The 144,179-nt window shown below is 36.2% G+C and overlaps 4 protein-coding genes and 1 long non-coding RNA gene across 7 annotated transcripts; 1 reads left to right on the top strand and 4 right to left on the bottom strand.

The window, feature by feature from the left end:
- Positions 1-7,667: 7,667 nt before the first annotated feature.
- On the bottom strand, positions 7,668-45,904 carry LOC121257262 (AP-1 complex subunit gamma-2-like). Of its 2 annotated transcripts, none has more exons than XM_041158209.1 (18): positions 45,607-45,904; positions 40,602-40,904; positions 40,220-40,361; positions 39,343-39,516; positions 38,590-38,769; positions 28,800-28,954; positions 27,686-27,776; positions 27,074-27,237; positions 25,517-25,571; positions 22,977-23,099; positions 22,739-22,834; positions 21,767-21,894; positions 21,143-21,247; positions 20,731-20,993; positions 19,989-20,243; positions 19,732-19,904; positions 19,358-19,462; positions 7,668-8,175 (listed from the first exon to the last, which is right to left on the bottom strand). In XM_041158209.1, the coding sequence occupies exons 1-18, from the start codon at positions 45,636-45,638 to the stop codon at positions 8,080-8,082; spliced, it is 2,640 nt and encodes an 879-aa protein (XP_041014143.1). In that variant the 5' UTR covers positions 45,639-45,904; the 3' UTR covers positions 7,668-8,079. The 2 variants fall into 2 exon arrangements, with proteins under 2 accessions (XP_041014143.1, XP_041014142.1); XM_041158208.1 differs by having other exon boundaries at positions 19,732-19,907; positions 45,607-45,903.
- Positions 16,561-89,946, top strand: LOC121257267. The gene is made up of 3 exons (XR_005939182.1): positions 16,561-16,672; positions 72,936-72,940; positions 89,792-89,946. It is a non-coding gene; the product is annotated as an uncharacterized LOC121257267 (long non-coding RNA).
- Positions 47,031-51,054, bottom strand: LOC121257266. 2 transcript variants are annotated; one of them, XM_041158213.1, is made up of 7 exons: positions 50,701-51,054; positions 50,502-50,588; positions 50,206-50,382; positions 49,041-49,211; positions 48,542-48,754; positions 48,335-48,423; positions 47,031-47,920 (listed from the first exon to the last, which is right to left on the bottom strand). In XM_041158213.1, the coding sequence occupies exons 1-7, from the start codon at positions 50,780-50,782 to the stop codon at positions 47,267-47,269; spliced, it is 1,473 nt and encodes a 490-aa protein (XP_041014147.1). In that variant the 5' UTR covers positions 50,783-51,054; the 3' UTR covers positions 47,031-47,266. The 2 variants fall into 2 exon arrangements, with proteins under 2 accessions (XP_041014147.1, XP_041014146.1); XM_041158212.1 differs by having other exon boundaries at positions 50,502-50,591; positions 50,701-51,027.
- LOC121257263 (probable alpha,alpha-trehalose-phosphate synthase [UDP-forming] 10) lies at positions 59,306-66,413 on the bottom strand. Its single transcript, XM_041158210.1, has 4 exons — positions 66,132-66,413; positions 60,429-62,489; positions 60,063-60,336; positions 59,306-59,976 (listed from the first exon to the last, which is right to left on the bottom strand). Exons 2-4 carry the CDS (start codon positions 62,402-62,404, stop codon positions 59,653-59,655), a joined length of 2,574 nt encoding a protein of 857 aa, XP_041014144.1. The 5' UTR covers positions 62,405-62,489; positions 66,132-66,413; the 3' UTR covers positions 59,306-59,652.
- Positions 83,987-94,032, bottom strand: LOC121257264 (potassium transporter 6-like). Its single transcript, XM_041158211.1, has 8 exons — positions 93,465-94,032; positions 92,874-93,363; positions 92,721-92,774; positions 87,837-88,097; positions 87,689-87,741; positions 85,858-85,972; positions 85,507-85,761; positions 83,987-85,227 (listed from the first exon to the last, which is right to left on the bottom strand). Exons 1-8 carry the CDS (start codon positions 93,501-93,503, stop codon positions 84,167-84,169), a joined length of 2,328 nt encoding a protein of 775 aa, XP_041014145.1. The 5' UTR covers positions 93,504-94,032; the 3' UTR covers positions 83,987-84,166.
- Between the last annotated feature and the right edge of the window lie 50,147 nt (positions 94,033-144,179).

Consider the following 144,179-nt stretch of genomic DNA (forward strand, 5'->3'; position numbering starts at 1 on the left):
CGGATAACATTCAGACGTTTTCTATACACGTCCGAATGTATCTTCCTATGACAGAGCCCGAAATCCAGCAGGAAATTTCCCGCACTTTTATTTTCATGTTCAAACGTTAGGAAATTTGGCGTTCGAACATTTATAAATTCCAAGTGATTTTCATCGACTAACGTTCGAACGTAAAATTTTAACGTCTGAATGTTTCAAATCATCATAGAGGTGTTTAAATCGAGCAAAAAAAATTTCGCACTTTTATTTTCATGTTCGAACGTTAGAAAATTTGGCATTCGAACATGCATTTTTAACGTCCGAATGTTGCAGATCATCACAGAGGTGCCTAAATCAAGCGGAAAATTTCTCGCATTTTTCTTCTCGTGTTCGAACGTATTATAATTGTACGTTCCAATGTTAAATTGAAACGTTCGGACGTGGAAAGATCATCACAGATATGAGGAAATCGTGCGGGAATATATATTAACGTTCGAACGTAAAAAAATGCACGTTCGAATGTTACTTTTATTCAATAGTTAGTATTTATTAATATAATAGTTATATATATATGTATTTTTTTTCTAGATACTCATAATATTTCTCTTCAATATAATCTCTTTTTAATTTTTGAAAAGTTGAGAAAAATACTAACCTTTTGCGACTATTTTCTTCTTTCATATAACCCACTTGTTCTAGATATTCTTTGTTCCTTATTAAATTCTTCTTTACTCAAGATGTGTATTTAGACATCATCTCCAACTACTTGTAAAAATATATAGTGTATTATATATATAATGTATTATATAGTATATTACATATAGACTATATATATAGTGTATTATATATATATATATAATACACTATATATATACCATATAGTAATAATTTTTTAGAATCACATCATCTGAGGGTCATAATTTGTTAATTCCAGATCGAACAGATCTTGAGAATCCATCAGAGGTAATGGATTCAGTATTTCTTTGATTGAATTTAATGGCTTCAAAAGGAGGATATTGTTCATAAATATTTTAATTATTTTCTTTTTTAATCTATTGATTAGTTGTCCTGTTTATAGTTGATAATTGATTTGATTTATAAATTTCAAACCATGTAAAGAAATGTATATTAATTTGTATTTCTTCTAAGTACTCGTAATATTTTTCTTGAATATAATTTCTTCCTATATTTGTAAAACTCAAGAAATATATTAATCTTTTGTGACTATTTCTTCTTTCATATAATCTTCTCTACTCAAGGTGTATGTTTGTGAATCATCTCTATATCACTTGTGAATATGTTGGAGAAGAAGGTTCATTTTCAGGATTATGAGAGGTGGATGTCTTATCCAGATGATCAACAGTATAAACTGGTGTATCAATATCAATAATAAGAGCTTGTGGTTCTAATATTATTTTCATTAGTTTATAATAGATCCTATATATATAATATATTATATATTATATTATAATATATAATATAATATAATATTAGATATATACTATACTATATATATAGTACAGTATATATAATATACTATATAATACATTAATTATATATATAATATACTATATATATTATAATATAATATTAGATATAGTATGCTATATGTTATAGTATACATTATAATATATAACATATATTAATAATATAATATATTATAGTCAATATTTTTAAAAATCAATCGACAAACGTTCGAGCGTACTAAGAATTACGTTCGAATGTTTTGTGTATATAAGCCCAAAACAGAACGGCGAAACGTCATTTAAATCGTTTTGTATTCATTCACGTTTGCACGCCGCCACTCCTCCGTCGTCGCCACAGTCAAACCCCGCCACTATCGTCACTAAAAGGAAGGCATCCATCTTTTAACCTCTAACATGTATTTTATTTGAGATTTGTGTTCGGTTTTGTTTAAAACAAGCCACGTGGTGACCAGATTTTCAACTCTATTTTTCGGCCACCACGGGTTGCTATTGGCCAAATAGTCACTGTAGAAAAATTTCTTGAAGTATATACTTCATTTCTACAGTGGCATTTCGGCATTTAGAACCTTGTAACTTAATTTTCGAGATTTCAATAATGGCTAAGTCGACTCAGCCATTTTATGTCATCACGTTCGAACGTTTCACCAAGACGTTCGAACATATAACATTTCAATTACATAGCCGTTATGACTTCTATGGTCGAACATATATTTTTTTACATTCGGACGTTATTTTTCGTAACATTTACATCCAAACGTTTAATTATAACGTCCGAATGTACTACTTTTTAGATTTATTTATGCTTCAACGTTCGGACTTGCATCCGTTACGTTCGCAAGTAAAACTCATACGTTCAAACGTATAACATAAACCTCCGAACGTACGTCATTTAAATTTATTTACTACTTACGTTCAAACGTGTATGTTATACGTTTGCATGTATGTGTTTTATGTTCCAACGTAAAGAATAGACGTCCAAACTTTTTATCTGAACATTCGAACATTTCTTTTGCTATGTTCGAACGTTAATGCAAAGCAACTTAAAATTAACACAAAAAATGCATCAATGTAAATAATTTTTTTCCTTTTCTATTTTCAGGATACAACTCATCTTTTGCATACCAGGAAACGAGATAGGGAAGGAGCCACTCAGGACACTGCTCATATCGGGGCTCGTACTGTTATGGTAGAGCGAAAGATCCTAATCAATGAGTTTGACGAACTCAAATGGGAGCAGACGAACCCCAGAGATGTCTTCGTCAGTACAGACTGAGGAAATATCTACACATTGAGGGGAAAGGTATACCCCTCAATGGTTCAGGAGTTCTATATGAGGATGTGTGACATGCCTCAGGATACATCCTCTTACACCGTGATTGTACGTGGTGTTTCTATTGATATTTCACCAGATGTCATCGCCGAGCACCTCGGGATTCGTCAAGGAGTTGAGACATCAACTACGACTGACTCTCTAGGCATGGCTCACACATATACATCTGCACACACAACACCCTGTGAGAATGTAAGCACTTCTGCATCATCTACTGGCCACCCATTTGAGCCAGTATTTGCCAGAGATGCAGACCGATCAGACGCCGAGGATACTGGTCTCGAGGCTCGAGATGATGACCTAGACGAGGATTTCTACATCCTCACCGAGAGGGACCACATGTAGATCGAGAGTAAGAACGCCTTCAACCAGAACCATCTGCTACCTTTCTTCCACATGTTGCACCTTATTGTTATAACAAACGTGGATCCTGTGGCACATAAAACCACATTTAGTCAACTTCGGGCACATTTTTTATACGAGTGGCATGTAGAGATCCCATAGATTTGCCATTGCACATCTTTGAGATTATCCTTTACGAGGCAAGCATCATCTCCATGCACAATCTCTCATACGGTGTCCTGATCAACCGGCTATTACTTGCTCAGAGAGTGCCAACCCAGCCGGAGGAGCGGGTCAAAAATCAAATGAGCTCCCTCGACTTGACCACGCATCGACATAGCATTGGGTAGGTGAAGGGACGTCAGCCACCCCCTGTAGAGGATCTAGTTCATCCAACGCAGCCAGAGCTAAGTGTGGGGAGTAGTAGTCAGCAGCCGACGAGTACATTTGCAGGAGATGCGCGGCCTACTTGGGTTGAGGAGTTATGGAGTATGAATTTCGCGAACAACGCTATCATCTGAGTGTTATTTACGAAATTCATCATATTTTGTATTTTACTTTTAATATATGTAAGGAAAAATATTATTTAATATTTTTATGGTTTTTTAATTTTAATTCTCAATCTTCTTTAATGTTATATTTTCCAACTTTAACACTAAATTACTGCACTTCAAATATATATAAACATAAATATTTATTGATATATGTATATATAAATATATATTTATATTTTACAAATTGTGTATATATAAATATATACAAGTCAATTTTTTAGATTTGTTATTATGCACTATAAAAACCACATAATTTTTATATTAGAGTCATATTTAATTTAAATTTACAATTAACGTTCGAACGTTAATTACTAACATTCGAACATTGGCGCAAAATATTTTACGTTCGAACATTAATTACTAACGTTCAAACGTTGGTGCCAAAACATTTCACGTTCGCACGTAAGTAGCCACAATGTTTGAACGTAAATTTTCCATACGTTGGAACGTAAAAAAAATCTCATCTGTCTTTAGTGACGGTTTCCAGAAACTGTCATAGAAAATGATTTTTAGTGACAGTTTACGGACTGTCACAATTTCTCAACCGTCACTAAAAAGTAATTGTGTTGTAGTGTAGATAATTATGAATATCACACTCCCCCCCACCCCCACATATTGTCACAAGTGGGTCAGACTCCTCCCAATAACTGAGACAATCACGTGGAATATTTAATTAGTTGGGTGAAGTATAGAGTCCGGGTTCGAACTAAATCAGAACGTCATCTGTTTTGATACCATATGAAATCACTACTTGTCCTATATGAAATCACTACTTGTTCCAAAAACTTAAACTAATAAGAAAAGGTAGATAGTTATATACATCCTTTCACATTAATGCTCATGAATCACACAAAAGTTTCTCTTATTATACATACTATTAAACACGAAAAAACAACTTCAAAAAAAAAAAAAAAAAAAAAAGGGAAAGCCAAGTGAGTGGGATGATTTGTAGTCTGGAAAGATAGAAATACAATTTATTTATTTGATTTTTTATTTATTTATGAAAAGCTTCATTGATGATACTAATTTGATATTTGAAGCTTTTATCTTTATAAATATCTTGTTTTTTGTCAAGCTAGAAGGTTGAGAATTCTAAAGAAGATGAAGATCATCCTTAATATGTATGCAGCAGCTAGAATGTTGTTTTTCAATTAGAATTTGTGAATCCGATGCTTCTTTCTTTGGAAGTCAGTTGTTAGTGAAATAAAACTTAGTTTATTTATGGTTGCTTGTTTTATTATGTCTTATTTATTTTCTTGATCCATCTCTATGTACGAGAGAATGCTTAAAAACAAGGGTTTGACATTGTATTGATTTGATAAACTCCTCAAGAAGTACTGTAGTCTGCAATAACTACGATGGTGCCAACAAATAAACTTGAATTATAATCTTTTGATTATAATTTACCATTTGATCTCCTTTTGATTATGAGTTTTATAACAATATTGTGTTTTCACCTTTTTTGTTTGTACAGGATATATAGTTTCTTCAAATCTATTTATTTTACAAAGTTATGCCTTTTGAAGGGTGAATTTTGGTCTCCATGTACAATAAATAAACTTGGTTAGAAGGTGTAAAACCAAGTGCTCTTCTTACTTTTAAAGATGTAATTTGAGATCTTTAGAGCACTAGTAGTGAACTAGGCATACTTACATTTTGACCAAACTTTAGCTAATTTACTTAAAAACATCTACATCAAACTAGGCAAGTGTACAGTAATTTTGGCCATCATGGTTTTGGCTGGCCAAATCTAGCCAACCCAAATTCCTGGCCAAATTATTTTTTGGCCATAAAATATTCTTCCCACTGGAATTCACTCAGTCCCGCGTGAAGCCTCCTTCCCCACAAATCTGGTTCCTTACTCTATGAAAACACTACCATCGCCCAAGGTGACAAATTGAACACAAAACCAACTTTGCAAGAAGTCAAGCGGGATCCTTTCTTCTGCCACCATTGCCGCCGAATGCCTTTCGATAAGGCCCATTGTCGCTGAATGATTTTTTTTTTTTTTTTTTTTTTTTTTTTTTGGTCTTTGTCAATTCATTTGCATCATGACCCAGATTTCTCTACATTACTCTTTTTTTTTTTTTTTTCTTTTCCATTTTGTTGTTTGGTTGCAGTACTTCAAGTTCTTTTCCACTTGTTTTCCATTTATTTGTCAATTTTGGGTCCGCTTCAAGATTTGTCGAACACCTTCCCTTTCTTTTCCCATTCTTTGTCGATTTTGGGTCCAGTACTTCAAGTTCTAGATTTTGGTCATTATGGTTCAGCAAGATAGTACCATATTTTGGTTTCCAGTTGTTGAGTTGAGGTTATTTTCTTTTGTTTCTAGTTGCCAGTGATAATATAGATCATAGACGTCTTTAAACGTAAAATGAAATAATGAATAAATATCCCAATTAGAATTAAAATAAATGTAAATACTAAAATCAATATTTTAATAGAATAGTGATAGATTTGGAGAGTTTGTTATTTGATGTTATTAAAAAGTGATTAGCTAAATTTATAAGAGTGAATTTTCTAGTTACAATTTGGCCAAACTTTAGCTAGGCCACAACTAGTGTCTTAGAGGTTGACATCCCTTGCTCGGATTTCATCAATTCTACAAAATTAAGTGGAAATGACACATTGTATTTTCCTTTAAAATATGGCTACCGATTTTATGTTAGTTAAACCATTTGTAAATAGTAATGAAATGGTTTGAGTTAAGATATTTTATTAGGTTTTGAGAACTGATAGAGAAAAAGCTGAATAAAAATATTATAAAGTTAAAAAAATATTTGAATTAAAATTTTTAATATTTTTTTTATTTTGAGGTTTGAAAAAGTAGTAATTATTTTTGTCTTTTATTTGGAAGTTTAGAAAAATTGTATTGGCTGTTGTGTTTAGGTAATGATTAGAAAAAAAAATTGAAGATTTGAAATTAAAAAGTATTTTGTATTTGAATGACGTTTTACTGGAAGAAAATTATGAAAACTTTTAAAATTTTTTATCTCATCTCATTATCCAAAGATGCCCTCAATCTATCTTTTGATGCATTGGAGGTTTCAACATAGGCTGTTGTGTATGATTCATACTTACCACCAAGATTGTTGAGGAGAGAAAATACCTTGGTTTTTTCGTTGACCGTGCGGCCTATAGTTGCAAGGTTATCACAATTGCTTTGAATTTTCGAAGATGCTCATCCAGTGGAGTGGAAGGATCCTTTCGGAGGTAGGCAAGTTGTTGCATGCAAGTTTAAGTTGACATTTGCAATGTTAAGGCGTGTTTTGTAGCCACCAGCTCTGACAATGCTACCCTTTTCCTATCTTCTCTATCCTCTTTTGCTTCCATGTCTATGCGGATGATAAACGGTGTCAGTATTCCCACACGCCAATATATTTGGCTTCATGCATGTCTATGCGGATGATAAACGGTGTGTCAAATAAATGTTGTCCTCCCAGTATACCAATTTGCCTGCGAATCCGAGTCCGATGTGTATATCTTGTTGTGCAGATTATTGACTAAATTGTATTGGGCTTCTTGTGTGCAAGAAATAATATATGAGTTGGGTTTCATCTCGAAGGAAGCGAGCAAAACTGTCTTGAGGTTTTCTATAGGGAACCATGTTTTTGATCCAAGGTAGCTGAGGAAACCAGTGGTCTTTAGTATGTATATATCCTAAGATGTCTTTGTAATTGAAAGCAACGCCTTTTACAATGTCTCGTCGGTACAATTCCTTATACTAATGCAATTTAGAGAAATGCCTTCTCTTTCCGAACAGTTATAACTTTGAGCAAGACAATCAATCTTTATTATTTTCAGGTTAAGCTATTTCCCTCCATGGGTGAGACTGAATAGGATCGTCCCCACCCATTCTTGCAATATAACTAATCAAAATAATAGATTATAAAAATTTCATCTCCTAATTACCGCTACTTGCACTCAGAATTTACAATAAACTAAGAAAAGTAGATATTAAACACGAAAGTAAAATATTCACTGATATTGATGAAATATTACACAAAATCGCATTCGGAGTATGCTTATCAGTGTTTAAAGTCAAGAGACTTCGATGCCAAAGAATAAAGCTCGGCGAGTAATTCAAACTACAAGACAACACCTCAAGTACTCAATATGTCTCCATGAGCTCTCTCCTCTCTCTCTCTCTCTCTCTCTCTCTCTCTCTGCCTCTAAAGGCAAAATCAATTTTAAGAATTCTTTACTGGAATATTATGAAATAATGTACATAAAACACCTACAAATGGACGTAAAATGTCAAACTAATGCAAAACTAATGCAAAATCAGCTCCAATTGAAACAGTAGATTGCACTAATACCACAAACAGCAAGAAAGTTATGTGCTTGTGCATCATAATCTTTAACACACTGAAAGGCCCATCCAACCTCACAAACCACGAGGGAAATTGTTGATCTGCCCTTCCTCCAAAATATCTTCATTGTTGAACTTATAAGCTATCCTCATTCGCATGACAAGAGATTTCTGAAAATAAAATAAACTTTGTAATTTTGATTATCTAGCATCTCATACACAAACAAGGGTGAAAATTCCTTAAGATATGGTTCAGTAGAATAATACAAGCCATAGGATCCGGGACCACATGAAAAAAATAAGAGTCATGATACCCAACACCAAGTAGTAGGAAAAAGTCTTTGTTCAGTAGAGCTTACTGGATTCCACAAACAAGTACTAAACACCACGAAACCAGTCAGAAGCAATAATAACTTAATTCATCAATTCATCTCATAAATTCCATTGAGTTGACAGGGTATGTCCAATAAAATAGAAGGATAAAAAGATCCAGACTTTCACCGACATTAGTGTTGGTTGTTTGTCTTCTTTGCTAAACATCAACTATAGCATAGACTGTTGAAAGACATTCCATGCAGCTACAAAGGCTCCACTAAAACTAAAGGACAAAAATCTTCACAATTTTCACAGATTATTGTTGGTTGTTTGTGTACTTTGGTAATATAATACTGATTCTACAATTCTGTCCATTTTAAGAATGCATTCAGTCAGCTACATAGAAATAGTGAAGTATGAAGCAAAAATAAACTCCTGCAGTCCACTAATCTATTATGATGGTTTCCACATCCCAGCAGCACTTCAATGGGGAATAATATAAGCCCGAGGCTTCAAGTTTCAGTGATTGTGAATCTAGATGATAATGGATTAAAATTTCCACTTCATTTATTACGAAAACAACATTTTGAACTACTCTACGGACTCCTTACATGTCTGCCTCTTATACATTGACTCAGCTCCTAACAACATCTCTATATCTGGTACCAGCACCACAGATCTAGCGGAAGTCAATGTGCAGACCTGCTTTCCAAGACCCATTGCATCTTGCAAGTAGATATATTTCAAGCTCTAGTCTCAAGGTAGGATTGATTCAAAGGCTCCCACACTCCCAATGGTGTCCCCCAGAGCATGTTTTTACCCTGCTCCCTTGAGCCTTTCTACTTCTGATTGAGAAATCTGCATCCTCATCCCTCCAGTTACGTCTCCCATCTTCTTAACAATCCACAAACAAGCCCCAGCATCTGCTCCTCAACAATCGGAAAATAAATAAAACACATAGCAAACTGCAACAGACTCCATCACCTCCACTACAGCAGACTGAACCACTGAACAATGGTACTCCTCACAACTATCATCAAATCAGTTAATCTTCTAAGCCCCCTCCCTCCTTTTTTCTATTTTATCGTGGACACAACTCCAGCCAACAGAAACATACTTATCAACAGAATAAACTCTATAAACTGGCTGGAAGATCTGATATCTCTAGAACCAGAGCCCCGGCTCGCCCGTAAAATTTCCAATCTTAGCCTCGTGGGGCTTCTGTCTTGAAGAATATGGCAATTCCACCTACATTTCCACCCTCACAAATTCAGATGATAGAAATAGAGCTCTACGACACAGCCCATGGAACATTCAGGGCATTCTCCTCTTTCTTAAGGAGTGGTAAGCTGAACTTACCCATTCACCAAATCAACTTCTCCCACCAGATCGCCTGTCTGAACCAACTGCTAGATCACTAGCTGAAATTATTGGGAACCTTAAATGATGTTGACTGCAAGTCTGTTTTAGAGTCAGCAAAACTTCATACCTCTGAGCCAACGTGACCCTCATTGATGAACCTCTCCCACCTAATCTATTCCTTCAATTCTCCAATACCATCAAAACATGGATACAGTTCACATATGTATCGGACCTTTGCCACAAGTGTGGAGGTATAGGACATCTAGACTACTACTGTACCTTCAATCCAACCCAATCTCCAACCGAGTACCAATTCTACAGGCCACGAATGAAACTTGAATAGAGGAGCCCCAAAAAACCATCCCCATCTACCCAGGCCACTGTGAACAGCCACCAAAGGCCAAAACCTCCAAACTAGTATCCCCCTGAAAGGAAAAGAACTCCCCCAGCCAGTTCAACCCAGCCTTGATCTGATCAAACTGAACCCATCATCTACAAAAATCCACCCTCCACGAGGATTCTTCCCATTTCTACCTCTGTCATCTCGATGCAACATGAAAATATGAACCCTCAAAACCTTCAACAATGGCAACAGGAAATGGTGACAAATATTCTGAACCTTATTGAGGAAGATTTAAATATACCCATAATCAAGCATTGACTGAAATCTTCTAGATGAAATTGGAAACTGACCAGAAACTGGAAGGAGCAAATCGACCCATGCATAAAGGAGAAGCCATTGCTGAATATAAAGTGGAAGTTAGGCTGGAATCCGTTCAGATCTTTGATATATCATAGGGAATATGCTCAGGAATGCCCTTGGAGAAGAAGAGATTTCTACTCAAATTCTCTTCCAAGGCTGAATGTTAGAAAAGGGAAATGGACAAAAACGCCTCAACTGGGGAGCTAAGCCCACTCAATTTGTCTGTTTTGCAGGAACACCACATGGCCCAAGAGCGGATCTTGAAGATGGATGCAAACCAAAGGAAAAAGGAACCGATGGGTCAGAAAATTAACAAATGCTCTCAGCTCACCCACCATCTCAAACCAAGAAAAGATGTTATTTGCAAGACCAAAGCACTCACTTGGGTGGGAAAAAAAACTTAAAGATCACAACTCATGATTGCTGAGGAGGCAATCCTAATCAAGCCCCAAATGTCGCCATGATTGCATGGAATTGTCAATGGCTTGCCCATCCATTGAAATTCAAACTCTACATGCACTTATCAGAAGTCAAAACACCGACTATATCTTTTTATCCAAAACCAAACTATAATACCCCAAGTTTAGCACGAGAGGGTGGTGAATGGATCCCACAGTGCTTGAGACAGTGAAAGTTTAACCCTTCATAATAATAATTTTTTTTTTTTATCAGTAAAAGATAGAAATTATATATATGAATGAAACAAGCATAGCTCTTGTACACAGGAAGTATACATAAGACCTCCTAAATACATTCTAAGAGTGGTAAATTAAAGACAAGAAATCCTAAACATTATCCCCATGTAATACAATAGTGGAAAACCAACACAATAGAGCGTGGAGAAAAAATTCTTCAACTCGGATATTGTGCGTTCCTTATCTTCAAAGCAACACGCATTCCTTTCCATCCAAATACACCACATAATACACAACGGGATCATCTTCCACACTGCTGCCACTTGATGACAGTCTTGCATCTTTGGCCAACATCCCAACAAATCCATCACCCTCATAGGCATAACCCAAGCAAGATCAACCCTAAGAAAAATCTCATCCCACAACACCCTTGTTACGTCACAATATAATAATAGATGGTCCACAGACTCTCCATTCTTCTTGCACATGTAACACCACTCCAACACCACACATCCTCTCTTTCTCTAGTTGTTCGTGGTCAATATCTTCCCAAGAGCAGCACTCCAAACAAAAAAAACTACTTCAGAAAGCACTTGAGACTTCCAAATGTTCTTCCAAGGAAACGGAGCAATATCAATTTGATGCTATAATACGCCTTAACTGTACACATCTTGTGATTATTAGACCGCCACTTCAAGCTATCTCGCTGTGTCAAAGTAGTCTCCGTGAAATATAGTAAGCTGAAAAATTCTGAAACAATAAGTAATTCCCAGCCATGGAAATCCCTTTTAAAAAGAATATTCCATTGGTATGCACCATGAGAGAAAAAAACGCACATCCGCCACTGATGCCTCCCTATTAACTTCAATACGGTATAAGGCCGGAAAAGCTCTTTCCAATGCGTGATCTCCACACCACACATTCCACCAAAATCTGATACGGATGCCCTCACCAACTACAAAACGGATTTGATTTGCAAAACACGGCCACCCCTTCCTTATATACTTCCATAAGCCCACACCATACCCCCCTCTCACTTCATTATAGAACCAGCCACCCCAAGCGACACCATATCTAGCATCAATAATATCCTTCCACAATGCTCCCCCCTCCAAATAATATCTCCAAAGCCATTTTCTCAATAAAGCTTTATTAAAAATTCTCAAGTCACACACTCCCAACCCCCCATTCACAACTGAGGCACATACAGTCTTCCATCTTACCAGATGGAATTTCTTTTCCTCCCCCATGCCTCCCCATAAGAACGCCTTGAAGAGTTTCTCCACTCTGTTCACCACCCCTACAGGCATAGGAAACAAAGATAAAAAATAGGTGGGGAGGTTAGTGAGAGTACTCTTGATAAGAGTGAGGCGGCCCCCTTTTGATAAATACACTCGTTTCCAGCCAGCCAACCTTCTCTCTATCTTCTCCACTACCCCATTCCATATAGCTCTATTCTTGAATGTCCCAGCAGAAGGCCTAGATATTTTGTTGGGAGAGAGGACACCTTACAATCCAGCAGGCTTGCCAAGCTTCGGATATTAGAGACCGCACCCACAGGAACCATCTTAGATTTGCCCAAATTCACCTTTAACCCCGATACTGCTTCAAAGCAAAGTAACAATGCTCGTAAAGTTTTAATCTGGCTCCTATCCGCTTCACAAAAAACTAACATATCATCTGCAAAAAGGTGTGAAATGATAGTAGGGCCACCAGAACCATTGCCCACCTGGAAACCCGATAAGAAACCTCCCCCAACAACAGCCTGCACCATCCTACTTTATAATAATTTTAAGAAGCTCCAATTATAACTTTGACTAATGCTTTTGAGTATAGGCCCAGAAATGGCTTGGGCCTTCCTTGGTCATTACAGATGATATCAAAGTCAATCCCAACCAAAGTTTGGGATTTGAGCCATGCCACCAATGGTGGAATGGCCACTACCGTCCTATAGGTCTTTGCAATACCATCTACAAGGAAATCTCTAAATCCTTGCAAATCACTTCAAAACAGTTCTTCAAAAATAATATCCTTACACAATCTACCTTTGGTACGAAATAATATCCTTAAAAAATATGGTGAATGGCACACCAAAAGGCTTCTTTAAAAGCTCACAAGGATTGAGACAAGGTGACCTTCTATCTCCGCTACTCTTTGTGTGTGATGGAAGCTTTTAGTAAAAGATGATTTCAAGTGTAATGGTGGGTGGGTTCATATCTGGAATGGGGGAGGCAATTACTGGCTTGCTCAACATATCTCATCTATTATTCGCCGATGATACCTTAATCTTTGTGGGGCCAGCCATGATCAAATTCGATCCTTGAGGGCCCTCCTATTATGCTTTGAAGCTACATAAGGGTTGACTGTGAAACTTGGCCAAATCAGAAGCAATATCAGTGGAGGGGATAAATGACGAGTTTAAATTCCACTTGGTGAAATGGGCCACAATTTGCTCTTCGGTATTCGAAACTTGAAATCTTACAACAAAACCTTGCTTGGCAAATGGTTATGGAGATATCACTATGAATAGGGGGTGCCTTTTGGAGAATCATCATCGAATCGAAGCATGGGGAACCATGAGGAGGATGGTGTTCTAATGAGGTGAGTGGGCCTAATGGAGTGGGGCTATGGAAGCATATAAGAAGAGGTTGGGATATGCAAGAAATATCCGCTTTACTAAGGGTAATGGATCCAAGGTCAAATTTTGGCATGATGTATGGTGCGGCAATAGGGCACTCAAAAGGAAGTTTATCCACAAGTTTATGGCTTAGCAAGAATGAAAGAAGCCTCAATTGTGGATCATTAATCATCTCCAATGGTATTCCCCAGTGGAATGTTACATTCCTCAAAGATGCACAAGATTGGGAAAATTGATGCTTTTTGGGCGTTCTTTGACCTTGTGTACTCCACCCATTTGTCGGGGGAAGTTGAAGACAAGATATTTTGGTGCCCCTCTAAGAAAGGGATATTCACAGTCCGCTCTTTCTACCAAACCATGACCACGCACAACACAAATCTTTTCCCATGGAAGAGCATTTGCAAGACAAAGGCACCTCTAAAGGCGGCATTTTTTGTATGGACGGCATCTTTAGGGAAGATTCTTACTCTAGACAACTTGAGGAAACGCCGAATCATAGTCATGGATTGGTGTTGCATGTACAAGAAGAACGGAGAGTCCATTGACCATCTACTACTTCATTGTGAGATTGCCATAACTTTGTGGAATGAAGTCTTTGCTCGGTTGGAACTAGCTTGGGTGATGCCAAGAAGGGTAAGCGACCTCCTAACTTCTTGGAGAGGCATTCTGGGCAACTCTAAAATTGCATCAGTATGGAAGATGGTCTCAATATGCCTATGGTGGTGCATTTGGAGGGAGAGGAATGAAAGAAGTTTTGAAGACCAAAAGCGGTCAATGGATGAGCTTAGAAACTTATTTTTCAATGCTTTACTCATTCCATTGGTTGATTGCTTTACTCACTCCATTAGGCATTGCTCTTGTATATGTCCTGTATACTTGGGCTCTTGCCTACTCTTTTGATCAATAAAAATTTGTTTACCGATCAAAAAAACAATCTGCCTGTTCAAGGCCAGCATATCTAGGATTACTCCATATTGGCTTATGAGCAACACGCTGAAACATAAAAACTGGAAAAGCAAGCCTCATGGTAATAAAGGCAATTATGGAGAAGCCTCCAACAGAATGAAGTGAAATTCTATCTTGACATTCCTTAAAAACTTTAGGTTTGATGAGAAATGGGTTTGGTCCAACAAACAATGTTTGTGACTCCAACATATTGTAAAATGACAAATGGTAGCCCCTTTCATCTAGATGAGTGCAGCAGGGTGAGCCCCTCCCACCTTTCCTTCATTTTTTACTTACATGTCCCATCAAGGCTCGTACTCCAAGAAGAAAAACTAGGTCTCTTGCGTGGACTCAAAGTTAGCAGATCAGCTCCAACAATTTCACATCTTCCTTCTGCGTATGATTTTGTTATATTCACCCATGTAGCACATGAAGAGGCCTGTACCGTGCTAAAATGCTTGGACATCAACTGACTTTGGTGAGTGCAGAACATCAATACCACAAAATCCAGTGTTCATTTAGCAAGAACATCTTCAATATCACAAAATCTAGTGTTCAGTTTAGCAAGAACGTACCTCCGGGGGCATCCGAGGCTATATCCTCGATGTTTAATAAGATGATGCCCAACAAGGCAAAGTATCTTGGACACCATCTACTTAAGAAAGAAGCTTTTGCAGAGATCATAGAGAAAATCAATATAAGATAGCAGGTTGGAAAGTGAAAGTCTTGTCCCAAATGACCAGGACCACTCTCACCAAGACAATCGCTGCTGCACTCCCTCCTACAACACGACTACTGTTCTATTCCCAAAAACCCTCTGTTCATCTCTACATACAATGCTCAAAAACTTTTAGTGGGGTCTTAACAGACACAGGAATTTTTTTTTTTTTATAAGTAAAAATATTATATATATATCAAAAAGAGTAACCAAGTACACTGATGTATACAAAAGAACACCTTGCCCATAATAGAAAACCCTTCATAACCCAAAAAGCCCGTGAAAAATAACCCAAAATACACTAAAAATAACCCCAACCCTCGTTTCCCGTAGAACTAAAACTCTGCCCAAAAAACCCACTTCAACCCCTTGTTCCTGTCTTCACAATGCCCTCCCTTTAGACTTCCCTCTAGTTGAGCTACCACCTTTAGCGTTGTAGTTGGTTGCCAAAAAAAGACGTAACTCCCTACTTTTCTTGAAACTTGATTTGGTTTCAAGCGCATGCTTGCCTCAATCGCAATAATTAGTTCTTTAAATTGGTTTTCACATCCTCCATATGAAATTTCCACGAACTGCTGAATCTCGTTAACTTTAAGTAGAATCCAATCTGCTATTGGAGGAAGAGAAACCAAGGGAGACACAATATCCCCAGACACAGTATCCAGCTGCACTCCCGACTCTAGGCATTCCTTTACACAAGGCACCAATGCCAAATCCATATTCAAATCCCGTACCTCCTCAGCAACTCGATTGATTCTCTCCAATGGTGTGACATCAGGTCCCTTCACCTCTAGTGACCCTTTATGTGCAACTTCAGCAGGTCCCTTCACCAATGGTATGACACCATTTTCCTTCAACTCCAACGAGGGAGCCATAGTATCTTCATATACAAAAGTCACCTGAGGCAAATGACATTCTATTACAGATGTCTCTACGCCAATACCCGACATAGAACCCACTTCAAATAACCCAGACTTCCTTTTGACCCGCCAAACTCTTCTAGATCTGGTTATAAGGACAGGGCCAAATCCGATTTTCCGTTTTCCTTTATCTGAGTTTAAAGGATTCGAGCCTATCTTAGTCTTGTTCCTTACAACCTTGTTGCCTCCAATTGAAAGCAGGTCTATTTTCGTAGACAAAAAAGTTATCGCTGCCTTCAATTCGACAAGTTGAGTTTCCATCTCCTTTAAAGAATTATGCATCACAACAAGCTGGTTCTGAGGCGTGATCCACAAACCACTTACATCATTCCCCTCACTATGAACCCCCAAATCATGACCGGTCTTCAGAGCTGCTGCATATGATCGCCTCGCCACCGTGGATGTACTTGGGTCTTTATGATTCACCTCCAAGTTGATGTTCTCATTCTTCTTATGGTTTTCCTTCTTTGACCCATCAGCAAAAAGCATATCCGCAGCTCTGCGTAATTCCACAGCAAATTTCTCCCAACCCAGACCTTCATACCCTTCAGGAATGACTACAACACTCCACCAGCCTCCTCCACCATTTTCGGTGATAGTTAGAAACCTACCATGCTTGTTGGAGCATCTTTGAGCCATGAATATTATGTTGCCTTCGCGGAAGTGTTTTGTGAAATCCAAATTTTTCCCCGCTTGTAATACTACTTCCATCATAGCCATCAGCCATTCTAGACCACTGCATGAAATCCAACAGATGCAGGAATTTTACCCCAAGTCATTGGATACTATCTAATTGCCCAAAAAGGTTTGAGGGTTATGATTAAGAAAATTGAATGACATCAACAAAGCTCATTTTTTTTTTTTATAGGTACATTTCATTTTACATTAAATATATATATATATATATATTCTAGTTGCTCCATTGTTCTCCCAAAGAAGCAAAGAACTGAGGGAAAGATACTCAAAAAAAGCAGCAACACAATCAATATCATCATGTTGCCAAGCTTAGATGGTCTATCCAAAGTAACTCTAGTATCTGAAATACTACTACAACAGTATAGATCTAGAGTACTAATAAATCAAGTGACCTGATCGGGAAAGGCCCCTATTACAACAAGAGAGATGGTCAAAAGGAGCATGTATGGGATGATCCATGGATCCGTAGCCTAAAAACTTTCGGACCCCAACCTGCATCACAATAAGTTCCATGCTAATGATGCCATTGAGAAGCTCGAGTCTCGGATTTCATAAAATTAACACCACGGGGACGGGACGAGCTTAAAATATGGATCTTTGAAATTTTGACAACAAGACCATCAAAAACATTCTTTTTTTTATATTTAAGTAAAGACCACCAGAAACATAAGTTGTCCTCAAAACCCCAATCCCCTTGATCCCAGGAAGTGGAAACATCTTTGGTCAATCCCCCCCTACACGAATGATTAATAGTTTGGCTACTGAGAGTAGCTCAGGTATTCTCAGAATACCTCACTACTATTCATTATTTTATTATTACTTTTCACCTACTTTTTACTATTATTCACTATTATTCAATATTCTATTATTACATTTTCATTACTTTTTCATTACTATTCATAGAATACCTGAGAATACCTCACTACCTAAACGTAACCGATTTGGCAGGTTGTCTAAGAACTTTTACCTGCTAGAACCACATTGGCCAAATTCATATGCATTGAAGAACACAAAGATGTATCATGCCCTCTCTGCAATTCGATTCTTGAGACAATTAACACCTATTGGCGTCATTTCATTTCTTTCAAGTGCTCTTAAGAGTGTCATATTGGCCTATAAATGTCCAGGCATTCATTGTAGATCCATTGATAGATTGCATAAGTCATTTAAACCCTTTTACTTTTACTCAATACCCAAGTGGATGAAGCTTGCTATTTCCTTTTGTTCAAAGCTATTGCTATGATATGGCATGGCTTCTAAGAAGTAAGGTGGTCCACAACCAGGAAATCCTAGATACACTTGCATGGATTACAACAGCAAAAAGACGTACAAAAATGACAAAGAATCTTGGCAATCCACGTCCAGCCGCCAAAAGATGGAACCATGGCTCACTCCCCATGAACATGTAAAATTGGACTTTTATATGGCAGTGAGGAAGGCTTTTAAGATGCTTGCACAAGTGTGTCATGACAAAAAAATCCTCTTCAGGCCTGGACAAATAGAGTTTCACCATATGATCCCACTACCAAAGAAGCAAGAACAAAACTTTTGGTGGTAAACCAAGCAAAAAGCTTAGGCATGGAGAACCCGATCTTGGAAGGCAACTCCATAGATCATCGTGGAAATTCAAAATGAGCATATCACATAGGATTAGAAGATCTACCCCATATAAAGAACATCCTCTAGAACATTAGACGTCCAATCCAGGAAAGCCGTTAAAATCCACCTACGTGCCAACTTTATTGCGCACAAGCTAAATGGGCCAGAACCAATAATATTATTGGAAATATTCCCACTCAGACCATCCCTCACATTTTTTTAAGTAAAAATATTATATATATCAAAAAGGAGTAACCAAGTATACTAAATGTATACAAGAAAACACCTCGCCCATATTAGAAGCCCCTAATGACCCAAAAAACCCGTGAAGAACAATCCAAAATACACCAAGCCCGACCCCAACCCCTTCTTTCCCGTAAAGCTAAAACTCTACCCGAAAAACCCAAACCCAAACCCAACCCCAACCCCTTATTTTAGACCATCCCTCACATTCACAACCAAACCTTTAATTTTGACACCCCCACCCCCTTTATTTCTATAGCTTTATGTTTTGGCTATAGCAGCACAAGCTCAAATTAACATCAATCTCCCACAGGGGAGACCCAAAAGAAAATTCAAAACATTCTAAAAAGAAAGTTAAAAAAAAAAAAAAAAAAAAAAAGAGCAGCTGGATGTGCATAACTAAATTTTTTTTTTTTATACAAGTAAATGATGTGGATAAGTAAATATTACCGACATAACTAAATTAAATCAAGGTTAAGAAAAAATGGTGCTATTTGGATAACAAAGTGAAGCATGGTAAGCACTGTCATAAAATTCAGGTTCACATCCGCACAGATATATAAAAAATATGCAAGTTACCTTTCCATGTTGGCTGTTAGTAACCCTCAAATTTTGTGTTATGGATCCATTTCCACTTGCAGGGAGAGTATTGCTGCTAGCTGGATCTAAGTGCAGTTGAAGAAACTGGATTCAAAATCACAAGAAATTTCAGAATTTCAATCTTGAAGTAAAGAAAATAAACCTAATAATTCAAGATACTTAGAAATCAGACAACATGAGTGATTAATCTACATTGAGAGAAAATAATATCACCTATAAATACAAAAGAAGGCAGGATATATACTTTAAAACAGCAAGTACAATACCACAGAAAAAGGGAGCGTCCAATGATAAGTTCACAGATTAAACAATAGTAAAATAGACATATTTAGTAGCCCATGAGCTGGCATTACCTTCGGAACTGCTGCCTGGAAAATAAAATCTGTATAGATATTTTCTGACAAATTCGTAAAAGTAGCCAGTATCGCTGTTTTCTGGGGGTTTCCTGGTGCCTTAGAGAAGTCAAACATTATTCTCAAGGAGCTGCTCTCAAACGCAATGATAGATGGATAAACTGGACCATTGTCTTCTGTTCAGAAAGAAAGTGATATCACTACTTTGAATGAGAATATATCTGCCAAAATGATCTCCACGTGACACCAAATATTACCAGGCATTGGTGGATTGGGGGCAAAGCCACCCAACAAATCCATCATAGGATCAGCCCCAGCACTAGTGGCTCGTGTAGAGAGTGAAGGCAGGGATGAAATTTCTCCCAATGATGCAACTGGTGATTTGTCACCTTGACTGCTAGATAATATGTCAGTTATGGATGAGCTACTTTGTGTGGACGGCGTTTCAATAGACAAGAGATCCAGTAGAATATCCGTGCCAGTTCTTGGAGCCTCATTTGTACCAGAAATTGCTGAAAGAAAACACAAATGATATGCATTGGTTAAGACTATATCAATTCATGACAATGTTGGAAAGGGCAGTTTGGAAGCCATTAGTGTGCAACACTGTGGAGGATGATCCCTTCGTGTCCATCCTGGTGTCTTTGACTCTGTGGAGAGAAAGAAATGACCGTAGTTTTGAGGACTTGAGAAATTAGTGTTGAAGCTCGAGTCTCTCTTTCTTAATGCCCACTTTTAGAAATGAGCCCTCCAGAAATGATACATCAAAGGTATCACTTGTTAATCATGCAGAAGGGAAGAGTTTCAGATCAAGGGTCCAAAAACAAGGACAGTATTTTGGAAAATGCTTACTCCAGACTTATTTCATTAAAAGCCAAAAGATTTATAAGAAAAAGTGGATCGTCAATGCTAAAAAAAGATGCAAATGGTTAGAAAATAAAAGAATCAATTTCCAGTGTTTTTGAGCCAATTTATGCCATAGCATGTTCCAATACTAACCAGTTTGATTTAATCCTGGTAAAAGATCAACACCACCAAGAAGATCCTGAAGAAAACCACCACCAGAAGAGCTAGGTGCGGGGACATCATCTGAACTTATATCAAGTAAATCTACAAGAGGTGCTGCAGGAGGTTTAGCAACTCCATTGGGGAGATTAAGTGATGCTGAATTGGAAGTTGAAACTATTCCTGGCGATGAACCGGCCCTCCTTCCAATGAAAGTTGCCTCATCTAGAATAGGCATCCTTTCAACCAGTGCAGACCTAAACAGACTCATCCATCAGCTTTCTAATATAAAATCAGCTTCAATAAAGAAATCATTCCCAGTGGAAGCAGGGTGGGGGAGAAAAAAGGAGGAGAGGATTAAACGGAAGCTCTTAACGATTTAAGTATAAGATTATTTACAGCATACCTAATATTCTGATGCTTCTCAATAACAGAATTGAATTCGATGGATCTCTGCTGCAATTCAAGCACAAGACTTCCTCTGTTTTGAATGATAATATCTCGAATCCTCCTATCAATATTATTTAGTTAACAATCAAACTTTCATGACAAAAGAAGAGATGAGAAGGAATTTGTTTGATTCTTCTTTTGGAACTTGTTTGATTCTTTTTATTATTATTATTATATAGAAAATATTGGCCAACTTTAGGAGACTCGAGGAACTAGCAAGGACAAAGTCCAAAAAAGTCACATTATTAAAGACGACTTGCAAAGCAAATGCACAAACCAATTTTATATATTTGTAAACATATATTTATGTATATACATAGTGAGAGAGAGAGAGAGAGAGAGAGAGATTCAACTATATCAGAAGAAATTAAGCAACAAGTTGCAATACCAGAAGGTGGAAAACCCTCCAGCTAACAAAACGTAGAATGTAAACATTTTACTAGAACTCTACACCTCCAACAAACAGCAGGGAAACTAGAAATAAACACATATCATGGAAAAAAACAAATTGATAAGCATATATCATGGCAAGAAAATTAAAGCGAAAATCAAACCAGAAGATGGAAGATTGTAAACATACTCTGAACAAGACGGAAAACGAGAAGAGAGCTTTAACAGAGCAATCAAAGACATTGATTTAGTCGTGAGATCTGATGTATGGCACTTAATGGCAAGCTCTACAACGTCCACAGCATCAGATCCTGTTACCTGTTTCAAAGAACTTAAGTTAATTGGGAGAAACAGATGCAGGGATGACAAACAAAAGGGTCTGAACATCCATTTGTTACCAAACAATTTAATCAGATGCTGCAGTTATTGAATTGATTTAGCCCACATATGTTTATCTTTATGCAGATAACCTCGCATAATCCGGATGACTCATCTATGACATCATTTAACTTATCATTTCGATTTGAAGCTATGAAATTACAGTGAGCAAGGGGGGACAAGCAAAAGATATTTAAATTCTCTCTTTTCTGTTGCTGAATCTTATTTTGCCCATGCTTCTATGTTAAATTATCACCAGTCCCAAAAGCTTGAGTTTTAGGAAAATATGAATTTAAACACTTGGTCATTATTGTAACACTCCTACTTACTGAATGGGCCCAAATGATGAAATTTTAACATTTTTTTAATGGGAGGCAAAGTAGAGTCAGGAGGCAAACTGAGGATCGATCACCGACTCTAAAATCACGTTTAGTTAACACTTGTTCCAAAAGATTGAATTCCTAAAATATCACTTAACCATTATTTTAGCATTCCACAACCATTCAATCAGTAAGACATTACATTATCTTGTATACTTCCAGTGTACTAGGGCTATGCCTAATTACGTGGTTTTAATAAATTTCTTACTTATAAAAAAAATCAGCAAGACATTATGCCATAGCCCCAGAACCCTCCCCCCACCCCCCCCAAAAAAAAACTACTATGGAAACTTAAGGAAACAACAAAGAAAAGAGAACTTATTCAAACAATATCTACAGATTGCTTTATCCAGCATTACACTGGAAGTTCATGCATTATAACACATGGATGAGCTTGAACTCACAGTTATTGGATTCTCTATATCAAGCAACCCGACATTATTGATCAACATGTCACCATATTCTCCTATACACCAAACTGCCACTCGAACAAGGGTTTCCTGGTGAAAATGTTGAAACAATCCTCTTAGGAAAAACAAGTCTGTATGAATGGAATGTATGCTTAAATACTCGAGATGATTGGAGCTCCATATTGACAAGTATATTGCACATATTTTCCAGTGGGGGGCAAAAACCAATTACCTGTTCAGCTGATGTTTGGAATGCTCTGTATAATGCCCTTACAGAATATCCATGGAGATCAGAAGCATTGCTTATCACAACAATTAGAGCATGCCAGGCTTCATCTTTCACAAAATTTCCAGCCTACTAAGCACAGCATAAAGATAAGTACCTCCTAAAAACAAAATACATAATTGAGTATGCTAAGAAAAATTGAATTTGTTCTCGGACACCCAGTGCCAATAAAAAAAAAGGTATGCTAAGAAAAAAATGGATGAAAAGATTAACAAACATCAGACAAGGCACTTTCATGCCAGAGCAAATTATATAGATTGCACGATATAATTTTCTGTATGAAGTTTTGAGAAGAAGCATTAGGGCATATGGTGACAGAAAATGTGAATTGTATCTTATACACTTGAAAAAAAATGTTTTCAAAAATGTTTTCCAAGTGTCTGCTGAGGTGCAACCCCATCACCTTCATCTACAGAGATCCAAATAGTTCCAGATTTCAACACAAAATGGTGGATGACTAGAAAGACGGCCAAGGGCACGTTAGAAGATCTGGAAAGAGATATCATGACTAGGAGGTGTTCCATGTTTCTTTTTTTTTTTTTTTTTTTTTGGGGGGGGGGGGGGGGGGGGGGGGGGGGAGTTATTAACCTGGAATTAGCATTTTTTATAAGTATGATTTTATTCGAAGGGCTAAATTATGCTAGGATGAGGCCCTTTTAATCTTGATAGGCCTCAGTCCTCATAAATAGATTAGTGAGATTTTATAAGAAGTTAAGATGTCCGATAAGTTAAGGGTTCTTTATCCAAGAGATATCAAAGTGAAAAACGAGTTACATGGTTTTTTTTGCCTAAAATAAAAATAGGTGCCATGGTTTCGTGTTACATGCAGTTTTATCCACAAGTCAAATTCAAGCAAATAAAAATTTGGCTCCACTAATTCAAGCCTAACTTGGAAAATGTCTACTTTTACATTTTGTAGATCCATTCAAACAGTTACTGTTAGTACCCCACCATGGTTTCTCTTATTAAAAAAACTATAAGACTGTTGACTGCTTGATGGCAACTGTTGTTATCAGAGTTCGACATTGTTATGATCTACTAATGCATTTAAAAGCAGGTAAGGTCCATGGATGTTAACGAGTCAGTGGCCCATCATGATTTATCTCTTACTAAAAACTAGAAGAGTGCACTAAAGTATACAGGAAGTATACAAGGGAATCTCATAAAATTACACTTAAGATTTCATGAAAGAGAAGGCCAACAAAATTAGAGAAATCTTGAAGATTGAGCAGTACAGACGACTGCTCAAACAACAATCTAAAGAATGAAGACTTCAACATATAACAGTAAGTTCTGTTGAAGGTCAAATTATTACTATGCTTTTCATACCAGATTGATTATCCACTAAGTGGAAGCAGAATCACTATAGCTTTGGTCTAACTAATTCTAATTACAAACCTTGTTAGAGATTAAATGCAATCGTGTAAAATTGCTCTCTTTGTGCTTCTTGGATTTGAGATGTAAGTCCTCCTTTCAACCTCTCGACACATAGAAACCAGATTTGAAGAAGCGAAGAGAGGAGGTTTTGAGCTGAAGTGAGCTCTCTCCTCCAAGCCTGAGGGCTTTGATGTATGAAAGTAAGATTTTCATCCTCTCCAGATTTGAGGTTGGGGTCCTGATGTTTGGTTTGGCTGGGTTTGGTTAGATCCATGAGGGATTCTTGTTCCCTCATGGATGTGACTACCTTACTAGTGTTTGGCCGTTGGAGGTGGTTGCTTTGGTTGGATTTTCATTAGAGGAGTTTCGAGGTTCACAAAGGATCCTCAACAATGAGTACCCTTTCATGTTTTAAGGTGTGAGAAATCCCTTCAACTTCGGTCGTCAAGCATCCATTTCTGAAACTCTGAACTTTGGTTGATTTGCTACCAAAATGACGTATCAAAAAAAAAAAAAAAAAGAAACAGCAGTGTAGACTACTGCAGCAGCCATAGAGGGTTGATGCTTTATTGCCATGAAGAATAGCCCAACTACCGAAGATCTTGACGCTCTTTTCTTTATGAATCCTCCTCTCAGTTGCTAGTGTAACATCTATTGACTCACCATTGTGACGAGAAATCACTCTAGTTGTAGATGTTGAGCATGTTAGGAACTTTTTCTGCTTGCTGTCATACACCCGATTTTAATTAGCGATTGTATTCTCTTAGTGGCTGCTTGTTTTTATCCATATCAGGTCTTACTGCTGAAAGAATTGGACGGTAGATTACTGTTTATACGGTCCTTCTGAGTTAATGCTATTTTTTTATTGATAGGTAGATCTAATGCTATCCACTTACCCGGGGAAAAAAAGCAAGGAACAAAATGCTTATTGACATGGTGCAGAAAACAACCAAGGGTACTGACAGACTTTTTGTTTTTTTTTTTTTACAAGTGCCCAGAGTACAGACAGACTTATCAATACCAAAACACTGAAATGTTCCAGAAAAGCATCAAACAAGCAGTGTTCAATGTAATGAAACACACAGAGGATATGGTACCATGCTTTATACCTCCGAGAGAACCTTGAGCATCTGATCAATGTACCATATCTTCTCAGGTGAAAACCTAAAGCACGAATAAGTGAATGTAAATTAACTATTGCTGAGTAGAAATTCCAATTAGTTTATGCGATATACTGTGCTCAACTAATCCCACTCTATGCAGCATTTATTATCCAAAGATTCAACAGAAATACATATATACATAGCCATGTTCCAGATGCCACACAAAAAGGAAATAATATCTACATTCTTCATATAAGTAATTAGGATTTCCTTCAAAACACGGACAAAACCCAAGTGTATATGAAAGAAGTACCCGATTAGTAAGAAGGAAAACAAGAACTAGGGGAGCCAAAGCTACAGTGAGCCGACATCCAAACACAGTATTTTTGGCACTAGAATTAGGCTCCTCCACTTTCCTTTTACAATATTCAAAGTCTCGTGCCACCAAGCTTACCACATCCAGACTCCTCCAAACAGTCAGTAACTCCAAGACCATTTGATCACCCAAGCAATGCCGTAAATATTGAATATTGGCGCCCAAATTCATCTAGCTACATCATAGTGCAACAATAACTGATCGATTATTTCCCCACTCTTCTTGCATATAGCCATATAAAACACCAATCCGTTACTAATATTTCTCTTTCTCAAATTATCCACAGTAGGATACTTCCCAATGCAGATGTCCATTCAAACCTGCAAAAAGGCTTTGTTCCTCCAAACTCCTTTACAAGGAAAAAGAATAATTGCAGAACGTAATGCATGATACAAAGTTATGACCTCAAAGCTCCTCATTTTGGATGAAATCCACCTTATCCAACACCTCACATCGTGATAGAGTACAATATACTGAAGAATGACAAAAAGGACAACAATTCCCAACCAGTTGCTGATCGGATAAACATCTACGTTGAAAAACAACAGCTCCAAAAACTTAAACTATTAGGAAGCGGATCAACAATAAATATCAAGCTCACAAATACTTGCACCTCATGTGTAAGTCCACCGAATAACAATGAACTACCATTGCAAGTCCAAAAAAGAAAAAATAAACAGTGTGGAGGTCAAAAAGACTTGAACCAAGGCATTTTTAGTTAAAAAAGGCTCCAATACCATCTTAGAAACACGATCCACACTTATCAAAAAAACAAAAAAAAGATCCCCAAAACACAAAGCTATTAGGAAGTGGACAAGCTCACAAAAATGAACACTGACAATCTACATAATAAGGAGAATGATTCAAATCCCAATATGTGTCGAAATACCTAGTTTGGAGGATAATGAATGCTTAAGTTGCTTCAGAAGTACATAGAAAAACATGTGACTGAAATGGCCACTGCAAGTATTGGCAAGTGCACAACTACCTCTTGAGGCTAGAGATGTTACCATATGAATGCCAAGTCCAACTTTTTCTCTTTTTTTTTTCCCACGGCGAGGGGGGGTTAAGAAGCAATTTTCATGTTTGCCACAAATGTTATAGCAAATATAAGGAAGCCATAATACAGTATCTCAAAGGAGAAGAAGAAAAGAAACACATCAATTTCAAATTCAACTGTAACTTACTTCGCAATTATGGAACAAATTTTGGCAGTAAGATCTCCCTTGAATTCCTGATCACTTACTTCCAGATATTCAATCAGCTCTTTTGTCAAAGGTTTTACATTGCTTTCATTTACTAGAAGATACACAAGTTCAAGGGCCCTTTTCCGAATTGAAGCATCTGAATCCTGAGAGAGGAAAGGTCAAATGAAAACATACACTAAAGACCACACCTTTTGTCAATAATAGTAAAAATGGGTCAAACAAGAAGGTGATGCATCAATTCCACCTAGAACCGTATGTAAGAAAATGTTGGAAACTGTCTAAAGACCATTCCAAACTCCTCATATGTGTGAATAAGTAAAAAATAATGCTAGAAATAATAATATTAGATACGTCAACAAGAGCAAAGGAAGAATATTGCATCATAGGTTCCTTGGACCACAACAGAATATACAGCCAGAATATCTTGGGAAAAAATACCGTATCAAAGGCTACTTTGTATATTTCAATCAACAAAAAAAAAAGGAAAATAGAAGACAAAAAAGAGAGACTTCTTGATTGCTTACCAAGCAACAGTTCTTTTAGCAACTTTTTTTATTGTTCGGTACAACATTAATTATTTCTTTGAAATACCTTTACACATTCCAAGATTGTTGCCCGATGTCTCTGCACTGCTTGATTATCTACTGTTATTGCCTTCATCAGCATGTTTAGGGCAACATATCTGAATAAACATGAATGTTAATTTTATAATATAGCTGATCAAACAGCAAACTGAGAAGGATAAGAACAGAGGGCTAAAGCAATTAAGGTATTAATCAAAGAAAATAATTACACTCAAGGGGCAATAACTATTAGGCCTGACGCGTAACAGAGTAAGACTTTAGTTTCAAACTTCCAAAAAGACACAAAAAGCACAAGAACATAAGTCAACAGAAATGTCAGTAAAAGGCCTTTTAAACTGGCAGTGAAGACCTTTTAGGTGGTTAAATATTTCTAATAGAGTATTCCCACATGCTCATGCAGTCAATTAGATCTTGGTGACTAGGTAAGAAGTTATTGAAGCTTAAAGAACAGATACATACTACCTTAATTTAGTTTCTAGCAGTTTCACTCTCTCTTGAGATAAATATAACTGCTGGACGCTTGTACATTGTCTTACAGAGCTGGTAATATGGATTCTTTTATTTGAGAAGGGTACTTGGGTAAAAAGAGAGGTGATTGTCTCCTCTGATACAAATTAATAGTCATCTACAAATATCGTGCTTCACACAGGCAGAGAGAATTAAGGATAGCAATTAATAGCATTGCTACGTTTTTCATCATGTATCAGTCAACTTTCGAACAAACATCCCACATCTTCCTTCTAGTTCATATGTGTATGAATAAACATGCAACTCCTAAGGCGGTCTCAGGTTAGGTGGGGCAAACAGCCTTCATTACACTGCCTACAACTATCATTTCATTAACCCCCAAAAAATATCATACCGGCATTCCTTGTTGCAACCTTGAATTATGATTTATATCACTTGGCTTTTATGAGAATAAAGGTTTATAGGAAAAGACGGCAACATATAGACAAACAATAGATCCCTCAACATATTTAGCAAGACACCACTAGGATCAAGTAATCCATACCATACTAAGAAAAAGATGCGTAATTTAGTGAAAAATAATTCAAGTAGGACCTGAAAAAATACATAATTGATATCGAAAGCATGCCCAGCTTAAAATAATTTATCAAAACCTGATATTGTTATCACGATTTGACAAGAATCTTCCCAAGATATTGATAGCAAGAACGCGTAAGCCACCATTATCTTCAATGCTCATGATAGTTTCAACACATTCATACAGAATAGCATTGCCAGCATTTTTATTGGATTCAGTTTTTGTTGCCACCTAGGAAGACAAAATATGGTATGTCAATCATAAAAGAAAGTATTATAAAGTTTGTCAGGTTGTGTCAAATCATGAAACTAGATAATGTCAAGAATTTTTTTATATGTAAAATTTATTGATAATAACAATAAGCATAGCCCAAGTACCAGAGAAACACCTAGTTAGAATTAGAAACCGATACAAAAATTAAAAACTAAAAATCATGGAGGTTTAGTTCATTAAAATCTATGGCGACTGCCCAAAAGAACAAAATTTTATATTAGAAAGTTTTGAGTTCATCCAATGACTTCACAATCTTTGAAACTTCTATCATTCATTTCCTTCCAGATACACCACAGTAGACAAATGGAGGTCATCTTCCATACAACTAAAATTTGTATACTTCCACTTAATCCTTTTTTTGATAAGTAAACAAGTATTATTAATATAAGAATGGGCACCAACTGCCAATTACAAAAGTCATTATGCCCTATCAACGTAGGCGCATTAGAAACTAAGAAATCATGAAGATTCATGCCATTAAAGTCTACAGCAATTGCCCAAGTACAAAGAGTCCTAAAAAAGAAAATTTTAAGCTCCGCCATAGATCTCTCTGTCTTCGAATGGCCGCTCATTGCGCTCCTGCCACAAGCACCACATGATACAAATCAGAATCATTTTCCAAACCGCTTTGATCTGTTGCACACCTCGAATGGAGGTCCAGCACGCCAACATTTCCACCACAGATTCTGGCATCACCCACGCTAGATCCATTCTTTTAAACACCACATGCCAGAGAGACCTAGCAACCTCACAATGTAAAAGTAGATGATTCACCGACTCACCCCCACTTTTACACATGCAGCACCAGTCTGTAATGATTATCCTCCTCTTTCTCAAATTATCCGTAGTGAGAATCTTGCCTAAGGAAGCTGTCATACAAAGAAAGAAGCTTTGGGTGGAGCCTTGTTCTTCCAAAGCCTTCTCCAAGGAAACTGTATCTCAGGTTCTTGTGTGAGAACCTTATAAAAGGAACAAACTGTGAATACCCCTCTCCCTGCAGGAGTCCACCACAAACCATCTTCATGCTGGATATTCAAACGACAAGAATACAATAGACTATACAAATCTACAAAACTCCACCTCCCAGCCTTGTGCCACCCGGATGAAATTGATATTCCAGTGTGTACTCCCACCCGAGATTCCCATAACCTCCGCCACTGTGGCATCTTTGTCACTTGCAAACAGGAAAAGTTAGGAAACAAATCTTGAAGAGCATTGTTGCCATGCCAAGCATCCTTCCAAAATCTGATCCTGGACCCCGTACCCAACTGAAACCGAGTATGATGATGGAAGGCCTCCCACCCTCTTCTTATATGTTTCCACAGCCCCACTCCATAGGTGCCTCTAACTTCTCTAGTACGCCAACCCTCTCCTAAACCACCATATTTGTTCTCGATCACTGCTTTCCATAAGGCTTCCGGTTCCTTAATATATCACCACAACCATTTTCCAAGTAACGCCCAATTAAACAACCTCAAATTTCTAATACCCAACCCTCTACTAGATAGGACGGCAAACCGTCTCCCACTTGACTAAATGAAATTTAAATTCCTCTCCTAAACCACCCCATAGAAAATTTCTCTATAACTTCTCAATTCTTCGGGCCACACTTGCCGGCATAGGGAATAAGGATAAGAAATAGGTAGGTAGATTAGAAAGTGTACTCTTGATCAACGTAATCCGACCCCCTTTCGACAAGTACATTATCTTCCAACTTGCCAATCTCCTCTCTATTTTTTAATCACCGTATTCCAAATTGAGCACGACCTCAAATTTATACCCAACAGGAGTCCCAGGTACGTCATAGGAAGAGCCGCTATCATACACCCCAATATCCCAGCCAACTCTCGAACATTCTGGACTCTCCCAATCAGCACCAACTCGGATTTATCATAGTTCACTTTTAAGCCAGAAACAACTTCAAAACAAAGAAGCAACGCCTTCACAGCACACAACTTATCTGGATTGGCATCACACATAATAAGCGTATCATCTGCAAACAACAAATAAGAAATAGTAGTAATACCTACTCGAGGATCCCACCTGAAAACCACTTACAAAACCATTAGCCAGCAAAGCCGAGATCATCCTGCTTAGTGCCTCTATAACAATAACAAAGAGTAGAGGAGATAACGGATCCCCTGGTCACAAACCACGAGAGCTCGGAAAATAATCCTCTAGGCTGCCATTTATCAACACAGAGAATCTTGCCGTGGAAATACACCAGCTGATCCAAGATCTCCACCTCTCCCCAAAACCACACCTACCCAGTAGATATAGAAGAAAATCCCAATTAACATGAGCATACGCCTTTTCCATATCTAACTTGCATATGATCCCTGAACTCCCAACCTTCAATCTACTGTCCAGGCATTCATTAGCAGTTAGAACCGCATCAAGAATCTATCTACCCTTTACAAATGCATTTTGAGGCTTAGATACAATCTTCCCCAACAACACACTTAACCGATTAGCAAGTACTTTAGAAATAATCTTGTAGACTCCATTCACTAAGCTAATAGGCCGATAATCCATAATCTCACTAGCCCCCACCTTTTTAGGTATTAATGCAAGGAAAGTGGTGTTAAATGCCCGGTTTGTATTCACAACCCATCTCAACTCATCTCATTACTATTCATCAACTTTAACTCGCAAATCTCACTACTGTTCACAATCCATCTCATTACTATTCACAACACATCTCAACTCATCTCAACTTATTTTCGAATCCAAACGATACCTAAGACTTTTCTCAAATATTCCAACCGAGTACAAATTCTGAAACACCTTCAAAAGATCTTCTTTTATCACCTCCCAACATTCTTAGAAAAATCCCATAGAGAAACCATCGGGTCCGGGAGCCTTATCTTTTACCATATTTCTTACTACATCATACACCTCTTCCTCCTCAAAAGCCCTCTCCAGCCTAGCTACATCCCCCGTCTCAATAGTGTCAAATACCAACACATCAAGAGTAGGCCTCCACCCCACCTACTCAGTAAGGAGCTTCTCAAAGAAATCAATAACATGATCTTTAATAACCTCCACTTCCCTGCACTCCACCCCCTCAATTTTCAGTACCTCAATGTCATTGTTTCTTCTATGCAAGTTTGCAATTCGATGGAAGAACTTCGTACTCCGATCCCCTTCCCTTAACCATAGTGCTCTTGACTTTTGTCGCCAAGACATTTCTTCTTGTAAAATAATCCTCTCAAGATCTGCGACCAACACAATTCATTGTGATTGCTCCCCATCAAAAAGTGGCCTCCCTTCTTAGAGTCTTTCTAATTCCTGAATTTCCATCCACTTGATATTTTTGTTCTCCCTTACGTTTCCAAAAGATTGTTTATTCTACTCCTTCAGGTCTCTTTTTAAGGCTTTCAGTTTGTTCGCAAAAATGAAACTAGGTGTACCATTGAATTGAAAAGAAATCCACTATTGTTTAACCCTCTCCACAAAACCTTCTGATTTCAACCACATATTCTCGAATTTAAAGTATCGTCTACCACTATGAATGCCTCCACAATCCAGCAAAATAGGCCAATGATCCAAATTTATGCGTACCGAACGCTTTTGCCAAACCACCGGAAAATGGCTTTCCCAATCAGGTGAAATTAAAAAGCAATCCAACGAGACCAAATCTGGTTATTTGACCATGTAGCTAGGCCCCCTGCGAGAGGAAGGTCTGCCAAATTCAAGTCAAATATACACTCTGAGAACTCCATGCTTGCAGGCCTCAATCTTCTTCTTCATAAGCTTTCACTTGGGAATCTCACAACATTAAAATCCCCCCCAATACACCATGGAAGATCCCACCAACTATGTACCCCTGCTAATTCATCCCACAATAATCTTCTGTCAACGTCTAGATTTGGTCCATATACACCTGCAAAAGCCCATAAGAAATCATCGGACACACTTTTAAAAGAGCACTCTATCATATATCTCCCTATATATTCCTCCACTTTCTCCATCACCCGCCTATCCCACATCACCACAATTCCTCCCGATGCCCCTATTGAGGCCAAGTATACCCAATCTAGATGAATACCGCTCCATAAACTTTGCACAATCTTCCTATTTATCATTTTCAACTTCATCTCCTGTAAACAAACAATGTCCGCTTTCCACTCACGAAGCAAGTTTCGAACCCAGTTGCGCTTATCTAGTCGTTAAGCCCACACACATTCCAAGACACAATCTTAGGCTTCAATTGGGAACAGCCAGCCCTTTCCCTTTTACCATACTCCTACTAGAGCTCCCCTCCGAATTCATTGACCACGCCAATTTTTTGAGCTCCCGAATTTTCTTCGAATCCCCCTTTCTTTTTTGTTGAAGTCCAGCTTCCATAGCAGTTAACAATGCTATGAACTGCTCTTCATACCCCTCACAATTAATCCCCACATAATGTTGGATCTCTTTCACCTTATTTATGACCCAATCTGAGGCTTGGTTTGGACAACAATAGTTTAATGGAATAGGAATCCCCCTCCTATTAATCTGATAATTCTGAAACTCTTCACCCACCGAAATCCCATCCAAGCCCACCTGATCGCAAGCCACAAGGAGAAAAAATTCATCCTCCACCAAATGCATAAGCACCTAATCGCAAGCCTCAAGGAGAAAAAACTCATCCTCTACCGAATGCATAAGGTCGACCGAATCATCATCCTCCTCAGCCAACTCGAAATCCTCATACAACTTGACAGACAAGTTTGCCAGAGCCAAACCCGCGTCTCCTCCAGTCATCGGCAATGTTTGAACTTCCTTCGAGGGAGAGAAACGCGATCCGAACTCCACCAACGCCTTTTGCGCACAGTACACCAGCAGACCATCATCGGCGACCTTCATCACCTCCGTCGGCGACGTCTATGCAACCTCCACCTGAGCCTCTGCCGGTGGCAAGCTTTCCAGCACAAAGCCGAGACTGTGTAACTCGACGGGACACACTGGGTTAAGGCTCACGAAGCAGCGTGAACCTGCCATGGGATGAGACAAGCTCGCCCCAATCTCAGGCCCATCACAATGGGCCCTGGGCTTAGACGGCCCAGCCCCATCACAGGGGCCCGAACTCGTCGACGCCTACTGTCTAGCCTTAGATCGATTAGGCCCACCCATATGACGCCATACAGCCCGACCCTTACCAAGCTTAATTTTCTGCTGGGCCTCCCTCTAGGCTTTTCTAAGCCCATCGCCCGTTGCCTTCTGTTTTCCTTTCAAGTCTCCCTTTTCATCCCTTACCTTAAACAGACCGACAACATCAAGTATTTCAGTCATATCCTTCTGCAGAAGCCGTAACTGCCCCTGCACCTCCAACAGCATCCTACGGACCTCCCATGCCTCCTAACATGACACAGAACTTCTGCCATGGGAGTGGTTCAAAGTATCGTACGGCTTCGACGGAGCTTCGAGACGCCCATGTCCCCTGACAGAGCCCCTCAGACCACCGTCACCTTTCCTCGCCACTTTCGGCATCGACAGCGCCTCCTTATACGACTGTGATTGGTGTCTCATCACCCCCTTAACAACACTTGACTGACCTCCACCAGGAGACTCCTTTCTCACCTCTAACAACACCTCCCGCATCTTCCTCCACCCCCAACCATTCTCACCTTCTGGAATGCATAAGACATTCCTTCTCCCCCCTGGTTGTACTCGGCAACCTCAAGATACCTCCCTCTACGATTTGAGCATCGCTGAGCAATAAGACTACAATATTCTTCTCTAGTCGCTGAAAACACCTCCTTTCTTCCTCCTTTCATGCTCTCCTCTAACACCTTCCCAAGCCAGTAGAACCGCATGTTCTGTCTTCCAGTTTCTTTCAGTAACTCGTAGCAGTCCACCCCCAGCCTTTGACAAAATAAAACATTTGGATTCAATCACCACCTCTACAGGACAACCCATCTTAATCTCCACAATAACTCAAAATCCAGCAATCATAGCACCATCAACGAGAAGAACGTTACAGGACGCAGCGCGAAAAAGAAAAGAGTTCATGTGTTAATTTTTTTTCCACTTAATCCTCTCCAAGCAGCAAGGAGATATACTACCTTTCGTGGCATTACCCCTGCTAAACCAACTCTAGTAAAGAAATTATACCGTATGGCATTGGCAACCTCACAATGAAGTAGAATATGATCTACAATTTCCCCTCCCTTTCTGCACATAAAGGATCAATCCTTTACAATAATCTGGCGTTTTCTTAAGTTATCCATGCTGAGAATCTTCCTAAAGAAGCTGATAATGAATCACAACAAAGGGATCTTTCCAATAATATGACTGGACTTAAAACAAACGATTTAGAGATAAGTACACTGTACACCTTTATAAAAGCAAGCAGAATTTGTGTAAGGTAGCCAATAGTGCAAGTGTTTCAAAGACATACTATGTGCCCTAGTTCTGTGAATTTTCATCAAATATTAATAATCATTTTCATCAAATACCAATAAATCAGCATACACAATACAAGTGACATAAGCTTATAATCTTAAAGATTTTTTGTGAGTACTTAAAAAGCTTAAAGATAACTTAATGAAAACATTAAAGAAATGTTTTTTATGGTATATATAACTTATGCATTTGTACAACATTTAATTTGTGGCTCAACCCTCCATCTAGGGGTGTAAGTGATTTGGTCCGGATCGGAAAAATCTACTTGACCGATAAGGGGTTTGGTCGGTTTCAGTCCTTATCCTTTGTAAAAATTAGTAATTGGTCCAGTCCCAGATGTGGTTTTATTGAACCGGACCGAAACCGACCGAATCGCTTACATATAAAATTTTTATATTTTTTATATATATAGTATATTATTTTATATAGTAGTTGTATAAGTTAATTATGTAATTTTCATTTAATCTATCACCTTTGACCATATAAAATGTAAAATAATATATGCTATCAATTAACTAATATATCATATGATAATATACATTATTATATGTAGAAACATGGTCTACTATTTACACCTAATTAAAGTAATTAGGTAATTTTTTTTAAGATACCTAAGTTGCAAGTAAGCATGAATAATCTATAGACAATGAAATTATTTAATATTCATTAAGCATATATAAAATGTTAAGAGTTTTAATATAGGCCATTATGAATACTAAAATACTAAGTTTGTAACTATTAACACCATAAATATAATTATAATTAATTATTTTTTAATGAGTTAGTTACATAATCCACATTAAATGGTTCACTTTTTTTTCTTTTTTTTTTTTTTATAAGTAAAAGCAAGTTATTAAGGCATTAAATGGTTCGCTTAATTTTAATTTTACTAATTTAATTAATTTTTTGTATTAATTTATCTTCCAAAAAAAGAAAAGAGGAAAAAATGTTCATGGACCAAATCAGACCGATTGGTCCGACCGGACCGATAGCTAATGGTCCGGTCTAGTCCCTAGGGGTAATCGGTCCGGCAAAAAGGGTGGACCGAAATTTTGGTCCATGACCCACCTGGACCGGACCCATTTCACGGAGAGAAGATACTATTTGGTCCAAAGACCATAGGATAAAAAGTCATATTAGACTTCACGAATACATTTTCCATGGTATTATATAACCTCAGGCATAATTTATGCCAACTGTCTTTTAGAATCTCCACTTCCAAAGAACCTCTATGCACAACAAACCATTAGAGAGAGAGAGAGAGAGAGAGAGAGATGATGATGATAAGTTAGGATATCTCCAATTTCTCTACACAGTAAAATCCTCTTAATCCCACTTTTCTTAGGATCCATTTATGCTAAAGATCTGCTTGATATTCTACCATTCTCCCATCAATGACAATACATCAACAAGACCAGAATAGAAACTGTCAAAAATGGATATTGAGAGACAAACAGATATGAATCCACATTCAAGCCATTTCGTAAATTTCCTTTCGGTAAAGGACCTAGCTCTCATTCCTTAATTTCACGATGATCAAAAATCACAACCATTAGAAGCCTCTCAGAAAATAAAAACAAAAATACAAACATTAGAAGCCCTCCTCTCCTTCTCACCCCCTCAAAATCTCTGAAAACATTACAGTCGAAGTATTCAAACAAAGGTCACACATTTCAAAGACTGCTGAGATAAAGACATCACCATTGACCACCACTAAATTCTACCTGTTTCAAATCATGATTAACCACTCATCACACATCTGAATCCAGAAAAAACCACAACATTTTTACTTATTTCACTAAGATTCTCTAATTTGGCTTCCAATGACGGCTCAGTCTGCTTTCTTCTAATAACTTAAGAACAACATCCACCCCCCCCCCCCCCCCCCCGGCGGGGGGAGGATGGGAGCGCTTTCTTTTTAATGTTCAAAGTCAATGCAAGAGTTTAGTACTTCATCCTCTATATAGCATATACCACCCATAGAACACCAACTTATAAGTGGATAAGATCCTCTAAATTTAACGGGTTAATCTACAGGGTGGACTTTGCTAAATTCCAATTATTGCTTTCAAATTTAATGGTAGAGCTTTGCCAAATCAGCAACTATCACATTAAAATCCAAACGACTATCATCTTAATATGTACAATGTTTAGAATATTTTTACTTATAAAAAAAAAAAAACAATGTTTAGAATATTGAACTTGAATTTTAAAGTGATAAGACGTTATTTGAAAAAAATATATACATCATATTTAAAAGAAGGGGGCTGCTAGAGACACAAATGAATCCCAAAGGATTTTCCACACACTAATGTGGCACACTATCAGTAATGCAACGTCTCCTCCCCCCTCCTTTTTTTTTCGTTCTCCCTCTCCTGTGCCTCTCCCCTATCCTCCTCCCCCTTTCCCTCTCTTTCTCCGCCCTCCCTGTGCCCACCATGATGGTCGAGGACCACCTCAAGGACGGCAGATGCCACCGGCATGGGAGCTCACGACCACCCCTCAACCAAGCAAAGGTTTCGGCTTAGACTGGGATGCGCCTTTCACTTTTCACGACGACACCATCTTTACTTTATTAGACTGCTCAATCTCTTCCTCCCCAATATATACATTGGATGGCCTATATGCTAATGGAAACAAATCCAAAGTCCCTCGCTGCGATAACAAGGGTACACCCATTTGCAGTGTTTTGTACTCTTGCAGGCCTATTATTACCATTAATCTCCCAATCTCTACTTGCTGCATTTACACTCCGGTGGATCTTGGGCCGGCATTTGAAATGGATTTGAAGAAGTTGCAGTGCACTTCAAATTCTGGGTTTTTCCGGCGGCTTCTGCCTGCCCGGGGAGGGCGGAGAAAGAGAGGGAAAGGGGGAGGAGGGGAGGGGAGAGGCACGGGAGGGGGAGAAAGAAGAAAGAAAAAAAAGGGGGGAGGGGGGGGGAGACGTAGCACACTCAGTGTGCCACATCAGTGTGTGGGATCCCTTTGTGTCTATAGTGTTTTCCTCAAAAGAAATGGTTAGGATTTGGCCAAATCCACAGGGCAGATCACCTTAAAAAATCTAGATGAGCTTAATCCCTAATAAACCACACTGATGTACATGGTCAGCAATAATGCAAAGTGGCAATTCTGAATAATCAAAAAATCATGACTCATATAACAAATAATGATAGCATGAAAATAACATTTGTGGGATAACATACCTGTGCAAGTATGTCATTCATCAAGTCACTGGCATCCGCATCTCCTTGGCCCAACACACGCAAAAGTCTAACCAATCTGATATGAAGGAAAGGATCCGTGATGCCAGCAATATCATACTCAGGTGCATATGGGCTGTTCACAACATCCTTTAGAGTTCTGACCAAACCCTCTGTGCATTTCTATAACAATAGTATATACAATTCTTGTTACAATTTAGGGGGAAGAATTATCTGAATCAGAGCTGAGCATTATAGTTCAGTTTTTTTCTCATAAAAATTTACCAAAAAATAATAGTGTCATTTCTACAATACACAAAGCCAATGCACAGTATTAGTTTTACATGTAGCACCTCGAGCATTAAATTGGAGTGATGTTCGATGAACAACAAGATCAGGCCATAAAGAAAACGAAATGTGTAGAAGACAGCATGGATTCTCAACTGATGCGTCATTCGTCAATCTAGAACACATCTCCTATAATCCGGATTGAGGATAATGATACATGAAATTTAACCCAAGATCCCATCAGCATCTAGGATATTTGAAATGGACTTCTTGTGTATTTTCTTTTTCAAGCAGACACGTACTTCATCATGGATCACCCAACAAGAACAAAAAAACAGCAGCTTCATAATATACTTAGTGAGAAAAAAAATTGTCACACAACAACATTAAAACCATATACCACACAGAATGTCTGTAGCCAATTAAGAATAATAGGAAACATATTGATTGGGGTCAAGGTCAAGTTACCTTTCTGAAATGTTCAAGGGCTTCTGGACTAACTTTACATAGATCTGTACAAAGTTGAACTCCTGTTATTAAAACTCCATGATGTTTTTCTTTAAGTAAGGCAGCAGCAGGATTTATGAAATTTTCCGCCAGGTCTGGTACTTTCTTTATAATCCTTATAGCACACAAAGCTGCCTATATACAACATTGAGTATAGTCAACTTTCAAGAAAGAAAGACTAAAGGGAAACCCTTTAACCAATAATATCAGACTACAGAAATTAGACAAGACAATATTCCAGTATAAATGTTTGTCAACACTCCATACATCAAATTACAACACTTCAAATTAGTTTCTTAACAACCAAAAAACCCCTAGAAAACCACGGTAGGTCGAACATGTCTAAATTGACATGTCAGTAAAGATTCCAACTAGAGACCACCAGCAAGCATTATAAGGAAGAAGTCAGCCAAAAGAAGTTCAAAAAATGAACTATTTTAATGTAATAATTTCACAACATAAATATGAGAACCGGATTTGTTTCAAGGTGAATATTAAGGACTAAAATAAGTTTAACAGATTTGGCACATAAATTTCCTTTCCTTGTAGGAATAACTAGGGATGATTAAGGTCCCACCAGTGGAAAAAAAAAGGCAGGACTGCCTCAAGTTACTAAAACAAAAAAGAGTAATAATACACATTAGAAAATGAATTTTCTTTTCTTTTCTTTTTCTTCTGTTCCAAAATGATTACAAGCTAAAAAAATTCTTTCTCAAATATTCTTTAGTGAGATATGTGGAAGGAAGGAGGTCTAGAATTAAGAAAATTTGCAAACAGATAGAAATCAGGGCAGATAAGTTTGGCAGAGCTAACATCCCAATCTGCACAAAAGACTCACTTTTTTCCGAGTATTCGGATCTCGAAATTGCAACAATCTTTCTACTTCTGGTGCAAGATCACGGGCCATCTCTGCTGAACAAATATTTCCCAAAGCGCAAAGAGCAAGTCCCACAATATACTGATTTGCATGATTGAGATCTCTGTGCAGAGGTTAAGAATGCAACATAGCGTAGATATTATTCCCATTTTTGTTTTCTTAGAAGACTGCCAAACCAATGAAACATTCACTAAAAATAAACTTAAAAGTGCCAACAACAGGAACAAACACTAAAATAACAGGCAAGTTCAGGACAATGATAAAGCAGAGAAAAAATACTGGGATTTACATGGAAAAATGATTTATCCAAAAGAAAAAGATATAGTAGAAACAAATAGGATACTGTTTTAGTGAGTTTGTGACCAACATGAGGACTTCTTGTCTTTCATCAAGAAGCAACATGAGGCCAAGATACCCAATTCTCTTCTCAGGAAATTCAGCAGATGCAATCAACTTCAGGCATTCCATTTGACCAAAATGTGTGGGGTAGCCAAGCATGTGTATGAACATGAGCTTTGCAATGTTACGGTGCCTATAATCTGGATCATTTTCATTAATTGAGGCACGAATAGCAGCGCACTCTTTTCTAACAACTGCACGTTCCTCTGCTGCAGTTTTGCAGGCACGTATAGCCCGAATCATGTCCCTGCATTGAAATACGTATATACCACAAAACAAAATTCAAAATGTTAAAAAAAATAGTTAGGTCTATGAAAAATCGTCTTTGGAAGAAAATATAAAATAAAAGTAATTCTACTCACCATCCCTTTCACCACCATCCCATGATGTGGTATTAAATTATTGGAAACTATTCCACTCGTGGGCCAATCATTTAATGTCACATCAAGGGATGCTGAGAGGATGATTATGAAAAGGATGACAAATATAATTCTTCTAAAAATAATGTTACTTGGTAGTATATAATCAAACTCACTTATCAAAAAAAATATATATATAATCAAACTGAATAAAGTGCTTAAAAAATTTTAAAACAGAACAAAGCGAAAAATAAATAAACAGATACGGCCTTTTATCTCGGCAACTAATTTTGAAATATCATTATTCATACCAAAAGATGAAAGTTTTTTTTTTTTTTTATGAGTAAAAATATTATATATATATATATATCAAAATGAGTAACCAAGTACACTAAATGTATACAAGAAAACACCTTGCCCATCATAGAAAGCCCCTAATGACCCAAAAAACTCGTGAAAAACAACCCAAAATACACCAAGCCCGTCCCCAACCCCTTGTTTCCCGTAAAACTAAAAACTCTACCCGAAAACCCCACCCCAACCCCTTGTTTCCCGTCTTCACAATGTCCTCCCTTTAGACTTCCCTCTAGTTGAGCTACCACCCTTAACGTCGTAGTTGATTGTCTAAGAAAGACGTTGTAACTCCCTGCTTTTCTCGAAACTTGATTTGGTTTCAAGCGCGTGGCTTGCCTCAATCACAGTGATTAGTTTTTTAAATTGGTCTTCACATCCTCCATATGAAATTCCCACGAACTGCTGAATCTCATTAACTTTAAGCAGAATTCAATCCGCTATTGGAGGAAGAGAGACTAAGGGAACAACATTATCCCCAGACATAGTATCCAGTTGCACTCCCGACTCTAGACATTCCTTTACACAAGGCACCAATGCCAAACCCATACTCAAATCTCGTACCTCCTCAACAACTCTATTGGTTCTCTCCAACGGTATGACATCAAGTCCCTTCACCTCTGGTGACCCTTTATGTGCAACTTCAGCGGATCTTACATCTCCTTCAGATCTCGGCAATACACCATTTTCCTTCAATTCCGACGAGGGAGCCATAGTTTCTTCAGGTACCAAGGGTGTAATACCGACTATTGGTCTATCTTGTGTTACCTGAGGCAAATGGCATTCCATTACTGATGTCTCTACGCCGATACCCGACGTAGAACCCACTCCAAGAGATGAAAGTTCCCAATGTCTAGTTCATTATCTTGCTAAACAAGCATCATCATTTTTTATTTTTTTTTATAAGTAATAAGTAGTTGTATTGATAAAGATAGGCATAGCCCAAGTACACCGGAGGTATACATATGAACATACCAAATTAAGAACTAGAAACTGTTACAAGAAAGTTTTGGAAGGTGAGACCATTTAACTCTAAAGCAATGGCCCACATAAATAAAGTCTTCCAAAAAAAAAATCCTAAAATCCTAAACAAGCATCATCAATGAACCTTAGTTCTTTTATAAGCCAATCTTAACCCGCCATGTAGATCTATTCTTTGAGTAATACCTATTCGTGGACCTAAGAAAGAAACGGCCACTCATTTCCACTGCCTTATGCATTTACGAGAAACTATCACTCAAAATGACCACAGTAGTTGAACTACCTAAAGAGATGCATTAGACTGCAAAGAGTATCAATCTTGGAGACTACTAGACTCAAATCATCTATTCCTGATATGGGTGAAATTTTATGAACCAACCTCAAAGGCTATCCTTAATTTAAACTTCAACAAGTGCAATGCCCATTTCGACTCCAACTTAATCCATCATCTAGATTGTTTTGCTACCTTACACAGCCGAAATATGGCTAATTTATACTAACAAAGGCAGAAAGGCATTGGAGGTGATATCACCACTTTTGGTCCATTTTATAAGCAAGATTAAACACCGTAAAAATATGAACGAAGGATGGAAAAAAAGTGGTTTCTTACACATTTCATCAGAAAGGGGAACACTACAATGAATTAACTAGGCCACTTCATTCTTGTCATAAACTAAAACCAGAACTTTAAGGGTATGTTTAATTCAGGAAGATTTTGTGAATTTATGAGAACTATTTTAGATGTATTACTCATTGGGTTTTGTGAAAGTAGATAAGAAATTTTTAATAAATTTTTTTTAAAATATGTTCTGTATTGGGGTTTGTAAAAGTTGATCGGTAGAGCTGAAAATTTTTGTTTGAAAATCATTTTTAAGGGTAATTTTTGTTTTGGTTTTTGTAAAAGTTAAATTCTTTTACTGCTCAAAAAAAAGATTTTTTTTACTTTTCGCTGAAATCTAGGAAAATAATTGGAAGAAAGTTGAAGAGAATGAAAGATGTTTGGATTGAAGTTGAAAAGTTTTTTGAAAATTTAGGGTTAACCAAATATGGCTTAAAATTGTAGAAACTTTTCCTTTTTATCGAAGTTGGTATTATCTCACCCATTTTAAGACATTGTAACACATTGAACTGAATATGAGAATGGGGTGAATGTCATCTCACATTTTATGTCTCCAAGTGAATTTTTTTTATTTTGTTTCTACGCTAGATTTTAATCTAAAACCATTCCCAATCCCTCCCCATATGTTTACCACTTAATCCAAAGCTCAAGGGTGCATCCATGGTAACCGAATGCATATAAATACATATATACATAGGGATAACAGCTTCTTTTTTACAGTACTTCGGTGGTTTCTTTCTTTTCCATGGGTAGGGAGAGAATGGTTTCAACTTATATTCCTCTTGTGGGGGAAGGGGGAGAATGGCTTCTCTTTACATTCCTCTAAAGGCTTCTTTCTTATCTAGGGAAGGGGGCAAAGGGAGAATGGCTTCCCTTTCTATATATACAAACAACCTAAGGAGCCACCAGATCATTGTAAGAGATTGGTGTTGTGTGTGCAAAAGGAACGAGGAGACTGTTGACTACCAACTTCTATACGCAGAGATAGCCAAAACACTATAAAATTGATTTCTTTGATAGGGTGGGATTAGCATGGGTGATGCCTAGAAGAGTCGTTGATTTATTGGCAAGTTAGAGTGGCTTACATGGCAATCCACAAAATGCAATAATTTGGAAGATCACCCCCATTTGTTTATTGTGGTGCCTTTGGAGGGAAATAAATGATAAAAGCTTCAAAGACCGCAAGTGGACAACAGATGAAGTTAGAGTCTTCTTCTTCAACAAATTATTTCAATGGTCAATTGTGATATTTTTAATGGACTAAGTGTCCATGAGTTTCTTGTGTCGAATATCAATCAAGCATAGGTGTCTCTCTTGTATACGTGTGCATGGGCCATGCCTAGTATGTTCATCAATAAAATCCTTCATTACTTATCCAAAAAAATAAAAAATAGAAACAGGAAGTCTTTATCCACTTAATAACATGACTATTTTCTTTACTCTTTGAACATAGGGGGCAACCTATATATACTTGTGTGGACCTGTATGTGTGTGTGTGTGTGTGTTTACAGTAGGTAAGTAAAATCGCAACCATGAGCTTGGGCTTAAGTGGAAAACATGTGGGGAGAGGTTGGGACGGTTCTAAGTTAAGATCTAGTCAAAAAAAGCATTCACTTTGAAGTGTCTACATTGAGTGTATGACTCTGAAAAGCTGCTTCCCATGTCAAATCCATCTCACTTCAAGCTGTAATGTAGATAAACAAGAACTAGCATTTAAAATAAACTAAGACGAATTCTATCATGATATGATCCAAGTTTCAGAATATATGGTGCTAAAGTTCCACTATAATTTTTTTTTTTTATACAAGGGGTTGGGGGTTTTGAACCAAGGTTTTCCATTTGGAGAACCAGGTCACATGCCATCAGGCCATCAGGCTCTTGGCTAAGTTCCACTATAAATTAGTCCGAAAACATACTTTAGAAGCCTCTCCAGGATTATCAGGCCTTTTCAAATGCTAGAGCATCAACTTTTTTGGAATTGATTACATCTATGACCCCAATTAGCAGTGCAAACTGTTTCCTATTGGCACTGATTCTCCTGGTAAACCTCTGAACCACCTTTGGGGGCACCACTTTTTCTACATTTGCCATATGCTAAACTAAGAGAATCATTGCCCCAGCAAGATTCAAGGCGTTCTTCATAAGTTTATTGTTCCATACAAATGAGATAGAGCAACATCAGGATCGCATATCAAATACTGCATGCCCGTTCTGAAGTACGTGTACCACGAAGGCACATTTAAACATATGCTTCAACAATTCCCACTAAAGCCGACACTGCCGGGCCCATTTTATCGTGTCACAAAATGAAATCTAAAACATTTCACTGATGCAAGCTCGAATGTTCCACACATTCAGTATCAATCCCAGGGTTAAAGGTATCCAAGAGCAAGTAACTCCAACTATTAAAACAACCACATAATAAAGAGAAAGGCATGCACTACAATTGTCAACCATAATCATCTTGAATTATGCGAAATAAGTAGCGGCAGCAACGATTCTGATTCAATCTTAATTAGCGCAATCAATATGAACCAAAATTAACATATCTCTTCTGCTTTAAGGGGGAAAAAACAAAAAGAGAGAAGGGATTCATGACTGATCAAAATAAAGTGGAAAAAGTACGATTTAGAGCTAACCTCAGGCGCGTTTCGGAAGAGAAGGGATTCATAATTGGGTCCGGAGGTGAGGTTCCGGTAAAGCTCAATCAGATCCAGGACGAAATCCCAAGATGGTCCCCGATCAACCACCAGTGGTATCGAATTCGAACTCCCCGAGATCCGAAAAGGTACAATCAGAGGGATCAGAGAGAGAGAGAGAGAGAGAGAGAAGCGAGATTTGGATCTCAGAGTATATATGAGTCTGTGTCGAGGGACTTAACTGAGGTGACGTTGAGTGCTTCTTTGTCGCTGTGGATTAAAAAAATGAAAACTACGCTAACAAGTTGCGAGGGAATGAATGGCTTTAAAGCGTGTGCTTACGCGAGGGAGTGGCCTTATTAATAAATTAGCATTATTTATTTAACAAAGGCTTTGGAGACAGATTTTCATCCATGAACCGCTTTTACACGGGATGCTAAAATATAGTACCATTATTTACCTAGTGATCTTCTAAATATATAATTATCAAAAAGTAACTAATTTTTTTAATAGTAAAACTTATTATTAAAGTTATAAGTACTAAGTATTTCTCATCGTAATCCCAAAAATGCACATAATGTAAAGAACCTCTAAGCTGGCAAAAACACTCTCAAGAATAGTACTTAGGAGAAATTTGGATAGCGAGTTGAGATTAGATAAGATCATATGAAAGTTAAATAAAATATTATTTTTATTTTGAAATTTGAAAAAATTGAATTGTTATTTTATTTTGTGTGAGAGTTTGGGAAAGTTAAGCTCGTTTGGATAGTAAGATGAGATAAAATGGTTTTAGATGAGTTAAATAAAATATTATTAAAATATTATTTTTTAATATTATTATTATTTTGGTATTTGAAAAAATTAAATTATTTATCATATTTTGTATAAAAATTTGAAAATAATGTCATGACGAGACGAGATAAGATGAGATGAGATAGTTTCTAAATCCAAACAAGCAATAATGATACGATGATATGAGTTGAGAGGTATATTGAATCCAAACAACCCTTTAAAGCTGAATATAAGTGGAAATGGCAACTGACATATTAAATGACTTGTTAGCAACTATTGCTGCCCACAATTCTTTTTCTCCTTTTGATTCCTCGACACTATCACTCTTTGGCTTGACATTTGTTGGTTGTATTTAGAGTTCTCTTAGCACTTTAGAGATTTGATCTGATTAATCAACGGTAGCCTAGATTGTCCAATTATTGACTAGATTATGAGATGACAACTAGCAAGCTTGGCTTTTGCTTTTATTTAATGTGGATGCATGTGCAACTTGCTGGTAGGTAAATATTTTAGCTGGCTGCTTGAACTTGAGCAAGTGATCTGTTTAGTTGATAAAGCTCTTAGGTTCCAAACTTTTAAGTCTTGGGTAACTTGATAATCGCTGAGATGATGGAGATCGCATAGATAAAGGATATGCAAGTATTCTATGGAAATAAATCGAAGCATTAGCTACAAGCTCATCTCCTTGGATTTGGTAACAGGAAGGCCCTGAATATTTTGGCCAGACAGATCATTTTCACATTGGAAATGCTCCCAACAGATGCATTTTTTCAGAAGAAAAAAGAGATACCACCTGTAACCTAAATTTAGGACTGCTATGCAGATGGAGTGAGGTCAAAACTATGAATTGCTGCCTTATATGATATGATCAATAGCCATGGCGACGGCCCATAGAATTACTTCGAGAGCGAATGTTGTGATGATCAAACATGTGATCCCCATGATCAACAGGCTTTATCACCACAGCCTCACGTTTTCCATCCTGCTCCTGAACTGCCCCGAAGACAATCTCATTGGTCTTTTCACAGCTCTGCTCATAGTAAGTGTTTGGGATGGATGAATGATACCTATGACGATGATGCTGCTGCTGCTGCTGAAGATTGCCGTCCCACCCATTAAAGAAAACTCGACTTTGCTGCAATTGGTGCATATTTTCTGCATCCTTGGACATGAAAGGATATGTTTTACGCAGAGTGGGGGTTCTGGTGTCAATTGAAGGGGGCTGATCTTCTTCAGGTATCACAAAGCTCTCCTGCATGGGCCAAGTATTTGAGTGCTTTCGTTGCTGCTGTTGGCTTTGGTACTGATAGTTTAGTGGCTTCTTTCTGAACCCCAGAAATATTCCTCCCAGAATCTCCATTACTGACGCCCCAGTGTTGAAAAGAAGCTTTACAATGGATCCAACAAAGCCTTCTTCTTGCTTCTCCTGTTCATCTTCTGTTGGGATTAAAGGTGGCCTGACCGACTTTAGAGGCTTCTGATATGGACTTGGAGGACTGGTTGTCTCTGGTGCACCTTGATCCTTCAAAAACATGAGATAAAAGGTGAATGAAGGTTTCATGCTGTCATAAAAGATGCTAGGAAACTAGAATTATGCTACTGCAGGCATGAATTTTGAGAAGAAAAAATGTTTCCACTTCACGCTCATGTTAAAGTTGCTCTTGCCATACAGGTAATGCATAATATGTAATGAATAGGGTGTGAATCCAGTGCTATTTCATGCAAGACATAAGAGTAGACAGGTGGTATTCCTGGATCAAAATATTCAATTTTCAAACTGTCGTAAACAAGAATTATTGGATAACTCACTCTCTTCAATGAAATGTCAAACTGGTCCGTAAAAGTAAGAATTACACACCATAAATAAGATGCTTATTTTATAGAGTACAGAAGTCAGGACATCATAATTAAATGGAAGACAATACTAAGTACTCACACTGTGGGAAGACACAATTGTACCCACTCTACGTTGCAGTAATGCAAGCAAGTAACCAAAGAAGCCAGCCCCCAAAAGCATAGCAATTCCTGTAATGATTAAAAAAGTTGATTGCAGATGATGGTGCCAATAAGACATCCAGTGCATACGTATTGATATTTAGCATAGACAAATATTGATGGGTGAAATTTGGATGAACTAGCTTACCAAGAGGAAAACCGCTTTCATATTGATAAGCACAATCATTGAAGTGGAGTTGGATCTCCCTAATAGCCTGGTTTCCTCTGTCGATAACAAGGAGGGAACAACTGCTACCAATGTAAACCACATCAAAATCGTCAGAAAATTTTGCATCTTCACTTGGTCCATCAACATGACCCCCTCCACGGCTCCATCTTCCTCCCGCAATTGTTGTAACCCCTGCAAGTTGAAATATCAATTCTATTAGAAGGATAAATTCTGAACTGTAATACCGATACTAGAAAATTACAAAACATTTTATAGGATTTTTACTAATTATATTATTATCTTGTTTATTAATTCTCTAATGATTATAAGAAAACATAAAAATATTTTCATATCAGATAAAATCCTAAATGATTCCAGAGTTAAGAAGAAGAAAAAAAAGAGACAAAGCGAAATTTTGGCAATGAGATTTTAATATTGCAGAGTAAATGCTTGAACAATATAAATATAAAGCATTTACCAGCAACACTTATCTTCCTAATAGCCATATTCATAGTGTCTGCAATATAAATGTTTCCTCTGTCATCAACTGTAAGCCCCTTTGGCTGGTTCATCCTTGCCTCTCTGGGTTTCCCATCTACATGTCCAGAATAACCTTCAGGTGATCCTGCAACCAGCTTTGGTCTGGTGTCTGCGGTTTTCCCACGAATTTAAGAATAATTATAGTTGTGCGATAAGTGAGACATATATCTTAGATATAGCAGAATTGGAAGTGAAAAGAAATAAACATCCCAGATTCCTATTCGCTCCAATCAAATTTTCATTTTAGATGGTTTTGATTGGCAACAAGTGTTCCGGAACAGCATCCCGACTAATCCCAGGGATGCACAAGCCTTCGGCATTCATTTTAGATGTTAGAATGGTCAAATATGAAAGTCGCAGTATGGTTTTATTCATCAAGCCAGAATAGATTATGAATTATGGGGGTAGAATGTAAATATAGTAGCAAATGAAACACATTACAGTGCCTAAGTTTGGGCATTTTAGATAAGAAATCTTATAATTTCCATAATAATGAGACTCTCAGATATAAACTGAAGATAGTATTGTACTAAAAAAACATCACAGTATGTTCAGATATCAAAATATCATGTTCTAGTAGTTACATATATGTAAGCCTCTCGTTATTTTGGTAAAAGTTTTCTTTTATAGAAAATTCTCAGTATTAATCTTTCCAGAAACCACCAAATAGAAATAATAAATTGAATAAAACTTGAGAGAGTATGGTGCATTTGGGATTCCAATATAAAGAAAGGACTTGTAGCTTCTACAACTTTGCTAGATGGTTTGAAAGTGGAGAATTCAACGGCTAAAGAAAACTAATTGATGTTTTTTTGTTTTCTACATCATAGACGTTGATTTCGAGACTCCTATTACGACACCGAGACTATAATTGAATTAATTAACACTCCAAATCATTTAAAAAGAATCAGAGGTTTTGTTGTTAATTTTGTATAAACAAGTCAAGCCCATTAAAATTTTCAGAATAGCATGACCATCAGACGCAGCAACTTAACGGAAAAAAAATACAAAAAATAAAAATCTCGAGCAAAACAGAAATGAATCCATTAAAACAAGATGAACCAATCAATATTTGGAAGCCATGACCAAAAGCACCCACTTACAGAGAGAAAGAGAGGCCGATATTCTGTAGATATTACTATTAGCAGAGTCCAGAAGCAAAAGTTCTTCATTGGGCAACACCTCAACCGAATAAGGCTCAATCCCAAGCTTGCTTCCATCAAACACCGTCTCCACAGTATACCCACTCTCAAACTTCATCATCGGACGGCCAGAAACCGCTGCACACACAAATCCGATAAGCCTACCATTTCAGATTACATCTCCACAAACCCCTCCATCAAGACAACGACTCAGAACATAAAACAAAGAAAATGTAGCTGCATCCAGAGATCTATACCTGTTTTGGTTGTTGCTTTGAGTTTGAGTGACCACAACCGTTTCGTAAACACAGACACAGCATTTGAGAATAGCCCACTAACAATCTCTGCTTTAAAAAGAAGATAGATAGCAAACTCAGATCAAGTAATTGAGAAAAAAACACCTCAGCAGTTAAGCTCATATTCACATAGAAACACAAACAAAATAGGCTAACTCACTTGCAGGAGTAGTAGAAGCTGACGAGGCACCTCCAAATAGAACCAAAAGAGCAAGACACATAACCAACACATTCTTCCCCATTGTATCTGCGCTCAAAGCGATCCCTTAGAACAGCTCAGAACGGCAAGGTTTAAGCTTCAGCATCACTAGAAACCCTAGTCCATTAGCAGAAATGGATCTGATAGGTAATGAGAGTCTAGACTAGAGAGATGCTATAAAGTGTGTGTGTGGCTTTGAGTTTCAGTGAGAGTAAAGCGTTTTGTGTGAGAGTGGGAACTGGGAATTGGTAAAAGATGAAAGAGGCGATGGAGAAAGGAGAGGGAGAAAAGGTGAATAGGAAAGAGCGGACACGAGTTGTAACTTGTACTCTTAAAGTGAATTTTAAATTATTTATTATTATCTTTATAAATATATTAAATAACCCATATTTATGAATTTCTGTTTTTCAAATAATCCAATACCGCCAAATATTATGTTTAAATAATATTTTAGTCCATCTATTTTGCTCTTTAAAGAGATTTAATTTTGAATTTTCTCTCCAACTTTTTAAGTTTGATGGCACAGTTTGAATTCATATCTACTCATCTTATCTAATTTCATCATTTAAATTTTTATTAAATAAATAAATAATTTAATATTTTCAAATTTTAAAATAATAATAATAAAAAAATATAATATTATAATAATATTTTATTCAACTTTTAACTTTCACTGTTTAAATATAACGTAAATCAATACTCCCATTAAAATATCGTTACAAATATGTCAAGATGTTATGTCATTGTCAATGAGATTATACCGCATGTCATCTAAAAATTAAAAAATTATTTTGTACTAAAATCAAATAAGAAAACATGCGACGCAAGCGCAATGCCGCCTCCATTAGGGGTGATACCCGCCCCCTACGGGGCGGGGCCACCCCTCCCCCGCCCCCCGCCCCCGCATATGCGGGGGCGGGGAATTTCTCCCCGGACCCCGCCCCCGCATGGCGGGGGCGGGGTCCCCCGTCCGTTGGGCCGGGGTGCGGGGGTGGACCCCCACCCGTCCGCACCCCCCGCCCCCATACTGGGCCTTCGGCCCAGTACATTTTTCTGGGCCCTAATTGGCCCAGAATCGATTTTTAGGCCACTTTGGGCCCAGAATTCGTTTTTGGGCCATTTGAGCCCATTATTTAGATTAAAAAGTATATATATTTAAAAACAGGAAAAAAATATATATATATAAGGGATATATAGAATCATACATTGAACTATTACGTTATTAACTAATTAAGTAGTAATCATCACTAAGGCAGTAAGGCACTATGCTAAAATATTTTGTTCACAATTATACAAATTAAGAGAACTAATAAACTATTACACTATTACAAACTCCTCTAAAAGAAATAAATATTACAAATTATACAATTAACTATTGTAGCAACATTACAATCAATGTTAAATGAATAAAATCATAATTTTTCAATTTGATCAATTTGATTTTGGGGTGGAGCCGTAGCGGTGAGTTCACTGAGTGGTGAGTTATGTCGATTGCTGTGAGACTGAAAATCAAGATCATAAAAGTCAATAAGTTATAAAACCTGAAATATTAATAAGTTAAAAATAAAACAAATTAGAATTAAAAAGTTATAAAGATGAAACAAAATTTTAAATGCAAAAAACAATTATGGAAGAAATTGTGCAAACCATGACAATGGTGGGTCCAATACAAAGTCATACTGCATCGGAGGTAGCCGTAGACGTCGTCTCATGTATCACTATAAGTATTAAATTTGAAATCAAATTAATGAATACCAATTAAATGAAAATAAATAAATTAAAATAAGAAATTATAAAATGAAATTAAAATAAATACCAGATCCAAACTGATCATCACTATCCTCCTCGACGTCGGCCTTCTCATACTCAAGAACATCCGGAACATGAATTGGAGTTCCCTTGATCCAATTCTGCGTGCAAATCAAAGCCTCCACAGTGGCAGGAGCTAATGAACTCCGAAATGAATCTAATACACGTCCTCCCGTGCTAAAGGCTAACTCTGAGGCTACTGTGCTAACAGGGATGGCCAAAAGTGTGCGGGCTATCTCTCCAAGGATGGGATACTTCACGGCATTCACCTTCCACCAACTTAATATATCAAAATCTCGGGAAAATGGTAGAATCTCTGCTGCTAAGTATCTGTCTATCTCTGACTGAGCCTCTATAGAACTCCGAAGGAAGGGGGTCTGCTCATACCTCTCACCCCACTCCAATCTACGTCTTTTCCCAACCTCGACTTCAGGAAACTGTGAGCTTGAGGCTGAGGGGGTAGGTGTAGGTGCCGCAATATTACCACCCCGCAGGGTGGAAAACTCATCAAATAATCTAGTAAGGGTTTCCCGAACCCTTGCTGCAATAAGCTCTGCCCATACTTGCCCGTACGCAAGGCTCAATCCAAATATCATGCCATCCAACTTATACCTCGGGTCAAAGACGACAGCTACATATAACAAAATATTAGCCTTCGTTAAATCTCCCCAATACTTGTCGTACTTTGTCCTCATAATCAATGACATCTCCCGCATTCTAATGTGACCACCCGCGACCATGTCATCTAATTCTTCTTTTACCCTACATATTTGCTGACATACAATATTGGATGTAGGGTACAAAGTTCCAGATAGCCTCATGGTGACATCGTAAAAAAGCCTCAAAAACTCTACAAAATTAGTTACAATTTCCCAATCATCCTCTACGGGTTTCCCCAATCCCCCGTGATCATCAAAATATTTAACATATTGGATGTCTTCGTCACCCAATAATGTAAATGCCAGCTTATATTCTTGGGCCGCCTCCAACATCAGAAATGTTGAGTTCCATCGTGTAGGCATATCAGTACAAAGGCCCCTCTTAGATGTTAGGCCCGCAGATCTCGCAGCAACCTTGAATTTGTCCAACCTCGAAGGAGAAGATCTCACCCATCTCACAGCAGTCCTAACCCGAGCAATCGAGTCATGAAGATCTCTCAAACCATCAGTGACAATCAGATTCAGAATATGTGCCGCACATCTCACATGCAGACACTCACCACCCATGAGTGTCTTATTTGCCTCTCTAAGATAGGTCTTTAGATGTCCCAATGCAACATCGTTAGACGAGGCATTATCGACTGTGACTGTAACCACTCGGGTCAACCCCCACTCCTTTATTGCGGCCTCCAAGGCCTTTCCAATTGTCTCACCCTTATGATCGGTGATTTTACAAAATTTTATAATTTTCTTTTGCAATGTCCAATGACAATCAATAAAATGCACAGTCAAAGACATATAATTAAAATTTTGGATCGATGTCCAAGTGTCAGTGGTGAGACAAACAAATTGATCCGCCAATTGACCCCTCAACTTCTCCTTTTCAATGTAATAATGTTTTTTTACATCCTTTGCCACCGTGTGGCGAGAAGGAATGTTAAACCTTGGTTCCAAGTAGCGAGAATACGCTTGGAACCCTTTCCCATCAACAATTTGAAAAGGTAGCTCGTCCATTATGACCATACGAGCTAGGTGTCTTCTACACTCATCGGGATCATACTTAGTATACCCCTTCAAAGTTGCACCCCCACTAGTCTCATCCGCCATTTTTTTAAGTCCAATTTCTAGCCTAGATTGGCTTTTGTCTTGTAATGATCTTAATATTGGACTTTTTTTGCATTGCTCTTCTAAGTGCACCTTTAATTGTGAGGTGCCATGTTTCCTATAGTGACATCCATAAATTTTTCCACAATAGTTACACTTGGCTTGGGGGTTACTTGAGTCACCACCCTCTAGTTTGGTGAAATGACTCCAAACTATTGAAGCAGGTTTCTTGTTGGGCTTGGGGGCGGGGCAAGGTGCCGTAGGGCTAGGGGTAGGGGTTTGACTAGGAGGGGTAGGTGTAGGTGTAGGGGTAGGGGTAGGGGTGCCCTCGGCCTGGAAAGGAGAGCTCGCACTAGAATCTGCTGGCATATCCATAACTCAAGCAAACAACAAATCTGAAATTATAGAAAACATAGCAAATATATAATGAACATAAAAAAAATTAGAATAAAAAATTATAATTATATATATAATTCATCAAACAATTGTAAAAAATTTAAAGTCATAAATTTTAGGCATTAAAAAGACACATTAATTATTCAAGTTATAAAAAGACTTATAGTGGTTTTAGTTATTTTTATATATATATATATATATATATATATATATATATATATATTTATAACTTGAAAGACTATAAGGCATAAGCATAGCAACTATATAAATTATAATGAACATAAAAAAAAAAAAAAAGTAGAATAAAAAAAAGTACCACTTGACATTCATAATTTCATATATATATATATATATATTTCATCTTAATTCATTATATTGAATTTCGAAATACCCTAGTGCATTCTTTTTTTTTTTTTTTTTGTTCAATTTGGTAGGGAACATCAAATTCTGTTTTTAAACCCCTAAATTAATTTTTTAAACCCCTAATGCATAGCAATTTTAAAGATTAAACCCCTAAATTAATTTAGGGGTTTCAAAGATTAAAATCCCTAAATTAATTTAGGACCCTAAATTAATTTAGGGTTTCGGATTGGGCTATTTAGGGAATTTCGAAACCCTAAATTAATTTAGGGGTTTCAAAGATTAAAACCCCTAAATTAATTTAGGGTATTTCGAAACCCTAAATTAATTTAGGGTATTTCGAAACCCTAAATTAATTTAGGGGTTTCAAAGATTAAAACCCCTAAATTAATTTAGGGTTTCGGATTGGAGCCCTAGACACAATAATATTGAAATTCAGTGATTTACACACATTATATAATGCAAAAAAAAAAAAAAAATCACAGCACACAATTCACGGGTCACATTCAAAATTTCAAAGATCAAACCACATGCACAATCTAAACTCCACAACACACAATTCACAAAATCCCATCCTCCATCTCCAATAAACTCCATCCTTCCTCCAATCTCCATTAAATATGTAAATAAAAAAAAAATTTGATTTAAAAATTTGGGTTTCTTACGGCTTACCTTCGGAGATGAAGAGAGAGGAACCGGAGAGAGAGAGAGGTGATGGACCGGGCGGCGGCTCACGGCTGCGAGAAGTAACTCAGAGAGAGAGAGAGGCGAGAGCGAGGCTGCGCCGCTGCGAGCGAGAGTGAGAGCCGAGAGGTGAGAACTGAGATGCGAAGTAGGGGGGCTGCGTAAGGGACCAAGGGTTTCGGTTTTAATTTTAAACCCAGGCATGAAACGACGTCGTTTCATGCCTGGGTTTTTTTTTTTTTTTTTTTAAATATATGTAAATAACGTATAATATATAATATAATTATATATAATTATAATTATATATATAATAATATCCGCGGGGCGGGGCGGGTTATATCCGGGGCGGGGGTCACCCCAGCCCGCCCCCGCCCCCGGATGTTGCCCCAGATGCGGGCGGGTGGCCCCGCCGCCCGCATCTGACGGGCGGGGTGATCCGCCCCGCCTAACGGAGGCGGGCGGAAGCGGGTCGGGGCAGCGGGGGCGGAGCCCCGCTGCCCACCCCTAGCCTCCATCACGCGACCCAAACTGCACCGCCTGGGCGCGACTCAAGCCATCGTGCTGGGGTGACGGGTTCTTCCAAGGCAGTGTTTATCCATGTATTTAATGATGTTGAGTGATCTTACATAATTTATAAAATAGTAAAAAAAATTATTTCTTAAATTTTTTTTTTTATTTTGTTATTTTGATTTTTTGTGCCCCGAGGCTTGTTTTAGCCTGTGGTGTGACTCACATGCTATGTGGGGAGGGTCCTGTTAATAAATCTAACAAAGATGTGAAGGAAAGATCAATTGATATAAGTTGAGAGTACAGAGATGAAGAAAGTCCAAATAAAATTCGAAAAGTAATTCGTCTAACAGCCAAACCATACGCATTATTTTAGTATTTAACCTTTATAATAATATCACCTTGGTCTGTAAAATAACCCTTTACATGTTGGCTTTATTTTATGTATTTAGTTATATTCTATTAGTAAACTTATAATTTACCTTTATAAGATATTTATTTGTACACATACTAACATATTATAGTTATATTTCAATTTATTGAATGGTTGGATTGGAGAGAAAAAGAAAGAGAATTTTGTCTATTGGAAATTTGGATGTCTTATATTTTCATTTTTTAATAATTATAAATATATTATTTTTTAAATTTAAAAATTAATATTAGTATGTATTGTATGAGAAATACCTTTATTAAAACTACTTGAATAGTTAAAGTACTGATAAAATGTATTGTAGCACTTGCAAATTTGTTTGATTTACTTGAGCTCAAATCAAGCTCAACCACAACTAATATTAAACAAGTCAAAGTTCAAATAAAAGTATTTGAATTTGAGCGGAGTTTGAACTACTAATTATGTTAATCAAGCTCTAGTATTACTCTTGCTTGAATTCGACTTGATTTAGTTTGAAGATAATCCTAATCTCATTATCCATTTGAAATAAAATGAGAAACAGTGTATGAGAATGTTGCTAACTCAGTAATCCATAATATGCTCTCAATAATGGTGGCCAATTTTAGAAATTGTTGGGGATTATTGACAACCCCATTTAGAAAGATAGATAGTCATCCATATGTGATCTAAATTCTATGAAGACTGAGACTTCATTTAAAATAGAAGATAATGACAGTAAGGTAGGTACCAAGGATCTAACATCTTCTTAAACAATTATTATCATAAATAAAAATAATAATTTAATTTAAAACAAAATAAAAATATATATTTAATGAAAAATGGTCACTCAATCACAACCACATGAGGCTAATCATCCCACATAATAACACCAATGTGAATAACCATGCATGGGAATGAAGAGAACATAATTTTAGTAAGGAAATTCTAATTTTCAACGAAAAGTCTATTTGTTTGAGAAACACTACTCCCACCGAATTTTTCTACCAAATTGTTTTTTTTTTTTTTTTTACTTAATGGTTAAAAAAGAATTTTTTTTAATAAATTTGTAAATTTTATTTAAAAATTTGTTTAAAGTGATTTAAAAAATGTTTGAAGAAAAAAGAAAAAAAAAATTATACTGTTCCAAACCTTCGATGGGGGCATATCGTTTTGACCTTTTTGATAGTGAAGGTTGCAATATCAAGATATAATAAACAAAAGGAAAAAGAAGAGGATGAAGATATATGATTATGAAATGAATAATTATGTGGAACACGACAACGTTTTATCATATGCTTGGTATTATTATTCGAGATATCTGTCTCTTTTTATTTTTTATTTTTATTTTTTATGATACACGACACAATTTCATGCAAATTGCAAAATATTGTAAGAACAAAATCAATTTCATGGGTTGGCATTCATAAAAGAAATCGACCCCAGATTCTGTGAGCCATTCCATCTTTTTCTGTGTGTCCAGCTCCTTGATGTAACAGCTTCCTTTCCGTGTTTCGTGCTTGTTTTGACATTCTGAATATGAAAAGAACCTCTGATGCCGATAGGCGATAACATCCCATCCTCCTCTGTCCATATATGGGATTCCCTTACCATATATTCCATCCACATGAACACATGGGATCCCAAATAATATGGGTTTGTTTTTACTAATTTACTCAACACATCAAAGTCCAGTAAATAGTTTTCTTTCAAAAATAAAAAGATCAATCATTTCCAACCTAGAGAACAGAACAGAGAGAGTTTATCTGCAATGACCAGATGGCACTGGGGAATTAGGGGAAGATGAAGGATGGGAAGGGATGTGTTACGGCCTGTTTTGTAACGATACGCTGAAGAGGGTGGGAGAATGAGTCATGTTTGACCCACGTTCACGGATCAGCTTGATCAGTATGGTTTGGGGTCCATGATGGCGGTCTGGAGCAGTGGTGTGGTGTCCGTATGTACGTCCATTCAATAAATAGAATATAAATGCAGCAAAGATAAATGGAAAGCAAGACACACATTTACATAGTTCCGCACAAAGCTTATGTCCACCTGTCGTTTGGGATGCAAATCTACTATAAATATAAATATTTTACAAACTCGTCACTATAGAAATGATAAAGCTAGAGTTTCCGTATGAAAATTGAAAAAAACTCTCTCCAATCACACAGAAGTCTGGAAGCCGTCTCTTTCGGGAGGAGTATCTTTCTCTCCTCCGAGGAGGGCTGGTTTGAGTGAATTTAATAGAATTCTAGGGAGAATGGAGAGAGCGTGGAGAGATAGAAAGGCAACTCTAATATCGGCTTTTTTTTTTTAATTAAATCGTCCTGCCTTAGGTCTTTGCCATGAAAGGAATATGGCTGAAGAAACTATTTAGGACAAGGAATTAAGGGCGAGTAAATACATTCTTCCTGTGTTATTTTCCTGCCGCTTCTGCACAAGATCCATTTTCTCCAAAACTAAAACTAATCAGGAAATAAATCACCGACCATCTTTTCCACAAATATCAAAACTGATCAGACTCACAAATCTGTGAGCATTACAATTTACAAAAGCATACTAATTCAGTGCCAACTAATTCAGATAATTTCGATCACTACACCAGGAAATACTTATTAAAGTACTGAATTTGGCAGTTAGAAAGGAGTACCGGGTATCAGATCAAACTGGCGTTATGTATTGTGTCAAAGGCAGTGTACCTATACATTGTAATGGTGCCCTATTAAATGGAAATAGCCATTATAGACAACGACAGATTACTTTCAAATTCTCCATGATCCTCTGACAATCCCACCGAAATCAACTTCAAGCAAATTGAAAAAAGGTTCGGGGGAGCTCACAAATGTCAGAACTGCAACCTGCAATGTCCCACAATTGTGTCGGATAAGTTTGGGAGGGATAACCAACACTTTTCTCCTGATTCATGGAAGAGATCCATCAGAGCAAAACACTGGTTTGGTGTATATGGAGCTCCCACATCTGTGCCGGTCACTTGGTTCCAACTCAAACAACACTCTCAAAAGAAACCTGGATATGGGCAATATGCCTAGGCTTCGGACTTGAAGCAGTAGCCAGCCCTTGAAGCAATTTCACAACATCAGCAGTATCCTCAAGATAATACTTCGCCTTGCTTGGTTTTCGACCAACGGTGCAAGCGAAGATCTCTGGGGCTGCAGGCAAGGATGGACTAGAAATTGTGCTTAATATGCTCTCGAACATATCTTCATCGGATCTATCATCCCCAATGCACATCACAAAATCTGGTGGAGCCCCAACATTGACCATTCTCAAAAGAACCTTTTCGGCAACCAACCCCTTGCTGACTCCCTGAGCATGTAATGTGACATTAATCAGAAATTTTGCTCCCAATTGATGGACAAGAGAAACAACAAAGGGGCAGGGAGCAATCATACCTGTGGCTTAACTTCAACAATATGCTGGCCCCTGTTAACAACTGCGGGTTCATTAGAAAGTACACTTTCCAGATGATCCAACAACTCCTTTGCTTGGCAAGATCCAAAGTCAGGGTCAGCATCCTGATGGTGCCATACCAAAGCACTTTCTTTAATATCTATATTGGAGCCATCAGTTGCCTCTGTATACAATCTCATCACAGGTTCTACAATATTTTTCCAATCAAGATCAGCACCAACTGGACTTGTTTCCCACTCAGAGGATCGATTTGACCTGCAAGAAGAAAATAGCAAAAGAATCTCAGTTTCTCTGGAAAAGAACTTCAAGAGGCCAACTAGATGCCCAAACCAGATAATTTAACATACCTCAAGAAGTACCCATGTTCGGCTGCTATTCCCAGCATCTCACATGGAGCAAACCACTCACTCAGAGAACACCGCCCTCTCCCGCTAACAATAAATACAGTGTTCTTGGGATCATTGCACAGAACATTCAGAACAGATATGACTTCAGGGCTGGGAGTTATAATAATAGAAGTTTGTGGAACGACAGTACCATCATAGTCCAGAAATATTGCTCTTCTGTTAGTTCTTTTATATGCCGAGACAATGTGGTCAATGGACAACTTCTTAAATCCAGGAGAGAGAGAAACAACTCTAAATCCCAGACCCAAGCCAATCCCCCAGCATCGTTTACTGTAATGATCCCGGCATGCTCTGTCTAAGTCCTGCATGAAGCTGCGAGCCCAATAAGCTACATCATGAGAACTGACATACCGATAGTGTTTCTCATGTCGCAACTGCTTCTCAGTATCACGCAAGGTGATGGCTGATTCCAAGGCATCAGCCACAGCATCAATGTCCCAAGGGTTAACCCTGATTGCTCCACTTAAAGAAGGCGAGCAGCCAATGAACTCAGACACAACAAGCATGCTTGTTCGAGGAGAATCAGATTTTATACCCATAGCTTCATCCATATATGGAGTGCCCTGTCTGCATACAATATACTTGTAAGGCACCAAGTTCATGCCATCCCTCACAGCACTAACTATACAACATTCTGCTACCACATAATAGGCAGACTTTTCAAAACGCGGAACAGGACGATCAATTAGAATCACTGGTTCATAATTAGGTGAACCATAAACCTCATTAATCCTTTTGGCAGTTAAATAGGTTTCTCTCTTTGCTTCCTGGACATCTTTGCCCAAGCCCCTTGCAGGGTTCACTATTTGAACCAGAACAATCTTGCCCTGCAGCTCTGGACGCTGCTGCAATAGCTGTTCCACAGCTAGAAGTTTAAGACTAATACCTTTAAATATATCCATGTCATCAATACCAAGAATCACCTTTTTCCCCTTAAACTGTTCTTGAATTTCTCCAATTTTGGCAGAAGTCGAGGGAAGATTCAGTACAGATTCAAGTCGACCCATATGAACACCTACAGGAAGAATTTTAATATAAACCGTGCGGCCAAAGTAATCAAGCCCAATGTGTCCTCGCTTTGATTCATAATCCAGACCCAACATTCGACTGCAGCATGAGAGGAAGTGACGCGCATAATCAAATGTATGGAAACCAATTAAATCACAATTTAGAAGTCCCCTCAAAATTTCATCCCGAACAGGCAAAGTTCGGTATATCTCGGATGATGGAAAGGGGCTGTGAAGAAAGAAACCAAGCTTGACTCGATTATATCGCTTTCTCAAAAATGTTGGGAAAACCATTAAGTGATAATCATGAACCCAAACAGAATCGTCCTCAGGATTAATTATTTCCATAACCTTGTCTGCAAATATCTTGTTTGCAGAAACATAGGCCTGCCAAAGCAAGCGATCAAAACGATCACCATGGTCTGGGCACATAGGTAACATATAATGAAAAAGAGGCCAAAGTTGCTGTTTACAGAACCCAAGATAAAACTTCTTCTGCAGGTCATGGGGTAGAAAAGTAGGCACACAATTGAAGTCCTCCAGTAGTTTTTGTGCAACCTCTTCTTGTTCATTAGCATCTATTTCGACCTTAAGAGAACCCACATAAAGTACCTCTGTTTCAGGAGAGAAACCATCCTTTAACTGTAATAGAATTGAATCCTCATCCAGACTGAAGCACCATTTATTAATTTCTGTATCTCTTTTGGCATGCAAAGGTAGCATATTTGCCACTACAATTTTCCTCTCACAAAAAACATCAGAATTCCCATCATTACTGCCATAACCATCCAAGTCAGAGATGATTCCTGGAGTAGTCATGACCCGTGGAAGCATTCTGGGAGTATGAGGAACATCCAATAGGTCTCCATAGGCCAAGTCTAAGAAATTGGCACATGATCTTGATGCCATTAATGACAAGTGAGAATTATTTCCACCTAATCATACAGAGGAACACTTCCTAACAGAATCTTTTCCGGCTGAGCTATCCAAAAACCTAGAGAAATAAAATGGATTACTCACATCATTAAGTTGTTGACAATATAGCTCCAAACCACATAAAAAGATATTCATACAAATATATCAGCCAGCATAAAAAAATATATATAATAGAATGTTCTGTGGTTGCTCAAATGTAGGATCAGGTAGGCCATTCCCTACAGACATTTTTCATAATTCCACAAACAAATCCAAAACCCAAGCTTCCTCAATAATATGTCAGTGCATTTCAAACAAGCTCTCTCTGTTCAATACCACCTATAACAAAAGCACCATTAACTAATGTACAACTGAGAATTACTTAAAAAAAACAATAAAAACAGAGGCACTTTAGTTGCTCAAAGGATAATGTTGGAATAACGCATAGAGAATTTCCATTTAGCTTCAAAAGCTGGGAAAATTATTTAGCTGGGAAAAGATGTTTAAACAATATATGAACTTTCCACCAGAAGTTGAAAAACCTTTCAAAGAAAATACAGTATTATGCAATTTGCTTAACCAATACTCAATGTGAGTCCAGCAGAAATTTTCAGAAAACCAAAATTAGAAGCCACAGGCCCAAGACGCCTGAAATATCTTCTTAAAACTGAAGTCAAAGACCCCCAAATCAAGAGGATCCTAACCATTGATTGTCAGCCATAACTTTCATATTTGTGCTAGAGCTAAAAAATGGTAATAAGATATTCCTTGTGAGGATAAAAGAAGCTTCTAGCTCTTTCAACGACTTCCACTGAAGAGGGAAAAGAATTAAACATATTCCTCCCCACAGACCAAATAATCTATCTGGGCATCCAAAACCAATCTATGAGGGACCAGCCAACATATAAAGTGTTTTAAGGATAAGTGACATTTTTTTTATTGATAAACAATATTTTATTGAGCAAGAAATAGACAAAGGCCCGAATATATGGGAGATATACAAGAGTGTCGCCTATGCGTGCTAGTTTAGCAATACAAGGAAGTCATGAAAATAAATTCCATTAAAATCAATTACAATCGACCTACTAAGTGACATATTAATATCATAATACAGTAATACACACAAATCTGTAATTCTCTTAGGCGATCTCCTTAACTATGATTTCAATATTCATAAAATTCACCTGCTTTATAAATGGGATCCCTCTTTGCAATCAATTAGTTAGATTTTAGTCTTGCCTAAGAGTTTATCAAGATGTAAACAATATAACCTCAAAAACAGGAGGGAAAAGAAGGGTTTCAAGTTCAAGAAGTGGGGATAAGTGATCAGATGGGCTTGTGGACCAAATGTACTGTGGGCTTCTACTGAACTCATTGAATTATTTGACTTCTATCACATGGACATTTTTTTAAACTAGTAGTAAAATATTAAATTTAATGGTAGGGCTGAACCTAGGGCAAGCTGATCTGTGTTGGCAGCCAACCCAGGCTCAGCCCAACCTTTCCAAACATTCAGCCTTTATCCAATCCAACATGACATACAGCCTCTACAATTCGTCCCAAGGCTAAGGTTGACAGGCTGAACTTGGGCTAGGTTGTAAAACTGGGTTGAGTCAGGCTGACCATGACGGCGTAAGTTTTAGGCTAACAGGTTAGTACTCAGCTATGCAATAACCAATAACATGATATCATGAATTGTTATCCCTTATTTCCCACCAAAATACAATAGTTATGTTAACATAAAAGAGATATAAAGATGATTCCAAGTTGGGATAACTTACTTCAAGTACAGAACTTAATCACAACATGCAGTCCATATAAAAAAAAAAACTGTCTTATTAACTATAGGTTGCTATATTGTATTAAGGGCTGGACTTTTATGGATTGCACTGAGGGTTGAGCTTGGATATTATGGGCCTCCACCCTAGCCAAAAAATATAATTTGGGGCGGGAGATCCACCCCAAGCTTAAAAAAGCCCAACCCAAGCTTGTCCAAACTCTTGGTTGGATGTGGGTTAGTCTGGACTGCTCAGGCACATTTCCACCGCCATTTGTTGGTATCACTTTTCCTGCTCAGACTGACACTAAAAAACTTATCAAAATTACTCCCAACATCTTCCTTAGCAATTCCGGCTTCACTTAGAGGTAGGAACTAAAACACAAAAATATGATTCCGATGGTAACCTGATAGTATCTAATTTCTATGGCAATGCTTAAAGAAATAGAGGCTAGCTTATATTATCTTAGCATGATTACAATCCCGTAAATAATACAAAATGACATTAGAGAAGTGTTGTTTCAACTTGCCAACACAAAATGGATATGAATCTTCCTCTAAAAGAACCTTTACACAAGAATTGAGAGAGAAAGAGAGGAGGGGGGGGGGGGGGGGGGTATAAAAGCATTGGTGAGAGCCTGTAGGCTATTTTAATAACCCTAAATGAGCAAAAGAAAATCTGCGAAGAGAGAGGCACAAATATGAAGTTCCAATTTAAACTACATTTACTTTAGTCTGAAGCATCGGAATCTACGATATGTTACATGATTCTACACGAATTAAAACTCGAGAAATTCATTTTTCTGTTATCAAACAACAATCATCCCCACCAAAGCACATATATGTCATGCTTAGACAAAAAGTCTTAAGAGTATATTCTTTTTTTTTTTTTTTTTTTTTTACCAGTATGTCTCGAGTATATTCTAGGAAATTTTATAATTATTTTAAGCTCCCACCTGCCACAAATAAACCAAAATTTTCAACGCTGCACTCCTTCTGCACGATGAAAAGAAACAATCCATGGAAAGGGTAAAAAATCTTCCAATGCTCAAGTTACATTCATGAAAATCTTTGAAAACTGTTTATGGCTGCATTTAAATTTAAGGATGTCTAACTTTGAATTGAGCAGGTTATAATACATCCACACCTGAAGTCACCTTTTGTCTAGCAAAGTTTTCCCGGAAAGTATTTTCAGGGAAAATTATTTATGGCATAAATGGATATCTGATTTTGGATCTTGCACAAAACAAGTCTTTTGTCAGGTAAGGACAAAACCTCCAAAACTTTGTTTATCTCTGTGAAGTATAATTTTCCCAGAAAGTATTTTCCCTCAAAATAGACGGCGCCTCTGAGACCAGTGGGGGATTGTGATTGGTTCGTATACCAAAATAGTAGTCATGACCAATAAGCCAGGCATAAATAACACAGTTCACAGTTCCGAGCTCTTCACCACGAAATAAACCTTCTAGATCTCATCGTACTAGCGAAAACCCCCCAAAAAAATACGATATGTTATTAAAAAGCCAAACATCTTACCAGAAACAAATTCAAAACGATGTGGAATTTTCAAGTCTCACGCCTTACCAATAAATTCCTGCCAAAACTGCCCCGATTATATATACATAACACCGAGAATCCAAACAGATACGTATATGTATTATGCACAAACACGAGTAAGATTTTTGAAATCGTAGATAATGGCTCTAACACGTCCCGTCAGGTTCCAGGAGAACAAAACGAAGTAAAAGACTCTTTAGTCTCTAGCACTTTATACTCTCCGACGAAACACCGGAGATTAAAGAAAAACGCAGATTTATTACGATATTTTCTCGGCAACCGAACGAGGCGTTAATGAAATTCAACAAAACAAAACAAAGCCCGTACCAGTTTCTATGAATATAACTTCTTGATTACCGATCAAAAAAAAAAAAACAAAGCCCATACCAAGTCAACCGCAAAGCAGAATAGAAGACACGCGGAGCTTGAAAGGTCAAAAAAACCCCAACCTCAAGTAACCGGCGATCGGAGACGGTTGCGCGGCAATATTTATCGGAGAAGTATGAAACTGGGCTCGGATAGAAAGAAGAGAAACCGGAGAATGCGTTTTGGATTGCTCGAATAATTTCCTATATATATATATATATATATATATATATATAAAATATAAATAAATGAATATATCTCGGATAAGCTTAACCCGCCCCACTGGCAGCCAGTTTCGGCTTTTCAACTCCTGGCTTCGGGACTCGCCTCGGATTGCGTTTCCCATTTTTCAACTCTGCTGTAAGAAAAATGACCATAATGACCATAAGTTAATGATAATACTAAGAAAATTAGGGGAAAAAAAAACGTGGTAGTATATGCCTTTGATAGAAGATAAATGATATCTGTAGATAAGTTTGATAGAATATTTTTTTAGAAAAGTGGATAATATCTTAAAGTTAAATTAAAAATGTATTTTTTAATAGTAGATTCTAATTTTTTTTTAAATATTAGAGATTTTTATAATTACAACTCATATATAATATTATTAATAAACAAAAGAAAATTTAGTTCAAAGAATAAAGCCAAAAAGAAGGGTAGCTGAGTTAGAGCTAACCATATATCCATTCTTTTTTAATTGATGAGAGGCTGTCGTGGTAGATAAATAAGTTAAATAACATTATCCTCCACTATCGTATTTTTTTTTTCTATTATAAATATATATATTCTTAAAAACTCTTTTAAATTTGTTTTGTGTTGGAGTTTATAAAAATGAATAAATAAAGCTAAAAAGTTAGTTTAATGTAATTTCTCAAGGATAATTTTTATTTTGGTTTATGTAATTTTTTTATTATTATTGAAGAGTAATGCTATATACAATTTTAGAATTTATAAATTATGCACATTCCATTTAAAAAAATAATGAGATCCACAATTAAAAAGTAAGGTTTTTCATTTCCTATGATTATATATCATTTCTCATTTAAAAAATAATGGAATCCAAATTTGTCTCTATTTTTTCATTTCCCATTACAAATTTAAGTGAATAATTTAATGAAAAGCTGAAATAATTTTCTTCTTTAGATTGAAAGTTGCTTTGAAGTTGAGATTCTTTTTCAAAAATAGTTTAACCAAACAAATCGAGACCTTTTAAGTATTTTCTCTCTCTGAAAAAGAATGAAATTCACTATTAAAAAAATAATTTTTTATATAAGTTTCATATTTATCCAAATTTTTCAAAATGAGTATGTGAAACTTGCACACTTTATATAAATTATTTTTTATAATTCCAACCTAACCCTTGATGACTAGGGCAAATGAGTGTATCTTTTTTTAAAGAATAATTTTTCTCATCAGCCATTATGTACTGCACACACCCTACACCTTATAAAAAAAAAAAAAAAAATTGTGAAGTATGGATTATAAAAATAAACAGTGATTGATACATAACAAAACCCTATAACTAAACTATCATGCACAAGCCATTAGTGACCCGTTAGTTTCAAATATAATATTCCATAGGTTAAGAATATTTTCTAATAATAAAATATTACTATGGTTATGTACTTTTCTACGACATAAGCAATTGTTGTGCCACGTCAATGGCAACGATAATAGTACCTCCAATATCGCAAATTGTAGTATTTTATAAAGGATTTAATCATTCATGTAAATCTTATATAGTCATAATAATGATAACTACATTTCATCAAATAATAATTACTCAATAGTGTAGAGAATGATAGAATTAGTTTTCATAATATTGTTATTTTTTAAATATGTTGTTTATATTTTAGCATAAACTTTATACATATATATATTTATAAGTTTCTTAGTTTAGTAGATACAATACCTAAACTTTATAATACTTAATATTAAAAAAACTATATCTATAAGTCGGTGTAGAATACATATCTTATAGAAATAAATAAAAAAATAATTGTAAACATTTTTTACAAATAAAATGTAAAAATATTTTTACTCATCAAATCTCTTACCTACAAGTATTTTTAAAGAGATAAACTTATGGCCAGTCGGTTTGTTTTCTCCCAAATAACAACCCGCCACGTCGGCCTCCCATTTTATCTTCAATTTGATCGCACCATAGGCTACAACTCATGGGAACAAAAAAGCCTCCCCTCTCCGGTTTCCCTTCCCTTCGCTCCAAACTCAAAACCAGAAATCCTTCTCCCTTTTTTCACATTCTCATCAGCATCCTTCCTCCCTTCTTCCTTGATATCATCTTCTTTCTCAAAATCCTCATTCCCTCCTCACATAAGAGACCATCAAAGAACATTTGAGGGCTTTGTAGTTGTTGGGTTTTTTCTTTCTAGAGCTATCTTCTTTCGAGAAAAAGAGGTTGAAGCCTCTACTAATTATATAATAGAAGTTTCAAAACTTGATCGCAATCCCTTATTAAAATTCTTCCTCAAAAAATTGTCTGAGAGAGGGAGGGAGAGAGGGAGGGAGAGCCAAATGAAGAAAGCAGACGAAGGGTTTTATCTGATATTTCACGTTTGTCATTTCTTTTCCAGTTTCTCATATTTTCCTTTCTTTTGTTTTCATTTCTCTCCACTATTCAACTCTTAATATATATGGATTCTATTGTAGATATAATAAATGATCAAAATGGGGATGCTTGGAGGGCAGGAAAGTGGAATGAGATAAACTTCTGGCTTAGAACTAATCTAAAATTTGTGACGAGTCTCTAAAATTCACAGATAATAGGGTTGAAGCCTTGAATAAGAAATAGAGACAAAGCCTTCAGGAGTGTTGGAATTATCAGGTGTAATATGTCTTATGATATTTGTATAGAATTGCTTATGTAATGGAAATTTATTGGGGACTGTTAAAGCCTTAGTAACAGACAAACCGTTTCAAAGCAATTTTGATTTTCAAATGTAAGTGCATGACTGATAAGAATAAGCTTATACTTCATACTTTATAGCAAGACACGAAAAAAAAGTTTGATTCAGGATTTAGGTTGATTGGATTGATTCAATTTTAATCGGCCATAAATCAAATCGATTTTAGTGTATTTTTTGAATTGTTCATAGAATTGCTTCAATCGACCGCTTCAAGCTAATTCAAGCTAATTTCAATTATATGATACAATTAAACATGTAATAACTTTTTTCATCCTTATATTCAATAAGATTAGTAGTAGAAAAGTTATAATCTAAAATCCTGAGTTCTTTACTTTCTTTGGGGAAACAGAAAAATAAATTACGAGTGTAATAATTATTTTGCATTAAATTTGTTACTGTGCAAAAATGCTACCATTGCCATGTGTTCGTATCTTAATGGTATTTATCTTCTTTGTAGATCCAATTATATGAAGCAAACGAATGTGGATAATTAAAATCAAATACAGGAATTACATATTTAGTAAAACTATTTAGATTCATAATATATTTTTATTGAACCTAATTAATAAATTCAAAACTCTTTTATACATCATATTAAATGATTCATGATTGAATGCATTGTGCGCTTATACACACATATGTAAATACTAGGAAATGGCCCTCCATGCGTTAGTTTCGGAGTGCACCTGATATAATGATTTGAATAAAAAAAAGTGAAAATTTCATTAGTTTATTTGTCTGGGAAAAGAAAAACAAGGTTAAAAAAATATAAAAAAAAAATTAAAAAAATATAAACTTCAGCAAAGTATGAGTATTGGTCTGCATCTATATTAGATTATCTATTTACTCTCTATATAATAATAAAATATTATTAATTTTTTATTTAAAAAAGTTGAAACAAAAATAAAGGAAAATGACTACACTGTCAGAACAAAAAAAATGAAAAAGAGACGTCAATTCATGTGCGCCACGAGACTATTAAGGGCCTTTTGGAAAAACATGATCATTCATTAAATTCTATAAGAGAGCTACAAGTCAAATGATTAAGGATTTTAAGAACCTTTTGATAAAACAAGATCATTCAATAAATTCTACAAGAGTGCTACACGTTAAATGATTAAAGATTTTAAGAATCTTTTGATAAAATAGGATTTAACGGACTTAACGGAAAAATAAGAAAAGTTAATAGAAAAATAACAAAAATTACTATTCATAATTAGATAATTACTTATTATAATAGAGTAGATATATATATATTAAAGTTTTTAATATTATAACTAAAACGATCGATTCAAATTTTTATTGATTTGTCCAACATTGAGTCAGTCATTTCTTAATTTTGGCTTCTCAAACCTTACTTTACAATAAACATAATGAAATTTAAAAAGATAAATAACATTTATAGTCTTAGAGTATATAAATTTTGTATATTCTATTTGAAAAAAGTGGATAAATCTAAAATCTATATAAAAAAATTATTTTTTAATAGTAGACTTTGTTTTTAAATAAATGCGCGAGACTTGCATACCTTGTAACTGTATCTATTATTACTCATTAAAAAATAATATTTAACATATTATTTGACAATCTAATTTTTTACGAAATAAAAATAATTTTTCTAACTATATTTCTTTTAAAATTGTTTGAAAAAATGTCATTTTTAATAGGAGGATGCCAAGGGAATATGCCTTTCGTATTTTGTTTGGCCTTTGCTTTGGAAGCTGAAATGGAATAATAGCCAAAAGTTGTCGAGCAAAAGATGGAAAATAACAAGGAAAATGATAAGGTTATTATCTTTTTACTATTTTTTTACTATTTTTTTTGTATTTATTTTTTTTTAAAATTTTTATTTTACTCAATGATTAAGGAAGTGGCTAGTAGTAAGTTTATATATTTTTTTAATTTTTTCTTAGTGATTAAGGATGTTAAAAAAATACTTAAAATAAAATGATAAAAAAATAAAAATATTATAAGTAGTAAATAAGTAGTAGATGAATAGTAAACTTATCACTATCCAAATAACAATTAACGTCCGAGTACAGAAACATCTCATCTTATAATTATAATTTTTTTAAATTTTTAGATAAAATATAATAAATAATTTAATTTTTTTAAATTCTATAATAATAATATTAAAAATAATATTTTATTTAATTTTTATTTTTATCTCAAACTATCTAATCTTATCTTAATATTTAAATAGTCTAAATAGTTTGGATGTAGAGGTAATTTCATATCATTCATGTATAGAAGTTAAAAAATAATAAAAAATAATAAATTATTTATAAATAATAATAAAATATTTGAAACTATTTTAGTTACTAAACACAGGTTAAGGGGTAAAATTGACCGAGTAGGGAGGTACACTACAGCAAGTGGAATACGATGCTGAGCTGTGTATGCGCTAGCATACATGACAGCTGGGGTTAAAAACAGAAATTTGAACATTAAAATTAAAAATGGGTTATTATTTATTAAAGATACGCGTTTGGTTAAAGAGGCAGCACGCCGCTGCCTGACCACTGCAAGTTTCTTAGCTGTCAATTTTGGATAAGCTCCGGCGAGGGTGCAGGAAAGTCTCGTGATTCCCTATAATTTATATTAATGATAAATATAATAATATTATTCAATAAAAAAAATTCTATACACTATATTTTTATTTTAATATAATATTTAAGATTATTTAATAGTAATAAATATATAACATCTTATATAATAAAATAAAAATAAAATAAAAGTATAAAATATAACATTATCCGTAAAGAAACACCACATAGTAATATTTTGAATACTATATCAGCTGGAATTTATTATTCCTGCATGAAGAGCTAGGTGTTTTGTAACGCATCAAATATATGTTATTTTAGTGTATTTCAGTCAATATCCGTCCGTTTTCGATGTACTAGCTAAAAGTAATATATTTTTGTAATTAATGAAAAAATCTTGGCTTTTTTGTAATTTTCACTTAGATTCTCACATTTGAAAATTATTTTCTTAATTTTTTTAGTTTCATTTTTTCGAGAACTGAAAATCAAATTACTACTCCCCTTTTGTTGATGAAGATGAGTGATTATTTTTTTTAATAATTGGATTGAGCACTTAAAAGTATTATTGAATTTTATAAATATGTATTTTAAATTTTTAATATTTGCATTGATGTTGTTTTAAAATATAATTAATACATATATAATTAATTTATCTATATATAGACTATTTCAAAATGGTACAAAGAAATGATACCGTTATCGAAATGTTTTGTTCTAGTGCCTTAATCGAAATGGTCATTGGAACAGTATTCAAAACTTTGCCACATAAGACATTAATTTTTATTTATTATTTATTAATTTTTTTAGATGTGTGTGATGTAGAATTATTGAATAAAAGTTTTTCATATTTAAAAATATAAAAATAATAATTCGAAGATTCTTATTTTTGGGTTTAAATTTGTTACAATTTTCTGATATCATATCTTTTAAAGAGATATACAGTCATTTTTTTTTCCATTGTAAAGTATATTGAGATAAAAAAATTATAAGAAATTTTAATATTTCCTATTTATATTATTATAAAAATAATGTTATACGTACTTATGATTTTATTTATAATTCTATGCACATCATTATATGTACTAAGTGTCAGTTCTATTTTATCCGAAAATTGTAGGGGTACGTGGATGATCTGTGCGAGTAAAGACTAGGGCCCCCACGCATTTCCTCTGCCCGACCATTTTCCTCGTCCCATCGACTTTCCCCCGGGGTACCGACAGTTTTTTTTAGACGTGTTACACTCAGCGCACGGTTCCCCCAACTGCATTTGGGCCCCACTTACTCCATCCACGTCACACTCACAGACATCCGCCTCATGATGATGATGATGATTATCGTCAGGACACGTGGAGACCACGTGATCAGACAAATTTATTTGTGTGGGCCCGGCCCGTGGTTTATCTGATCGCCGCGTTTGAAAGTTAAAAAAGAAAGGAAAAAAAAAAAAAAGGGATCGTTATTCGTTCTTATCCGTAGGACTTTAATTGGGTAGTTGGACCCACCGCTCCTAATGGGAATGTATGTTCCAAACGCACCTTTCAGGCTGTTGGAGGATATTAATTCGTCACTAATGGTTGATATAATTACGAATTATGCGAGTGTTGTATAAATATTATATACTAAATAATGAAATTTATTATAAAAAAATTAATTTTTTAATATATATTTTTTAAAAAATAATAGATTCTATCATTAAAAATTTATTTTTTTAATATAAATATCATCTTTATTTATTTTTATCAAAATAAATATACGATACTTTCATATTATATAATTATAAATATTATTTCTCTTAATTTACTATCTCCTTTACTTTTCTCTTATAGTTGGGTGCATCCCGTCCCGAGAAACTAACGATAACAAATAAGTAAAGTAAAATTTCAAAGCATTTGTTAAAAAAAACCAAATTTATAAAATAAACTCACATATTAAATTTTATATAATATTTTAAATTATTAAATTATTTTTATTATAAAAAAACGAACTTATAACATCAAATAAATTAATTTATAAATTTAATTTTATAAAATCTTTTTATGTCGGCAATATTCCCAATTACAAATCCATATTTACATATCAGATAATTAAGTTATGAATTTTTTTTCTTTTGTCCATATCCCTTTCCTGAAGTAAACAAGAGGGTCTCAATAGAGTTTTGAGAGTATCTTCGGACAATTAAGCTCGTTCGTTTTTAGAGATGAGATGAGATGAGATGAGATTAAAGTTAAAAAATTAAATAAAATATTGTTAGAATATATTTTTTAATATTATTTTTATTTTAGGATTTGAAAAAAGTTAAATTGTTTATTTTATTTTGTGTAGAGATTTAAAAAAGTTGTAATGATGAGGTGAGATGAAATGAGATGTTTCCTGAAAACAAACAAGGCCTTAAGTCAATACAATTAAGCATCCTATTTCAAGCAATTATAATTCTCTAAATTATTTCCAAACTTGTTTATTTTGTCATTACTTCGTTAAAATTATTTTATTATAAAATAAATCTAACGTATTATATCTATATATATTTTTTTTAATTTTTTTTTTATGAAATTTCTTGTGAACTTAATATAACTTTTTTTTATTAGTGTTTATTTTTCTTTTTCGGAGAACTGTTTCTTAACTTCTAGCTAGATATTCTATCATTTTTATGATTTCAAATAAATTTTTTTTTTTCCCCTACGTAGTACATGTTGTGTTGGATGCATGTCATGACTATTTTTAAGTTCTACTATAGTACATGCCATCATCCTACTATAATATTGTTCGTAGGTTTTTCTTTAAAAAAATAAATGATTATCCAAGGGTAAAGAGAGTTTTACGTTTTACATAATAGAATGAGAATAGAACGCGAGTATTATAGCATGATCCTATCCGATCGAATTTTAAAAATATATAACATCTATATGGTTATAAAACTAAAATATCCCATTCATGAGAGGCGAATGATGATAAATATTATGGAAAATGCTATTTATATTTGAGAAAAAACGTAGTGTAGTGTGTACTTGAGAAGATGCTATTCATCCTCGAATATTTGGGGAACACATCCACGAGAAAACCAAATGGGTTTGAGAAGATATATGAGATCTATTATGCATTAGTTATTATTTATTTTCATATTCTATATTTATAATTTTTTATAGAATGTAAAGATATTTTTTATAAGATATAGATATATTTTTTATAAGATATGAGTCTTGAAATGTGAGATGATGAATAATCACCATGATAAAAAAAATTTATTCCATGAATATACGTGTGCTGCTCTAAATTGAAATGAATAGTGAAAAGTAAGGATGTAAATTTAAACCTGAAAATCAGACCTGAATTATGCAATTTCGGTTCCGGTTTTACGATTTCCGGAACCGGACCGGTTGGAAAAAAAAAATAAAACTTAACATTTTATATATAAGTTTTATATAAAATTAATATTATACAAAATATTTTATATATATAAGTTTTATATATAATATATAATTATATTGAAATTTTTATATATAATATAATTATATGAAATAATTTCATATTATAATTTATAAAATAAAATTTTAATCTTAAAATTGAAAATTTAATTGTTCTTAAGCTTTAAACATAAAATATATATACTAAATTATATTATATATAGTCTAATATATTATATAACTATACTAATATATAAGTTTATAACTAATACTAATATATAACTATACTAATAGTATAATATTAATACTATTATATAGTCTAATATATTATATAACTATATTAATATATAAGTTTATAACTAATACTAATAGTCTAATATACAATATAGTTATACTTATAATAATATATAACTAATACTAATCACTATAACTAAATCACTATAGTCTATTAAATGTATTGCAGATTTTAGTAATGCAGATTTTATTTTGTAGATTTTAGTATTACAGATTTTGTATTACAGATTTTAGTAGTGCAGATTTTGTAATAGGAATAGATTTTTAAAACAGATTTTTTGAAGCATTTTTTTTATTTACAGATTTTTATTTTTTAATGACAAACTTACATTTTAAAAAATCAAAAAATCGGATAAAATTGGACTAAAAACTGATAAAATTAAAGATATCGATTTAAGAGAGTAACCGATACGTAATCAATTTTAAAAAATATAAAATCAATACATACTAATTTAATCTTAAATTTTATCAAAAATCGAATTGGAGTGGATGGATTACACCCCTGATGAAAAGCGTGAAAAGGCACGTTTAATGCGGGATAAAATATGAATAAAATGGGATGGAATTGAGCCCTGACTGCAATCATATACACGACCAATGTAGCAGCATATATCGATCCCTATATCTTAATCTGTCACATCGACTTAAATAGATAAGTCTGTCCACTAACTGTTCTAATACTTCGCACTTGATTAAACTGTTTTAACATTTTGGGGAGCTATCTTACAGCCACCGAAAATGTGGTATGAAGAAGTATTTCGAATGCTGTATTTTATTTTTTTATATATTTTTTTAATCATTATAAATATTTTAAAAAAAATTAAAAAATTTATAATATTATTAAAAAATACTTCTTTAATCACTAAATAAATAAATAAAACTATTCCTAAATAAATAAATAAATAAAACCATTCCAAACCTAAATTCGAGATGCAAAGCATTTCTGCATTTTGGGCAAGTTGGTGTACGAGAGGATAAATATATGTGGTGGAATTTTACACTCATTTGATTTCTGTCTTTTAATTAATATTTTTCTTTATGCTAATCTTTGTATCTAAATAGTAAATTGCAATGTGGCAGATCTCAAGTGGAGTTACATGACTTATTAAAAAAATTAAAAAATTTTAAAATACAAATATAAAAAGGTAGAAAGAATTTAGAATTTTAATTATTATCTTTTTGTGTTTTCGAGCATAATTTTGTTTTAAATATATACTTTTCAAGTTTTTAATTTTTTTTAATAAATCAAGTGGCATTGTGGTGCTACATCAAGAGAGCAATGATATAAATTAATAGCATAATAGCATTACTCTTGATAAAAATATTTGAAATATAACACATTACCATCTATAATTAAAAATAATAAAATCTATATTCTAATATGACCGAGACCGAAAGTCCTATCGCAGAAAGGTACATATCTATAGTTTTTTTTTTTTTTAAGAAAAATGCTGGAGAGACTGATGCAGTGCACCGATGTATACTTTTGTGTGAAAATGATATTTCTGACAACCAAGAATAATGTTAAGTATAAGCTCCAAATAGATAAGTTTCATACAAAAATTTTATTAAAAAAAATCCAACAAATAAAGAATAATTTGTTTACACTCTTTTTAACAAGGGCTTACTTTTATACAAATCATTGCTTGAAAACTAATTCAATGTATTCTCGTTAGTTATTCCATAAGCTTGGTGTAGATAGAAGGAAAGGACAAGTGCAAGTAATTATTATAATAATAATTTAAAAAATAAAAACAGATATATCTTTTTCGGGGATTTAGTGGGACTGTGGGCGGCACAAAAGCAAGAACCAATACATGAATCATAAGACTTTTTTGGACTACAAACATCATACACCACTGTATTCTTCCATGAAACCACGATGCAATAACTGTTTCAAAAATATTTTTACTATAAAATAAATATAATATATCACATAATATATATTTTATTTCGATACTATAGTTTGGATTTGGTATAAAATAATAATAATAATAATAATATTAGAATTCTCAAAGGAAACAAACATGATATCTGCTCTCTTATCCAAACTCTACTATTCAAATGCCAATGATTTTTTTTTTTTTTTTATAAAATAAATGTGCTTTGGTTAAATTATAGTAATATTAAATATAATTTTAAGTTTACTAATTTATTTTTTAAAAAAATGAGACTCACTGTAAAAAAGTTAATTTTTTTTTTTTTTTATGGGTTATAGATTTTTCGTACCAGCGTTACACATTTTAAAATTATATAAATAATTTCCAAATTTATCTAATGACAGTATAGCCAAAGGAAAGATGTGATCAACTCTAACTTTACAAGTAGGCCGGTATTCTTCGGACCCAACTGGATTGGAAAAGGAAACGAAAGTTGACTTGCCATCCCTAGTCGGAGGGTCATTTTATGAAAGAGCAATGTTAGATACAGTCTCGATTTGAGGATTGCAATACAAGCCTAGATAATTTTATCTTTAATTTTTTTTAAAATTACAAAATTATCTCTCCTGAAATGATTTTTTTCTCATTTAATAAAGGGCCTGCACATGCAGTCCCCAAATGGGGACTGCAAATAAAATTTCTCTTTATGAAAAAGGTGATGAATATAAACTACTGTAAAATATGCATTCCGTGTTAAAAATAAGAGTCGTGCTAAATCTAGTAAGGATCTATCACTAGAGATGTCATCGATAAGGTTAAATGATCTTTTTTTTTTAATCATTTTTTATACTCTTATATTTAAAAAAATTCAAAACATCATTAAAAAATGATTCCTTAATCATTAAGTACAAAAAAAAAAAAGGGTAACCATCCTCGAGACATATTATTGGTGGCTTCATCATTATTGTAAAAATAATTGGCTCTTATTATTAAAATATATTCTTTTTATTTCAAAGAAAAATGAGAATATCTGTTTAGTGTATAACTGTAACAATTCTATACAGAAACAGTGGTGGGCCGAAATTCATTGTGGGTTTTGGTTGGCTCAGTCTTCATGTAGCCATTTATTTTATTTTATTTTCAAGTTAATCTCGAGTTGGGCCATGGCCCATTTACTGTTGTTTGATTTGTTGAATTGTCCATATTTTACAATCTTATTAAGTGGCCCATTAGTTAGTAAGGAGAGTATTTGTAGTGGGAGGACGAGCTAGTAAGGGCATGAATAAACTTAATTAAAATCCTATTTTCTTTCAATCTCATCATCTTCTTCCTCTCTTCTCTGGAAGTGCACATCTAAGTGAGCGGTTGTAGTGTATTTTCCTTCGAGTAGTTTGAAGTGCGTTACAAATTGGTATCAGAGAGACATCGATCTCTGTGCTAAAATTTATGGAAGAAAGTCTTGCATCATTGCTCAAAATCAAGGAGCTGGTGGAACAAAATCAGCAATGCTACGAAGTTATCCTGCGTAAATTAAGGGAATACCGGAACAACATCCTTGAAAATTTAAGCAATCTAGAGCATGGGGTGTCTGCGATGCAGGAAGATGCAGCAAAGGTTGAAGAGAATGGCCATGTCCGATTAAACAAAAATCCTGTCTCATTTTTTCAATCATCAGATTTCCCTTCTCCTTCAATCGCTGTACTTAGCGAAAATCATACCATGGCTGGAAAAGGAAGAGACCTAAGGTTCAAAACCATTCTCGACACCAACAACAAGGACTGGGGCCTTGTTGATTTTCTAAGCACCAGATGGGAGTTTGACCTTGATGGTTTAGACATCCATCGTCTTTGCTCCTCACCCTCCTCCCTCTTGCATTATCGTCGAACTCTTTGCAACTCTTCGTCCTCACTACGAAAAACCATTATCAAAATACGATTTCTTCCTCTATTATCAGAAATCATTGAAAACCCATTTTCATTTTCTAGTTTGCCTCTCATTTTCCTTTACGCACACTTGTCCTTTGTCATTTTCCACCACTCCATCAACTTAACTTTCACCTGGCACTGCCTCTTCAAACTCAATCGCATATCAGACCTACAAACCTACAACCCTACCAACTCAATCGCATATCAAAGGCCCCAATATCCCCTAGTTTCTCAATCCAAAAAATCACAGTCTCCGTCTTCGTTAATTGCCCCACCTAACTCGAACTGGTTGCTTCGACTTTAGAAGCTCAACCAGGCTGCCTCCGCCGTCATCCCACATTATTTACCCTTCAACGGTAGTTATTTCTCATCTTTCGATCACCCCAAACTCGGTAGCTACTGCTACTTCTCTTTTTCCCTCAGACTTGACTTGTTCCAACTTCCTTACAAAGATTTCGGTTATGCTTATGAGAATTTGACCCCAACAAAGGAAAACAATGTACTTGGATTTTTCCATGGTTTTCTTCTTGGCCATTTGCAATCGATGGGACTTGATTTTCCCAAAGACATCAGTGTGATTGTTGTTCATAAGGTGTTATAGGTCGAAGCAAATGTGAGCATGATTGGTTGATTCGATGGAGGTCCTGCAGGGAGCACGATGCATAATGACGAGGAGCAGTGCCTCTGGAAATCCCAACCCCTCATGCCCCATTCCCAGCCTCCCACAGTCAACGAAGAGGACACCTAGTGGAAGTCTCTCATCGTTGTCCTCCACGACTGGTTTGCTAACCACAACCTTGCCCGACTTTTTATCTCTTGCCGGTGGGGTCCTTTGCTCGAAAAAGCCACTTACAAGAATCACCAGAGTCTCTACATCTTAGAACAAACTAATGGTAGTGTTCCAAATACTTCGGTCATTGCAAATATTGAAGTTGTCAAACCTAAGGTTGCAGCTGCAGAGCACAAATCCTAGTTCAATTAAGAAGAAATTATTGGTGAAGAAGACTCCAACACTGACGCCCGCCCCTTGCCGAGAATTTTAGGGGTAAGAAATTTTTTGCTCCCCATTTATTTGATGTATTGCCGTTTAAAGGTGTTTTTGAGCCATTTGATAGAGGAAGAGAACATACCTTGTTTTTAGCTTTAATTCTATCAGAGATATGTTTTATGTTGATGATGGTACTTTGATTGTAATTATTGGTCTATCAAGTGATTCACCTTTTCAAGAAATGAGACTGGAGTTTGGCCTTTTGGAGTCTGTGAGTCAAACCAATCTGGAGAACCAGAACTTTGTGTGAATGGGAGATTGGCCTTTAATGGTAAGGACACTTGGGGGAAATTGAAGGTCTGTAGCAACAAACTAGTCATTCCCAACACTGTCCTTTTCATTGGGGGTTCTAATTCATAGCTTCTTGTTCGTTCCTCATGGTATGCTGCTATTGCCTTTTGGACATTTGTTTATTTGTTGTTGGACTTCATTTTTAGCTGGTTGTGCTCAGTCAGGCCAGACTACGAAGGTTTGTTTTGTTGTTAGTTTGTGTGCATGTGTACAACACAATTATCCTAGGGTGACACTGAATAATTTTCGTAAGATGGTGGATATGGATTTCAGTGGACAAGATGATGTCTCACAACTTTTGTTGGATAGGTTCAAGTGCATCTCTGCCTTTTTACCTCCTGATATTTTATCGAGGTTGTATCTAGGATTTTGTAAACAACTTTTGTGGCCACCCTTTATTTTCATGCTTCCCTTCTCAAGAAATCAGGGCGGAATTCACTCCAAGTTGGATTGGTTGCTATTATTGCTCAAGAGAGGTAGTGAGCATGGTACCAAAATAATTCGTGCTCATATTTTTACTAATGGCCATGACGTTGTGGATGGTTCAAATTAGGATTTGTTGAAACTCTTGAGAATGAACTAGCAAAATTATGTAAGAAGGGTGTCGATGCACGTATTGAATCTAATGGCGGCTGCATGTATGTCACAATGAATCGTTATTAGAATGATTGGGATGTAGTCAAAGGAGGAGGGAATGCCCAAGTTCCAGGTAAAGCTCCTTACAAAGTTAGTTAGACAGTCTTTGAGTGATATGGGATAGCAAGTATTGTTAAGGCGTTGAACACCCAAACTTCCACTAGGCCGAGTCTAAGTGGGCTTATAGGACAAGTTTATGCAATTGCAGTGGGAATGGATAAGTGAAAAGTGAAATTACTTGCAAGAGAGTATATTGTAGTTTATAAGAGCCTTACTAATGTTCGGAAATACTACTTAGTTATGAAGCATTCCTCAGTTGAAGGCCAGTTCAAGTTTAAGGCTACCCCTTTTGTTCCAAAGAGGACACCTTTTGAATTTTTTGACATAGTGAAGACGCTCAACAATATAAGCTGTATGTTTGCCGTATCCTTATCATGGGCAGTTGTAAGGAGCGGATTTTCGAATACCTTGGCGTTGTTAAAAGTGTTGTGGATTCTAGGAACCATCCACTGAATAATTCTAGAGAAATGCTACAGCAGGACCAAATCCTCAAGGTTATCCACAAGAATTTGACCATGAAGTGAATTGACAAACTCTCTGACATTGATGACAGATTCTTTGACATTGATGAGACATTCTCTAAGAATCTCAAGCTTGGTAACCGTAAGGATTCCCAAAACAAATCAAGGCTTGTTGAGCTACTCCACTACCACTCCACCAAGAGTGGTGATGAGATGACCAGCTTAAATTATGTAACCAAGCTTAAGAAAGACCAGAGTGACATTTATCACACCACTGGGGCGAGTAAGAAGGTCGTGAAGGACTCCCCATTCCTAGAGAAGCCGAAGAAGGGCTATGAGGTTCTCTATAAGGCAGATGCATTCAATGAGTATGTTGTTGGTCAGCTTAAGGAATCTAAAGGCAAGAAGCTTAACTACAGAGGAAGCGTGGAAGGCTAACCACACCTTGTGGATAAGTTGCTTTGAAGTGGGATGGTTTGTCACAATTATGTATAGGAATAGTGGTGGGCCAAAGTTCATTGTGGGTTTTGGTTGGCTCAGTCCCGTGGTTGTGTTGACTTGTGGCCATTTCTTTTATTTTATTTTCAATTTAATCTCGAGTTGAGCCATGGCCCATTTACTGTTGTTAGATTTGTTGAACTACCCTTATTTTATAGTCTTGTTAAGTTGGCCTCTAGCCCATTAGTTAGTAAGGAGAGTTTGCAGTGGTAGGATGAACTTGGAAGGGCATGCAGAAACTTAATCAAAATCCTGTTTTCTTTCAATCTCTTCATCTTCTTCATCTCTTTTCTGGAGGTGCTCCACTCAAAGTGAGCGATTTTAGTGTATTTTCCTTCAAGTAATTTGAGGTGTGTTACAAAATAACATGAACTCGTTTGATCATTTCATTTACTAGTGTAATCCACTAATCTTTATTCCTTTAAAAAATAAAACGATTAGATCCCTTTTGGATGTTGAGATGGTCTCATATCATCTCTTCTCATTTTATCTCAAGATCCAAATACTACTAAAAAAATAATTACTTTTCAATATTAAATTTTTAATCTAAACATTACGTAATCATTACAACATTTTTTAAGTTCCAAACAAAACACAAAAAGCATTTCAATTTCTTTTAAATCTCAAAACAAAAAAATTTAAAAAAATTATATTCTAACAATATTTTAACTTTATAATATTTTTATTTAACTCTATCTCTCTATTTTTCCAAAACCCCATAAAATATCTTAACTCAAACCATTTCACTACTATTCATACATTATTTTACTATTATTCATAAATTTCTCATCTCATCTCATCTCAACATCCAAACAAGATATAAAACTTCATAGCTCCTTTTTGCTAGAAAGAACGCTAGAAGAGCACATTAGAAATTTATGTAATAAAAAAGAAGTAATGTTATTTTTCATCTTAAATTTATTATCCCTAATTGTATCGTCTAATTTAGCATCATTTTATTATCACATTAATAGGTGTAATTAGAGATAAGAATCCCCAAAGACTATGATTCTTACTATATGACACGTACTGATTTCTCTTGCTCTTATTCCTATAATGGCCATACCCTTTAGGCCTTAAAAGGCTTTGCTCTATCATCGCCCCAAAAATAGAATTCGACTTAAATGAGACAACACTCATCTGTTATCATAGGCTCTAGGCCCATTAAAGCTTGATAGAACTCCACGCCAAGGGAGAAGCACTTCAAGAGGATGCATATTGTATTAGAGGAATACTTTATAAAGATGTTTGACAAAAACAAACTCACAAAATGACGTTTGATTTGATACGTTAAATTATAAAATTATTTTTATTATATAATAGATATAATATATCATATGAAAAATATCAGTTCGTGAATTTACTTTTATAAAATCCTAGTAGTTCACTTTTGGATTTTCGTCTGGTGCTATGAGATACAGAAACTGTTATGAACAGATCGCGTTGATGTATCAAATTTTGCTCCATATCTATCCAACAATAACTAACCTTTAATCATTTCCAAGTTCATACAATGATCATTATTGCAAATTTTAGAAGCAAAATGCATGATTAATGCCTCATTTGTAGGCAGTGTTTGTTTCCACCGGATATATTTTCTGGGAAAACATTTTCCTCTCTTTTTTGTTTAGAAAGGACTCTTTTCTCCAGGAGAGCATGTCATTTTCCAATTAAGCGGTTTTCTTTCACCCAGGCAATAAATGGAGATCCTTTTTCCGCTCAAATAAAATAATCTTTTGCTGAAAGAGTTTAAAAAATTCTATTATCAAGCCAGTGTTAGAACAAACCTAATCAAATGTTTACATGACACAATTTAATTTGAAAGATAATTTTTAAGATTTGAACGTTACAAATCAAATCTTACCATTAAAGTAATGTAGATTGTGTGCTCTATACACCGACTTGAGAATAGAGAAATTTGAAAGAGTTTTATTATTGCAAAGATACAATGTGCTGGACAAGACCTGCAGTGCGAAAATGACTGAACTGTGTAAGCTCTCTTTTCCACCATCCAACAGGAGGGGGTCTTTCACTATTGCATAGGGCTACAGAATGTACATCATAAACTACAAATTTTGAGGGAGTAAAATCAAACCTGGCAGACCATGCCCACCTCCAAAGTACATGCATGTGGTAGACTAAATGCATACGTGCTTGCACGGCTATTCCTCCGCAGGAATTCATAACCATAGTCAATTACAAGCTTCTTGAAAGTGCTAGATCCATGCTTTGCTTTCACGTACGAGTGCCCCAGTATGTAAGCTATCCCAGCTTCTCTAGCTTCCATCAACTCCTGCAATTCTTCCCCTGCACTGGCGTCTATTTTTGGGCTCTCCGGCACGATAAACCTTACCCTTTTTTGTGGTTTTATCACCGGTGATGAATTTATCTCTCTAAGTTCTGATGACCCAACTGGCTCTACATTGCTCACATCATCCCCACATATTTGAATCCCATTTGCATGCGTAGAACACGACCCGACCACTGTCATTTTGTCCTCATCCTTCCCCAACTCTTCAATTGTTTTATTGGATCCAGTGCTCCCAAAGCGTATGAACTCGACTATACTACATACAAGATCGTTCTCAAAATCAATGTCATCCTTGTGAATGTCACGATATCCATATCGAACGATGCACCTGTAGAGCCTGCACTCTTTGGGGCCAACACGACCAACAAGAAACCGCTCCTCAGGCTTAACATGTGGGACCGGGACATACTTGATGCAGAGAAAAATTAGGACCTGGTGGAAGGCAAGAAGGTTGGTGACAAAGTGGGAAAAGATTGCTGGGATTCCAGAGACGAGTTCAGTATGTATGAGGCCGATGCCACGGACTCGTACAATGCCTAGGCTGGGACCCAGGCTGAGTAGCCAGTTGATCGAGACCTTGTTTTGCACATCAAACTCGTACTTCTTTATGGTGCCATAGTGCCAAACGTGCATGGCAATCATGAAGATGGCCGAAAGGGCAATCGGGACCCAGGCTCCTTCAAGGAACTTGATAAGAGAAGCTGAGAAGTAGAGAGCTTCAATGGTTCCAAAAAAGAATACAAAGCAAATTGCAAAGAAGATATTACAACGCCAACATAGGACGATAACTAGAGACATTAAGCAGGTGGTGACCAACATGACAGTGATGACTGCCAAACCTGTTCCACACAAAGTATCTGGTTAATGGTTTCAGCTGAAAGAGACAGAAAAAGGCATAATCCAAACAACACTAAAATTGAAGAGTAATTGCTATTTTTACAAACAGAGAGCTGCTAACATTGGTCTGTAATTGCCGAGAAAGTATCAAAGAAAAATCTCAGAATTCTTGATTCTAAATGTGGGATGGAAAAATTCATTTTGATAAGAAAATCCTTGGGAAAGGGTTTACTAGAAAAAGGATCTAGTTGGGTCCAACAAATCATGACTATTGCATATACCTGATGCATTGCCCAAGCCCTTTGTGTCTCTGAAACCAAGAGTAACAGCCAAGCATAACAGCATCAAGATCCAGTTGATCTCAGGGATGTAAATCTGACCATGGATTTTGGATGATGTGTGGACAATTTTCACTTTTGGGAAGCAACCCAGTGCGGAGCATTGTTTAATGATTGAGAAAGTTCCAGTGATGATGGCCTGGCTTCCCACCACTGCAACAAGTACAGCTATTACAAGAACAGGGCATCTTAACTTCCCTGGAAGAATAAGCATGGGGTATTTCTGATTAGCTGAGAACATGCACGTAATCCAAACTATATTACCTTTATGGAGAACAAGTCAAAAGTACCTACCGGGTACAGACACATAAAACCCAATATTCTCCATATCATGATGTTCAGATAGATAAGCTGCTTGTCCCATATACGCAAGAATCAAAGATGGATAAACCACAGCCGTGAAAGCAATCTGCAGAAATGTGAATATTAGTTATTAGCCCGAATACATAAAATGAGAACGTATTTGTACTCCTTATCTTTTCTCCAAAGCCCAAAATTTTAACATTAATAGCAGACAAACCATGGGAATTGTATTCTGCTATACAAACATTTTTTTTTTTGTCTTGGTAGGTATAAAAGTAATTAAAATATGTCACCTGAGAACCATTAAGTATATACTAAAACAAAGGTTTTTTCTTAGTGTATCATGAGGTATTTGTGTACTAGAAAAGGTAACATGAACTCTTTCTTCGAAGATCTAATTGCCTTTTCCTTTAATGTTTGAAATCACCATGAAGCAAACAAAACTGATTAAGGAGGGAAAGGGATATTCGTTCACTTTAAGTCAGTATTATTAATAATAGCAGTGAGGTGCTGTCCTCTTTCAGAAAAGAAATTCTCATATTGGTGCTGTTACCACATCGAGCAAATTTCTACCACAGTGAGCTAATGTTTCTTCTGCAAAACGAAACCATGCCTCTAAGTATATTGCTTCTTTGCAATCCCATCAATGTAGCACCTTCTATCCTCTTCTCAAAAGTTGCCCACGTGAGCAACTTTTTGTCAGTTAACATGACAAAAGGCCCAACAAATTTATGTCAAGCCAAAATTCGGTTTAGAAACTATCAAATTGAAAACTAGGACTCTTGATTGCATCAGGGGATAAGCACCGGGGGTGGGGGGAGGAGGTTCTACCAGAATTTCTACAAAAGGGGTAGGCCAAGGCCAGTGTTGTTAAATCAAAACATTTGAGTAACGGTTCCTAAACATGCATGGTTATGTGGGGAAAAGAAATAAGGTTCCTTTTTCGTGTTTTGGGAATTATCATGTCAGGAACACTACCATCAATCATATCCCTATCAGACTAGTAGCTCATGTTTGACAAAAATTAGAACCATTTAACCAAAATTTTGACACATAGCGTTCATCAAGGAAAATGTGCCAAATCTTGGACATGAAAGGTATACATAAATAGCAATCATATATACAAGGAAATTCACAAGAAACACCTATAGCTTTCTTACATATACCTGATCAGATAAATAATTTAGGGTGCTAATGGTAGGGTCTGAATTGATGCAAATTCCAATGTAAACACTGAGCCAAATCTCCACCAAAATAACCTATTTGGGTCAAAATCATATTTTAGCTGCTCCAAATAAAGATGGATAACTCTGAATTCTTGATTAGACAGGCTTCACATTGACATCAAAATCCATGAAATATATTCTAGGTGATAACATGGTGCCAGTTACATGATACAATTAGATTTATCATAGGTATCGAATGGTTGACCAGCATTGCATTATAGGATTTTAGTATCGGAAAATGGTTCCATATGCAAGCATGACAACCAATATGCCTTGACATTAAAAAGCATCTGCTTTGCCACAATAACAACAAAGACAAATTTTTGGGTTTCTTTTTCTTTTTCTTTTTTTTTTTTTTTTGGGGGGGGGGGGTGTGAAGGGGAGGGCTCGTCACCTACACCTTTCAAAAGGATATTATTTCACCGCTAGTTTTCTAAGAAAATTGGGGTCAGTGAGGAGATGAGGTACACAATTTGAACTCAATCAGATACTGCAAACAGACTTAAAAAAAGGTTGATACAATCGTACAAGGTCCATCATCAACAGCAAGCACCACAAAGGAGTAATTTATAAATTGAGTTAGTTAAATGATTTACCTTGATCGATAACTGTGAAAAGTGCCCGAGATCGGCAAACATCGCTTCCGAACCTGGAAAAGTGCAAATAGGTGTTAGGGAAACAAACAAACTACTTTGCTTGTAATGGCCCTAGAATCAATATTAATCATCAGAAGTTCATACTTACCTGTGATGCACAAAAGAATACTACCCAGGGACATCCAACCTTCCTTTTCAGTTTTCCTTAAAAAATGGTACATGTAATGTGGAGAAAGTGCTCGATAGACGTGAGGATCCCACCAATATATATTGTATATACCAATGGCACTAATGCACAAAAGCCATGTCAAAACTATAGGAGCAAACAAGAACCCAACCCTGTGGGTGCCATAATGTTGAAGGGCAAACAAGCCTATCAATATGATGCATACAACTGGAAGTTCCACATCTGCAAAAAGTATCAAACTTTCAGGAGATAAGATGAAGGCAGTTGAATATATTTTAGAGTAAAAGAGACCAAAAGTTTCAAAGTTCAAAACTTCAAAACTTCAAAACTTCAATTGCTAATGCAAGAAGTTAAATAAAAGATTTGGGTAAGCTAGAAACCAACAATGAAGTAAAACCTCTAAATCCTATTACAAGCCAAAGCTTCTGAGTTTTCCAATCCAGAAATTTTTAATTGTCATAATCAAAAACAATTTTTTTTTTTGATAAGTAAAAATATATTAATATCAATAGGCCTAACCAAGTATACTGAGTGTATACTTGTTTTGAGGGTCCCTAAATGAACATCGCCCAAAGAGGGAGAAATTAGAAATCTATCCAATATACACCAAGCCCTGTTGGGACAAACAAAACACGCTTTCCCAAAACAAAGAAAGTCACTGTAACTACCCCAACCCTTTGTCTCCCACACAATTAATACACCACTCAAATTATCCTACAAGGACTGAGGAAGGCTTTATGCCTTCCCTCTAGTCTTCCCTTGAATTGTACTACTTCCCTTTGCATCACAGTTGATTGCTCAAGTAAGACGCTTTAACTCCCTGCTCTTCTTAAATCTTTATTTTGTTTCAAGTGAGTGACCTGCCTCAATTGCAGTGAATAGTGTTGTGAATTGATTGTCAAATCCTCCAAAAGTAATCCCCACACACTGCTGCATCTCATTAACCTTTTGCAAAACCCAATCCGATGATGATCCAGCTATATTGTTTGATGGAGGAAGAGATAACAAGGGGACAACATCTTCCCCAAACACAGTACACCAGGTCTTAAACATTCATCCTCACAAGGCACCAATAACAAACCCATATTCAAATCCCGTATCTCCTCAACAACTCCATTGGTTCTCTCTAATGGTAAGGTCATGGTCACCATTGGAGATTCTGGGTTAGCAACAAGTCCCTTAATCTCTGGCGACCCTTTATGTGCAACTTCGACGGACCCTACAACTTCTTCAGACCTCGACGTTACACCATTTTCCTTCAACTTTGACGTGGGACCCATAGTTGTTTCAGGGAGAATATTGACCAAGGGTGCAACACCGACTATCAGTCTTTCCTACGTCACTTGTGGCGAAGGGCATTCCATTACGGATGTTTCTACGCTGATACCTGACGTAGAACCCACTTCAAATAACTTGGTTTTTCTTTTGACCCGCCGCACTCTCCTGGATCTGGTTATAGGGACAGGGCCGAATCCGATTTTCCGTTTTCCTTTATTTGAGTTTAAAGGATTCGGGCCTATCATAGGTTTGTTTCTTACGACCCTGTTCCCTCCAGCTGAAAGCAAGTATATTTTCGTAGACAAGAAAGCAATCGTTGCCTTCAACTCAACAAGCTGGGTTTCCATCTCCTTTAATGTATTGTGCATCATGACAAGCTGGTTCTGAGCTTGTGTGATCTGCAGGCCACTTTCACAGTTCCCTTCACTTTGAGTCACCAAAGCATGACCTATCTTCAGAGCTGCCGCATATGATCGTCACCACTGTGGTTGTACTTGGGACTTTTTGTTTCAACTCTAGGTTGATGTTCTCATGATAGGATGTCCTCTTTTGGCTTTCCTTTCTTGACCCATCAACATGAAAGGAAAAAAAATATCCGCGGCTCTGCGTAATTCAACAGCAAACTTCTCCCAACCGAGACCTTCATACCCTTCAGGAATGACTACAACACTCCACCGGCCTCCTCCACCATATTTGGTGGCAGTTAGATACCTACCATGCACGATGGAGCATCATTGAGCTACGAATGCTCTGTTTCCTTCGTGCAAATGTTTAGTGAAATTCAAATTTCTCCCCGCTTATAATACTGCCACTGTAGCCACCAACCATCCTATACCACTCCGACCGATAGCTGCAAACCTCTAAACCCTTCTGCTCCTCTCCACAATTTTTAATGAGAACCTCCATGCTTCTGGTAAAAACTCAAAAGTCTTTGATTCCACCCAAAAGTGCACCAACTGACCCATATTAAGTTCAAACCTTCGATTTCAGATGCAGGGGCTTCCCAAGCTGAAGGGCTTCCCAAGCTTCATTCCTGTCGAGTGTTTATGCAAAGATGCGAGCACACGCTTCGGTGCAAATACGAGCACAAGCTATGGGAGGGACACGACGGAATAGTTACGGAGCCTAGCTGCAGATAGGGCTCACGGGACCAAATCTTGATGCCAGAGTACACCTAGTAGACTCGCCGGAAGCCGATGACTTTCTGTGTAGACAGCACGGCCAACGGAGCCATCGGTAGTAAGCCCCACTACACACGGGCTCACTCTGAAAGCCGATAGAGAGAGACTTGCAAAAGTTCAGGTCGTCAGAGGAAGGATTGACACCGGACGACCCCCAGCAAAGTTGCCATGGCCCATCGACCTTGTCTGTGATGGTGGTGAGGTGTCACACGCCAGCTAGGGTGGCCTTAGGGTGGCGGTGGGTTTGGGTGCCCTAGGGTTTTCTCTCTCTGTGCGTAAGGAATTTTGTCCTATTGTAAGGTTGCATGTGACTGTAGTGAGATATTTGAGTTGAGATTCAAAAACAAATTATGAAATGAAAACTAAACAATGGTGGTTCAGTCACGAATAAAGGAGTACCATCTTTGATTGTAAGAGAACGTTTGAAGAACTACTTCATTTCCCATATGAATCACTGAAGGTATGTGCATCATCAGTATCTTGATATTTCAATGATGATTTCTACTGATAAGTTGAAAAAGACAGGAAAAGAGTATGTCCTTTGATTGTTTTGGTCTGTTAAGTATATACATAATATTGTTTCACCTTAACAAGGATATGATACAATTATAGTTACATCAATATTAGGAACTAAATTCAGGATCTCTCGAGAAGGCGTGTGTTCCCCTACCTCAAATTGTAAACAAGTCAAGATATTACCAAATTTAAAGTAAGTTGGCATATTAGCAATCAGTAGGGTATTGACAACAAATTCAATCATAGGTTAGCTTCTTATGTACTCTGTTTTATGCACCTATAAAAAAAAATGTACTCTGTTTTATGCATTGGGATGTTGCTGGCCCTACTCCTAGATATGCAGCCACTAAACTCCACCTAACGCCAAACCGAGCCCATGGCAAAGATGATCTACCAGCAATAAGTGCAAATCCAATCAGACAATATATGAAAGGTAAAGAGGCTGTCAACAAGACGACATAGAAACCTTCTTTTTCTGGTAGGTAAAAGGTTGCTAAAATTATAAGTAGATGTCGTAGCCGGGGATCGAACCCAACTAGATTATTGCACATATAAGAAAGTAGCTGAAAGCCAAAAGGTGAAAACAGATCTTTGGGTCACTGCCTAATGGCCACCAACACACTGAAACCTTCTTTTAACGGGTTCTGGTTTGCAGGGGACTAAATTCTGAAGCATGAAAGTCAATTGGGCACTTGCTCTTCCCAACCTTTAACAGTGATTTTTTCGTGGTAATTTGAATGCAACTACAGATTTTTGGATTTCCAGCATAGCTTCTCTTATTTTATATGTTCCAGTGACATAAATAAGATCAACACAGGAATGAGCCGGAACATGGACAATGCAGTGTTTCTTCTCCTTAAACCCCTTGTAATCACCCTTAAACTACCTCAGGGGTAGCTATGAATCCAACTTCCTTTGTTTGAAATTAACTTCTCACTATCCACTCACATAGAGTACTTTTGAAAGAGGGACATACTCGAAATAGTGAACTTGGAATTTAAGTTTTCCATAATTACCGCGTGTCTAGGTTGTTTTTGGACAAGACAAACCACTTGGATCACAGCCATGCCTCACTGCTTCAGATATTAGAGTTTAAAAAGAATATAGGAAAAAAAAAAACAAAACTTGGCTGCTCTATGCATTCCGGTCAGTTTACAATGTTTTTGTGCATGGTTACGTATCCAAATGCAAAATTTGGGGGCAGGGTTCACAATACAGGACCGAGCCTTAGGAGCAGAGGTGGTTTGGAAATTATGACTAGAGCTCTAATTGAGTTGAATTCGAATGAGTAGTGGGTGCTCAAGTTTGTTTGTTTAATTTTTATTCGAACGAGCCAAACTCAAACTTATCACTAAGTTGCATTTTAAGTTCACAAACAGCTTAAAATAAATTATTCATATTATATTATAATCTTACCTACAAATTTTGACAAACAGACTTTGTTTTGTTTCTTTCTCTTAATATCCTTATGTAGTTTTATCAAACTGAACTACTGATCAACTTCGACTGAGTTTATCTCGTCTAGTAGTCTTGTTTATTCAAAGTCCTAATTAGGAATATAAATTAAAGCAACTCCCAGGAGACCGATATACATAATGGAAACTCGATAAAATATACGAGGCAGTTCAACATCCAAATCTGAAAATCGGATACAGTTGAACAAGAGAACGGGAACTCAAAATTAAACCTGCCCAACTTCACCGATTTATATGAAAAGAGATTCAAGTAAGATATTATTATTTGCCCTTTAAAACATCAAAGGAGAAAATCACCCAAAAGCTACTCAACCATCATATGTAAACTGAACAGAAGGACATAACAAATAACTCCTAACGAAATAAACACTGAAATAAAAGCTCTTGAGTCTTACATTTGTGTTGCTCTTTTGACATCGAAAGCTCAAGGCCAGAAACCGCGGAGAAAACTGCACGATTAAAATGAAATCCAATCAACTTAGTAACAAAGACCCAAAATTTCAAACTTCGAATCCAAACCCAGAAGAATAAGACCTCGAATAAATTACCAGAAATAGCCGGTGAGAGCACACCATCTCCAATCACCATGCAAGCACCAACCAAAGCCAGAACAAGCAGAAATCTCTGCAAAACCCGGTGCTTCTCTAACGTAGACTTCAAACTCGACCCAAAACCGGTCTTTGGGGCCAAACCAACGCTGTCCTTTTTGTATTCCGATAGCTCCTCGTCTGCCAACTGGCAATTGGGCAGTGAGCTGACTCGGGCGTGTCGACACAGCAACGAGTACAGCGCAAACGTGCCTCCCTCGCCATTATCGTCAGCTCTAAGCACAATAAACACGTATTTCAGCAAGGGAACCAAAGTGAGGGTCCAGAACACAAAGGACAACACGCCATAGATTTCTTCATTGCCATCCGAGTGTTCGATATCTTCAGCAAATGTGTTTCTATATACGTATAGAGGTGAAGTGCTCAAATCTCCATAGACAACACCAAGACTCTGATAAGCAAGAGTCAGCACTGTCCTCCACGACTCTGTCTGCAAAAAAACAACAACTCGTTCACAAAACTGAACTGGGTTTCCCTCGAAAAATCACAGTAAAAAAAATTAATGCATGTTTGTGAATATTCCCAGCTCACCTTAACATGGTTTTGATAAACTCCAGGTACCAGATCCATCGTTTATGAACTTAGAAATTGAGGAAAGTCATTGTTTACTGTGAAGTTCAAAGATTCAAGGAAGACCCATTTGCCAAAAATGTAATTATCAATTATAATTGACGGAAAACTCTTCAACAAAGGAGGCGACTTTCCAGATCAACGATGAGTTGTAGAGATTGAAAGCGATATTTCCACTAAGAAGTAGAAGGAATTCAAGAACAACCCAGTTACGAAACCTCCCTTCCCCAGTTTCGTGCTCTTCGAAGTACTTATATACACAGTAATCTTCAGTTAAGGATAAAACTTGGATAGCAGTTGAACAACAACGAATACGGAGACATAAAAAAGAACACACAGAAAGCCGCACGGTCGAGACTTGGAATCAGAACTGTGAGTTTTGAAATATTTTGCGTGAGAGCTTTAGGGAGAGAGAGAGAGAGAGAGAGAGAGAGTTGCAGTTGTTTGGGGGCGTTTTTGTGTTTGGGTACTGGGGTACACCGTACACACCCACACCCTTGGAGAGAGAGATAGAGAGAGAGAGAGAGAGAGAGAGAGAGGGGGGGGGGGGGGGGGGGGGAGGGGTGGTGAAATGGCAAAGTGGTCTCTGAGATTCAGCAGGAATAATCGGAACACGGAAAAATGGCCGTGTGGTGGCTCAATTGCTTTTTCTTCTGCTTAAAAAAAAAAACTGTACTTACAAATGGAAGAGTTTACTTGGATTTTTACACATTATTGTTCTGTTATGGTTTTGGTTTAACTTGGTTTCGCATCTATTTGAGTCGATCATTTCCAAGATCCAATTTTAAGTTTTTTCCTTGTGTTGCTAGTAATTGAAAAGATTTCCAGTCTGCCATTCCAAACATATCCGCATCAGCATCATCTACCTGAGTCGATCATTCCTAAGATCCAATTCAAGTTTAGTTTCTTTCTTCTTATATCCCAAGTAATTGAAGACAGTTCCCGTCTGTCTCTTCCTTCCTTCCTTCCTTTGCCTGCTTCAGAATATTGAGAGTTGGTTGTCTTTATATTCCTTTCTTTTTGATACCGCTGTAGAGTTGGTTATCTTTATAATTATATGCAGATTATGAACGAAAGCCGACAATTTGTACTAGTTTTGAGTTGAACGCACATTCTCTTTCCTTTTGAATAGATATCATTCTCTTTCCTTTTGAATAGATATCATCCAAAGATTAGCTTGGACTTTTCCTTGCCGACATTTGAGTAAAACTATTATCAACCCAACTCTTTTTTTCACTTATCTTGCAAAATAGAAAAATCAAATCAACATACCCATCTCCAAAGAGGTAGAAAAGTCTCTGTACGGCACCTTGTAGTTGCTCCGATTTTTAAAAGAAATATATTTTTTCAATAAAATTTTTATATTCTTAATTATATGATTTGATTTGCAACATAAATTTAAATGATTATTTTTCCATAGAAAATCTTATTATGTTATGCCTTTATATCTCGACTTGTAAATACAATTTTTATTTCAGGTAATTCTCTTTTAAATGGTTAAGATGTGAAGCCACTTAAACTGTGTTACAAATAAAAAAAATATAAGAGAAATACTTTAATTACAAAGTGATTACATAAAAGTAATCTCATAAATTCGTGTGAATTGATATGATTTGTCAAATTGTAAAATTATTTTTATTGTAAAACAGATCTGATGGATCACATGAAATCATATCAATTTATATGATTACTTTTATATAATTTTTTTTTATGACTGTAGCACTTCTCAAAATATAATAGTAATGTGCTCGCGTCACTTGAATATTGCTCTTTCTTCAATACACATCAATTAAAAACAGCGCAATATGAGAATCCACCAATCAGTTTTCTCAAAGAAACTTCTAGCACCAGGACGAACTAAATGCCTCAAAAAGACTTTAGTTGTATTACTGCGGCCAAAATAAAGACTGCCAGAAACAAAGACAAATCATCCATTTTATCCCAAAAAAATAAAAGGAAAAACAAGAAAGATAGCATGCCCTTTATACGAAGGTTGTCGATTCATAAAGTTGGAAACTTTATAATTATTATAAAGAAAAAGCAATTCAAAGATTAAGAATATATATATATATATCAGGATGATTAATTGTCAAACTATGGCTTTTGAAAAAGAAGTGGACTTAGATAAACTTATATGACCATACATCTGATATGCTATCAATGCCCATAAGCATATATATATATATATATATATATATTTGGATGTTGGAGAGCCTTGGACTATATACTATAAAGAAATTAAGTAATGCTAGATACAGTTTCAAGTTGTGTAAGACTCGTATATTATTTTAAAAAAATAGAGTTCATTATTAAAAATTAATTTTTATATAAATTTTATATTTATCCATTTATTTTTAAAAAATACGTGAACTTATTTATTGTTAAAACTGTAGGTATCATTTTATAAAAAGAGACAACCTGCATATTATTCTCGTTTCCTCGTCTCTTAATCATGGAATCTCACCAAGTATCATTCTGTGGTCGGCGCCTGAATAATTTCGTTCATTTTTAAACTGAGAATTGTTTGATATAAATTCAACGTACAGACGGTGGGTGGGTGGCTGGATCTTGTTTTTAATCGCGACAACTATTTTCAAATTTATTTATGAATCACACGAGGGGAATAAATATAATTATATTGGAATTGGCTACAACGTCATGCACGTACATCACACCAATGCAATATGATAATGACGTTGTAAAATTCCCGCCGTGTTTTTACATGGTTGGAGTAAAACATAATTACCGACAATATTAAAACAAATCAATAGTTTTTTTTTTTTTTAAGTTGGAAGCAAAGATAAAAGAAAAACGTTAAAAATGCATATACCTTTATTCTATTGCTGTGAATGAAGATTAATATTAGATACTATTTTAGAATGTGCAAATCTCATTCATTCTTTTTTAAAAAAAGTTAATCTTTTACAATAAATTCTTATTTTTTTATTATTTTTTTAAAGAGAGTATACTGAATTTACACATTTTATGTCGATTGTAAAAATCATTTCTCAAATATTAGAGTAATATTTTGGCATTGAGGTTTTAACCCATGTACCCATCTATTTCGTATATTTTAACATTATACACACATATTTAAGGATAGTGCTACATGCATCGAAGATCGGTATCGAAAAGGTACCGATTAGTATTATACGTTATCAGTACACTATCGGTAGGAGTATCATTTTCCTGTATGTAATATCTATATATGGAATCTAGCAAACTCGGCGGGCTAAACTGTGGTGATTTTAATCCATGCTGGTTGGGAAGTAGTCTTGACAAAATAATAGTCTTTGTCCTTTTTATGTGAAGCTACACATGAAGCTGGGAGTGTACCCGTACTAGAAGAAACATCATGTGAGAAGTAGGGAAAGAAACAAAAGAGTAGACTTCAAGTCTAGGAACTTACATCTCATGTTGTTTTGCTTGAAATATTCGATCGGCATAACAAGTTCCGTACATGTGAATCCCCGAAAAAATATACCTCCCTAAACAAGAAAAAATTCTTCAATTACAATATTGTAAACCAATCTTTGATTTGATTTGTAAATTTGATACAAATTCAACAAAAAATTAAATATAATAAAATTCAAGTTAAGACAAATAGATCTAATCTAATACAATTAATAAGCGAGTCAGTTTTATTAAAAACTATATATTTTACCAACAATCGACTTGTATATGAATCGACCCAAAAATAAAACAAAAGTCCTCTCCATAGTGTGGAGAAATGTAGAACATGCATATGACCTTGAAATCAGAAGATCAAAATTTTTTAGTTTATTAAATTATCACTTGTTTGAAAAGTTTAAGTTAATAGAAAGAGTTGGATTTAATCGTTTATATTTTGTCTTAACACTCCTCCTCCACATGATGTGGACTATATAATTCATCTCAATAAGTGGGCACAATATGTGAAATATAAATAGGGGTAAAGTGTAGAATCATGATTCGCATTCAGGACTTGAATTTTACACTAATATATGTGAAATAACTATTTGTCTCAAAAACTTAAATTAATGGGAATGTGTAGATTTAATCATTTATATTTTGTCTTAACACTCTTGATCATCACGTTTGGACTAGACTTATGCTTAACAAGTAGGCACAACATGTGGAATAATTAGTTAAGTGAGGTAGAGTGTGTAAAGTTATGATTCTAACTCAAGATATGAATTATACTCTGATACTATGTGAAATCACTATTTATCTCAAAAATTTAGGCTTAAACTTATAAAAAGATGTAAATTTAACCATTTATATTTTGTCTTAACATAATTCTACGCTTTTGATCATTTCCACTATTAAAACTCCTAGGTCACATCAACTTTTTCATACATTATTCTGATCTTTGCTATTTGCTTAGATCAATTAACTTTTAATCGCGGTTCATTATGTTAGTTGCATTGACATTGGAATTCAAGTCTCTCTCACTTAATTTCTGAGCATGAATGATCCCTACCTGTCACGTATCTTAATGAAGCTTACAATTACACGAGTTATATCTATCAAACCGAACCTAACTCTCGTATTTGATACGTATTAATCTCTTTTTCTCACCTTAATGTATATGTAAGTGTCAATTCTCAAGAGACTGCTCACTCATCCATTGCTAAATTTTGATACATAATATTGTTTGTTGCTTAATTAGGGGTTGCATTTGATCAATTAGTGCCTTCCTTGGCGATAACTCAGCTATATATAGCAAATGGGAAGGGCACCATTCCGTGATGAAAACTTAGTATAAACATAGACAATTACAAATTACAAAAACTTCATTTTATAGTCAACTGAAGTGTTTTGATGTAATACGCTAAATTTGTCTTATAATAAAAAGAGTTTTACAATTGACATATATATCACATCAAACAAAAACTTCATTTTATAGTCAACTGAAGTGTTTTGATGTAATACGCTAAATTTGTCTTATAATAAAAAGAGTTTTACAACTTGACATATATATATCACATCAAACAATATCAATTTATAAAATAGTTTTTTGTAATTTTTTTGTGGACTAAATATATTTTGGCTTACAATATCACAAGACTTTTCTCTTAATTAATCTTCCTGGTCATCATATTTGAAGTAACGATAGGTATGTCCCATTATTAAATATTACAAAAATAAGTCTACAAATTGATATATATGGCTTCATATGATATGTTAGATCTACATTACATGAATAAAAGTGTTTTACAATCACACTAACGTTTAATATGAAGCCTCAGTTTGTAGGTTGTCTTTGTGGTAAAACATTTCTCTTAAAATTATAATAACCTAATATATATATATATATATATATATATATATATATATGTATGTATGTATGTATCGCGGGTAATGATACACCTACAACTATTTTACAACTAGTTTACAACTCATTTTAAATCAACTAATATAACTTATGTGACACTTCATTAAAAGATAATTTCAATTTTACATAACTACCATTCACTTTTAAGTAGAGTGATAAACTAGTTCATGTAAACTAGTTGTAAATTTATCATTCTCCATATTTCGCACCTTTAGATCTGTATGTGTTATCTTGATCGACCATGCAAAAACGTGGCCTTATGCATGTCTGAATTAGACTTCTGTTAGATTTGTATATAAATAGTATGATACTGCTGAAATCCTGGAAGCTGGCTTTCCAATATTTGTGAGAGAGACCCCCCAACTGCAAATAATGGCACATAATTCGCGATAGGGACAAGACAATTTGCTGTATGTGCATGATACGTGCACTGTGGAGATTTCTTTTGTAGATCAGTACTCACTACAACAATAGAGTGTTTTTGCCACAAAAATCTTTTTCATGACAAACCATAGTGGGAAATACTTGATTTATGTCACAAATTGGGTTCGTGGGAAAATATGTTGCAGCGACATGCAGACGAATTTTCTAGTCTGTAGTACTACAGACTCTTGACCCAGAATTTTCTACTTCTTTTTTCTTTTAGAGACGAGAATTTCAATATTCATTTTATATAAATATCAGTCTATTATCAATATAATAAATAGAGTGATAAATAGATTGACAAAAAAATAAGGAATATTTCGTCGAATAATAATACAAAGCCAATTTATGATCACTGCGCGATAATATTAGAACTCGTTGATCTGATCATGTGAAGGATTTGATTTCACTATTAGACATTTTTTCAGGGAAGGGAATCAAGTGGCGGACTCCTTGGCCAGGAAGGGTGTGATGGGAAATAATATAGTTTACACGAACACTTCTCAGCTTTCTCAGGTGACTAGAGGATTGTATAGACTGGACAAAATGGGCACATCTTATATTCATAAAATTTCTAAAAGTGTATAGTTTATTTGGTGGGGGATAGTTTTATTTCTTTATTGGTAGGATTGGTTGTTTTGTTAGAAGGTTTTCTTCCATCATAAGTGAGGGGTAACAATGTTATATAGAGGTTCTCTTTTTTTTTTTTTTTAAATGTGAAGTTAAGAGTACTAATTGGCTTAAGTACTCAATTTTTTACATGCATGTAATTTATCCTTTCAGTACTCTTTCAATTTTTTAATTTTATTAACTTAATTCTTGGGTTTGATTATTTTTCCGATTTTGGATCTCCAAGCTTAAGGGAAATCTAAATAATAAAAAAAAAAAAGTAAAAAACAAATAATTTAATTTTAAGAATAAAAGTTGAGAAAATAAAATAATAAAGCCAGAAAATTGAAAAATGAGAAATCTAAACTAATTGAAAGTATATTTATCCCATGTTTTAATTTTACCTATCAAGAAAAGAATATATAATATTAGGTATAAGCTTAAAAGTGTTGCAAATCTTTACGCATGTCCTTTATAAAAAAGTACATCTCACTAAAGGAAATAATTTTTTTTATACTCTTTTAGGAAAGGGTCTTATTTTTTTATAAAAAAATAAATATAAAAAACTTATATAAATCATTACATATTAAAAAAAATATTTTATTGTTTGTTGGAGTTAGGCCCACATCCCAAAAAATAAACAATAATAAAAGACGAAGGTGGTCGGCTAAATATTCCCCTCAATCAAGTTCTCAAATCCACGGCACAAAACCAAGCAACGAGTCGTCGGCTGATTAGGTAGCTTGATCAGCATGAGCAAGAATGCATGATAAAAGGTAGGAGGGAGCAAAAAAGGCATGAGATAGCAATTGGAGGTGGCTTTCCGCGGTATCTTTACATAATCATAATAGCATCTTATCCGTTGATAATATAATATAAGAGATCTAGATGGCTAGAAGCTATATATAAGCACTTCTCCAAATCGAGTTTGAGTTATAGATTAGATGCATATTAAGATTCTAAGAAGATTGACATTGAATTGTGTGTTTTTCTAACTATATTTTAGCTAAAGATGACATGTTAGATATTTTAACTGAATTAGTTTAGATGTATCTTAGTATCTTACCGTAGATCATGTATAAGTTTGGTTATATTATTAAAATAATTTTTTATTATTTAAAAATATAAAAAAAATGCATATTGAACTCCGACTTATCTCTGATCAAGGCTTTTATTAATGTTTCTGTTCTACTTGCTTTTGCAATCTCCCTTTCGGCTGGCAGTGAGATTGTGATAACAGTCTTAAAAAATATTTAAATAATATTAAAATTTTTTTAATGGAAAGATTAAATTGTTTACATATTACATGTTAAAACATATATGATCTCAAGTAAGCTAAAAATTACGTATGAAGAAAAATATTATGTTGATGCGGAACATAATTTGAATTTTAAAAAAATATCAATAAATAAAAATACTTATAAAACTTTTAGATAATTACAATTTTTAAACTTTTAATGATATAACCATAATCTTTAAAAATTTAAATAATCGTCATTTCTATCTCATAAAGTACTTTTTAACTTGTTTTTAAATAAACATAATATATTTAAAAGTGGTTTAAACATATAGTTACTAAATAATAAATAATTTTTTAATAATAAAAAATTGTATAATAAATAACTTTTTGAATTATATGCATACTCTTAGTACATGATATAATTGAAGAGGTGGACCATATAGACGACTGTCTCAAGCAATGTTAACATCTTGGAACATTGGCACGTACGTATAATAAAGAAAAAAAATATCGACTATTTTCGTACGACGAATGTGACGTGACATCCAGAAATTTCAAAAAAGGATTTGCGGTAGCCGTATAAGTTTCTTTTTCTTCTTTCCATCCGCACGTGGATTGAACAATCTGGTTCTAGAGTCAACAGAATCTAGGTTGCTTTTCTGCCTTCTTGCCTTCAAATGTGAATCAATGTTACGCTGCTATTTCAATTTTCAATTTTCTTTGTTCTTATTTTCTTCATTCTTTTCCACGCTTTCCCACCTGAAGAGTCTAACAACTTACATGGAGACTCCATCTTCAAATATTATTTATAAATGTTAAAAATATAATCGAAATAATAAAATTTACTTACTCCATTTTAATCTTTTAATATAATTTGAAATGATTTAGATTCAGAAATGAGTTAAGATGAGTTGAGATGATTTGTGAATAGATAGAACAAAAGTTGAATTATTTGTTATATTTTGTATAAAAATTTGAAAAAGTTGTAATGATGAGATGAGATGAATTGAGGTGGATTGTGAATCCAAACGGCGCAGTATTAAAAAAAAGATTTTAAGTTTAAATTTTGAGTCTACACTCTATCGATTTAATTAAATATTTTACGTATTGAACTTAATTAGTTATTGAGAGAGTGAGAAAGTCATGTTAAGAATTTATTAAAATACATAGCTAATTCATACTTAACAATTAATTAAGAACTCAATAGTTCTACAAAGAGTGATCGTTGAGGAAGTGGATCATATCAATTATCTTGGAGATAAATAGGCTCAAATTCATGTTTAATCTTACATGCATATATGCAACTTGTGACAAGGACTCTAGATTTTAAAAAATAAGGCCATTTTTAAAGCAAAAGGAAGAAAAAGTGATATTTGGATGGCATGCATGCAAGATGACGATAATATTTGAGTAAACATTTTCTTTTTGTAAAACAATTTGGGATATGGAGACTTGATGCCAATACATCCCTTAAGAGAGAGGAGTGATAGTCTTTACCAATAAATCAACCGTCGTTTTTTCGCCAAGATAAGTAATTACATTTTAAGAGATAAAAAATATCGTCATGTTTTTAAAAATATAATATAAAATAATTAAATCTATCTTTTTTATAAATTTAAAATTTTGAAATAAATGATAAATTCAACGAGACAAAGAAATTGTTGCCAATATTGACTTGTTTGGAAAACTTAAAAGAGTAGATGTCATGTTCGTCCTTTTCGATTGGACATATAAACGTAAGAAGATGGATACAAACAAGCAAGTAGGAGAGCCTACCATAATATGATCACATGCAGTCCTCTTCACTCTCGAAATTGATATGCAACTTAACCTAAAGGCTCTCTCTTGCCCCCCCACTTGTTTTAATTAGGTCCTACCTCTTGGTAGTTTAAACGTTTCTATAACAAGTCTGTGCATCTGTATATAACGTCTATTCAACCAAATCTAAATCCATAGACTTTTTACTATATACGATTTCGTGTCTTACCCAAAATTTCACTTGCTCCTGAATTTCATACTATATATAATTTGACAAATTTTGCTATTTGGTAAACACATCGTTTGTTGCAATACTCCGCAAGTCATAAATAATTCAAAATATAAATATTTAAAAAATGATTTGTTATATTCCTTTTAAAAAATAAATAAATTTTAAATTTATAAGAAAAAAACTCACTTTTTAATAATAGATTTTATTTTTTATTTTTTGTTTTTAATCTTTAAAAGGAAGAAGATAAGAACATGCATTGATGGTCTTGACGTGCACTTATAAATGGGCTTGTCGAATAGTGTTGTATGTTACAAGTTGGACTGTCCTATATATACATTTAGGGTTGTATCCACGTGAACCAATCGGTGAAGGATCACGAATTCCGGCACGCAACAGTAGCTTGGAATATCCCTTGTTTTTACAGGCTAGTTCGTTGGGTCACTGTCAAACGACGCGTGCGTAGTTGAAACACCAACTTGTGTTTAGGCTTATGTACACGATGGTTCATGTCTAATCAAACCTACGGCCCTCATTTGATGATGAAAACTTCTTTCAAGACTTAAATCTACTTTGCTATGTCTTTTTCTTTTCTTTGCCCCCACACTCATATTAGGTACCATTGGCCACCACAACCCCTAAATTGAGTAAAAATTATATTTATCATCATTTTTTCGGTCATGCTCTCTGTTAAAGCAAACTAAAACAGAGAATAAAAGGTAGTGCACACAACGTATTCTATAAAATCTATCAACTAGAATTCATCAAATGAGAAGGTACAAAGAAACATATTTCAGACTTTACAACCATATTCAATGCCTTAGCTCTGAGTACTATTCAGTATTTATAGAATATCAAAACATTCTCTAGAATATGCTGAAGTAATCCTATTGGTCAGAATTGATGCTTGTATTCTGTTGGGAATTTGTTCTGGAAGGTTCTGGTGAGGTGCTATCCTCTGAGGTAGGTGCATAGGCTCTAATATCCCCTCGCGATTCAAGCAGCACAAGAATAATAGTGAGGCTTGAACGTAAGAGAGCAAAACGTGCTGAAGAGAGTGGCTTAGTGAGAATATCTGCAATCTGTTCTTTACTTGGAACAAAAGAGACAATGAGAGTTTGGTTAGCGACACAGTCCCGTACAAAATGATAATTGAGATCCACATGCTTAGTTCTTGAGTGTAAGACAGGATTAATCGAAAGATAAGTCGCACCAATATTATCACATAACAAGTTTGGGGCATCAGAGATAAAAATCCCTAATTCTTTTAACAAAGATTGTATCCACAAAAGTTCACAAGTAATGTTGGCAATGGATTTATATTTAGCTTCAGTGGAGGATCAGGCTATAGTTGGTTGTTTCTTGGAAATGACACTAAATGAGACCCAAAATAAACACAAAAACCACCTGTCGACTTCTGATCATCCAGACAACCAGCCCAATTAGCATATGAGAAGGCAGTAAGTTTAAAGGTAGAAGTAAATGAGAAAAAGAGGCCAAAGGAGGTGGTGAGGCGAAGATAACGCAGTATGCATTTGATAGCTTGCCAAAGAGAATTACGGGGAGAGTGCATGTACTGATAGACTTTATTAACAGCAAATGAAATGTCAGGACAGGTGAATGACAAATATTGTAGACTGCCAACAACACTTTTGTAAAGTTGAGGATCTTCAAAAGAGGATCCTTTAAGGGCAGAAAGTTTAAACGAGGATGACATTGGCATGGACATTGGTTTTGACTCATGCATATTAGTCAGAGTTAATCGATCAGAAATATAGCGAGATTGTGAGAGAAAGAGACCCGTAGTTGTTCGACAGACGTGAATACCCAGAAAAAATGAAGAAAGCCAATATCTTTTACAGGGAAAAATATGGACAGAGAGGAGATAAAGTTAGAAATAAGAGACGAATCTGAGGCAGTAACAATAATATCATCTACGTAAATTAACACATAAATGGAAGTAGTAACAGAGGTAAATATAAATAGTGAAGAATAAAAAAGTGAAGGATGAAAACCAAGATTTGTGAGTTTCAAACTAAGCTTTGAAAACCAAGCCCCTAGGGGCTTGTTTCAAACCATAAACAGATTTTTTCAATTTACAAACGTAATGAGGGAAATCAGAATTAACAAACCTAGTTGGTTGTTGAATGTAGACATCCTCCTCCAAGTTCCCGTATAAGAAGGCATTCTGTATGTCTAGCTGATGAAGGGGCCACAGTCTGGTCACTGCAATGGAAATCAATAGGTGCACGGTAACCAGCTTGACTACAGGGCTGAACATCTCCGAGTAGTCAAGCCCGGCTTGTTGATAAAACCCTTTTGCCGACAAGGCGAGCCTTGCATCGTTCAATGGTTCCATCGGCAAACCGTTTGGTCTTAAGGACCTACTTAGAACCTAGGAGATTTTGATTTGGATGAGAAGGGATGAGGATCCAAATTTTATTTCTGGGAGAGCTTCAAACTCATTAGCCATGGCAGCATGTTAGATAGTGAATTTGGAAGCCTCCGTGTATGAGCTTGGTTCATCAGGGATGGGGGAGGCTTCGGTTAGAGATGCAGAGTGTTTCGATGGTGGCCAAGGAATGGTCCCATCGTGGCGCCGTAGGGGTCGAATAACTTGGGCTTTAGACAAAGTAATCATGTGATGATTATTGGAAGAAGAAGGAAGAAAGGGAGTTGAAAAGGCAGGGTGAAGCAGAGGAGTTACAGGAGGCGAGGTTGACGGCGCAATAGAGGAACTAGAAGGGGAACTTTCGTGAGAGATTATTGTGTTGGTAGGGTTAGGAGAAAGAGACACATGGGCTTGAGTTTGTGAGGGAGTGGACTCTTTTGAGGCAGATGGTGAAGGATTAGTGTATGGGTTGGACTGGGCCGTGGGGTGAGGTGAGGAATTCGAAGGAGAGGATGCTTGATGGGAATAGTCAATAGAAGAGGCAAAGGGAAAAAAGTTTTCATCAAAGTGTACATCACGTGAAATGTAAATTTTGCCGAAGGGAATATGCAAACAATTATATCCTTTGTGATTAGAGGTGTATCCTAAAAATACACAAAGTTGAGATCATATATCTAATTTGTGACATTTAAAAGGACAAAATGGCCAACAGGCCGAACAAATAACACGTAAAAATGTATAATCAAGGTGAGAATTAAAAAGAGCTTGAAAAGGAGAAATGTGATGAAGAATGAGAGTGGGCATTCGATTAAGACTGGGTTAGAAGAGTAAGCCCAGTTTCATAATATGGCGATGACGTCTTTCAATAATGCCATTTTGTGCATGAGAATATGGACATGTAATTTTGTGAGAAATTCCAAGATTTTGCAAGATGACATGAAAGGGGCGGAACTCGCCACCCCAATCAGATTGTATGTTAATTATATTTTTAGAAAAGGTATTGCTCACATATTTAATAAAAGATAAGAAAATTGTAGAGACATCAGATTTTGCATGTAACCGAAAGAGCCAAATGTATTTGGTAAAATCATCAACAATAGAAAGATAAAATCGAAAATCATTAGAGGACGGCACAGGCGCAGGTCCCTAGACATCTAAAAATAATAACTAAAAAGGAAATGTACAATGAGAAGGTGAGGGTGGATGAGGTAGAGCATGTGATTTAGCTTGGAGACATGCCGAGCAAGGAGATTGGGTAGAGGTGGAGGTGATAGGAAGGTTGTAATGTCGTATGGTGAAAGAGGTGATTTGTGAAGAGGGGTGACCAAGTTGGGAATGCCAGTTATGTGGTGAAGTTCGTTTGCCAATGAAAGCATGTTGAGAAGGAAGAGAGACGACCTCATCATCCGGAAGAACATACATGCCATTCTTAACGGGGCCCTGAAGAAGTACCTCCTGGGAATGTAAATCTTTCACAAAAAAACCAAATGAGTTAAATTAAAAGAAAACAAAATTGTTTAAACAAAATTGACGGGTTGATAATAAATTTCTAAAAATTAATGGAACATGAAGTAATTGGCGAAGAAGAAAATTGCCAGAAGGTGTCGGGAGTAAGCCAGATCCAGAGTTTTGAATAGCCAGAGAAGAGTCATACCAATGTTTACTTGATCAGGTCCCTGACAAGGAATGGAATCTAGATTGAGCTTAGAAAAGTCAGACGTTAAGTGAGTGGAAGTAGCTGTATCTAGAAACCAACTATTAGAAGAAGTAGAGGGATTTGAAAAATTTATAAAATTAGCAGTGAAGGATGAGGGAGGGGGGACTGATATGCATGATCAAAACGATGATAACAAGAGGCGACATTGTGACCAACGCGGTGACAAAGCTGACATGTAGGATGATTTGTCTGTGAAGGAGGAAAGAAATTAGGAGAAGATGGATTGAAGGAGCGACCACCCCGACCTCGTCGAAAGCCATGACCACGACCTCGGTTAGGTGGAGCAGAAGAAATTTGGTTTGTTGAATGTGTAGTGGTGGAATTAGCAAAGAAAGAAGTAGCAGAGAGAAGGGACTGTGTTTGGTGATTAAGGCGCGACTCAAGATTTACAAGGAAACTCTAAACCTATAAAGTGGAGAGGGAATTTGGTCGAGTGGTAATAGAGGATACCACCGACTCAAAATCTGTCCCTAAGCCAGTCGAAAGATAGATGAGGAATTTTGATTCGGGAAGGGGATGGCCTGCGACATTGAGAGAAGCCGACAGAGCCTTAGCCTTGTGAAAATACACAAAAATAGAGTCGGATCCTTTTTTGAGTGTTGCCAGCTGAAATTTTGTGTGCATAAGGTGAGCTATGGACTGTGTAGAATAAAGGCCATGGAGAGTTTGCCATATTTGACGAGAAGTAGAGCAATCCAAGACATGGGAGAGCACTATATCGGTGAAAGAGGAGTTAATAGTTGACATGATTAATTGATCTTGAAGGTTTCGAGAAGTATATTATGGGTTGGGGGCATCATTGATGGTGGTGGGAGGCATGGGTATGGTTCCATCAACATACCCAAAAAGTTGATTTCCTTTAAGGAATGAAAGAATTTGATCTTGCCAAAGAAGATAATTGTCGGTGGAGAGTTTAATGGTGTTGAGTTGAGCTGCAGAATTAGCGATAGAAGAATTAGGAGAAGTGTGTTTGGGTGGTGCCATGATGGATCGGAGAAGAAAAGGTGGACGTAAGTCCTATCCGGATGCTGATACCATGTTAAAGTAAACTAAAACAGAGAATAAAAGGTAGTGCACACAACATATTCTATAAAATCCATCAACTAGAATTCATCAAATGAGAATGTACACAGAAACGTATTTCAGACACCATATTCAATGCCTTAGCTTTGAGAACTATTAAGTATTTATAGAATATCAAAACATTCTCTAGAATATGCTGAAGTAATCCTATTAGTCAAAATTGATGCTTGCATTTAGTTGGGAATTTGTTCTGGAAGGTTTTGGTGAGGTGCTAGTGCACAGACTCTAATACTCTCAGTATCTCTTAATATAGTATTAAATGACTAGTCCACAAATGGAACATACAAATAGTCTTTAATAATTAAAAATTATTGGTCTGCATCATGAGTTGGTAAGAGGATAATAGTAAAAGAAATGGTGAGAAACATTATTCTAAATTGAAAATATATAAATTGCCATTTTTCATTTTTTCCTGGAAAATACACATTGAAACCAAAAATTATTTAGGCCCCATTTGTTTGTTAGCACAAGTGTCTTCTTTTTACTAGAAATGACAAAAGGGCTAGCCTAGTTTATTTTGTTAATGTCATTTAGGTGGAGAAATGTTGTGATAGTTTCAAATTGAAACTTGGTCTTAGCCCTATTTTTTCAAGGTCAAATAAAGGATGATGTGAGCTTTTTTTGTGTTCGGTTGCCTTTTAATTTAAGTTTTGCGTTGAAAAAGTTGGCGAGGATGGTACAAATTTCTTGGGCAATCATCATTGCATGCGCAAAAGTTGACACGTGACTGTTAAAAATATAATATAAATAATTAAATCTATATATTTTTTATATTAACTTAAATTTTTAGGATAAGTAGTGATTTTAAATAGTATCAAAGTAAAGGTTCTAAGTTCAAATCCTGATTATACACTCTACCCTATTTAATTAAATATTCTACGTGTTGAGTTCACTCATTAAAGGAGAGTCTGACAAGTGAGGGGGAATGTTAATAATATAATACAAATAATTAAACATATCTCTTTCCATCAGCTTAAACTTTTAAGATAAATGATGATTTCACACTAACTAATTCCTACTAATCATATCAACTAAATGATATCATCTAAGTAAATTAACACATAAATGGAAGCAGTAGCAGAGGTAAATATAAATAGTGAAGAATCAGAAAGTGAAGGAAGAAAACCAAGATCTGCGAGTTTCGAACTAAGCTTTGAAAACCAAGCCCTAGGGGCTTGTTTCAAACCATAAATAGATTTTTTCAATTTACAAACGTAATGAGGGAAATCAGAATTAACAAACCCAATTGGTTGTTGCATGTGGACATCCTTCTCCGAGTCCCCGTGCAAGAAGACATTCTGTATTTCTAGCTGATGAAGGGGCCACCGTCTAGTCACTACAATGGAAATCAACTGGCGCAAGCTAATCTGCTTGACTACAGGGTTGAACGTCTCCGAGTAGTCAAGCCCGGCTTGTTGATGAAATCCTTTTAGGACAAAGCAAGCCTTGCGTCGCTCAATGGTTCCATCGGCAAGCCGTTTGGTCTTAAGGACCCATTTAGAACCTAAGAGATTTTGATTCGGATGAGAAGGGATGAGAGTCCAAGTTTTATTTTTGAGGAGAGCTTCAAACTCACTAGCCATGGCAGCACGCTAGACAATGAATTTGGAAGTCTTCGTGTATGAGTTTGGTTCATCAGGGATGGGGGAGGCTTCGATTAGAGATGCAGATTGTTTTGATGGTGGCCAAGGAATGGTCTCATTGTGGCATCGTAGGGGTTGAATAATTTGGGCTTTAGACTAGGTAATCATGTGATGATTACTGGAGGAAGAAGGAAGGAAAGGAGTTGAAGAGGCAGCGTGAAGCAGAGGAGTTATATGAGGCTACGTTGACGGTGCAGTAGAGGAACTAGAAGGGGAACTTTCGGGAGAGATTATCGTGTGGGTAAGGTTAGGAGGAAGAGGCTCATGGACTTGAGTTTGTGAAGGAGTGGACTCTTCTGAGGCAGATGGTGAAGGATTAGTGTATGGGCTGGACGGGGCCATGGGGTTGGGTGAGGAATTAGGAGTGGCCCGTAGTAGAAGAGAAAGAGATAAAATCGATTAATGGTGAGAGATCGAAGGAGAGGAGGCCTGATGGGAATAGTCAGTAAAAGAGGCAAAGGGAAAAAAGTTTTCATCAAAGCATACATCACGCGAAATGTAAATTTTTCCGAAAAGAATATGCAAACAATTATATCCTTTTTTATTAGAGGTGTATCCTAAAAATACACAAAGTTGAGATCTTATATCTAATTTATGACGATTAAAAGGACGAAGATTGGGCTAACAGGTCGAACCAAAAACACGTAAAAATGTATAATTAGGGAGAGAATTAAAAAGAGCTTGAAAAAGAGAAATGTGATGAAGAATAGGAGTGAACATTCAATTAATAAGAAAAACTGCAGTTTGGAAGGCGTCAACCCAATATTTGGTAGGCATTGAAGACTGGGTTAGAAGAGAAAGCCCAATTTCAACAATATGGCAATGACGTCTTTCAATACTGCCATTTTGTGCATGAGAATATGAACATCTAATTCTGTGAGAAATTTCAAGATTTTGCAGGATGAAATGAAAGGGGTGGAACTCGCCACCCCAATCAGATTGTATGTTAATTATATTTTTAGAAAAGGTATTGCTCACATATTTAATAAAAGATAAAAAAAATTGTAGAGACATCAGATTTCGCATGTAACGGAAAGAGCCAAATGTATTTGGTAAAATCATCAACAATAGAAAGATAAAATCGAAAACCACTAGAGGACAACACAGGCTCAGGTCCTTAGACATCTAAAAATAATAATTGAAAAGGAAATGTAGAATGAGAATGTGAGGGTGGATAAGGTAGAGCGTGTGATTTAGCTTGGAGACATGCCAAGCAAGGAGACTAGGTACATATGGAAGTGACAGGAAGGTTGTAATGTCGTATGGTGAAAGAGGTGATACATGAAGAGGGATAACCAAGTCAGGAATGCCAGATATGTGGTGAAGTTCATTCGCCAATGAAAGTTTGCTAAGAAGGAAGATAGACGGCCTCATCATCCGAAAGAACATACAGGCCATTCTTAATGGGCCCCTGAAGAAGTATCTCTTGGGAATGTAAATCCTTCACAAAGAAACCATATGAGTTAAATTCAAAGAAAATAGAATTGTCTAAACAAATTGACGGACTGATAATAAATTTCTAGAAATTAATGGAATATGAAGTAATTGACGAAGAAGAAAATTGCCAAAAGGTGTCGGGAGTTAGCCAGATCTAGAGTTCTGAATAGCCAGAAAAGAGACATCACGAATGATTACTTGATCAGGTCCCTGATAGGGAATGGAATCCAGATTGAGCTTAGAAAAGTCAGATGTGAAGTGAGTGGAGGCATCTCTATCTGGAAACCAACTATTAGAAGAAGTTGAGGGATTCGGAAAATTTATAAAATTAGCAATGAAGGATGAGGGAGGGGGGAGGGGACTGATATGCATGATCAAAACGATGATAACAAGAGATGACAGTGTGACCAACGTGATGAAAAAGCTGACATGTAGGACGATTTGTCTGTTGAGGAGGAAAGAAATTAGGAGAAGATGGATTGAAAGAGTGACCACTCCCAACCTCCTCGAAAGCCAAGACCACGGCCTCGGTTAGGTGGAGCGGAAGAAATTTGGTTTGTTGAATGTGTAGTGGTGGAATTAGTAGAGAAAGAAGCAGCGGAGAGAAGGGACTGTGTTTGGTGATTAAGGCGCGACTCATGATTTACAAGGAAAATGTAAACCTGCGAAGTGGAGAAGGGATTTGGTCGAGTGGTAATAGAGGATACCACCGACTCAAATTGATGCTTGCATTCTGTTTGGAATTTGTTCTGGAAGGTTCTAGTGAGGTGCTATCCTCTGAGGCAGGTGCACAAGCTTTAATACTCTCAATATCTCTTAATATGACATTAAATGACTAGTCCACAAGTGGAACATACAAATAGTCTTTAATCATTAAATATTATATGTCCGTATCATGAGTTGGTAGGAGGATGATAGTAAAAGGAATGGTGAGAAACATTACTCTAAATTGAAAATATACAAATTACCATTTTTCCATTTTTTCTGGAAAATACACCTTGAAACCAAAAATTATTTAGGCCCCCTTTGTTTGTTAGCACAAGTGTCTTCTTTTACTAGAAATGATAAAAGGGCAAGCTTAGTTTGTTTTTTTAATGTCCTTTAGGTGGAAAAATATTGTGATAGTTTCAGATTGAAACTTGGTCTTAGCCCTATGTTTTCAAGGTCAAATAAAGGATGATGTGGGCTTTTTTGTGCTCGGCTGCCTTTTATTTTAAGTTTTGCTTTGAAAAAGTTGGCGAGGATGGTACAAATTTCTTGGTCAATTATCATTGCATGCGGAAAAGTTTACACATGTTAAAAATATAATATAAATAATTAAATCTATATTTTTTTATATTATCTTAAATTTTTAAGATAAGTAGTGATTTTACATGGTATCAGAGTAGAGGTTCTAAGTTTAAATCTTGACTATACACTCTACCATATTTAATTAAATATTCTACGTGTTGAGCTCACTCATTAAGGGAGAGTTTGACTTACAAGTGAGGGGAAGTGGTAACAATATAATACAAATAATTAAACCTATCTCTTTCCATCTACTTAAACTTTTAGAATAAATGATGATTTCACACTAACTAATTCCTACTAATCATATCAACTAAATGGTTAAAAACCTTATATTTTAGATATTTTGTCAAGAATCTTGGCAGACATAGAAGTGATTAAGAACATAATTATGTATGGGTTCTATTGATCATAAATTTTGGTTTTCTTGCTATATCGATATGAAAAAGGGTTATTAGTCTTCCATAGAACTATCAGTCGAAAAAGGGAAATTTTAGCGAATTGTGGATCATGGAAGTTGCAAATCTTACCAAAAAATATATTTTTCTAACAGGCAAGATTAAATTATTAAAATTAGAAAACAATTGGTTCTTGTTCCATATGTTTTAACTTTTGGTCTAGAAAAGATAGATTAAAGATAATTTTTTTCGACTTAAGGAGGATCCAACAATGCTATGAAGTGCATTGGAACCGTTCGTATTGAGATGGTGGATGAAAATCTTCACCCCTGCATCCATAGATGAGAGAGTACATGACCGTATCTTTTCACAAAATGAATGCTAAAGAGGAGAATGAAACTCTTGACAAAAAGGGACTGTAAAGATTATGCAGTGGCTGTGCATGACGGTATGTGGCGATCAGGCACCAGTTAACAGAGAGATCTGGCTTGTGGAAGTGGTGAATTTGAAAGTTAAGAGGCTACCATGGAGGCACATGAGAAGTGAATGGCCCTAGATTTGAGTTCCAATATACCTAAAAACCAAGAAAAATAAAGAAAAAAGCACATCAAAAGGAAGGAGATGGTTAAAAGGAAAGATAAAAAAAAATGTGGTCTGATGTGGTCAGACCATATAATATTTTATATGGTCAATGATAATAAATTAGATAAAATAACATCATTAACTTATATAATTACTATATAAAAATAATATATTAAATTATTAACTTATTTTCCTATTTGGCTTGACTAGTCTAGTCCAGGGTGGGAAAACCCCCACCCCAAAACCGGGCCGAAAATAGCCAAAATTCTGTAATTTCATGGACTGAGATTGACCAGCTCAGCTTTGGTCTGGACTGGACCAAACCGTTCGGTCTAGTCGATTTTTTCTAATCCAGACCGACAACCTTACAGCCCTAATTATGCCCAATGGGTGCGTAGGAGATGCTTAGGTTGAATCTTGCAAATGATTACTAACTCCAATAGATGGGTGTGTAGGTCAGAGATGGGTAGACATCAACAAATCTTGCTAATAATGACTAGAAAATGTGAAAAATGGGATAGAGAATGGAGGCGAAAGCTGAAGTTGGGGAGAGAGTAGGGTTGGAGAGATTAATTTATGGAAAGATAGTATCATAAAGTAACATGCAATCTCTTTTTAGTGGTGACATCCAATGGTAGGGTCTATGAGAAGGACATCAGGTGTCTACAAGGGATGTTACTCATCATCTCACACTATACACTTTACATATTTTATTTTTTATTTTATTCTTACTAAATTAATTGATTTGTTCTACTCATCATCCAATTCACCACGTATTTGTTATAAAAAAAAAAATAATTAAAAAAATATAATGTGTGGTGTATGAGATAATGAAAGTTGCTGCTTTTGCTTTTGTTGCCCAAGCCAAGCAAGAAAAATCTTGCCCAACTCCTAATATGTTTCATAAAAGATGATAGAATACACGCCACTTATAAAGCACGAATTGCACACCTTCCACATTAGCACATAGTGAAATGTAGGGTTGTACAAAAACAGAGGCAACAAACTGTCACTTACGCGAATCGGCCGCTGGAGTACGGAACCAACCGAAATCTGTAGAGAACGGGTTGGTCGGTGGCAAAAAAATATGAAAACTGATGTTGCCCAATATATATATATATATATATGTATATAAAACGATGTCGTTTCACTTAAGTGAGTGAAACGACGTCGTTTTAGACCTAACGTTTATAAAAAATTTATATGAAAAGGGCACCTCATCATTTCGACCTGGGTTTAATAACCCCGCCCCCTCCCCTCCCTCTTCTTCTTCTTCTCGATTCATGTTCTCTCCTTCTCATCTTCGAACCCCACTCGCAGCCCCTCAACCCCCACATCACCTCTCCCCTCATCCTTCATGGCGATCACGCCGTTCGTTAAACCCTTGCACATCTCCTCTCCTTTCTTGAGTCTCCTCTCCCGAACTTCTCTCATCTCTTCAAGACTCGAGTTCCACTTCTCTCACGCGGCTACGCGTCACGCCCATGGCGTTTGTTCTTTTGAGGTTGTCAATTTTGACATATTTGAATTTTGATTTGTTCATTTGTGATCTAGGGTTTAGTTTTTTTTTTTTTTTTTTGATGTGTTCTTCATCTTTGATTATTATTTTTCATATTACTTGTTGTCTAAATTTTTTATGTGTGTATTTACAAGGATTTTAAAAATTTTGGATCAAATTCTTGAGACTGTGAACAATGATCTAAGACCTAATCCCACTATGAATGTTAGATCAAATTATTGGGTGTTGATTTATATATATATATATATATATATATATATATATTTTGCATAAATTGTGTTGACAATTGTGTTGTAAAATTATTTTGAAATAAATTGTGAGGTTGATGCGCGAGCTAAAATCTAGATTAGAGTGTTAGACTTGTGATGTTTGCCATGTTGCAAACTAGTTGTTATATAATTGTGCTGATATTTGTTTTAATTTTTTGTATTTTGTAATTAATTATGTATTTAAGTTTTCACATGTTAGATGGATTCTTCATCAACTCTAATTGATGTTGATTCGAATAAACAAACTATAACTTTGGGAGATAATTTGAGAGAGACCCAAACAGTGCAAACACCAAGATCCTCTAGTGCCCCTAACAATAGTAATTGTCTTCCTAAGAAACGAAAGGAGAATGATCCGTCAACTGTTTGGGATCATTTTACGAAGATGGAGGGTTGTCTCGTAAATGATCCTAAGGCTAAGTGTAATTATTGTGGCAAGATGTACGCTTGCCACTCAAAGAGGAACGAAATTTCAACCATGCAAAACCATCAGTCTTTATGTCCCAAAAATCCTCATAAATGTGGGTTTTTAGATAGATACAAAAAACAATTGGCGGATGAGGCAACATCTGAGGAGTGGGTTAGAGAGAGTAATAATAGTACGATAAGAAATCTTGTAACCCACAAGTATAGAGAAGAGGCTGTGAGGTTATTGATTTCAGAGATGGTAATTATTGATGAATTTCCATTTATAATTATTGAAACACAAGGATTTAAGAAGATGTGTTGGTTGTTTGAATCTCGATTTAAAGTGCTATGCCGCGTCACTGTTGTAAGAGATTATATGAAATTGTTTGTATTAGAAAATGGGAAAGTTAAAAAAGTTGTTTAAAGATGGGGCATGAGGATTTCATTGACTACCGATACATGGACATCGGTACAAAATCTTAATTATATGTGTTTAACTACACATTTAATTGATATGGATTGAAAATTGCAAAAAAATAAAAAAAAAAATAATTTTTGTTTAATCCTTAATCATTGGGAATACTATTGGGAGATATATTGAATTGTGCCTCCTTGAGGCATTGATAAGATATTTATTATTATTGGTGATAGTAACATTAAAATTAAAATTAAAATAAAACTTGAATATTTAAAATGGACTTTAGAACCAAATTAGAATTTGAAATCAATCCAAAAAAAATCCTAAAAAGATGTCAAATTGAGAAAAAAAAGGCCTAAAAATATGTTGAATTGGGGAAAAAAAAGCCAAAAGAAGTAGCCAAATCAGCCGGAACCAGTCTGGCCGATTTCACCCCTCTACATTTGTTGGTTTCAGCCAGTTTCTCCAGTGAAAAAAATCAAACTCACTGGTTCGGTTTTCAGCCCTAGTGAAATGTCAGATTTACCCTTGTTTAAAACACAATCTCATGTTTTTCAGACCCTCCTCACTCACAAGCATCACTCGCATTTCTCACCCATCGGGGAAGAAATCTCAGAGAGAGATTCTGCTCACTAGTCATTCAATGGAAACCCTAACCCTCTGCTCAATGTTAAGGTCAACGCAGTTCGACGAAGGAAGGACCCGTGCTCATTTTGGAAATAATTCCTTTGCTCATCTTCTCTCCATCAAAAAATTAACTTTACCACAACTCATTTTCTTATCTCACATTTTCTCAAACATGGTGAGATCTGGATGGACAAGGTAGTGGATGCCGTACAAATGACGATAAAGGAGTTGAATTGATTGTCGACTTTGCCAATCCTAGGAGATGTGTTTTAATATTTGCATTAATTTCTGAGCAACTAATGGCGTTTTATTCCTCTTAATAAGTAGTTTGGTAATCTCTCTTTAGCGAGGGAATTCTCGGAGAAGAGAAGAAACGATTTTTTTTATTTTAGAGAGAAAGGGGGAGGTATTTTGTACAAGAGAAAAGGTTGGAGAATTTGGAATTGATTTTTTTTAATCCAAGTCAGCATGTTTCATGGGATGTGTTTTACTCAAAGGCTTCTGTGTGGTACTGCTCATCTTTCATATCTAAAAGAAGGAATTTGCTACACATAATCTTATACCACATATTATACACCACACATCACACATGTTTTAATTTTTTGAATAATTAACTCAACTTTGTGAAAGAAAAAGTTAGTCCCAGGGAGAGCTCTAAATACTGCAGGATTTTGTTTTATGGCTGAATAACCCCAAGCATGAATTACGCCATCCATACCGGAGAAGCTTGCTACACAAACGGTTAAGTTAGAACATATATAAACGAGAGAGAGTGCATCGAGGCAAAAGAAACTATGAAAGACCCTAAGAGCTGCAATAGACAGTCAAAAGTCATGGTAAGATTTATCATTCCTAGTCTATCTTTAGCAATGGGCCTAGCATTGATTTAGCAATGGGCATCCAAACTCAATGGGCATCCAATTGATCTAGCATTGATTCCCATCCCCACCTGGGGCTCCAGAATCCCTCGACCTCACTGAAACACTATCAAACTCCAACTCGTTCAAATTCATCTCCAACGCAAGATCTTGAGCCTCTCTTTTCAAGAACTTCACAAGGCTCTTAACCAAAAGTTGCTCAAATGCATGATGATCTTCCTTCTGGACATCTTTGTAACCATATCGAGCAACACAGCGGAACATATGGTAGTCTTTTGGTCAAACTCTTCGAAACAGAAATCTTTCCTCTTAGGAACCGCTGGAACTGGGACCATACTTAATGCAAACAAGCACTACGGCAGAGTGGATAGGAAGGCCCAGTAAGAACTGCCCAAAGATGGAGGGATGCCTTGGACGAGCTCGTTGTATAGCAATCCAATTCCTGGGACTCGTACAGTACCAAGGGTTGAGCCAAGTTCAAGCATGACGTCTGGATATCTTCCCCTTGACTTCACTTTGGTACTTCAATACACTGCCGTAGTTCCAGGTGTACATCACAGAGAGGAAGGAAGTAGCGAAAGCAAGGGGAAGCCAACCACCCTCGTTTATTTTAAATAGCGCAGCCGACAAGTAGATGAGCTCTACTGATCCAAAAACCAGTGGGAAGTACGAAATTTCTAACATTTTAATGAAAGGTCTAAATTACATAATTTATGTTTTAAAAGGATTAATCAATAATACAATTAGAATTTTATTGAAATCTTATAAAGAGCATTAACTTCTTATTCTCAAACAATATGAGAAGCATTACAAGCGTCCCAATATACTAGCCATACCATCCGGATTAGAAACACCACCCACAAGAACCAACTCTGACTTGGCCAAACTCACTTTGTACCCAGAAATTAAGAACTTCAAAGCTTAACAATAATGGTTATTAAGGCCATGATGATGAACGGCTCGCGCTTTGATTTGATGGACAGATGATCATCATCCTCAACATTCGCGCATCTGATCCACGAATGATCCATCCTTTGATTGACCGGGCGTACATAGTTGGATTTGTTTGCTTTTCATTTTCTACTAGCTAGGCAGAAGGGTATAAAATTAATTTCAGTACGCACTTGATGGTAAAGATTTGTGAATATTTTCAGGATCTTTATTATCTAATTGTTATTTATTAATCCCATTTCAATTCTTTCCATTTTCTTGGTTTTAGTTTTGCGGGAATTAAGTAATTAATATGGATCTTAATTGGTCACATTTTACGTGAGAATGATATACATCTATTCGTTTCAGCATTCAAATTTAAATAAATAAAAATTTTTCTTGAACTAGATCTAAGAAATTTCTTCAAAAATTTCTCATTTTCCTTTCTTTATAACATCTAGAATTTCTTATTTCTTAAGAATATACACCTCTCAAATGCCCAAATGATAGACACTATGCCCAAAAGAAATAGTACGATATGTTGGAGCTCCAAATACATTATTTTAGTTTATGATGTTATGTTTAATATGTAGACATCCCAGAATATATCCGCTCATAGATGTAAGTTTCTTGATGAATGAATGATGATAGTTTTCTTTAAAAAAAAAAAAAGATTGATTAAGATAAAATTTTTTGGATCGGGAGGAAATCTTATTTTGTTAATTTAAAATCTTAACCAATAATAAGGTATTTCACTAGACAACGGCTTGGAATCGATGGCACCTATTTTCTATGATCTACGTGTTGTATCAAAACCACCCAAAATCACACTCAAACACAAGATAAAGACAATATGTAAGTGGTTCAACAATTTGCCTACGTTCACTGTAGCGGAAACAATAGATTTCAAAGTGTTTGTACAAAATATACAAACTCCAACAAGATTATCTCTATCTCTACAAATGACCCTCTTCTATGTATTTCCCACTCAGACACTATTTCGTTTACAAATGATCTCATTTTATAGGAGAAGCCTCAGGAGAAAAACAGACAATAAAAGTGGCTGTAAGAGACAAACTTGATATTTTGGAGATAAGCTTGATATTTGGAGACAAGCTTGATATTTGGAGCAGCTATCTAAGACTGTTGAGGAGCTACTGTTCATACTTGGGTTGATATTTAACAATCACCCCCTCTACCCATGTGTGCCATATTAAGCTGCTCCAAACTGTTGTTTCCTCCAAATGATTTCACCCCCTTATTTGAAATATTCGTTATATCTGCCATGAGAGATTTCCGCTATCAAATGTGCCCTAAGGCACCAACGCACCTGAAGGTGCTCAGCAGTGTGAGATATTGATCAATTCCAAACAGTGTTAGAATTTGATCCCTGTGACGAGTTTCGTCAAAATATCTGCTGGATTGTCTACAGTGCCAATCTTCTGAAGTAGAATGTCTCATTCATCTAATATCTCACGTATGAAGTGAAAGCGGACATCTATATGCTTTATTCGAGAATGATACACTTGATTCTTGGTCAGATGAATTGCACTCTTACTGTCACAGTAAACGGTAACCTCTTGCTATTTAAAGCTTAAATCTGTTACCAGTCCCTGTAACCAAATGGCTTCTTTCACGGCTTCTGTCACAACCATGTATTCAGCCTCTGTTGAGGATAGTGCAATTGTAGACTGCAAAATAGATTGCCAACTAACTGGTCCTCCAGCCATAGTGAACACATATCCAATTGTCGATCGTCTTTTGTCAAGATCACCAGCATAGTCTGAGTCAACATATCCAGTTGCTAGACTATCTTCACTCTTCTTGAACTTCAAACCAAGATCTACGGTCCCTAGAATGTACCGTAGAATCCATTTAGCCGCATGCCAATGTGCCTTTCCAGGATTATGCATATATCGACTGACTAAGCTGACGACCTAGGAGATATCAGGTCGTGTACACACCATGGCATACATTAAGCTTCCTACAACACTTGCATACGGGACATTTTCTATATAGTCCTGCTCTTCATCACTTTTAGGAGACTGCAATGCACTGGGTTTGAAACATGGGGCCATTGGAGTACTTACCGGTTTCGTCTTCAAGTTCATGTTGAAACGTTGTAGTACTCTCTCTAAATACTGCTTCTGAGTAAGGTGAACTGTGCTTTTCAACCTATCATTGTTAATCTCCATCCCCAATATTCTTCATGCTTCTCCTAGATCTTTCATTTCAAACTCTTGACTCAATTGAGTTTTCAATTGATCTATCTCCACCTTGCTTTTACATGCAATTAACATGTCATCTACATATAAAAGCAAATATATGAAAGGTCCATCTGCAAGTTGTTCGAAATACACACAGTGATCGTATTGGCAACGAGTGTATTTCAAGTCAATCATGAAGCGGTTGAAACGTTTGTACCACTGCCGAGGTGACTGCTTCAAACCATAGAGAGATTTCTTCAGATTGCAAACCAATTTTTCTTTACCAGCTTCTTTAGAACCTTCCGGTTGAGACATATAAATCTCCTCCTCCAGATCACTATGTAAGAAAGTCGTCTTCACGTCAAGCTGGGCTAACACAAGATCATATTATGCAACCAAAGCTAGCAATATCCGAATGGATGCATGTTTAACAACAGGAGATAATACCTCACTATAGTCAATTCCCTTTGTCTGAGCGTAGCCTTGGCTACTAATCTAGCTTTGAATTGCACCCCACCTTTAGCAACTTGATCATCTTTCTGATTGAAAACCCACTTACAACCAATTGAATTCTTTCCACTTGGAAGTGACTCAAGCTCCCATGTCTGGTTCTTATGAAGAGACTGCATCTCCTCGTTCATTGCACTTTTCCATTCAATCTGTTCACTAGACTGTATGGCTTCTTTGTACATGGTTGGGATCTGATCTTCTTCAGCTGGAAATGCATAGGTCACAAAGTCTGCATAACGTGTTGGTAAACGTGTCTCTCTTCTCAGCCTGTTTGTTGCTATTGATTCAGGTTGGCTTGGAGATATCTTGACTGGACTATCAACCTCAAGTTGTTCATGCTCTCCATTAGTGACTCCTGATTCTTTTGGCGTAATAAACTTCACCTTCTGCGACTCACAATGTGCTTTGCTATCATGGTTGCCTTCATGGGAGTCTTTATGCTCATGTGACTTGAGCATCTCAGACTCATTGAATGTAATATCCCTACTGATTATTACCTTCTTTGACTCTATGCACCAAAGTCTATGCTCTTTTACACCAGTACTAAAGCCTAAGAATTTTGCTTTCTCAGCTCTAGGATCAAGCTTACTTTCTTTAGCATGATAGTAAGCTGGACATCCAAAAATATGTAAACAGGCATAATTAGTAGCATGTGTACCTTTCCATATTTCAATGGGTGTCTTCCCGCCATTGGCAGCTGCAGGTAATCGATTGATGAGGTGGCAGGCATATGTCATAGCTTCAGCCCAAAATTGTTTACTGAATCTAGCATCCTGTAACATACACCATACTTTCTCTAGCAAAGTATGATTCATCCGTTCTGCCACACCGTTTTGTTGCGGTGTTCCTCGTATAGTGAAGTGTCTAACAATTCCATCTTTCCGGCATACTTCCATAAAGGGGTCTAGAGTGTACTCACCTCTATTATCTGATCTGAGCCGCTTGATCTTCCTATCGGTTTGAGTCTCAATCATCTTCTTCCAATCAAGGAAGATCTTCAACACTTCATCTTTATGCTTCATCGTGTACACCCATACACGACGAGAATAATCATCAACAAATGTTACAAACCAATGTTTACCTCCCAAAGATGCATTCTTGGTAGGTCCCCAAACATCAGAGTGTACATAGTCAAGTATTCCCTGTGTACTATGGATTGTGGTTCCAAACTTGATCCGCATCTGCTTCTCTAATACACAGTTTTCACAGAAAGACAATTTACCAGTTTTGGCACATTTGAGTAAGCATTGCTTTACAAGTGTTTGCAAAGATTTTTATCCGGCGTGTCCTATACGTATGTGCCAAAGCCTGGTGGTGTCAACATCAGTTTCATCTAACTTCTCACAAGCTGTGGAAGCTCTTTCACTAACAGTACTTCCTTGCAAGAAGTACAGATTTCCTCGCCTTGAGTCATTCATTGTCACCTGAATTCTCATTACCACCTTGAGAATTCCATCTTCTATGGTGATTCTGAATCCCTTTGAATCCAGAGTCCCAAGTGAGATAAGATTCTTCCGCAAGTCTGGAACGTATCGAACTTCTGTCAATGCCTTGATAGCTCCATCATGCAGCTTCAGCCAAATGCTACCTATTCCCTGAGTCTTACAAGCATTATTGTTGCCCATAAGTATTGCTCCATCAATCTTTGTGAAGTCAGTAAACCAGTCCCGATTGGGACATATGTGATAGGTACACCCAGAATCCATTATCCATTCATCAGAATGACAAATAAATGATAAACTTGTTAAGGCAAGATCTGCATATTCATCTCTATTGGCGACATTCGTTATGGAGGGTTGGTTCTTCTGTTGCCTCTTTAGCTTTGGACAATCATTTTTCCAATGCCATTTGTTGTGACAAAAAGCACATTCATCTTTGACAAGTCTTCTACTGACTGATGAACCACGTGATGTGACCCGTGTTCTCGATTGAGAATCCTTCTTCTTTTCTGGATACCTTGACTTTGGTCTCCCTCTTACTGTAAAGGCTTCATTTGATGTATTTAGCTGTACCTCCTTATCTTTTTTGCGGTACTCATTATTTATCAAAACACTAGATACATCGTTAAAACTAATCTTTTCCTTCCCATACAAAAGTGTGGTAATCGAATGTTCATATGTGTCAGGCAAGAAATTTAATAAAAGTAAAGCCTTATCTTCATCTTGGATTTCTACATCCAAGTTTTGTAAATCAGCAAGTATCTGATTGAAACTATTGAAATATTCGGACATAGACATACCTTCTCGCAATTGGAATCTGAAGAGCTTCTTCTTCAAGTATAAGCGACTCTCAATACTTTTTGTTAAGTATTTTTCTTCCAATTTCTGTCAAAGTTCACTTGCTTTTGTCTCTCTCAGGAAAAAATACTTCTGATCTTTGGAAAGGCACAAATGGATTGTACCACAAGCTTGTCGGTTAAGCTTGTCCCAATCCCTCTCCGTCATGTCCTCCGATTTGTCTTCCAGCGTAATATCCAACTCTTGTTGGATCAAAACATCCATGGCTTCACATTGCCACATACCAAAGTTATTAGTTCCATCGAACTTCTCAACTTCAAATTTGGCATTTGACACCATGGATCTACGCCCACAGCTTCTAGCATTTCCAGTGTTCCTATCACCTGCAATTTCTCCTTCTGATTCCATCTAAAAAATTACTTACCTATGAAAAATGAATTTCAAAATTTCAACTGTACGAATGAGTCTAGAATGATCCAAATAGTTGGAAAACACTATTAGATTGTTGAAATCGGACTCCGAATGGCTTAGATCAAGCCCAAAATAGATATGAAATTTTGAACGGTCTAAATCGACTAGGAATAGCAGGCGGAGCGCGTGGCGAAAGTGGGGGAGCGTGGGTGCGTGTAACTCAAGCGTTGTCTTCCTCTGGAGTGCGTGGGGGTGCGTGAGCGTGTGTATCTCACGCGTCTTCAACCTCTGGTGCAAGTGGGGGCGCGTGTTCTTCACTCGTCTTCAACCTCTGGATGACCATTGGCGTGTGATACTGACCTTTTGACCTTCTAGAAGCGCGTGTGAGCTCCTCTGACGTCCGTTTTCGATGCCGTTTGCGGCAACGTGTTCCTCTTGTCGAGAGGAACCTCTTGGTGTGGACAAAAGTTGATTTGGATCAACTTGAATTTTCTTGGTAGCGTAAAACCAAAGCTTTGATATCAATTGTTGTATCAAAACCACCTAAAATCACACCCAAACACAAGATAGAGACAATATGTAAGTGGTTCAACAATTTACCTACGTCCACTGTAGCGGAAACAATAGATTTCAAAGTGTTTGTACAAAATATACAAACTCCAACAAGATCATATCTATCTCTACAAATGGCCATCTTCTATGTATTTCCCACTCAGACACTATTTCGTTTACAAATGATCTCCTTTTATAGGTGAAGTTTCAGGAGACAAACATACAATAAAGGTGGCTGTAAGAGACAAACTTGATATTTTGGAGACAAGTTTGATATTTAGAGACAAACTTGATATTTTGGAGACAAGCTTGATATTTAGAGACAAGCTTGATATTTTGGAGACAAGCTTGATATTTGGAGACAAGCTTGATATTTGGAGCAGCTATCTAAGACTATTGAGGAGCTACTGTTCACACTTGGATTGATATTTAACACTACGAATAGGTCCTATGTTCGTTGGGAAGTAGTTTTGACAAAAAGAATAGTCTTTGTCCTTTTTATGCGAAGCTACACATGAAGCTGGGATTGTACCCGTAGATGCAACATCATGTGAGAAGTAGGGAAATGTTGAACCAAATGGAAAACAGAGTGCACCAGAGGTGCTTGAAGGAATACATCAAAGAAGACTAAAGTCTGAAACAAGTATTTCCAATATATTCAAGATTTTCCTCAATACAGTAACACTCAATTTATAGAAGAAATATTTACAGGAGAATCTTTCTAGAAGAGTGTAGAGCATTCTATTTAGAAGAGTTGGTTTTAGCATTTTGTTGAGAGGTAGGTACTTATGAAATGGAGGTGGCTTTCTGTTGAGAATGTGCAGAGGATGTAGTAGACGTGGCTTGTGAGGTTGTATCCTCTAAGGCAGGTCCATGTGCTCTAATATTCCCTCGCGTTTCAAGCGGCTCCGATAGAATGGTGAGGCTTGAACGTAGGAGTGAAAATCGTGCCGAGGAGAGCAGCTTTGTGAAAATATCTGCAATTTTTTCCTTACTTGGGACAAAAGAGACAATGAGAGTTTTGTTAGCTACACGATCACGTACAAAATGATAATCAAGATCCACATGTTTAGTCCGTGAGTGTAAAACAGGATTAGTCGAAATATAAGTTGCACCAATATTATCACATAACAAGTGTGGTAATTCAGAAATAAAAATTCCCAGTTCTTTAAGCAAAGCTTGTATCCACAAAAGTTCACAAGCAGTATTCGCAACGGATTTATATTCTGCTTTAGTCGTAGATCTAACTATTGTTGCTTGTTTCTTGGAATCCCAAGACACTAAATGGGACCCAAAGTAAATAAAAAAACCACCCGTCGATTTCCGATCACCCAGGCAACCGGCCCAATCAGCATCTGAAAATACTGTTAGTTTATGAGTTGAGGCAGAAGAGAAAAATAAACCAAAGGAAGTTGTAAGTTTGAGATAACGCAGTATGCGTTTGACAGCTTGCCAATGAGAGTTACGGGGGCAGTGCATATATTGACAGGTTTTATTGACTGCAAATGAGATATCTGGACGAGTGAATGAAAGGTGCTGGAGACTACAAACAACACTTCAGTAGAGGTGAGAATCCTCAAAGGAAGACCTATCAAGCATGGATAGTTTATCAGATGTAGACATAGGTGTTGACATGGTTTTGGACTCATGCATATCAGTCTTCTTCAATAGATCGGAGATATAACGAGACTGAGATACAAATAGGCCCTTGGCAGTGCGAAAAACATGAATCCCTAAGAAGAATTTAAGTGAATCGAGGTCTTTTACAGGGAAAGACATGGACAGAGAGTAGATGAAATCAGTAATGAGAGAAGAATCTGAGGCAGTAACAATTATGTTATCAATGTAAATTAGAACATACACAAAAGCAGTAGCAGATAAAAAAATAAAAAGAGATGAATCAGAAATGGAGGCATGAAAACCAAGTGTCAATAATTTCGAACTAAGTTTGGCGAACCAAGCCCTAGGGGCTTGTTTCAAGCCATAGATTGATTTTTTTAATTTACAAACAAAATGAGGGAGATCAGAATGAACAAACCCAGTTGGTTGCTGTATAAAGACATATTCTTCCAAGTCCCTGTGCAAGAATGCGTTCTGTATATCCAACTGATGAAGAGGCAATTTTTGAGACATTGCAATAGAGATCAAAAGTCGAATGGTGACTGGCTTAATTGTAGGACTGAAAGCCTCTAAGTTGTCTAGCCCGACTTGTTGATGGAACCCTTTGGTGATGAGGTGAGCCTTGTGCCGCTCAATGGTCCCATCAATAAGACATTTGGTCTTAAGGACCCATTTTGAACTAAGAAGATTTTGACTGGGATGGGGGGGAATGAGAGTCCAAGAATAGTTTTGGAGAAGTGCTTGAAATTCACTGGCTATGGCAGTATGCCAAACAGAAAATTTAGAAGCCTCTGGGTAGGAGGTGGGCTCGTCGGGGATGGAGGAATGGGTGGTGAGAGAGGCACTATGTTTCAGAGGTGGCCATGGAATGGTGCCATCTTGTCGTTGAAGGGGACGGGTGATGAGAGCTTTGGATTGAGTAATTATTGGGTGAAGATTTGTGGAAGAATGAATGGAGGACGAAGAAGTAGCATGATGAAGGATGGGTGTTGGCATTCGATTTATAAGAAAAAAGCTGTTTGGAAAGCATTAGCTCAATATTTGGTAGGTACTGAAGACTGGGCTAAAAGAGAGAGACCAATTTCAACAATATGGCGATGACGTCATTTAATACTGCCATTTTGTACATGAGAGTAAGGCCAGGTAATTCTTTGGAAAATGTCAAGATTTTGCAAGATACCATGAAAGGGATGGAACTCACCGCCCCAATCAGATTGGACAGCTATAATATTTTTAGAAAATGTATTACACACATATTTAACAAAGTTTAGAAAATGGGGAGAAACATCAGATTTTGTACTTAAAGGAAAAAACCAAACATATTTTGTAAAGTCATCAACAATGGAAAAATAAAATCTAAAACCACTAGAGGATAGCATAGGCGTAGGTTTCCAGACATCTAAAAATAACAATTGAAAAGGAAAATTTGATTGAGAAGGTGAGAGTGAGTGAGGAAGAGCATGTGATTTGGCTTGAAGGCATGCTGAGCAGGGAGATGTAGTAGACGTGGCAGTGACTGGAAGATTGTGATGTCGTATGGTAAATGTAGTGATCTGAGTAGAAGGGTGACCAAGGCGAGTATGCCAACTATTTGGTGAGGTCCTTTCACCAATGAAAGCATGCCGTGAGGGAAGAGTGACATTCTTGTCATCAGTTGGAAGGACGTACAAGCCATTCTTAACGGGGCCTTGAAGAAGTACCTCCTGGGAATGCAAATCCTTCACAAGAAAATCAGATGAATTAAATTCAAAGAAAACTGAATTATCCAAACAAAATTGTCTAACAGATAATAAATTTCGAGAAATTAAAGGAACATGAAGTAATTGGCGGAAAAGAAAATTGCCAGAAGGTGTCGGAAGTAAGTCGGAGCTAGAATTTTGAATACTAAGGGATGATCCATTTCCAATAGTCACTTGGTTTGGTCCCTGATAGGGAGTGGACTCCAGATTAAGTTTAGAAAAATCAGAAGTGAAGTGAGTCGAGGCAGCAGTATCAGGAAACCAATCAGGAGATTTGGTGGACATATACGAAAAATTAGTAAAGTTGGTTGAAAGAGAAGGAGGAGGAGGAGATTGATATGAATGATCAAATCAATGATAACAGGAGATGACCGTGTGACCAACGTGATTACAAAGCGACATGTGGGTCAGTTGGTCTTAGTCGAGGAAAATAAATTCGAAGGGGGCGAAGTAAAGTTTCGACTACCCCTTCCACACCGAAAGCCACGACCACGGCTTCGGTTAGGAAAGGAACCTTGAGTAGTGGTTGAGTTAGCAGTGAAGGAATTATTGGAGAGAAGGGACAGGGTTTGATGAGCTAGACGAGATTCGTGATTGACCAAAGAACTGTAAACCTGAGAAATAGATAGAGGATTGAGACGCATAGTGATGGAAGACACTGCAGACTCGAAATCAGATCCTAAACCAGTTAGAAAATAAATGATGAACCCGGACTCAGGGAGAGGATGACCTGCGACATTGAGAGAGAAGAGAGTGCGTTGGCTTTGTGAAAATAGGTAGAGATTGAATCAGATCCATTTTTGAGAGTTACAAGCTGGAGTTTCGTGTGCATGAGGTGGGCTGTGGATTGAGCAGAGTATAGATCATGAAGATTTTTCCATATTTACTAGGAAGTGGAGCAATCAAGAATGTGAGAAAGGATTTGGGTGGTGCCATGATGATTGGATAAAGAAAAATGGACATTGGCCCTATTTAGGCTCTAATACCATGTTGAACCAAATGGAAAACAGAGTGCACTAGAGGTGCTTGAAGGAATACATCAAAGAAGACTAAAGTTTGAAACAAGTATTTCCAGTATATTCAAGATATTCCTCAGTACAGTAACACTCAATTTATAGAAGAAATATTTACAGGAGAATCTTTCTAGAAGAGTCTACAACATTCTATTGCGAAGAGTTGGTTTTAACATTCTGTTGAGAGGCAGCTACAGATGGAATGGAGGTTGCTTTCTGTTGAGAATGTGCAGAGGATGTAGTCGACGTGGCTTGTGAGGTGGTAACCAAAAGAGTAGAGATCACTTCATGTCTAGAAACTTACATATGTTGTTTTGCTTGAAATACTCGGCATAACAAGCTCCGCGCGTACATGCAGTGAATCCCCAAAAAAATATACCTCCCTAAACAAGAAAAAATTATTCAATTAAAATATTGTAAACTAATCTTTAATTTGATTTGTGAATTTGATACCAATCCAATGCAAGATTAAATATAATATATATAATTTAAGTTAAGATGACAGGTATATCGAATCAAATATTATTAATAAGCGAGTCAGTTTTATTAAAACCTATATATTTAACGAACAATCGATTTACATATGAATTGACCCAATCGATTTATTAAAAATTTTTAGTTTATGAAATTATCACTTGTTACAATTCTGTCACCTCCGTCTCACTACCAGAGCTGAATTTCTTTTTGTCCAAGTTTGCCAAGAATTCCACATGAAATAAACAAGATAAAACAGAAAGCAAAGTACACAAGAACACAAAAGAATTACGTGGTTTGATCCTAATGATTTACATCCATGACAGGAACATCTAGGAGCTTTATCTCTTATTTATCAAGATGAACAATACAGTTTGTATACAAGTTCACAACCTCACAAATTCTCACAAAGACTATCTGTCGAGTATTTTCTTTTACTTGCACTCCTGTATTCCTCTCTCTATTTCATCCCTTAAAACAATTAAAGAGCCTCACATTTATACACTTGTATAGACTACAAAGATAAAAATGACCCTGCAGCCCTTCAGCTCAAAGTAATATAATTACCTGAGTCTTGATTCTTGATTCTTGGCAGCAGGCTTTAATTCATTTTGATATGAGTAAGGATCTAATTGTTTGACATCTTATTCAACATCACTTGTTTTAAAAGTTTAAGTTAATGAGAAAAGTTAGATTTAATTATTTATATTTTGTCTTAACACTCATCATCCACATAATGTGGACCATATAATTCATGATCTCAATAAGTGGGCACAATATGTAAAATATTAATTAGTTAAATAGGGTAAAGTGTAGAATCATGATTCAAACTCAGGACTTGAGTTTTACTATGATACCATATGAAATCACTACTTATCTACATAACTTAAGTTAATGAGAATAAGTAGATTTAATCATTTATATTTTGTCTTAACACTTTTCCTCACGTTTGGACTAGACTTCCACTTAATAAGTAGGCACAACATGTGGAATAATTAGTTAATAGCTTTTAGGCGAACTCCAACCCCTACAATTGCAGCCTTGATCGACTCCCATAGAGACTCCATTGAGTTCGCATGACCTTCCATTCGCGCTTTGCATCGCTACAGCCAAAGAGACCAAGTTAAAATAGAAGGCATGAGACCAATCAAACACCCTTTTTGGGATGACCAAGTTGAGTGCTTGAACCATACTTCCACTTTTTCCTTCCATAGTCTATGCTGATCAAACGGCATGCCCACTTATTCTGAAGCTTTGCGCCATATTATCTTTGCAATTTTGCCTGTGGCCAATGTATGATCTTGATCCTCCAAACACCCCTCTCCATAGCATTTGCACTATGATACCATATGGATGCCCAGTTTACGAACTTTATCATCAATGCTAAGGCAAGCATTCACTGCCTTCCACATAGTTACCGAATATTTTTTTGGAAGAGCCGCATTCCAAACCCAATCTGTCCAGTTCATTTTAAAAAAGTGGACTCTACCATGAAAAAAATATAAAAAAAATCTCTTCTTTTTAGTGGGGCCTTCTTTTTAGCAAAAAGCCTGCGCGATATTTGTCTATTTGAAATTTGTACCTAACATTACTTTTCATATTGAATCCAAAAATCTAATACATATTAAACTATATAAGAGTAACTCAAACGATTAAACCACCACCCTCGACGAAATTACACACACACACACTACTTAGGGCACAACATGCATTGCACTTGTGTCCAGTTGAGAAAAAGAAATAAATAAAAATGGTAGTAGATGATAAATGAGAAGGTAAATAAAAAAATTAAATAGAGTTAAAGAAGGTCATAAATTTACAAAAGTACAAAAAAAAAAAAAAACATAATAAAAAGTTAATAACAAACATTGACTTTATATACAAGTTAGTGTTCTAATTAAGCATATAATTACAACAGTAGAAGTTTGACAACAAGAGATTTTGAAATTTATGTTGTTGCTTCAGTTACAAGTTACAGAACTGATGGAGACGATGTTGAGCTTCTTCTGACACAATTGTCCAAGCTGATTTATTTCTGCTCCTAGATAGATGATGCATTCTTTCTTTGAAACTTTACTTGAAATATTTTGTAAATATGGTAGATGCTTAAGTAATAATGAAAGGATATAAATAAGTAATGTATTCATTTTTCTAAATAGATTTATGAATGTACATTTTACCTCACGTGTGTGTTCCAGGAGATCAACGGTTGTACAATCCAGTATTTCTTCTACTATTGATCCAAAATCGACCACTGCTATAGATCCACTATTATCATCTACTTCTAGATAGGCTCAACAACTATAATTAATAAAATAATTATTATTGGTTAATATTAACGGTTAGTATATTTGAACTATGATGTGAGAATTTAGAATTTAAAATTATGAAGTAAGATATTTATCGAGGGTGTGAAATACTCATATTCTTGCAATTATAGCACATGAATTTCTCATTGTATTCATGTCTAGTTTCTTGCAGTTTGCACAGGACATGTAGTAAAAGATTTGATGTAAATCAAGTATGAAAAATCTTCCCCTAACCCAAAATCTTGGTCTCTACATGAAAAAGAAAGACATAAATGTATAATATGGTAGTTAAGAATAGATACTTATGAAATTCATCATTGTTTGAATGTAGGAATAAAAGAAATTTAAATATAAAAAATAATTTACTTCTAAGAAAAAACATTATATCATCACTGGTAATGTGGATTTCAGAATCTCAGTTAAATTAAAAATCTTTGTTACGGTTTGGACGGTAATTCTTGAAGTTGATCCTTTTGATGCATCTAAATTGTTGACAATTATTTCTTCTAGTAGTGTATCATTTTGTGTGACTCTAAAAAGTTGAATTAATAATTAAAGCAATGGAAATAGTAAAAAAAGAGATAATATATGTTTAATACGTATGATATTATATCATAACAAATGAAGCAATATATAATTGATATTTTATAAAAATTGTGAATAGAAGAAATTGTTTAAAAGAAATTGTAAGGAATAAGCATTTTTTAGGAATTTTGATCTTCTTATCAAGAGTAATTGGTGCAGTATAATTGCCAACTTGAATTAAATAATGTGAGAAATCAGGATTTAATCTTGCTATCATATTTTCTGTTAATTTGGTTTTCTTCAAAATATGCCATAAATAAGAAGAAGATAAACTTGCATCAATTTGTCCTTCTCTTGTACTCTTACGAATTACAGCTAATATCTGACAAAAATCTCCACTAAAACAATAACTTTTCCACCAAATGAAAAATCTATATAATTTATATCTCGCAATATTATATCCAACGTTTCTATAGATTATTTTGCAGACATAGATATTTTGTCCCATATAATTAATTTCGCAAGATGTAATAGTTTAGCAATACCTCCTTGTTTGCTAACATTACATGTGCTATTTTTGTCCACATTTAATAAAATTTTAAAGCATGAATGTGCTATTCAACCTTTAGGTAAAATTGATGCAGCAACATTAGATAATGTAGTTGCAAGTGCTATTACGTGTTTTGATCTGATTTCAACAAGAAGTACTTTATATAGAAATATTTTCCTTGTGCCAGCAGGGCCAACAATGAAAAATGCAGCAGATATATCTGAAAACAAAGTTTGGAGGATTAAATTGTATGCGTCTTTCTGTTCAGGATTCAGATGCTTTGATGCAAGCAGATCTTCTTCTGGAATTGTAACAGTGAATTTATCATTAATTTCTTTATATGCAAATTCCTCATCATCAGAAAATATATCAGTGGGAATGAAACGATACATATTTATGTTCTTTCCCATCGATTCAAGTGTAAAAACAATGTTTTGAAAGACCATTTTTGTAACATTTACCGCAGTGTATTTTTTAATTGGAAATCAACAAACATTTCTTTTTCAAATCGTTTCCAAAATTGAATAAAAAAATGATTTTGTTCATATCATGGCCTATATATATAAATATAAATATATATTGTTGACGTCGTGTTTCGCGGGTTTGGGCAACTCTACATTGTTAGTGCTACGACGAGTATTATTTGAAGCCCCTGGTAGTTTTCCGGTGCAGCTGTACGGTGGCGTTTCGTTCGTCCATAACGGTGAATGAAATATAAGTGCAGGAAAAGTAAAGAGAGAAGGACACCAAGATTTACGTAGTTCGGCAACGGGCATACGTCCATGGGAGTTTGGGGAGGGCAGTCTCCACTATAATATATCTGTTTACAATCACTCATTATTCATCATATCTCACTGTATGGAGAAGGTTAAAACTCTTCCTGTTGGAGACGCTGTCTTCCTCGAGAAGCTACTAAAGAATAAGATGATCTGATTGAGGGAGCGTTAAGTTGGTGTGAGAAGTAACAGTCGTCAATTCATTAGTATATCCTTTAATGTTGTATGGGCATCCCATTTTATAGGTTGCCTGACCTTTTATTGCATATGCCAGCCTGTCATGAGATGGCAGGTCTCCCTTGCGTAAACTCTTTTCCTTTTTCTGACCCTCTGACATTTATAAGCCCTCATGTCCCTTTTGTCTTCCTCTTGTCTCTTTTCTTGTCTCCCTTTTGTCTCTAGTGGTGGCTTGGTGGGCTAGGCCCAATTATGGGCTATGCGCATTTTATCATTCCATAGAACACAACAAATTTTTAGAACACTTGTGGGCAGGAAATTAAAAGTTTTTTTTTTTTTTTGATGACGAGAGAGCCTTTTTAAGGATTTCTGACTTGGGTAGACACGTTGGAGGTGAACAGGTTTACGAACTGATATTCAGCGTTAATGAGTACGTGTATGCTACGAGTGCGGAGCTTGAATATGGTGGGAGATGTATTCGACTGCGTATGTTGTGAGTGCGGATCTCGGGTGTAGTGGGAGATGTACTCGACCCTGTATGGTGCTCACGTGGAGCTTGAATGTGGCGGGAGATGTATTCAACCGAGTATAATGCGAGTGCGGAGCTCAAATGTGGCGGGGGATGTACTCGATCACGTATAATGCGAGCGTGAAGCTCGAATGTGGTGGGAGACGTAATCAACTGTGTATGATGCGAGTGCGGAGCTCGAATGTGGCAGGAGATGGACTCTACAGCGTAAAGTGCGAATGCGAAGCTCGAAGCTCGAATGTGGCGAGATATGTACTCGACCGTGTACGATGCAAGCGCTGTGCTCGAAGTTCGAATATGGCGGGAGATGGACTCAACCGCGTAAAGTGCGAGCACGGAGCTCGACTAATTCGGGAGACGAACTTGACCTCGTAAAGTGCTAGTGCGGAGCTTGGCTAATGCGGGAGACAGACTCGACCGCGTAAAGTGCTAGTGCGGAGCTTGGCTAATGTGGGAGATGGACTCGACCATGTAAGGTGCAAGCGCAGAACTTTACTAATGCGGGAGACGGACTTGACCGCATAAAGTGCGAGCGCGGTGCTCGCGAGAGCCTATGGACTCGGTTTTGTTGATAGAGATTTTGCTGATGGAGATTCCGTTGATTGAGATTTTGTTGAATGAGATTTTGTTGATGGAGAGTCCGTCGGTGGAGATTTTTTTGATAGATATTTTGTTGATGGAGATTTCGTTGGTGAAGATTCCGTTGATTTTTGCACCACAAAAAATAATTTAGTAAAACAAAATTTACATAAGTTTTGAAAAAGACAAACTGTTGGGAGCGCCCTCTAGGGAGAGCCTGCTGAGGGAGTTCAGGTGAGCATGCTGATAGAGCCTGCAAGGATAGTCCAAGTCTTGCCCGAGCACCGTTGGTGACTAGTCCGAATCGAGTCTTGTCGAGTCCGAGTTGTGAGGAGTCGATGCACATGGCGTTTTACAGAGTTGCACTTCTATTTTGTTTTGCTGCTTTTCATTCTATTTCATTTTATTTCCATTGTGGCCAGTCAAGTGACTGGGCTTGTACCCTGCAAAGGCTGGGCTGTATGATTAATAAAATAATTTTGTGTACCTGACTGTATTGTTTCTTTTTTTTTCTTTGTTATTTTTCATTTTTGCCGCTTTTCCTTTTGTTTCCTTTGTGGCTAGTCTAGAGACTGGGCTTGTACCCATGAAGGCCGGCAAATCCAATCTAGGGACTGACTTGTATTCTGACTGGCTCTTGTGGGTTGACAAAGCCCGAGGGTCCTGCTCCCTAGGCAATGCATCGTAGGCAGCAACCTTGCACGAAACTTGACAAGTCATTGAGACTTGTGTTCCGAATAGCCATTATCAAGGCAGAGCTCATGGCTCTGGTCCTTATCTAATATTTCGTAACCAATCTAGAGACTGAGCTTGTGCCCCGCGAAGGCTGGCAAGTCCAATCTAGGAACTGACTTGTATTCCAACTGGCTTTTGTGGGTTAGCAGAGCTCGATGGCCCTACTCCCTAACCAATGTATCGCATGCAGCAACCTTGAACGAAACTCGACAAGTCGTGACTTGCGTTCCAAATAGCCATTATCAGGGCATTGCTCTCTGGTCCTTAGCTAATACTTTGTGGTCAATCTAGAGACTGGACTTGTTTTTGGAAGATCAGACAGTTTTTGACCTTTCGCTCCCGGCAGTTCATTCCAATGAAGTGTATTGGGTACCAAGCAGTGCCCAGATGGCCCATATTACCGGTGTTTTCCATTTCAATCCACAAGAAATAACTTTGTTAGTAGAAATAAAATTCACATGAATTTTGAGAGCGACAAACCGGGAGTTATTGTTTAGTTAGGGGAGTCCGTGCTTGCTTGGGCAACAGTGCAGAGAAGAATACCGCAATAGAGCAGAGCAAAGCGACAATGCATAACAACAGATCAGAGCAGCACAATAGAATAGCACAGAGCAGAGTAGCGCAACAGAGCAGAGTAGAGGAGCACAGTAAAGCATAGTCGAGCCGAGCCGAGCCGAGCCGAGCAACAAATCAGAGCAAAGCAGCACGGCAGAGCAGAGCATAGTCGAGTCGAGCAGAGCCGCAAAGCTAGTTCACTTGTAGGTGCTTCACGTGCAGTGGTTTCTTGAGGAACTCGCATATACTTATCGAGCTGAGGGACCCACGCATGTGGTTGCCGAGCTGAGGAGTTCATGCATGTGGTTACATCTGTGCTGTAGTTTTACCGAGCTGAGGGACCCCGTACATGTAGCTTACCGAGCAGTGGTTTCCCATGTTGAGTCTCATGCAAGTTTGTTGTTGGAGGGGGAGCCACCCCACGCCTGCCATGGTGGTTAGGGGACCACCTTCGGGGCTCCAAAAGCTGATGGCGGCCCAAGTGGTGGCTGTCGATGGAAACACGGTGCACACAATGTGCACCAACCCGCACGGCGTGCCCATGGTATGCATGGCCAACTCCTGCTGTTGGTTGGCTTGGGTGCTCAGGAACCACCATACGGGCAGCAGACTGTGCCAGTGAGTTGCTTGGTGGTTGCTAGCAGCCTGGTAAGGAGTCGTCAGGACTGGGCTTCTGGTGTTTTCCTCTGCACGCAAGGCTGCATATGTGGCTATTTTAGGTGAGGCCACTTCTCGGGGATGGAGAGCTGCCGGTGATGCTCCGACAGAGATAGACGGGGAGGGCGAGCCACATGGTGGGCGCCGGCTCCCTCTCCTGCCTCTTTGCGGCCTGGTGTCCCTGCGCACGACGTGGTGCTCACGGGACTTACTGTTCACGACCCCCTTGGTGGGGGCTATGGCTTTGGAGCCAGAGACCACCGACGGGTGACTGGGCTCATGGCGTGGCGTCGCGAGCTCTGGGCGCACAGGAGGTTGTGCCCCGTGCACTCGCATAGTGCACGGTGGACTTGTATGCGAATGTGTTCTGTATGGAGCACCCCACTAGGCCCCTGGCGACGGGGGCGAGTCGATTGGAGACAAAAACTTCCGGTGGCATCGGTAGTGGCCGCCGAAAGGTTAGGTAGGCCCATGACTAGCAGTCGTGAACCTTTCGGTCTTTGCGAGGTGATATCCCACAGTGGCTCGCCGTGCACGGCCTTTGGTTCCTGTGACCACCACGGCCGTGACAGAAAATTTCGGTGGCCAGTACGGTTGCCCGAAGTTCTTGCCTGCGGCTCTTGGCCGCACATGGTAAAGTAGGAGTGCAGCTCGGGTGCACAGGATGTGCACCCACTGAGTCTCCATGGTATGTGCCATGCATGGACTATTCATACGTGGCGCTACGCACTTAAGTGCACAGTGTCGTGTGTGATATGCACACCACAATGCTCTTGTGGTCATTGCTTGTCTAGGCGTTCGGTAATTGTCCGTCTGTGCACGTGCCTGTGCACAAATCATATCTCAAGCCTGGAAAGTAAGTAGATCAGTAACTTGGCAAGTATTGTGTGCAGTTCGTCCGGTGTTATCTAGGTGACACAAAATTTTACTCTCCCGATCTTTAAATTGGTGTCGTTTAAAAAATAAAAGCAATGTAGCATGGAGTACTTATCTAGAGGATGTTTCCTTCATCATTTGGAATTTATTCAGTGCCTCAAAAAATCGTCCTTCTCCCACTTTCGTTGCGTTCTTCTTCTATATTGTCGCAGTCTGTTCGTCAGCTCCTCCTTCCATTGCTTCAAGTTCTTCTTCTTCACATCGCGAGCTCTGAGAGTGTATTGTTGCTGGCATACGAAAGAACCGCTAATTATGGGCAATAGAGATCCCACAAACGGTGCCACTGTTGACGTCGTGTTTCGTAGGCCTGGGTAACTTTGCGCTGTCAGTGCTACGATGGGTGTTATTTGGAGCCCTTGATAGTGTTCCGATGCAGCTGTAGGGTGGTGTTTCGTACATTCATGGCGGCAAATGAAAAAAAGTATAAGGAAAGTAAAGAGAGAAGGACACCAAGATTTATGTGCCTGACCCTTTATTGCACATGCCAACCATTCATGAGATGGCAGGTTTCCCTTGCGTGAACTCTTTTCCTTCTTCTTCTGACCCTCTAACATGTGTAAGCCCTCATGCCCCTCTTGTCTCTAGTGGTGACTTGGTAGACTGGGCCCAATTATGGACTATGTGCATTTTATCCCTCCACACACACATATGATGAACAATATTTTCATCTAACATTTTCATTTCCACTTTGCCCTTACTTGTATTCCAAAATTCCGTTCAGTTTCCTTCTATTTTTCTTTTGCCGACTCCTGTTTTAGTCTTTTTACACTTCTAAACGTCCGTCTTATTTTACTGATTTGTTTCCAATTTTATCCCTGATTTTATAACCAAATTCAACAACTTTTGTTTCTCCTTTCCCTTCGCTGCCTAACTATTATTGTCTTCTTACATTTATGATCTTATCTCTTCCTCTGACAAACTGAAACTAACTCAAGAATTTAATATTTTCCTTCCCCTTTGCTCCTCTATTCTCACTTTCTTCGCAGAAAAATCTTGGTGTGTTTCGAATTGATCCACCTCCTGAATCTCGACATTCTTGGGTATGCTTCTTATTCTTTGTTCTGAAAGTGCATATTGTGTGGATTTCTTGCACTGCATATATATTTAACCAAAGAAACATAAGAAGAATCCAATATAGAAAAAGAGAAATAGGAAAAAAAAATATCGCTTAGATCTGAAAAGTATGCTTTCAGATTTGTTGCAACTCGAAAAATAAAAACATCTAAGAAATAAAAACATCCAATATAGAGCAACAAGAAACAAAAAACCCAGATCTGAAAAGAAATTTATTCAGATCTTCCTTTCGAAACTCACGACTTCCACAACTTCTCAAATGACAACCAAAAAAACATGCCTCATCCCGTACAAAGAAAACCGTAGAAGAGCATGCATATCCAACCCAAAAAACATAACAACCCAGTATACAGCAAGTGGAATAAGACCAATAAAAACACAGATCTGGAAAATAAAGCTGCATATTTGTAACATAACAAGAACCAAAAAACTAGAAAACCAAAAAAACAAAAACAAAAAATAAAGATCTGAAGAATAAAGAATTAGATTTGTAAAATTTCAACAAAAATTGGAACAATGTAAAAAAAGAAAGTAGAAATAGATAAAAAGGTTAAATATATAACCCACAATACGAAAAGGGAAACAAGAAAAACCCAAAAAATAAAGCAGATTTGAGGAATACACATTCGGATCTGTAAGATCTGTAAAAAAAATTGCAAAAACATGAGCTGAAGTATGTAGAAAGCAGAAATAAAACAAAAAAACTAAAGAAATAAAAGCATTTAAGAAAAAACTACCAGAACAAGGAAAACGTAAAAAGCAAACAGGAAGAAAAAGTGTGTGAGAGAGAGATGATAGAAATGAAAGAGATGAAGAGAACCAGGAAGAGAATAAAGAAAATATAAAAAGCGAGAAGGGAGAAGAAGAGTCGTTTGAGAGTACTTGTAGTGGGCTTAATAAACTTTAGTTAAAATTTAACTAAGGAATTTACTTTTATAAATTTAGCTAACCACTTTTCAATAACATCAAATAACATGCTCAATAAATCTTTCATTATTCTATTAAAATATTGATTTTAAACTTTTTATTTATTTTAATTATAATTATAATTTGAATTTCTCCAACGGTTATATTTTTTAACAGCTATATTTTAGAAATAGATATATTTTTCCAACGGCTATATTTTTTAATGGATATATTTTTCCAACGGCTATATTCTTCCACTATAAAATATAACATTTCATCAATAATTTCATTCACTTCAACTCAAATGTCTTTGTAAAACTTTTTCTTTTCATTTCCACTTAATGGATCGTTCACTTTTTCACAAAATGACACTTACCGATTTAGATTCTGACGAAAAATTTGAGATAGTGAGACAACTTGGGGAATAAGAAGGATGAAGCTCATGTGGTTATTCTAAAATATCACGTAAATTCATAAGGCGCGATCGATTGCAAGCTTACCAAAATTTTTTTCGTGACTATTTTGCTGACCCTCCAATCTATCCTCACAAATATTTTTGAAAGAGGTTTCAAATAAGTCGTTCTTTATTTCTTCGTATCCAAGCTGCGGTAGAAGCCCATAAATCTTATTTTGTCCAAAGACGAGATAATTCTGGAATAGTTGGTTTTTCTTCCCTTCAAAAAATAATAATTGCTCTGAGGATGCTTGCATATGGTGCCACAACTGATTTTTTAGATAAATATTTGAAGATTGGAGAGACTACCGCATTAAGAAGCCTAAAAATGTTTTTCAAAGCAGTTGTTTTAATTTTTTCTGACGAGTACTTAAGGAGTATTTTTATAAACACAAAGAATGCACATGCGGTACTACACCAACCGAAAGAAAAATAGAGTTCTTTAAAATAAATAAAAAATTATCGCAAGAAAAATGCGGTACTGCATTTTCACAAACAAGCAAAAAAAAAAAAAAAAACTAAAATAAATCGCAAGAAATTAAGGTTCTATGTAAGGAATGATTGATTGCTGAAGGGGGAAATAAAAAAAGTAAAGAGATATAATTGGGTCCTATCTGCAGTAGTTTTATAGCTGAGTCGTCATCCAATTCCAAGTAACTTAAAGTCTTGGCTACTAAATACTAAATAGAAGTTATAAAACATAAATGTCGCTTTATGATGGCTTACCAATTTTCCAAAATCTAAGAGTAATTGTGACATTTCTGCATTGGAAACGCTGGAACCAGACGTGTGAGAAAGCTTGATTTATACCCGACATAAATGCATGACACATACAGATTATCGCAAGAAAAATGCGATACTGCATTTGCATTGGTGGGTTTTGTTCAAACTACGCTATAAACTACTCTGGAAAGGAAGAGAGCCGTCTCAAGTTTATGGATTTTTTCTACTTGTGCGGGAGAGAGAAGCAGTGGGAAGGGGCCTTCTTTGGCTCAACAAATTTAACCAGCCAATTTATCTAAAGTTAAAATTACTATTAGGGGTGTAACCGATCCAGTCTGGTCCGATTTTAGACAAAATCTAAGAGCGAACCAGTATGTACCGGTTTTGTATTTTTCAAAATCGATTACGCATCGGTTACTCTCTTAAACCGGTGTTTCCGGTTTTACCGATTTTCGGTCCGGTTCGGTCTGATTTTTCGGTTTTTTTTAAAATGTAAATTTCATAGTTTGTCATTAAAAATTTGTTTATAAAATAAAAAAACTGATTTAAAAAAAAATCTGTTTTACAAACTGTTATTACAAAAAATCTGTTTTAACTTTAAATAAAAAAATCTGCTTTAATAAAAATTACTTCAATAAAAAATCTGTTTTACTACAAAAAATCTGATTCACTACAAAAAATCTGATTCACTCCAAAAAATTGTTTTACTAAAAAACTGGAAAAAAATCTGAAAAAAAACTGGAAAAAAACTGTTTTACAAACTTATAAATATAACTACTACAAAAACTGGAAAAAAAAATCTGCAATAAGCTGCCTTATCTACAATAAATGCTTGCATGTTAAAGGAAATAAGTTAGTACTTACACATATATTTTTTAGAGCAATCACAAGAAATTCAAGAATGGACATCAACAAGCCTATGAGCCTATGGTAGAAAATAAGTTCAAAAGTCTAAATTAGAAGTCCAAAAGTCCAACAAATTACAGTCCAAAAGTCTAAATTACAAGTCCAAACACTTAAAAAGTCTGAATTACAAGTCTAAAAATCCAACAAATTACAAGTCCAAATTACAATAACTTAGAACATCCAACAAAAAATTTCAATAACTATGCACCAGTGACCAAGCCACCAACTCTAATAGTCCCTTCAACAATCAATCAATTAATTCTAATAAAAAGTTAGTAATTACATTAAATAATAAAAAATTAAAGAAATATGTTATACAAGTTGACCTACTTTAAATTTAATTATCTCTGGCCAAAGAAGTAGGTCTTGAAGAATTCCCTAGGTCTTCCATGAGCTCTACACAAAAGGGAAAACAAAAAGCATAATAATTAAAACAAATTACTAATATGATTTACACTTTAGATATAGTTAAAGAAAAGGTGAATGATGCTACATACCTGTATCAATTTTGTCAAACTCCTCAACATCATCCATTAAAGTACGAATGTTAATCGAGGCAGAAGAACTCCCTTAAATTTAATTATCTCTGGCCAAAGAAGTAGGTCTTGAAGAATTCCCTAGGTCTTCCATGAGCTCTACACAAAAGGGAAAAAAAAAAGCATAATAATTAAAACAAATTACTAATATGATTTACACTTTAGATATAGTTAAAGAAAAGGTGAATGATGCTACATACCTGTATCAATTTTGTCAAACTCCTCAACATCATCCATTAAAGTACGAATGTTAATCGGGGCAGAAGAACGGAGCCAATTTTGTGTACAAATAAGAGCTTCTACCATAAGTGGAGATAGGCTACTGCGGAACGGATCAAGTACTCGACCTGCTATGCTAAAAGCTGACTCAGAGGCCACTGTAGATATCGGAACTGCAAGAACATCCCGCGCAGCTCTTGAAAGCACGCGGTATCTAATGGAGTTGACCTTCCACCAAGTCAATAAGTCGAATTTCACATCATCTTCTTCGCATTTTTTAGATAAATATCTCTCCAATTAAGATTTAGTCGCCAAAGAGTTATCCGACTCCAAACGCTTCTTAATTTGTGCATGGATTAATGATCTGAAATCACCTTGACCTACCCCAGTAGTTGAACTTGTACTACTAGCCCCTCTCTCGCTTGATTGGCTTATAGTTTGATCTTGTACCCCAACATTACTTTCATCATTTTCACAATAACTATCATATAAATGAGTCAAGGCATCTTGAACCCGATGCACCAACATAAAAACTTTTGAACTATTATCCTCATATATTCCTTCAAAAATATATGTTAAACTACGCAATTTATACCGAGGATCAAAAACCAACCCAACATACAACAAAAGATTCATTTTTTCAATATTTCCCCAATACTTCTCATATTTAGATTTCATACTAAATGCCATTGTCCTCAAATTATGAGGCCCTTCCACACACTCCATGTTAATTGCAGCTTGAATTGTTGCTAGCTCAAATAAAAAACTATTGCAAGTGACATAATTGGTCCCGAGAAACGCAAGGTTGCATCATAAAAAAGTTTCAAAAATTTTGCAAACAACCTACTCTTATCCCAATCATCCATAGTTGGAGGCCCTAACTTGGATGCCCCTCCTCTACCCAACTCACTAACACCATCATCATCATCACTATCATCCTCCCCAACACTCTTAATATATCCCGGATCTTCATCCTCTAGTCGTTCAAATGCTTTTTGAAATTTTTCAGCCCTATCCAACATCATATAAGTGGAGTTCCAACGGGTTGCTACATCTAAGCATACACCACTTTTACAAGTAATGTCCTCATTGTCACAACATTGCTTAAATGTGTTCCACCTTTGTGGAGATGATTTTACATACTTCACAGCTCCTCTAATTCTTGCAATTGATTGATCATATTCTTTCAACCCATCCCGAACAATTAAGTTCAAGATATGAGCACAACATCTCATATGCAAGAACTCATGTTCCAAAATCGTATCCCTTCTATTCTTTGTCTTTCTTTTGAGATACGAAACTGCCCTATTATTTGAACTTGCATTATCAAGTGTAATTGTAAACATTTTGGGCCTCCCCATTCAAGCAAACACATTTCAATTTGTTTACCTAGTGTCTCATCCTTATGGTTTTCAACCTTGCAAAAATTGATAATTTTTTTGTGCATGTTCCAATCTTCATCAATAAAATATGCAGTGAGACACATGTAATTAAAATTTTGCACGGATGTCCATGTATCCGTGGTTAGACAAATGCGCTACCCCTTAAAAGCACTTTTCAGCTTGTCTTTCTCTCTCAAATAAAGTTTATAAATATCTTTTGC

Source organism: Juglans microcarpa x Juglans regia, chromosome 3S (assembly GCF_004785595.1).
Source record: "Juglans microcarpa x Juglans regia isolate MS1-56 chromosome 3S, Jm3101_v1.0, whole genome shotgun sequence".
NCBI classification, from domain to species: Eukaryota; Viridiplantae; Streptophyta; class Magnoliopsida; order Fagales; family Juglandaceae; genus Juglans; species Juglans microcarpa x Juglans regia.

Excerpts from the sequence above, each read along its gene's own strand:
- LOC121257262 (XM_041158208.1), bottom strand. The coding sequence starts at position 45,638 with ATGAATCCCTTCTCTTCCGAAACGCGCCTGAG. Across the intron at positions 40,905-45,606 it reads TCTTCCGAAACGCGCCTGAG|GGACATGATTCGGGCTATAC; the intron begins GTTAGCTCTAAA and ends ATTTCAATGCAG. Across the intron at positions 40,362-40,601 it reads GTCACAAACTCACTAAAACA|AGATCTCAATCATGCAAATC; the intron begins GTATCCTATTTG and ends ACCTCTGCACAG.
- LOC121257266 (XM_041158212.1), bottom strand. The coding sequence starts at position 50,782 with ATGGGGAAGAATGTGTTGGTTATGTGTCTTGCTCTTTTGGTTCTATTT. Across the intron at positions 50,592-50,700 it reads AGCTTCTACTACTCCTGCAA|CAGAGATTGTTAGTGGGCTA; the intron begins GTGAGTTAGCCT and ends TTCTTTTTAAAG. Across the intron at positions 50,383-50,501 it reads CAAAGCAACAACCAAAACAG|CGGTTTCTGGCCGTCCGATG; the intron begins GTATAGATCTCT and ends TTGTGTGTGCAG.
- LOC121257263 (XM_041158210.1), bottom strand. The coding sequence starts at position 62,404 with ATGGCATCAAGATCATGTGCCAATTTCTTAGACTTGGCCTATGGAGAC. Across the intron at positions 60,337-60,428 it reads GAACATGGGTACTTCTTGAG|GTCAAATCGATCCTCTGAGT; the intron begins GTATGTTAAATT and ends TTCTTCTTGCAG. Across the intron at positions 59,977-60,062 it reads TTGTTGAAGTTAAGCCACAG|GGAGTCAGCAAGGGGTTGGT; the intron begins GTATGATTGCTC and ends TTACATGCTCAG.
- LOC121257264 (XM_041158211.1), bottom strand. The coding sequence starts at position 93,503 with ATGGATCTGGTACCTGGAGTTTATCAAAACCATGTTAAG. Across the intron at positions 85,973-87,688 it reads TTTCACAGTTATCGATCAAG|ATTGCTTTCACGGCTGTGGT; the intron begins GTAAATCATTTA and ends ACATTTCTGCAG. Across the intron at positions 85,762-85,857 it reads GTTTTATGTGTCTGTACCCG|GGAAGTTAAGATGCCCTGTT; the intron begins GTAGGTACTTTT and ends TTATTCTTCCAG.